The 144,179-nt window shown below is 42.8% G+C and overlaps 4 protein-coding genes across 8 annotated transcripts in view; all 4 read left to right on the top strand.

Moving 5' to 3' along the window:
• LOC132888541 (interferon alpha-inducible protein 27-like protein 2B) overlaps positions 1 to 26,662 on the top strand; it is a 43,266-nt gene extending 16,604 nt beyond the window's left edge. The window contains exon 8 of the mRNA XM_060924583.1: positions 26,398 to 26,662. Within this exon, the coding sequence (XP_060780566.1) occupies positions 26,398 to 26,495 (98 nt within the window). The 3' untranslated portion in view covers positions 26,496 to 26,662. The remainder of the gene's footprint in view (positions 1 to 26,397) is intronic.
• A 14,809-nt stretch (positions 26,663 to 41,471) lies between these two features.
• Positions 41,472 to 43,712, top strand: LOC132888540 (interferon alpha-inducible protein 27-like protein 2B). Its single transcript, XM_060924582.1, has 4 exons — positions 41,472 to 41,546; positions 41,639 to 41,668; positions 43,224 to 43,385; positions 43,470 to 43,712. Exons 1-4 carry the CDS (start codon positions 41,537 to 41,539, stop codon positions 43,556 to 43,558), a joined length of 291 nt encoding a protein of 96 aa, XP_060780565.1. The 5' UTR covers positions 41,472 to 41,536; the 3' UTR covers positions 43,559 to 43,712.
• A 12,430-nt stretch (positions 43,713 to 56,142) lies between these two features.
• On the top strand, positions 56,143 to 71,916 carry snapc1b (small nuclear RNA activating complex, polypeptide 1b). Its single transcript, XM_060924581.1, has 10 exons — positions 56,143 to 56,323; positions 57,206 to 57,365; positions 61,638 to 61,778; positions 62,960 to 63,070; positions 63,263 to 63,418; positions 63,512 to 63,568; positions 64,684 to 64,746; positions 65,117 to 65,252; positions 70,228 to 70,302; positions 70,404 to 71,916. Exons 1-10 carry the CDS (start codon positions 56,193 to 56,195, stop codon positions 70,454 to 70,456), a joined length of 1,083 nt encoding a protein of 360 aa, XP_060780564.1. The 5' UTR covers positions 56,143 to 56,192; the 3' UTR covers positions 70,457 to 71,916.
• A 3,410-nt stretch (positions 71,917 to 75,326) lies between these two features.
• Positions 75,327 to 134,338, top strand: syt16 (synaptotagmin XVI). Of its 5 annotated transcripts, none has more exons than XM_060924580.1 (7): positions 75,327 to 75,392; positions 114,686 to 114,862; positions 126,308 to 126,523; positions 129,510 to 129,805; positions 132,551 to 133,003; positions 133,098 to 133,281; positions 133,585 to 134,338. In XM_060924580.1, the coding sequence occupies exons 1-7, from the start codon at positions 75,380 to 75,382 to the stop codon at positions 133,896 to 133,898; spliced, it is 1,653 nt and encodes a 550-aa protein (XP_060780563.1). In that variant the 5' UTR covers positions 75,327 to 75,379; the 3' UTR covers positions 133,899 to 134,338. The 5 variants fall into 5 exon arrangements, with proteins under 5 accessions (XP_060780563.1, XP_060780562.1, XP_060780560.1 ...); XM_060924579.1 differs by lacking the exon at positions 75,327 to 75,392 and adding an exon at positions 107,674 to 107,757; XM_060924577.1 differs by lacking the exons at positions 75,327 to 75,392; positions 114,686 to 114,862 and adding exons at positions 116,408 to 116,799; positions 117,466 to 117,939.
• Positions 134,339 to 144,179: the final 9,841 nt, after the last annotated feature.

The following is a 144,179-nucleotide window of genomic DNA, read 5'->3' as shown; positions in this document are numbered from 1 at the left end:
ACCATTCACACTCACACCTACGGTCAATTTAGAGTCACCAGTTAACCTAACCTGCATGTCTTTGGACTGTGGGGGAAACCGGAGCACCCGGAGGAAACCCACGCTTACACGGGGAGAACATGCAAACTCCGCACAGAAAGGCCCTCGCCGGCCACGGGGCTCGAACCCAGACCTTCTTGCTGTGAGGCGACAGCGCTAACCACTACACCACCATGCCGCCCACTGTGACTGATTCAGAGGCTGCTAAATTAAAGAGAGATTGGGTGGGCCAGATATTTCATAGCTCATATTCTAGTAAAAAGCATGGAGTAGCTATTTTGGTACACAAAAATCTGAATTTTCTTCTTGTAAAAGAGCAAAAGGACAAAGAAGGAAGGGTTATATATTTACAAGCTAAAATTAATGGAGTGCAAGTTACGTTATGCAATATTTACGCCCCTAATGCGGAAGACCCAAGTTTCTTTCATAAAATAAACAAACTAGTTGAGAATGATGGTGGAGGGCATGTTATCATCGAGTTTTGGACAAAATCACTTTTTCTAATATTGTACCAAAAGATAAAATGGCCACTGGGCTTCTGATAGAGGATATGGGTCTGACAGATATATGGAGGCTTATTAACCCCAAAGATAGAGAATATACATTTTATTCTCATAAACATAAATCACACTCCAGGATAGATTATTTTTTAATTAGTAAAGAACTTTTTGTTGTTGGTTACTTTGTCTTTCCAAGTGATGCCGAGAAGCCTACGCAGACATCTCATGTGAAAAGCAGACATACCAAGCATGTACACCTTGCTTCGCAAGCGACGTCTTCGCTGGTAGGGCCACGTTCACAGGATGGACGACGGGTGAATCCCCAAAGACCTGTCATACGGGGAATTGTCAAGTGGTAAGCGCAAGGCAGGCCGGCCCTTCCTTCGCTTCTCAGACGTCTGCAAAAGCGACATGAAGGCGTGTGGCATCAACACCAACAACCGGGAGACCCGTGCGACAGACAGGTCAGTCTGGAGGTCTCTGGTGCGCCACGGATTGACCGAAAGTGAGGGGAATGTGAGAGCCAAGGTGGCGGAACAACACCAAAGAAGAAAGGACAGGCAATTCCAACAGCAGCCCATCAATAATGCAACATTCATGTGTCCTCGCTGCAATCGACAGTGCCCATCAAGGATCGGCCTCTACAGCCACAGTAGAGGTTGTACCTCCTAAAGCGCAACCCCATAGTCATCACTGACTGACGGATGCCAACAAACAACAAGTAAAGAACTTGTACACAATGTCACCTACTGCTCAATAAGACCTATAGCAATGACTGATCATGCAATGGTGCACCTAGGCTTATTGATAGGGTCAGAGGGTAATAGAGGAAGTAGGTGGAGATTAAATGTATCTTTGTTCCAGGACCCAGTATTCTGTAGCCAAATTGAAAAAGATCTTGGCAGTTTTTTCTTGGAGAACATAGGCTCAATCGATAGGATTGGGACAGTTTGGGAAGCTTCCAAAGCTTATATTAGAGGGAAGATTATAGCACAATCTAGTGGGAAAAAAAGAGAGCAAATACAAAGACTTAAAGACTTAGAAACTCAACTTAAAGATTTGGAGAAGGCATTGGCTGAGAAACATAATTATTTACTACTAAAACAAGTGTGTGACTTGAAATTCCAAATAAACAACATTCATAACAGAAAGGCAGAATACGCTTTGTTCAGGCATAAAACTGCTTACTATGAAAGTGGGGAAAAATCTAGCAAATTGTTGGCCAGACAGTTACGCCAAAAAGAAGCCAGTTATGCTATATCAGCTGTTAAAAATAAGAAAGGGGAATTGATGACTAACACAAGTGATATTAATAAAGTGTTTGCAAATTTCTATAACCAGTTATACAAATCTGAGGTCAACCCAGGGTGAAACAAATGTGATGCCTTTTTCTCTAAGAATAAACTGCTAGAAATGTTAGAGGATCAGAAGGAGTTGTTGGACCGTCCTATAACAGTGGATGAAGTCAAAACTGCAATTGCATCAATGAGGGCCGGGAAATCACCTGGTTTGGATGGTTTTCCTTCAGAATATTATAAGAGGTTTATTGATAAGCTGGCTCCCATCTTGACACAAGTATATGAAGAGTCTTTCTCAGTAGGTACGGTAAATTGCCAAATACATTTAACAAAGCTCTAATCGTTAAAAAGGATAAAGACCCTACTGATCCAGCTAGTTATAGACCGGTCAGTCTTATCAATGTGGATTGTAAAATTCTCACAAAAGTACTGGCTACTAGACTAGAGAAAGTTTTGCCACACCCTGATCAAGTAGGTTTCATTAAAGGGAGATCATCCACTGATAATGTTAGGCGCCTATTGCACCTCATGCAGCTTAACCATAATAAAAGCAAAGCAATAGTCGCTATATCTTTGAACGCCCAAAAAGCATTCGATAGGGTGGAATGGAGCTTTCTGCGCTACACTCTTCAAAAATTGGGATGTGGAGATGGCTTTATCAAATAGGTGAATATCATTTATTCAAATCCAAGAGCAGCAGTGATAATGAATGGAATTCATCTTTCTTTAACTTATCACGTGGAACTAAGCAGGGAGATCCTCTTAGTCCCCTGCTCTTTACATTATTTCTGGAACCCCGGCTACAGCAATAAAAACCGAGAGTAGTATTCAAGGGATTCTGCACGGGCAAGAAGAACACAAAATGTTCCTCTATGCAGATGATATTTTATTACTTATTGAGGATCCTTTATTGTCAATTCCCAACCTCTTATCTATAATAGAGTCTTTTTCTACATTGTCAGGCTATAAGACAAATTGGGAGAAATCTGAGTGTATGCCGATATCTAAGGGATGCAATCAGGCCACAATAACCACATTTCAGTTTAAATGGGTCCAAACTGGAATGAAATATTTAGGTATTAGATTGTGCCCAGATTTAAGAAATATAATTGATGCTAAATATGTCCCCTTTAATTAAGAAGATTAAGATGAATTTGGACAAATGGAGGTTGATAAACTTCACCTTGTGGGGAAAAATTAATATAATTAAAATGGTTGTTTCCACACAATTTAACTACATCTCTATGATGATACCAGTGGTTATCCCTGATGTAATGTTTAAGCAATACAACAAGTTAATCACAGAGTTTTTATGGAATGGGAAAAAACCCAGAATGAACACTAAAGAAACTTTTTGCCTCACAAGAGGTGGTTTAGCACTCTCAAATGTGGAATTATATAATATAGCATTTGAGATGAACAAGTTAGCAAGACATTGGGGTACTTATGATTCCAATCTGAGATGGGTTAAGATGGAAGAAGCACTTGCATACCCATCTGGCGTTGTGGAACTTTTATCACAGAAGAATCAGGCAGGAGGGGGGAACTTAATTTTAAAACATTCACAATGGGCATGGGCAAGGGTACATAAGATGTTGAGAATTTCACAATATAAGCAAAGCTACTCCTCGATATGGAATAATCTCTCAATTTGTATCGGGGAAAAGGTATTCCTATGGCAAACATGGCTGGCGAAAGGCGTACGCACTGTTCAAGATCTGTATAGAGATCAGTCATTTATGTCCTTTGAGGATCTTGAAGAATGGTTCAATTTAATTGACAAAGGGGATTTTTGGAGGTATCTACAGTTGAGAAGTACTGTGGGGTCCGTTTTTGGTTTGAGGAGAGAAAATGGAAAAGAAAATGTGGTACAGGAGTTCCTTAATCCTCCACATGTATTACACTCTGCCTCTGTATTTTATAAGAAAATATCAAGCATCCAAACCAAACTGTGCGAAAACTTAAGGTGTTCAATTATAGCACTAGCTGGTGCTGTCATCTGTGGTACGCTATTGGTACTTATTTTGTATTCTACCCATAATGCATCGCTGAATAAAGATGGAGAATGAAAATACAACATGGTGACCCTCGACTTCCGAACGCATTTGGAAAAAATCAGCAATTCAGTAAGCCATCTGCTTTTGATGTGATATTATGATAAATGTGGAACGACCAGGAAAGAAGCTTGTATTAAGAATTCCGACCTGTAAGTGAACATTACACAAATATTGACATTTGAAAGAGATACCTCTCGTACATGACTTGATTATCGCCCACATACACACGAAACATGGCCAAGTACTACAAACCGCAAACACAAGTGGACTGGACATCGAGGGATGCATACAACCAGTTTCGGTTATGGAAAAAAGAGGTAATCCGAATAATTGATGGCCCGTTACACGACAAGAGTGATGCAGTCAAAATAAACCACGTCTTCATATGGGCAGGGGCACACGTTGAACAGTTAATTGAAGCTAAACAAGCAGAAGATCCTACCTTGAAAATAGAGACAGTTACCCAGTTGCTATCGTGTCTCGACGAAATTCTTACCCACCCAACTCACTACCGTGAAGCAAGGGAGGATTTCTACAATGCAAAGCAGAAACCAGGTGAAAATACTACTGCTTTTTATAGCCGTGTTATTGAACTACATAGACAGGCAAAGTTCCCAGATGGTTCAGACTTCCTGATCGTCGATAAACTGATCCATGGTTGCACACATATTGAATGTAAACACAAGCTCATGAAAAAAGATAAAGATGTGACTGTAAAAGTGCGCCTAGAGACCCTGAGACAGTATGAGGCAGTTGATGTGACAATGATGTGTTTCAGTGAACATTCAGTACAAGCCACCTATTCTCATGACCCGTCTCGTCGATCACAACAACGAGGTAACAAACAGAAAAAGGACACCCCACAGACAAGATACAAACCAAGGTCAACCAGCGGCGATGGTGATGCAGGTGGTAGAGTATGCAGGTGGTGTGCCGGGAAGCCACACATTCGCGATGAATGTCCAGCAAAAAATGTGACTTGTAACTTTTGTGAGAGGCTTGGTCATTATGAACGGGCATGCAACATCAAGAAAGCCACACGAATGACTAATGCTATTAACATTTCTGATCCAGATCGGAGTGAAGATGATGCTACTTACCGACATGACCAACAGTTTGATATGGATGTCGTTACAACCAGCAACGAGGTCGCTCGTGAAGCCATCGCACATGTCAAGTTCCATACAGAGAAGGAACCGTCCTTGCAAGGTAAAGTCAACACAGGCGCTATGACAACGTGTATACCTGTTACATTACTACCTATGGTAAACATAGAGGAGGAAGCTGTTCTCCCTACCAGCATTAAGCTGCGCAGTGTGACTGGCTCAATTATGTCTGTTCGAGGCAAGATAAGAACACAAGTGACTTGCAATAACATTACTCAGGGTGTTGAAATCATGATCACTGATGAAGGGACTGAATTAATCCTAGGTCTGGATTTCTGTCAACGTTTTAAACTGGTGCAGATATCTGATTCATGCATTCTGAGGAATATAAATCTGGACGTTGATGCAGTACATGTCACAGATGAGGAACAAGTCGATTATGCACCCCTGAAAGCAAAGTGGAAGGACCACTTACCTCTAGGTAAGCAAACCGGCAACCCCCTAGAGGACCTGAAAAACATATTCCCAGATATGTTTAATGGCAGCGTTGGTTTGTTTGATGGTGAAGTGGATTTGAAACTGACAGAAGACGCCACACCCGTTCAACTCCCGCCGCGAGCTGTCCCTGTTAGTGTACTGCCAAAGCTCAAGGAAGAGCTTGATCGAATGGAGGCACAAGGTATCATACGTCCATGTCCGGAAACTACAGAATGAGTACATAACTTGGTTATAGTGACCAAGAAAAATGGTGATCTGAGGTTGTGTCTAGATCCAAGGAACCTTAACAAGGGTCTTGTTCGCAATGTGCACTACACGGCCTCATGGGAGGATGCACAGAATACCTTTAAAGATGGTAAATATTTCTCTACTTTAGATGCCAAGAGTGGTTACTGGACCCAGAAACTGAGCTCGAGTAGTCAACCACTCACTGCGTTTAACACGCCTTTCAAAAAATACTGCTTCATTCGTCTACCATTTGGCCTGTCAGTATCAAATGAGCTTTTCTGTGCTCAGATGGATAAGGCACTCTCAGGTATCCCTGGTACATTCCCGTGTACTGATGATGTTAAAATCCAGGGCTCAACAGAGGAGCATCATGACATTCATCTTCTTGAGACCGTGAGTAAAGCCAAGGATGCAGGTATCAAATTCAATCCTGACAAGTGCAGCATCAAGAAAGATCGGATTGAATATTTTGGTAGAATTGTCACGCCAGATGGAGTTGAACCGTGCTGTAAGAAAGTTAGCACCATCTTAAAAATGAATGCTCCAGAAAACAAGCAAGAGTTGCAGAGTTTCCTAGGCTCAGTAAATTTCATGTCAAATTTCATTCCAAACCTCGCCCAAAAGACTACAGTCATGCGTGGGCTCTTGAAGAAAGATGTCAAATACATGTGGACCAATGACATGCAGGCTGAATTTGAGAGCATCAAGGTATCAATATCACAAGTCACTACTCTCACCCATTTTGATGCCACAAAGCCTGTGGTCATCGAAACAGATGCGTCTTTAAAAGGACTTGGCGTGGTACTTTTACAGGAAGGACGTCCAGTCAAATTTCTGAGTAAATCACTGACACGCACAGAGAGTGAATACTCTAACATAGAGAGAGAGCTGTTGGCGATACTGTTTGCCTGTGAAAGACTACATGTCTATGTATTTGGAAGACAAGTTACGTTTCACACGGATCATAAGCCCTTGGAGTCAATTTTCAAAAAACCGATCAGTTTAGCGCCACCGCGTCTACAAAGGATGCTACTCAGACTCCGTACATATGACGTACAGGTCAAATATGTCAGCGCGAAAAATGTGCTTCTCGCAGACACACTGTCGAGACTCATCAAACCAGGCAGTGATTCAACAATTCCAGGCTTAGACGTCAGCATTGCTCAGGTTCTTAAAATAAGACAAACTCGCTTAGCGTGTCTCCAGGAGGAAACAAAATGTGACCCGGTGCTCTCACAATTGAGTGAACTAGTCAACAATGGTTGGCCAGAAAGTATGCAGGATCTCCCCGAGTCAGTGCAGCCTTACTGGTGTTTCAGGGATGAGTTAGCTATTATGGATGGACTAGTAATGAAGGGTAGTTGGGTGATTGTCCCTTCGGCCAGCAGGGCAGACACTCTACAGCGATTACATGATGGCCACCAAGGAGTGTCAGCTACTCTCCAGCGAGCGCGCCGAACAGTATATTGGCCTAAGATGCAAGAGGACATCACCAGTCTGATTCAGCATTGCACTGAATGTCAGATACACGGCAATAAGAAGCCTCGCTCCCCGGAAAGACAAGTGTCTGCGACTAAACCAATGGAAATACTAGGTTGTGACCTGATGGATTTCCAAGGACAGCCTATACTGGTATCAATTGACTATTTCTCCGGCTATATTACAATTGATCCACTACGTAGCAGCAGCACCACCGCAGTAACCGTTCGCCTCAATGACACCTTTAGGAAATTTGGTCTTGCAGAAAGGATAATCTCAGACAATGGTCCATGCTTTCGGTCTGATCAATTCAACAAATTCTGTGAGGAATTCGACATTCATCACACCACATCCAGTCCATACTTTCATGAAAGCAACGGAAGAGCAGAACGAGCAGTGCAGACAGCTCGACACATTTTGCAAAAATGCAAGACAGACACTGAGATAACACGTGCACTTCTAGCTTACCATGATACTCCCATCAGTGCAGACTTGCCTTCACCTGCAGAGTTGTTTTTTAATAGGCGTATTTTTAACAGACTTGGCCATCCACACACCACTACTCACATTACTGATGAAGAGAGAGTGAATCTTTCGAAGAAAAGAGCAGCGCATCTTAAAGCTCCAAGCACTACACAAGAGCGTTATTCCCCAGAACAGCCGATCTGGTATACTGAAGATGACTCACCAGATTGGAAACCAGGCTTTATTGACTGTTGTGACACACATCCATACTCATACTGGATAATTACGGAGGCAAATCAGCGCATTCGGCGTAATCAACATGATATTAAACGCCGATATCCATCGATAGTCATGCCATCAACAGTTGTGACACCTACTCTACATGATATACCGCCTGTCAGCAAAGACTCGGGAAGTAACCCAAAAATTCCAGCTGAAATGAAACCCTCTCTGACTACTGAGCAGGAACCAGTCACTGCCACATTACCAGTGAAGCCGCTGCCACCACCACAGCCACCCTCACCAAGGCGTTCAGGAAGAAAAATGAAGTCAACTAGAGACCCTGATTTTATATATACATGAATAATGTGTAATGTTTAGCTTACAGACATGTCCTGTGACCTCTGTCTTGAAAAGAACTTTAAGTTCAAAATGACAAATTTTTTTTAGTTTTCTTTTCTTGTTTAATAAGACATGATCTTAAACATGCTTTATTTCAACTAAGATAAGCACTGACATTTGACTTTTCTTTCTATGCTCTAAAGCTTTGTTTAAAAAAAAAAGGGGGCATGTTCAATTATAGCACTAGCTGGTGCTGCCATCTGTGGTACGCTATTGGTACTTATTTTGTATTCTACCCATAATGCGTCGCTGAATAAAGATGGAGAATGAAAATACAACATAAGGGTAATATGGCAAAAAGAGTTTGATAAGGATATTGATGAGGGCATATGGCAAGGCACTATTTCAAATGTGGGAAGGGCTACAAGGGATGCTAGAAATAAATTAATTCACTACAAAATTGTACATAGGTATTATTATACACCTAATAAGTTGTTTAGAATGGGGTTAACCCAGGATAATAAATGCTGGAAGTGTCATAAGGAAGTGGGGACACTTCTCCATGAATTATGGGATTAACCCCTTGATAATGCCCTTTTGGAAGGCAGTTTTGCAAAAGTTTGAGGGCTGGCTCAGTCAACCTTTACTGGAGTCCCCACAAATGTGCCTGTTAGGGGATAAGTCTTTTATGCCTAAGGGCCTTACAAAAGCTGAAGTTGGGCTAATGATAACAGGTCTTATTGTAGCTGCCAGAATTATTCTGCGTAAATGGAAGAGCCCACATAGACCAGAAGTTAAGGAATGGCTTCAGCTTATGTCAGAGACGGCTGCCTTTGAACTTATGATTGGAAGGGTGCAGAATGTCCAAAGTAAAAATAGCCAAGCATGGATGTATTTTGATTACAGTATTGGTTTAAACTCCTAGAGGGGGTGCAAGGCATTGTGTATATTGTGTCAGTATATCAATCAGTATGTACAGTGGGGCAAAAAAGTATTTAGTCAGCCAGCAATTGTGCAAGTTCTCCCACTTAAAAAGATGAGAGAGGCCTGTAATTTTCATCATAGGTACACTTCAACTATGAGAGACAGAATGGGGGGAAAGAATCCAGGAAATCACATTGTAGGATTTTTAATTAATTAATTGGTAAATTCCTTGGTAAAATAAGTATTTGGTCACCTACAAACAAGCAAGATTTCTGGCTCTAACAGACCTGTAACAACTTCTTTAAGAGGCTCCTCTATCCTCCACTCGTTACCTGTATTAATGGCACCTGTTTGAACTCGTTATCAGTATAAAAGACACCTGTCCACAACCTCAAACAGTCACACTCCAAACTCCACTATGGCCAAGACCAAAGAGCTGTCAAAGGACACCAGAAACAAAATTGTAGACCTGCACCAGGCTGGGAAGACTGAATCTGCAATAGGTAAGCAGCTTGGTGTGAAGAAATCAACTGTGGGAGCAATTATTAGAAAATGGAAGACATACAAGACCACTGATAATCTCCCTCGATCTGGGGCTCCACGCAAGATCTCACCCCGTGGGGTCAAAATGATCACAAGAACGGTGAGCAAAAATCCCAGAACTACACGGGGAAACCTAGTGAATGACCTGCAGAGAGCTGGGACCAAAGTAACAAAGGCTACCATCAGTAACACACTACGCCGCCAGGGACTCAAATCCTGCAGTGCCAGACGTGCCCCCCTGCTTAAGCCAGTACATGTCCAGGCCCGTCTGAAGTTTGCTAGAGAGCATTTGGATGATCCAGAAGAGGATTGGGAGAATGTCATATGGTCAGATGAAACCAAAATAGAACTTTTTGGTAAAAACTCAACTTGTCGTGTTTGGAGGAGAAAGAATGCTGAGTTGCATCCAAAGAACACCATACCTACTGTGAAGCATGGGGTGGAAACATCATGCTTTGGGGCTGTTTTTCTGCAAAGGGACCAGGACGACTGATCCGTGTAAAGGAAAGAATGAATGGGGCTATGTATCGTGAGATTTTGAGTGAAAACCTCCTTTCATCAGCAAGGGCATTGAAGATGAAACATGGCTGGGTCTTTCAGCATGACAATGATCCCAAACACACCGCCCGGGCAATGAAGGAGTGGCTTCGTAAGAAGCATTTCAAGGTCCTGGAGTGGCCTAGCCAGTCTCCAGATCTCAACCCCATAGAAAATCTTTGGAGGCAGTTGAAAGTCCGTGTTGCCCAGCGACAGCCCCAAAACATCACTGCTCTAGAGGAGATCTGCATGGAGGAATGGGCCAAAATACCAGCAACAGTGTGTGAAAACCTTGTGAAGTCTTACAGAAAATGTTTGACCTCTGTCATTGCCAACAAAGGGTATATAACAAAGTATTGAGATGAACTTTTGTTATTGACCAAATACTTATTTTCCACCATTATTTGCAAATAAATTCTTTAAAAATCAGACAATGTGATTTTCTGGATTTTTTTTTCTCATTTTGTCTCTCATAGTTGAGGTATAACTATGATGAAAATTACAGGCCTCTCTCATCTTTTTAAGTGGGAGAACTTGCACAATTGGTGACTGACTAAATACTTTTTTGCCCCACTGTAATGGGGGAGGGCTGTGATGGTTCTGTATGGCTGCCTGTTTGTGTGTTTTTATTACTGTTTGTTTGTTTCTTGTAATTGCATTATGAATATAAATGAAAATAAATAAAAATGTTAATGACAAATAAATAAATACCACTAGTGAGGTACACTGAACATTATCTCATCATCTCTAGCCGCTTTATCCTGTTCTACAGGGTCACAGGCAAGCTGGAGCCTATCCCACACTGCAAAAAATGCCCTCCAAAAAAATAAGAAAAATATATAGTGTTTTAGGGGGAAAATCACTTATTTTAAGCAAAATAATCTGCCAGTGCAGCAAGATAATGGGACTTGGTAAGATTTCTTAAAACAAGAAAAAAATATGCAAGTAGTAAGCATACCAAAAATTTTAAATTAAGCATAAAAAGCTAGTTTTTATTTTACTTGTTAAGATTTTCTCTCTTATTCTAAGCCATTTCTTCTGATTTTCAGTAATTATTGCTTAGGAAACCAATTTCATCTGAGCAAATATTGCTCAAAATAAGCATTTAATAGGCTTAAAAACAAGGCAAATGTGCTTGATTCCAGCTTATTTAAAGGCTCAAAACAAGTTTGTTTTTCTTAGCTAGAATACTTATTTTCTTATCTAGAATAAACAGTGAATGGGCCACTGTTGAGCCTATGAGCTCTAGATGCTTCAGAATCTCAAGATGAAAGTTATAAATCATGACTGACCAATAGTCTCAATGACCCTATTCTGAATTTGTATGCAATCAAAGCTGATTAGCCTGAATATCTTAATGAGATAGGGTCAATTCCTAAAACAGGTTAATATGGCTTGTCGTATTCTCTTGAAACAAGTAAAACTGTACTTACAGTCTAAACGTTAAAACAACTCCGTCACCAGTGTGGCCAATTTTAAGAAAAAAGCTGCTCAAAATTAGTTGTATTATCTAGGTAGGATGCTACAAGATGAATTTTCTTGAAACCAGTCAAATAATCTTTACAATATTCAGTCTTACTAAGAAAATACATTCAAAAACAGGTTTAATGAGATTAAAATGCTGAATTCAAGTAAATTAGACTTGTACAGATTTTCATTTTTTGCAGTGCAGCTGACTACGGACAAAAGGTGGGGTGCACCCTGGACAAGTCACCAGGTCATCACAGGGCTGACACATAGACTCATTCACACCTACGGTCAGTTTAGAGTCACCAGTTAACCTAACCTGCATGCCTTTGAACTGTGGGGGAAACCAGAGCACCCAGAGGGAACCCATGCGGACAACATGCAAACTCCACACAGAAAGGCCCTCGCTGGCCACGGGGCTCAAACCCAGACCTTCTTGCTGTGAAGCGATAGCTACTACACCACCGTGCTGCCCTCCATAGATTGTATTTCATCCAAATTTCAAATCTGTGGAGTTGTGAATGAGGAATTTCAAGATTAACATTTCACATTGCTTGGTGTGGATGAAGGTGGCAGTGAGAAAGGCTCCAGAGTTATCATGGGGTCTTGGCTCAGTGTTCTTGTTGGTGTTGTTGTTTCTGGTGGTGGTGGTGGTGTTTCATTTCTCAATCAGGCTAAAAGTTTCATTTCTGCCTTCTTGAAAAAGAGTTTAAAAGCCTGTGCTTGTTTTCTGGCCATGTGGACAAGATGCTCTTGGGTTACTTTTTTCATGTTTATTCATATTTTATACAATGTACACTATTCGGTGCACAAATATTAATTATTTTCTAATCTTTTACTTTCAAACATTGCTTTTACCGTATAATAAACTCTTCTGTACTTCCATCTGACTCTACTCAACCCACTTATTGACAGAATATTTCACCCAGCTGACATAATACTTTGCCCTAACATGGATGTAGCAGAAAAAAACCGGCACGCTCCTGAATGCCATGCCTGGGTTTCTGTGCCTCAACCCTTAGCCATATTTTTCCAGCAGCAACTTGGGGTGGTCACCCTGGCACCCTATGATGGGGTGGAATATCACTGAAAGGGGTTTACACTACAATGTGTTCGGACTGGGATTGTTTTGGCCTCTAGAGGCCGCTGTTTTTTCCTTATCTTGTCATGTTTGTTTTGGCCTCTAGAGGCCGCCACTGTTTCTGTGTTTTGTGTTTTTGTTTTGACAGCCATGTGCCTTTGTTTTGTGCCCCGCCTAGTCCTCATTATTGTCACCTGTGTCCTATTTAGTTTGTGTATAAATACTTCCTCAGTTTAGCCTCTTGTCACGGAGTCTTTGTGCTGTTATGTTTAGCTCCAGTAACCTCTGTTCCGTGTTCCTCGCCTGTGTCTTTGTGGTTTTTGTACTTTGCTTTCTTTTGGACTTTTTTGGACGTTGTGTTTACCATTTTTGGATCCTCTGAGCGTCTGTATTTTTGCCTCTTCTTTTCTGGTTTTTGGCTCTTTGTTTCTTTGAACTTTTGGTTTTTTTCCCAGTTATCTTCTGAGCGTTTGGATTATACTTTTGTTTTTGCCCTGGATTGTAAATATTGTAAATAAACTGTTTTTCTACTCTATTTTCGCCTCACTCCTCTGCACTTGAGTCATTCCCCTGGTGGCCTAGTGGGGGTTTGCTGGATCACTACACCAGCGACCCGGGTTCGATCCCCAGCAAAACCCTAACAGAAAGATTCTCTCATGACTGACTCAGCAGAGGTGTCTTCAACAGTATACCTGGCTAACCTTCAGGGAATTATGGCTGCTTTAACACGCTTCAGAGATTCTCTCATGACTGACTCAGCAGAGGTGTCTTCAACAGTATACCTGGCTAACCTTCAGGGAATTATGGCTGCTTTAACACGCTTCAGAGCTACCATGGACACTCATGGACGAACACTTGCAAGCCAACGTGAGGCCCTTGCTTGCCACGAGGTACTGCTTCAGCAAATTGGGAAAACCCTGACACAGCTGACTCCTCTGCCGGCATCTCCTGATCCGGCTCCTGCTCCACCATCTGCTCCCGCTCCAGTGCCTCCCGCCACGCTGCCTCCTTCACCTCGTGAACCCAGCCTTCCTGCACCACAGAGGTATGATGGCAAGCACGGTGAGTGCCGGGAGTTCCTTACCCAGTGTGAACTCACCTTTGAGCTCCAGCCTACCACCTACACTACGGATCGCCGCAAGATTGCCTTTGTGATAACCTTGTTAGCTGGTAAGGCACGAGCTTGGGCAACGGCCATCTGGCAGAGACAGGGACCCGAGTGCTCTGATTTCAAGCTGTTTACAGAAGAGATGCTTTGTGTCTTTGATCAGGCGGACATCAGTAAAGATGCAGCCAGAAAGCTCATGTCCATCCGGCAAGGAGGAAGCGTCACAGACTACGCCATCTCGTTCCGGACGCTCGCAGAAGTCAGCAGATGGAACTAGGCTGCCCTGGTTTCAGCCTTCCACCATGGTTTGTCTGACCCCATCAAAGATGGCCTGGCCTCTATCGGATGCCCAAGTGACCTCGAAACTATGATCTCACATGCTATTCGTCTTGACAACAGGATAAGAGAGCACCGCCGAGTCCTGAGCTTCCCCGGCCTCACTGCCTCGACCTGGAGCCCGTCCACCTCTTCCAGTGACTGTCCGGAGCCCATGCAAGTGGGCCATACCCGTCTCTCCGCATCTGAGAGGGAGCACAGAAGGAGGGGCAAGTGCTGCATCTACTGTGGCAAGCCTGGCCACTTCCGAGCATCATGTCCCGAGCTCTCGGGAAAAGGACCGCCCCATCCAGCCGAGGGAGGGTTGTGACAGGGCCTACCCTCTCTCCTGAACTTCCTGGCCAAGGAGTCTACATCCCGGTCTCCATCTCTTGGGGTGAGTCCGTCCACTCTTGCCAGGCCTTGCTAGACTCCGGGGCGGCTGGTAACTTTATGGATATCCACTTCGCCCGAACTATCAATGTCCCGACTGCACCTCTTGAAGTCCCACTGTCTGTGTCTGTCCTGGATGGCCAAGCTTTAGGTGACGGAAGAGTCACCCAAGTAACTTCTCCAGTCTTTCTCCAGTCTCAAGCTCACAAAGAAGAAATATCCCTGCACCTGATTCATTCACCAGAGTTCCCAGTCATTCTAGGCCTTCCTTGGCTTACCCGCCACAACCCGCGCATAGACTGGGTAACTAGCCAGGTTGTGGAATGGGGCCCTGCATGCCATGCCTCTTGTTTGCTCTCTAGCTCTCCCGTGTCTCCTGCCGAGCCTCCTGATCTCACCAAGTTATCTCAAGTTCCCACAGAGTACTGGGACCTTAAAGAAGTCTTCAGCAAGAGTAGGGCCGCCATTCTTCCTCCGCACTGTGCCTATGACTGTGCCATCGACTTGCTCCCTCGGACTATCCCTCCTCGGGGCAGACTGTTCTCCCTCTCTCAGCCAGAACACAAGGCCATGGAGGAATACATCAAGGATGCCCTGGTCTCTGGGTTCATTCGACCCTCCACCTCACCTGCTTGTGCCGGCTTCTTCTTTGTCGGCAAGAAGGATGGGGGGCTCCGACCATGTATTGACTACAGGGGCCTGAACAAGATCACTGTGCTCAACCGCTATCCCCTTCCGCTGATGTCCACAGCATTCGACCTGCTCCAAGGCACCACCGTCTTCACCAAGTTGGACTTACAGAACGCATACCACCTCATCCATATCCGACAGGGAGACGAGTGGAAGACTGCCTTTAACACCCCATCAGGGCACTACGAGTACCAGGTGATGCCCTTCGGACTCACCAATGCACCAGCTGTTTTTCAGGCCCTAATCAACGACGTCTTGAGGGACATGATTAACCAGTACATTTTCGTCTACCTCGATGACATCTTGGTATTTTCCAAGACCTTACAGGAGCACCGCCACCATGTCCGCCAAGTCCTCCAGAGACTACTACAGAATAATCTGTTTGCTAAGGCCCAGAAATGCAAGTTTCATGTCCCCGAGGTCTCCTTCCTGGGTTTTATAGTATGGACGGGACAACTCCAAATGGACCCAGCCAAGACCCTGGCCGTCCGGGACTGGCCTACTCCCGAGTCTGTTAGAGAAGTTCAGTGGTTCTTAGGATTCACTAACTTCTACCGCAAGTTCGTCAGGAACTTCAGTTCCGTAGCAGCACCCATATCGGATCTCACCAAAAAGACTGGTAGATCTTATGTCTGGTCTTCTCGGGCAGAAAAGCTGTTCAAGGACCTCAAGCACTGCTTTTGCACGGCACCCATTCTGGTCCTCCCGGACACTTCCCAACCGTTTATCGTGGAGGTGGACGCCTCGGACAGTGGTGTCGGCGCGGTGCTCTCTCAATGCTCGGAAGGAAAGTTGCACCCCTGTGCTTACTTCTCCCACCGCCTGAGCCCTGCGGAGTCCCAATATGATGTGGGGGATCGAGAACTGCTAGCAGTTAAACTGGCCCTTGAGGAGTGGAGGCACTGGCTGGAGGGAGCGCAACATCCATTCCTGGTTTGGACGGACCACAAGAACCTGGAGTGCCTCCAGTAAGCCAAGAGACTGAACCCACGACAGGCTAGGTGGGCCTTGTTTTTCAGTCGATTCAATTTCACCCTTTCGTACCGCCCTGGCTCTAAAAACACCAAACCGGACGCGCTCTCCAGGCTATTCTCGCCCAACAACAGGGAGAGTGAAGTTGGGCCTATTATCCCGGTGTCCCGGATTGTGGCCCCTGTCCACTGGGGTGTTGAGGAGGCCGTCTGACAAGCTCAACACCAGGATCCCGGTCCTGGGACGGGGCCACCAGGCCTCCTGTATGTCCCTCGTCAAGCCCGGGCCAAGGTTCTCCAGTGGGGTCATTCGTCCCCTCTCACCGCCCACCCGGGAGCTCAGAGGACCCTGGACTTCTTGAAAAGACGCTTCTGGTGGCCAAGCATGGAGAAGGAAGTTAGGTCATTCGTCCTGTCCTGTGAGGTGTGCACCAGAAGCAAGAACCCACGACAGCATCCCCAGGGCCTCCTGCATCCCCTGCCCATTCCCCAGCGTCCCTGGTCCCATGTGGCAGTCGACTTCATCACAGGTCTTCCTGACTCACAAGGTAACACTGTCATATTGGTCATTGTGGACAGATTCTCGAAGGCCTGCTGCTTCATACCACTGTGCAAACTCCCTTCTGCTCTTGAAACAGCCAAACATTTTTAATCATGTCTTCCGAGTCTTTGGTCTCCCACAGGACATCGTCTCTGACCGGGGGCCCCAGTTCTCCTCCTGAGTGTGGCGCAGGTTCTGCAAGCTCATTGGGGCCACTGCCAGCCTCTCCTCTGCGTTCCACCCCCAGTCCAATGGCCAGACGGAGAGGCTCAACCAGGACCTGGAAACCACCCTGCGAGGCCTGGTGATGGATAACCTGACATCGTGGAGCACCTGGCTGCCATGGGCAGAGTACGCCCACAACACTCTGCAGTCATCGGCCACCAAGTTGTCGCCGTTCCAGTGCCAATTCGGGTTCCAGCCACCTCTGTTCCCGGACCAGGAGGAGGACACTGGGGTGCTCTCGGTCAACCAATATGTGAGACGGTGTCGCAAGACCTGGAGCAAGGTCAGGAGGACCCTCATCCAGACCTGCAGAACCAACCAGACTCAGGCCAACCGCCATAGAAGGCCTGCCCACGTTTTCCGCCCTGGGCAGCGGGTTTGACTGTCTGCCAAGGACCTTCTGCTGTGGGTGGAGAACCGCAAGCTTGCTCCTCGCTACATTGGCCCCTTCAAGGTGGTGCGCAGGGTGAACGCTGTCGCCTACTGGCTCCAGTTGCCCCCGAATCTAAGGATCAACCCCACATTCCATGTTTCCCTGTTGCGGCCCGTACTGTCGTCCACGTATGCCCCTGCCCCTAGGAATCACCCACCCCCCCCGCATCTTCCAGGGTCAGACTGTGTTCACTGTGCGTCGCCTGCTTGACTCCCGCCGGGTCCGCAGTGGGCTCCAATACCTAGTGGACTGGGAGGGCTATGGCCCTGAGGAACACTGTTGGGTCCCCACCTGGGACATTTTAGACAAGGATCTGTGTCGGGACTTCCATTCGGCCCATCCGGATCACCCTGGGAACGTCAGGAGACGCTCCTGGGGGGGGGGGGGGGTCCTGTTAGGACTGGGACTGTTTTGGCCTCTAAAGGCCGCTGTTTTTTCCTTATCTTGTCATGTTTGTTTTGGCCTCTAGAGGCCGCTGTTTTTTCCTTATCTTGTCATGTTTGTTTTGGCCTCTAGAGGCCACCACTGTTTCTGTGTTTTGTGTTTTTGTTTTGACAGCCATGTGCCTTTGTTTTGTGCCCCGCCTAGTCCTCATTATTGTCACCTGTGTCCTATTTAGTTTGTGTATAAATACTTCCTCAGTTTAGCCTCTTGTCATGGAGTCTTTGTGCTGTGATGTTTAGCTCCAGTAACCTCTGTTCCGTGTTCCTCGCCTGTGTCTTTGTGGTTTTTGTACTTTGCTTTCTTTTGGACTTTTTTGGACTTTGTGTTTACCATTTTTGGATCCTCTGAGCGTTTGTATTTTTGCCTCTTCTTTTCTGGTTTTTGGCTCTTTGTTTCTTTGAACTTTTGGTTTTTTCCCGGTTATCTTCTGAGCGTTTGGATTATACTTTTGTTTTTGCCCTGGATTTTCTCTTCTCATCTCATCTCATCATCTCTAGCCGTTTTATCCTTCTACAGGGTCGCAGGCAAGCTGGAGCCTATCCCAGCTGACTACGGGCGAAAGGCGGGGTACACCCTGGACAAGTCGCCAGGTCATCACAGGGCTGACACATAGACACAGACAACCATTCACACTCACATTCACACCTACGCTCAATTTAGAGTCACCAGTTAACCTAACCTGCATGTCTTTGGACTGTGGGGGAAACCGGAGCACCCGGAGGAAACCCACGTGGACACGGGGAGAACATGCAAACTCCGCACAGAAAGGCCCTCGCCGGCCCCGGGGCACGAACCCAGGACCTTCTTGCTGTGAGGCGACAGCGCTAACCACTACACCACCATGCCGCCCGCCCTGGATTTTAAACATGGTAAATAAACTGTTTTTCTACTCTACTTTCGCCTCACTCCTCTGCACTTGAGTCATTCCCCTGGTGGCCTAGTGGGGGTTTGCTGGATCACTATACCAGCCACCTGGGTTCGATCCTTAGCAAAAGACTAACACAATGTGCATTTTTTTATGCTCACCTGGAGAAGCCCAATCCTCCAGAGCCAATCTGGGGCAGCTGCATGATCCACTGGCTCATGAGATGACCATGCTGATGACCCAAGTACCTAATCAGAGTAGAACACTCATATTTCCGTAACTCCTGGTAATTTTACATCATGCTCCGGTACCTGTATAAGGCTCTGGAGAAGGAGGATCCTCCAAGAAAATAGTTTGTTTTGGGGGGTTTTCTGGGGGGGGGGGGGGGGGGGGCAATGATGTTAGAGGCTGACACAGCAGCAGCCGACACAGTAGTAGACCTCATTTCCAAAAGTAGATCCAGAACCAGTTCCACAGCCAGTCCCAGAGGCCAACAGGGCAGCCTCTGTTCCAGAACCAGAGCAAGAGCCAGTGCCATAGCCAGTTCCAGAACCAGTGCCAGAGGCCAACGGGGCAGACTCTGCCACACAGCCAGTTCCAGAACCCGCACCAGAGACCAACAGGGTGGCCTCTGCACCACTGCTAGTCCTTGAGCCAGCTCCAGAAGCTGACAGGGCGGCCTCTGCCCTAAATTTCAGGGAAGACATCGTCCCACCGCCTGACTTAGGACACATCATCCAGCCACCCAGCCTTGAAGACATCACCACCATACCACTCAGTCTTGAAGATGTTGCCACTGCACCACCCGGACTTGAAGATGTTACCACCATGCTGCATGGCCTTGACAAGGACAAGAGCAGTGCTCTCTCTCTCTCTTTCGCTCTCTCTCTCTCTCTCTCTCTCTTTCTCTCTCTCTAGGTCGAGTCTCCTCAGGAATGACTGGCAATGGCATGCCAGGATGGCCTGTGACCCATAACAGTTCTGATTTCATCTGCTGAAGCGAGACCAGTATCGCGCATCAGCTGGTTGACATGTCAGGCGCTGTCTGCCCCCAGGAAGCCTGACCATGGCGCGGTTCCCAGAAAACCAAGTTGTGAGCTGCCTCATCACTGTGGCGGACACAGTGCCCCGTCAAATGGAATCGTCTTGATCTTATCTTGAAAGAGAGTGGTGGTAAATCTCTATACAGCACTTCATTTGGAATTCGGTCCCGCCAGGTGACTCTGTGGACTTTTCGGAGCATACGTGTGTAACAACTGTCCAGTCTTGATTCCTCCTTGTCCAGGCCTCACATCCGTAGGTGAGAATAGATTCCACCAAAGCCACGAAGATACACTTTTTAGCCTGATTGCCATATTTGAATGCCAGATGTTTATCAGTTTCTGGAGTGCACGCCAGGCCTGGGCCTTTCTCACACCAATATCCTCCCCTGATGAACCAACGTACGAGCCCAAGTACTAGAAATCATCCTTGACAGAAATCTCCTCACCATTGAGAGTAGGCAGCTTGACCTCACCCAAGATGTTCAATGGTACTACCTCAGTCTTTTTTGTGTTCAAGGCCAGACTGAGCTTTCTGCATTGCATCTCCATACCACTGAGCAGCATTTGAGCCTGGCTCATTGAGTCACTCAACAGTGCAATATCGTCCGCGAAGTCTGTTTTCATGACCAGGCCCACTTGCCGGCTCCTTCTTGGGTGCATAGTAAGCCTTGTTCCTCTTCGTGACCATTTATTGCCTTTCACAAAGCATAGTCAAGTGTGATCAAAAACAGATATGGGGCTAAGGTGTTGCCTTGCAAGACGCCTGTTTCGCCATCTGGAGAGAGGACCTTCACTGAGGTGTTAGCATACATATCGCTTGTTGACTGCACTATTTTAGGAGGAGTGCCATATGCCAGGAGGATCTTCATGAGCTTGCCTCTGTGAATGGAATTGAAGGCTTTTCTAAAGTCAATGAATGTTAAAACTGCTGGCAGGTTTTTCTTCTTTGTACCCTCGATGAGCAGAATTATGACATTGGAAATCAGGAACTTCTTGCCATAAAACTTGCCCTTGAAGAATGGAGACATTGGCTAGAGGGGGCAACACATCCATTTACAATCCTCACTGACCATAAGAACCTTGAGTACCTAAAAACTGCTAAACGGCTAAACTCCTGTCAAGTACGGTGGGCGCTCTTCTTTACCCTGTTCTGATTCTCCATTTCATACCATCCAGGGTCCAAAAACACTAAGGCTGATGCCTGCTCCAGAATTCATACTGTCTCTCACGATAACCCAGAGCCCATCCCTATCCTACTACCCAAATGCTTCATCAAACCAATTACATGGGAAATTGACAAAGATATAGCTCAGGCCCATCCACACAATCCTCCTGAAACCTGTCCTCCCAGTCACATGTATGTCCCTTCACAGTTCTGAGGCCAACTCATTAACTGGGCTCACTCATCCCCGGCCACAGGATATCCCAGTTGTCAACGCACCTATCAGCTCATCCAAAATAAGTACTGGTGGGAGAACATGGTTTCTGAAATTAACAAGTTCATTTCCTCCTGCTCTACCTGTGCCCAAGCCAAAGTACCCCAGGCTCCACCCACCAGCAAGCTCTGCCTGCTGCAGAAACCCCAAAGATCCTGGTCACATGTAGCCATAGATTTCATCATGGACCTACCCAGGTCTCAAGGCAATACAGTCATTCTGGTAGCAATTGATCGATTCTCAAAAGCATTAAAACTCATTCCCTTGCCCAGCCTGCCCACAGCTTTTGAAACAGCCAAACTCCTTTTCAATCACGTCTTCCGACACTATGGGATCCCAGAGGACATTGTAAATGACTGGGGTCCTCAATTCACATCCAGGGTTTGGACGAAGTTTATGGACAAACTAGGGGTTTCAGTAAGCTTAACCTCAGGGTATCATCCTCTGTCCAACGGCCAAGTGGAACACGCCAATCAGGAGATCGGATATTTCCTGGGAATGTTTTGTATGGAAAGCCAGAAGGATTGGGCACAATACCTTCCTTGGGCAGAATACGCCCAAAATTCATTAAACCACTCAGCCATCCAGTTAACACCATTCCAGTGCATCCTTGGTTATCAGCCACCTCTATTCCCATGGGATGATTCACCTGCACAAATTCTGGCAGTAGACTCCTGGTTCAGAAGGAGTGAACAAGTATGGAAAGGGGCTCATCAAAGGCTAGAACAGGTAGCCAGCAGGTATAAGCATTACGCCAACAAACGTAGAGGGAAATCACCCATATACTCTCCAGGCAACAGAGCGTGGGTGTCTGCAAGGGACCTACGAGACCCCAACTTATGCCAAAAGCTTCATGCCTGATACATTGGTCCCTTCAAGGTCCTCCACAGAATAAATGAGGCATCTTACAAACTAGAGCTCCCACCACATTGCCGCATGTTGCCTACGTTTCATGTGTCTTGCCTAAGACCTGCTATTCAAGGAACCCTAGCCATCAATACGCCCACCAGCAAACCAGTGAGTGTGAAGCGGCTGGGATGAGGATCAGCACCTCCAAGTCCATGGCCATAGCACTCAGCCAGAAATGGGTGGAGTGCCTACTTCGGGTCAGAGGGGAGTTGTTACCTCAAGTGGAGGAGTTTAAGTATCTCAGGGTCTTGTTCACGAGTGAGGGTAGTGGGGAGCGGGAGTTGGACAGACAGATCGGGGCAGCATCAGCAGTGATGCGGACGCTAAATCAGTCTGTTGTGGTAAAGAGAGAGCTGAGCCAAAAGGCAAAGCTCTCAATATACTGGTCTATCTACGTTCCTACCCTCACCTATGGTCATGAGCTGTGGGTAGTGACCGAAAGAATGAGATCACAGATACAAATGGTTGAAATGAGTTTTCTCTGCAGGGTGGCTGGGCTCTCCCTTAGAGACAGGGTGAGAAGCTTGGTCATTCAGGAGAGACTCAGAATAGAACCACTGCTCCTCCACATCGAAAGGAGTCAGTTGAAGTAGTTCAGGCACCTTGTTAGGATGCCCCCTGGACGCCTCCCAGGGGAGGTTCTCTGGACATGCCCCACTGGGAGGAGACCCCGGGGCAGACCCAGGACACGCTGGAGAAATTACATCTCTTGGCTGGCCTGGGAACGCCTCGTTATTCCCCCGGAAGATCTGGTGGAGGTGGCCAGGGAGAGGGAAGTCTGGGCTGCTCTGGTTAGGCTGCTACCCCCGCGAGCCGGACCTGGATAAGCAGCAGAAAATGGATGGATGGATGGATGGATGGATAATAATAATAATAATAGCAGCAATAATAATAATACTTGGCTTGATTGCAGTAGCATTGGCTTGCGCTAACACTACACCAGCTAGTAGCTAGCTGCACTGCTGCACTAACAGCACCGAGTCGTGGGTAAGCTAGCATTGGCCTAAGAGAATAAAGAGAGCGTATTATTATAATAATAATATCAATAATAATAATATTGGCTGGCTTTTTTGTGGTATATCAGATATATTTAATTCAGCTACTCGTCTTCAATTCGTTCAATATCATGCTAGCTGAATGGAATATACAGTGCCTTGAAAAAGTATTCATACCCCTTGAACTTTTTCACATTTTTCCACCTTACAACCACAAACTTAAAAGTTTTTTTATTGAGATTTTATGTGATAGAACAACACAGAGTAGCACATAATTGTGAAGTGAAACAAAAATGATAAATGGTCTTCAAAAATTTAAACAAATAAAAATCTGAAAAATGTGGTGTCCATTAGTATTCAGCCCCCCTGCGTCAATACTTTGTAGAGCCACCTTTTGCTGCAATTACAGCTGCAAGTCTTTTGTGGTATGTCTCTACCAGCTTTGCACATCTAGACACTGAAATTTTTGCCCATTCTTCTTTGCAAAATAACTCAAGCTCAGCCAGATTGGATGGAGAGCGTCTGTGAGCAGCAATTTTCAAGTCTTGCCACAGATGCTCAATGGGATTTAGGTCTGGACTTTGACTGGGCCATTCTAACACATGAATATTCTTTGATCTAAACCATTCCACTGTAGCTCTGGCTGTATGTTTAGGGTCATTGTCTTGCTGGAAGGTGAATCTCCTTCCCAGTCTCAAGTCTTTTGCAGCCTCCAACAGGTTTTCTTCCAGGATTGCCCTGTATTTAGCTCCATCCATCTTCCCATCAACTCTGACCAGCTTCCCTGTCCCTGCTGAAGAAAAGCATCCCCATAGCATGATGCTGCCACCGCCATGTTTCACAGTGGGGATGGTGTGTGCAGGGTGATGAGCAGTGTTAGTTTTCCGCCACCCATAGCGCTTTGCATTTAGGCCAAAAAGTTCAACTTTGGTCTCATCTGACCAAAGCACCTTCTTCCACATGTTTGCTGTGTCCCCTACATGGCTTCTGGCAAACTGCAAACGGGACTTCTTATGCCTGTCTTTCAACAATGGCTTTCTTCTTGCCACTCTTCCAAAAAGGCCAGATTTGTGGAGTGTACGACTTATAGTTGTCCTGTGCACAGATTCTCCCACCTGAGCTGTGGATTTCTGCAGCTCCTCCAGAGTGATCATGGGCCTCTTGGCTGCTTCTCTGACCAGTGCTCTCCTTGCTCGCTGTGTCAGTTTAGGTGGATGGCCATGTCTTGGTAGGTTTGCAGTTGTGCCATACTTTTTCCATGTTTGAATGATGGATTGAACTTCTTGAGATGTTCAGAGCTTGGGATTTTTTTTTTTATAACCTAAACCTGCTTTAAACTTCTCCAGAACTTTATCCCTGACCTGTCTGGTGAGTTCTTTGGTTTTCATGATGCTGTTTGTTCTTCAGTGTTCTCTAACAAACCACTGAGGCCTTCACAGAACAAGTGCATTTATGCTGAGAGTAAATTGCACACAGTAGGACTCTATTAACTAATTAGATGACTTCTGAAGGCAATTGATTGCACTGGATTGTATTTAGAGGTATCAGAGTACAGGGGGCTGAATACTAATGCACACCACATTTTTCAGATTTTTATTTGTTTAAAATTTTGAAGACCATTTATCATTTTCGTTTCACTTCACAATTATGTGCTACTCTGTGTTGGTCTATCACATAAAATCTCAATAAAAAACTTTTAAGTTTGTGGTTGTAAGGTGGAAAAATGTGAAAAAGTTCAAGGGGTATGAATACATTTTCAAGGCACTGTATCGGATATACCACTCAACACCAGCTAATATTATTTAAATGTCTCCCGTAACAAAGGACTTGAAATCAGTTCCTCAGCAATCAGGTTTTTTGTTGCATGTTTCAAAAATCAGGTGATGGATTTCAAAAGGTTGATCATGCCTGTCATCAAGTTCCCCACCCCATTTCTGTCAGCATGACTGTGTCAGGAGCGATGGATTTATTTTTTTAACAATGATGACAACATACTTGACTGACAGAAATGAATTTTATGGCAGTTAAAATTAGAAATATGAAATCATAGATTAACTCCTTCAGAAATCTGTTATTTGAAATAAAACATGATGCAGAGTTAAAAGAAGCTCAACTTGTTCCAAATATAGTTTTTGAGGCAAGTGTGAGTGTCTGCCTGTTAAAAACAATTAACTCCTCATGATTTTCTGCTTTACCTTGCCATACACACGTCATGTGACAGTCAGTGCACACAAGGATGACAATGGTGTGTTTAAACAGTAATGGAATTCAGCGCATGCCTCATGACTAATATGTGGTCCATCAGTTCCATCTAGTTTCTTTGTTTTAATTTAAAAAAAAAAGAAAAACATACAGCTGAGTCCATGGAGGAGACGGGTGAAGTCTATGTTTTGGTTCATTTCATTTCATGGTTCATTTTTTGCAGTGTACATACCACCTACAAGAATAAAGCTTGGTTTTGTTCTTTACTGACAACCTGATCTGTCAGACTGCTTTCTCATTTGTTTTGAGCTTTGGGTTTCGTTTCTGTGGAAGGACTCCACCTCTCAGCCGCCTCTTTAAATACACTGACCTGTGCTTGTGTTCTGGGAGAGTGTCCAGGATGAACTGCAGTAAGTAGCCTCCTGTTTAATCAGCCCTTATAAGAAGGTATTAGGTTTACAGCACAGAGTAAAAATATTACAATTAACGATTGCTTTTCTAATGTCTGGTGTTTAATTTATTTTTTTGAACAGCACTTGTAGGAGTTGCACTTGGAGCAGGTACATAAACTCTGATTACATATGCTGTTTATTCAGATTTGATAATATGGACTCTATTCGATGCATTTATATAAATTAATTATTTTCTCATCTTTTCCTTTTTAATAGGCAAAGTTCTGACACTCAGAGCTTGGTCTAAAGCAATGATTGCATTTGCACAAAAGACCTAATGACAATACTGTGTGGGTGTAGTTGTTCATTCCACTTCTCTGTGACTGTTTTTTCCTGAAGCTGGTGCTGTAGCAGCCGCTCCTCTTGTGGTTACAGCGCTGGGTTTCACCTCTGGTGGCATCGCAGCAGGATCCATCGCTTCATGGATGATGTCAGCAGCGGCGACTGCTAATGGTGGTGGCGTAGTAGCAGGAAGTATTGTTGCTGTCCTGCAGTCCATCGGTAATCACAGACACAATCATAAATGCAGTACATAAGCAAATAGAGTTTTTTCTTATGATTTGATTTTATTTAATGTTCTTGTGATATTTAGGAGCTGCTGGATTTTCTGCCGCTGGCCAGGCTGTCATGGCGGCTACAGGAGCGGCTGTCGGTGGAGCAGTTGAATGCTTTGCATCGTCATCTGATTAATCCTTTACTTCAACAAAACAAATGGAAGATTCTTAGTTTTCTTGATGCATTAATCTTTAAAATTATTTCTGATGCTTTTACTTGTTTGTATCAACGTGAAGGAAAATGGTATTTTGCTGCACTGTTTAAACCTCCTGCATCACTAATAAAACTATTCCACTCACGTATAGCGTTGGACAAAGTGTGTCATTTCACTTTCCCAGTGCTTTTGTGTGATAAAGAAAATTGAAGTGGATGAAGAAATCTTCTGTAATAAATTGCCCGCTTTAGACTTCCAACACAAAAAAGCCCATCCATGTGATGACTGAGACTCAAGTCCATGTAGAGGAAATGCAAATCCATGATGGCTCAGATAAGTCAGTGCCTTATTCAACAGGAAGCGTTTGATTTCATAATGTACTTTCCTTCCTGCCTCTTTGAATGCTGTGAATGCAGTTTAGTGTTTTTGTGTTGTCCAGATTTTTGAGTTGAGAAGCTCAGGTGTAGAGATGTTGTACAAATGGGATTTTTACTGAGCTGTCAAAGAACACAAATCGAGATCTAGTTGTTAATTTGAATATTGTGGCTCAATGAAAAACATCTTAGTTAAATGGAGGATGATGTGTAGTCAGTACTGAGGGCTGTTCTGAACATGTGAAGTGATACACTGCTCTCAGAAGGGCGTCCCGGTTTAATAAGAAAATAAAACTGAAACTGGATTGCTTTCTGTTCGAGACTTTTAATGGAGATTGCCATCCGTGTTATCCTGTCTCAGCATGTGGGAGATTCTCTGAATGACTGTTGTAGATTGTCGGTGTTTGTCAGTCAAAAGAAATAAAAAATACAGCTGTCATTCATGACTACATGTTTAATGAATGTGTTTAAATCAAGGTAGTCAGAATGAATTATGCTGTTATTGACTTTACATTCACTGTTTGTTTGTTTTTTTTAACCCAAAGGCTATGAGTGATAGAATTGTCCTCAAAACCTTGGCTATATTTGACAAGATGATCCTTGCAACACACACACACACACACACTGTTAGGACTAGGACTGTTTTGGCCTCTAGAGGCCGCTGTTATTTCCTTTTCATGTCGTGTTTATTTTGGCCTCTAGAGGCCGCCACTGTTCCTGTGTTTTGTGTTTGTGTTAATTGCCTAATTATCTTCACCTGTGTCCTTAATTAGTTTGTCTATTTATACCCCTGAGTTCAGTCCTCTTGTCACGGAGTCTTTGTGCTGTTATGTTTATCTCCAGTTTCCTTTGTACTGTGTTTTTTGATCTTCTTAAGCTTTTGAATTTTTGCACTTTGCTTTTCTTTTGGATTATACTCTTTGTTTTTTTTTTTTTGTCTTTTGTTTTGCCCTGTATATAGTGTATATAGTTTAAATAAACCTTTTGATTCTTTTTCTACTTCCGCCTCACGCCTCTGCATTTGAGTCATCCCCCTGGTGGCCTAGTGGGGGTTTGCTGGATTATCACACCAACGAACCAGGTTCGAATCCCAGCAAAACCCTAACAGAAAGACTCCGTCCTGACCGACTCAGCAGAGGCTGCTTCAACTGTCTACCCGGCCAACCTTCAGGGAATTATGGCAGCTTTGACACGCTTCGGAGCGACCATGGACGCTCATGGACGTACGCTCACCAGCCAACGTGAGGCCCTCGCTCGCCACGAGGAACTGCTTCAGCAAATTGGGAAAACCCTGGCACAGCTGACATCTCTGCCTGCATCTCCTGCTCCTGATCCAGTTCCTGCTCCTGATCCAGCTCCCACTCCTGCTCCAGTGCCTCCTGCAATGCTGCCTTCTTCACCTCGCGAACCCAGCCTTCCTGCACCACAGAGGTATGACGGCAAGCACAGTGAGTGCCGAGAGTTCCTTACCCAGTGTCAACTCACCTTTGAGCTTCAGCCTACCACCTACACTACGGATCGCCGCAAGATTGCCTTTGTGATCACCTTATTAGCTGGTAAGGCGCGAGCCTGGGCTACTGCTATCTGGCAAAGACAGGGACCTGAGTGCTTTGATTTCCAGCTGTTTTCTGAAGAGATGCTTCGGGTCTTCGATCAGGCAGACATCAGTACCGACGCAGCCCGAAAGCTCATGTCCATCCGGCAAGGAGGAAGCGTCGCAGATTACGCCATCTCGTTCCGAACACTCGCAGCAGTAAGTGGATGGAACGAGACTGCCCTGGTGTCAGCCTTCCACCATGGTCTGTCTGACCCCATCAAGGACGGTCTGGCCTCTATTGGATGCCCAAGTGACCTCGAAACCCTCATCTCACATGCTATTCGTCTGGACAACAGGATGAGAGAACGCCACCAAGCCTTGAGCCCCCCCAGCCTCCCTACCTCTACCTGGAGACCGTCTACCTCCTTCAGTGACTGTCCAGAACCCATGCAAGTGGGTCGTACTCGCCTCTCCGCATCTGAGAGGGAGCGCAGAAGGAGGGACAAGTGCTGCATCTACTGTGGCAAGCCTGGTCACTTCCGAGCATCATGTCCCGAACTCTTGGGAAAAGGACCGCCCCGTCCAGCCGAGGGAGGGTTGTGACGGGGCCTACCCTCTCTCCCGGACTCCCTGGCCAAGGAATCTACATCCCGGTCTCCATCTCCTGGGGTGAGTCTGTCCACTCTTGTCAAGCTTTGATAGACTCAGGGGCGGCTGGGAACTTTATGGATATTCACTTCGCCCAAAGCATCAATATTCCGACTGCACCTCTTGAAGTCCCACTGTCTGTGTCTGCCCTCGATGGCCAAGCGTTAGGTGATGGAAGAGTCACTCAAGTTACTTCTCCAGTCTTCCTCCAGTCTCAAGGTCACAAGGAAGAAATATCCCTGCACCTGATTCCTTCACCTGAGTTCCCAGTTATTCTAGGCCTTCCTTGGCTTACTCGCCACAACCCTCGCATAGACTGGGTAACAAGCCAGGTTGTGGAATGGGGCCCTGCATGCCATGCCTCTTGTCTGCTCTCTAGCTCTCCTGTGTCTCCTGCCGAGCCCCCTGATCTCACCGAGTTATCTCAAGTTCCCACAGAGTACTGGGATCTCAAGGAGGTATTCAGCAAGAGCAGGGCCGCCGTTCTTCCTCCGCACCGGGCCTACGACTGTGCCATCGACTTGCTCCCTGGGACTACCCCTCCTCGTGGCAGACTGTTTTCACTCTCTCAGCCAGAACGCAAGGCCATGGAGGAATACCTCAAAGATGCCCTGGTCTCTGGGTTTATTCGACCCTCCACTTCACCTGCTGGAGCCGGCTTCTTCTTTGTCGGCAAGAAGGATGGGGGGCTCCGACCATGTATTGATTACAGGGGCCTGAATAAGATCACTGTGCGCAACCGATATCCCCTTCCGCTGATGTCCACAGCTTTCGACCTGCTCCAAGGCGCCACCGTCTTCACCAAGTTGGACCTACGGAACGCATACCACCTTATCCGTATCCGACAGGGAGACGAGTGGAAGACTGCCTTTAACACCCCGTCTGGGCACTACGAATACCAGGTGATGCCCTTCGGACTCACCAACGCACCAGCTGTTTTTCAGGCCCTAATCAACGACGTCTTAAGGGACATGATTAACCTATACGTTTTTGTCTACCTCGACGACATCCTTATCTTTTCCAAGACCGTGCAGGAGCACCGCCACCATGTCCGCCAGGTTCTCCAGAGGCTGCTACAGAACAATCTGTTCGCCAAAGCCCAGAAATGCGAATTTCATGTTCCCGAGGTCTCCTTTCTGGGATTTATTGTACGGACAGGCCAACTCCAAATGGACCCTGCCAAGACCCTGGCCGTCCGGGACTGGCCCACTCCCAAGTCCGTTAAGGAGGTTCAGCGGTTCTTAGGATTCGCTAACTTCTACCGCAAGTTCATCAGGAACTTCAGTTCTGTGGCAGCACCCATGTCAGACCTCACCAAAGGGACAGGTGGATCTTATGGCTGGTCTCCTCAGGCAGAAAAGGCGTTCAAAGACCTCAAGGACCGCTTCTGCACGGCACCCATTCTGGTTCTCCCGGACACCTCCCAACCATTCATCGTGGAGGTGGACGCCTCGGACAGTGGTGTCGGCGCGGTGCTCTCTCAACGTTCGGAAGGAAAGCTGCACCCCTGCGCTTACTTCTCCCACCGCCTGAGTCCTGCTGAGTCCCGGTACGATGTGGGGGATCGAGAACTGCTAGCGGTCAAACTGGCCCTTGAGGAGTGGAGGCACTGGCTGGAGGGAGCACAACATCCATTCCTGGTTTGGACTGACCACAAGAACCTGGAGTACCTCCAGCAAGCCAAGAGACTGAACCCTCGACAGGCTAGGTGGGCCCTGTTTTTCAGTCGGTTTGACTTCACCCTCTCATACCGCCCCGGCTCCAAGAACACCAAACCTGACGCACTGTCCAGACTGTTCTCTGCCACTAACAGGGAGAATGAAGTCGGGCCTATTATCCCTGTGTCCCGGATTGTGGCCCCTGTCCGCTGGGGTATTGAGGAGGCTGTCCGACGAGCCCAACGCCAGGACCCCGGTCCTGGGACGGGGCCACCAGGCCTCTTGTACGTCCCACATCAAGCCCGGGCCAAGGTTCTCCAGTGGGGTCACTCTTCCCCTCTCACCGCCCACCCGGGAGCTCGGAGGACCCTGGACTTCCTGAAAAGACGCTTCTGGTGGCCTAACATGGAGAAGGAAGTAAGGTCATTTGTCCTGTCCTGTGAGGTTTGCACCAGAACCAAGAACCCACGACAGCGTCCCCAGGGTCTCCTGCATCCTCTGACCATTCCCCGGCGTCCCTGGTCCCACGTGGCAGTCGACTTTATCACGGGTCTCCCTGAGTCACAAGGTAACACGGTCATTTTGGTCTTAGTTGACAGATTCTCCAAGGCCTGCCGCTTCATACCACTGTGCAAACTCCCCTCTGCTCTTGAAACTGCGAAACTTTTGTTTAATCATGTCTTCCGAGTCTTTGGTCTTCCACAGGACATCGTCTCAGACCGAGGGCCCCAGTTCTCCTCCCGAGTGTGGCACGGGTTCTGCAAGGTCATCGGAGCCACTGCCAGCCTCTCCTCTGGGTTTCACCCACAGTCCAATGGTCAGACGGAGAGGCTCAACCAGGACCTGGAAACCACCCTGCGAGGCCTGGCTATGGATAACCCGACATCATGGAGCACCTGGCTGCCATGGGCGGAGTACGCCCACAACACCCTGCAGTCATCGGCCACCAAGCTGTCGCCATTCCAGTGCCAATTCGGGTTCCAGCCACCTCTGTTCCCGGACCAGGAGGAGGACGCGGGGGTGCCCTCGGTCAACCAATATGTGAGACGGTGTCGCAAGACCTGGAGCAAGGTCAGGAAGACCCTCATACAGACCTCCAGAACCAACCAGACTCAGGCCAACCGCCATAGAAGACCTGCACACACTTTCCGCCCTGGGCAGCGTGTTTGGCTGTCCACTAAGGACCTTCCACTGCGGGTGGAGAACCGCAAGCTTGCTCCTCGCTACATTGGCCCCTTCAAGGTGGTGCGCAGGGTGAACCCTGTCTCCTACCGGCTCCAGTTGCCCCGGACTCTGAGGATCAACCCCACTTTCCATGTTTCCCTGTTACGGCCCGTACTGACGTCTACGTATGCCCCTGCCCCTAGGAACCCCCCACCCCCCCGCATCTTCCAGGGGCAGACTGTGTTCACTGTGAATCGCCTGCTTGACTCCCGCCGGGTCCGCGGCGGGTTGCAATATCTGGTGGACTGGGAGGGCTATGGTCCTGAGGAGCGCTGCTGGGTTCCTGCTCGGGATGTCCTTGATAAAGAACTATGTCGGGACTTCCATTCGGCCCATCCGGATCGCCCTGGGAACGTCAGGAGACGCTCCTAGAGGGGGGGGTCCTGTTAGGACTAGGACTGTTTTGGCCTCTAGAGGCCGCTGTTATTTCCTTTTCATGTCGTGTTTATTTTGGCCTCTAGAGGCCGCCACTGTTCCTGTGTTTTGTGTTTGTGTTAATTGCCTAATTATCTTCACCTGTGTCCTTAATTAGTTTGTCTATTTATACCCCTGAGTTCAGTCCTCTTGTCACGGAGTCTTTGTGCTGTTATGTTTATCTCCAGTTTCCTTTGTACTGTGTTTTTTGATCTTCTTAAGCTTTTGAATTTTTGCACTTTGCTTTTCTTTTGGATTATACTCTTTGTTTTTTTTTTTTTGTCTTTTGTTTTGCCCTGTATATAGTGTATATAGTTTAAATAAACCTTTTGATTCTTTTTCTACTTCCGCCTCACGCCTCTGCATTTGAGTCATCCCCCTGGTGGCCTAGTGGGGGTTTGCTGGATTATCACACCAACGAACCAGGTTCGAATCCCAGCAAAACCCTAACACACACACTAACCAGCCATTTACTTTTATCTGCTGCCAATCTCATATATACACTCACTGGCCACTTTAATAGGAACTTGTTGATTCTAAGACTCCTGTTCTTGGCTGCAGGAATGGAACCCAATGTGCTCTTCTGTCTGCTATTGCATGCTGAGATGCTTTTCTGCTCACCACGGTTGTAAAGAGTTATATATGAGTTACTACAACCCCGATTCCAAAAAAGTTGGGAAAAAGTACAAATTGTAAATAAAAACAGAATGCAGTAATTTACAAATCTCAAAAACTGATATTGTATTCACAATAGAACATAGACAACATATCAAATGCCGAAAGTGAGACATTTTGAAATTTCATGCCAAATATTGGCTCAGTTGAAATTTCATGACAGCAGCACATCTCAAAAAAGTTGGGACAGGGGCAATAAGAGGCTGGAAAAGTTAAAGGTACAAAAAAGGAACAGCTGGACGACCAAATTGCAACTCATTAGGTCAACTGGCAATAGGTCATTAACATGACTGGGTATAAAAAGAGCATCTTGGAGTGGCAGCGGCTCTCAGAAGTAAAGATGGGAAGAGGATCACCAATCCCCCTAATTCTGCGCCGACAAATAGTGGAGCAATATCAGAAAGGAGTTCGACAGTGTAAAATTGCAAAGAGTTTGAACATATCATCATCTACAGTGCATAATATCATCAAAAGATTCAGGGAATCTGGAAGAATCTCTGTGCGTAAGGGTCAAGGCCGGAAAACCATACTGGGTGCCCGTGATCTTCGGGCCCTTAGACGGCACTGCGTCACATACAGGCATGCTTCTGTATTGGAAATCACAAAATGGGCTCAGGAATATTTCCAGAGAACATTATCTGTGAACACAATTCACCGTGCCATCCGCCGTTGCCAGCTAAAACTCTATAGTTCAAAGAAGAAGCCGTATCTAAACATGATCCAGAAGCACAGACGTCTTCTCTGGGCCAAGGCTCATTTAAAATGGACTGTGGCAAAGTGGAAAACTGTTCTGTGGTCAGACGAATCAAAATTTGAAGTTCTTTATGGAAATCAGGGACGCCGTGTCATTCGGGCTAAAGAGGAGAAGGACGACCCAAGTTGTTTTCAGCGCTCAGTTCAGAAGCCTGCATCTCTGATGGTATGGGGTTGCATTAGTGCGTGTGGCATGGGCAGCTTACACATCTGGAAAGACACCATCAATGCTGAAAGGTATATCCAGGTTCTAGAGCAACATATGCTCCCATCCAGACGACGTCTCTTTCAGGGAAGGCCTTGCATTTTCCAACATGACAATGCCAAACCACATACTGCATCAATTACAGCATCATGGCTGCATAGAAGAAAGGTCCGGGTACTGAACTGGCCAGCCTGCAGTCCAGATCTTTCACCCATAGAAAACATTTGACGCATCATAAAACGGAAGATACGACAAAAAAAGACCTAAGACAGTTGAGCAACTAGAATCCTACATTAGACAAGAATGGGTTAACATTCCTATCCCTAAACTTGAGCAACTTGTCTCCTCAGTCCCCAGATGTTTACAGACTGTTGTAAAGAGAAAAGGGGATGTCTCACAGTGGGAAACATGGCCTTGTCCCAACTTTGAGATGTGTTGTCATGAAATTTAAAATCACCTCATTTTTCTCTTTAAATGATACATTTTCTCAGTTTAAACATTTGATATGTTATCTATGTTCTATTCTGAATACAATATGGAATTTTGAAACTTCCACATTATTGCATTCCTTTTTTATTTACAATTTGTACTTTGTCCCAACTTTTTTGGAATCGGGGTTGTATGATTACTGCAATTAATATTTTAAAAAGCTCTTATGACAAAGGAAAGGCTCAGCCCTTTTGCAGTATGGGTTTTTATTTTCTGGGAACAACTTTTCAATTTAAGGTTTTTCACTGTGAGATTAAATTAATTAACCACAGCCGCATTTTTTTTTTCTTACTGGAACTGACTGTAAACGTTCACACATTTTCTTTTAACGTATTTTTATTCCTCATCAACAAACCGTGTGTATTTTTGTTTGTTCCTCTCACTCACCTTGGGCCATGAAGCGGGAGTTTGTACGCGCTTTCAGAGACAGAGGTCTCTTGAACTTTTGGACTTGCTGCGTGGACGGCGTGTCCTGAGCTGATGACGTCATCTCGATCTGTCTGTGACGCCGAGACTTCGAAGCCTGATGCACAAACACGAGATACGATATTATGATCTTTCCAAATGCTGTCCATTCATTTTCAGTTCAGAGGTGAAGCAACAGAGCGGCCTGGATAATGAAACCAATGAACTCATTTGAATATTTTAATATATATATGATATTACTTCCTGCTTTGACTTATCCAGGGTGTACCCCGCCTTTCGCCCGTAGTCAGCTGGGATAGGCTCCAGCTTGCCTGCGACCCTGTAGAACAGGATAAAGCGGCTAGAGATGATGAGATGAGACAGGGGCGTGTCTAGGATTTTTTTCTTGGGGGGGCCAAATAGGGTCACAATCTGTAGAGGGGTGGCATATTGTATTGTAGGGGTGTAACGATACACAAAAATCACGATTACCTCGGTTCTGGGGTCACGATTCGTTTCGGTACAGTATAGGAATAACATGTTAAACCATTTCACGGACCATATCCAACAGACATTCCAAAACTTCATTTTGAATGGTGTTGCTGATATACTTGGCATTTCTTGCACCATTCATTTTCTTTTCAACCAGAGCACTGTGTTTTGAAATCAATTCCATCATTTCTACAAAGTTTCCTTTGTTTTGTAAACCATCACTTTCAACATGTCCCCTTTGAGCAACATTCTGCATGGCTGTAAACCGAAGCACTTCTGCTACTGTCTTTATGTACATCCTGTTTTCTTCAATTTTTTTTTTTGTAGGCTTTGTCCAAAGCCTCTCGTATAGAGGAGTCTTTAATGATATTCTTCTTGAATTCGCTCCATGCAAACATGGCATTAACATGCCCTTCTGACTGCTCATGCCATTTAAACCCCCCATCTTTATACATGGCTTTTTTCCAATTCGAGTAGCCTCCTTTGGCTGCAAAAGGTGTTTCGGGAGTGTTGGGCAAGCTAAAGTGTCTACATGCAAAACAATAGGCAGAGTCCTGACTTGTTGAATATTCCAACCATGGGAAATGTGTGTACCATGAGCTGTTAAAGGATCTCTTCCTCCCTGCCTGCACTGTCCTGGGATACATCCTCAGGTATGGCCGTGTTGGTCCATCGGCTGGGCACCGTGATATGTCTAGGAAAAAAAGGAATCTTTTTTTTTATAATTACTGAATGTTTTTTATGCAATGATAATGAATTGCAAGTGTTGTGAGCTAATCCTGGGTCATCTATTAAATAATGCACCAAACTGCTTCATCTATATTTTTTGTACAAGTTTTCCTTAATCTTCAAGCAAAACTAGAAGTTAAATACCTGATGACTGGGACGATGTAGGGAGCAGAGAATGTGGAGCCTCGCCTGTGTCGCTGCCACTGCAACTTCCACATACAGACTCTTGTGGATCCTCATCTGAGTGGTTGTCTCCCTCACTGGGGAGAATCTCTGACCACACAAAGAAATATTCCATTAATGCATAAACATAAGGCATATATTTCAACTTGTTGTCTTATGGTTAAGTACACATTTAGCACTATTAATTTTATGATTTATTTACCTGCTGAATGCTGTCCTGAAGATGATGTCTTAGCCTCACTGTCTCCTGCAGCTGATCTTTTTTTCTTATTTACAATAAAGAAAGTCTCAATGTTTTGAGATCTCTTCATCGTTCCTGCTATTACTACCTTCTTTCCCTAGTCTGCCCCTGAGAAAATAAGTAAAGCCATAATGCTCAGTTAGGCATTTATCATGTTTGATAGGCCATTAGTGATCATACTGCTAATAATACAAATACATAGATACATAGTACATTAGTACAAGTACATATTGATTTTGTGTTCCATACTTTGAACACTCAAACATTTCTCTCTCTATAAGAAAACTACATCTCCCAAAATGCCTTGGGACCATCCCATAGGCCTACATTCAATGTTGGATGAAGACATTTTATATTGGACATTCATTTAACATTCAACATACAAGCAAGATCTGTCAGAAAAAATAACACTTGTTTTTTGTCAAACCAACTTTGAAACAGACAAATATCCTCATGTGCCACAATCCTCATGTGTCACATTTTTTCAGATGTAGGTCTATCACGTTTCTATTTTGAATATTTACTTAAATAAATGTCCAATATAAAACTGACTTTACCCAAGCCGACAATAAGCACGAAGTAAGAGGACAGGAAAGGATGCTCAGTTGGGGGAAGTATTTTCACAACATAGACACTGATGAGTGATTGATGTAGCCTATCAAGATTAAACAAACACAAATTCTCACGGCATGGCATTATTTTAAGTACACAAGTTAGTTTTATGTCCCCATAACTTCGCCATTTTGTTAACTTTTTACTTAGGTTGACGGCTACAGTAGCCTACAGTTTAGATCGCATGGCAATTTGATCGGAGCACATCTTTACCCAGCAACACAACGCAGAGGATGCAAAGATGGAGATATGACGACATGAGATGGCAAACTACATGGTGCATACAACAATTTAGACAAAGACATTCAGCCTCAACGCGATGGGGTGATATTTTTTGACGAGGCTACTGTCTGCATGTGGGGCTGCGTGGTTTTTTTTTTTTTCCCTCGAGAGACGTAGCCTAGTTCAGGCGGCTGCTCAGGACACCGACCTGACTCAAGTCAAATCTATCAGGCTGTGTTAGAGGTGTGCCAAAGGGAAGTTTGTTTATGCGCGAAAAAGTTACTGTACTTAGATCCTCTTTGCACGAATTCATTCCTGGAGAAAAATGAGAATGAATGGGCTGAATTCGGTACTCGCACATGTGCGACCTTTCTATTTTCCTGCTCGAACCGTCTTTTTTGGGACCCATACGCGAGTACATAACTGCACAGCTAAATGCTGATAACATACTGTCGAGTTAATGTTGCTAACGTTAGCTCCTTAACTTCAGCTACACAAACGTTACCTAATCACCTGCGAAATTCCCAATACATTAAACACTAACATTCACACTTTTTTCACACTTTGGACATTCTCACTTACCTTAATTAATCTTTGTGTTTAACCACCGTGACCGCAGTGGTGGTGTTCTCAGGAACCATACCAGCTTGATGAACATGAAAGAGGTCCAACTTCTTCTGTTGTGATTGGATGAAATTGACGTTCTTCCTGTGCGGCCAATAACCTATTCGCAAAAGCAGTTATACTGTTGCGTACAAAATAATTAAAAATAATATTGCCCAACATCAAAACACTTTTAAATTGTACTTTTATACATATGCGTGGAAAAATAAATTTTGCAATTAATTAAACCCTCCTTTTTTCTCCCTTACTGAGGTGGGAAGGGGGGGCCACTTAGGGTGGCCAACCAAATTTCAGGGGTAGCCAATGCGACCCCGGTGGCCACGCCCCTGTCCTCCTCTTCACCTGAAAGCACAGCTGCATCCAAAACACACAGGAAAAACAGAGGATGGGTTCAAGAAGCAGGATTTATGACACGTATAACAAAGTTAGTACAAGTTCTGGAGGTTCAACTGATATCCTCTGATATATAGAGAAACATACAGTACTGTGCAAAAGTCTTTTTTTTTATACAAACTCTCTTACAGATTTCTATTTTATGACTTCAACATTATCATTTTATTTGTTTTTTTCCAGCACAAAATTAAAATCTCATCTCATTATCTGTAGCCACTTTATCCTGTTCTACAGGGTCGCAGGCAAGCTGGAGCCTATCCCAGCTGACTACAGGCGAAAGGCGGGGTACACCCTGGACAAGTCGCCAGGTCATCACAGGGCTGACACATAGACACAGACAACCATTCACACCCACATTCACACCTACAGTCAATTTAGAGTCACCAGTTAACCTAACCTGCATGTCTTTGGACTGTGGGGGAAACCGGAGCACCCGGAGGAAACCCACGTGGACACGGGGAGAACATGCAAACTCCGCACAGAAAGGCCCTCGCCGGCCACAGGGCTCGAACCCGGACCTTCTTGCTGTGAGGCGACAGCGCTAACCACTACACCACCGTGCCGCCCCAAAATTAAAAAGTTACAGGAAAAAAAAGTTTACATCTGAGCCGCATATTCCATAAGAGAGCACTTTTCAGATAAAAAAAGAAAACATAATGAAGGCTGCTGGGTTTTGGTGCAGAATGAAGACGCGAGTGCGACAGTCAAAGTGTCCAGAAGAACTGTGGCTGGTTCTGGAAGATGCTCAGGAAAACCAACAGCTCATTTCTGCACTCACTTTACCTCAGACTAATTTTTTTTTTAAAGCAAAGGAAATTTCATCTCACACCGAATATCGACTTTGCATTCATTTCATTTATTATGGCTTACTGATTACAGTTTATAGTATTTTTTTTAATACGCTGAAACATTTCATTTCATTTCATTATTTTTAAGCCATTTCTGGTCGACAGCATTTCTTTCCATGTGCCAAAGACTTTTGACATTGGAGCGATGAGATGTTGATGTAGATCTATCTCACCCAAAATCCAGTTCTTGCTGATGTAGTTCAGGATTTCCTGTCGTTTATAAACAGAAGGTGAACTTTATTAGATAGATGAAAGCTGGAACATTATGGAGGCGGCCATTTTGGACAAACAGAAGGCCCAGAATCACCCAGTTCCTTCTCCTTGCAATAATACAAATGCTTAATTTACCCCCCCCCCCCAGATATCTAGAAGATGAATTATGTTGTTTAAAGTGGGCACATGAACATTTACGCTTGCATTTAAAGCATTTCGGTTGAGATAGAGTTCACATCAGCGCTGTAACTTCAGTGCAAAACCCAAAGAAAACTGGAACGCATGAACAAAACAACTGATTCAAAAAAACCTCAACTTGTACTTGTTTTGTTGCTGTACGAACTCACAGTGCTTTGGCTTTAGATCCTGATTGACCAAATCAGGTACGTTAAATTTGTCTAAACGTCACCTTTAATCCCAACACAATTTTTTTTCCGGCTCGATATTACAGTCTAGACTTAAAAGATAAAACCCACCGTGTCTGGCATGGCGGTGAAGCAGAACGCTTTTTCACCCAGCAGTTTCCTGAGGATGTACACCACGTCGTAGTGCTGCGTGTTCGCCGCGTCCTGCTGGAAACGCATCAGATCGTCCCAGTCCTTCAGAGAGATTCGGATCTGCGCAACGACACATCAGGCAGAAGTAAAAACACACCCACCCGCTGTTCCGTTTGATGCAGTTCTCTAATCGGAGCAGTACAAAGCTTCAAATCATGCAGATCCAAATCAAGTTAATTTTCACGATGTTCAAACATCAGAACGGGAAACATCGTGATCTCACAGTGAAGTGTGACTTTCCTTCACTGTGGCATGGGTGTTGGTTTGAGACAGATGAGTATTTTTGGTCTGAATATTTCAGAAACTGCTGATCTCCTGGGGTTCACACACAGCAGTCTCTAGGAGTTTATACATTACAGAATGGTGCGAAAAACAACAAACATTGAGTGAGTGAGAGCTCTGTGGGTGGAAACAAACGCCTTTTTGATAAGAGAGCTCAGAGGAAAATGGACAGATTGGTTCGAGCTTTTTTTGCCAGGAAGGATATAATCAATCATTCTTTACAACTGTGGTGAGCAGAAAAGCATCTCAGCATGCAACAGTAGAAAGAACAACACATTGGGTTCCACTCCTGCAGCCAAGAACAGGGATCTTAGAACCAAGAACAAGTTCCTATTAAAGTGGCCAGTGAGTGTATACTAGACATAAAAGGCATATGCTTATGTTCAGACACTAGTTCAAATAAACTGTCATTTCAAGACTAACGGCTCATTCACAGGGATTTGTACAGCTTCCACATCATTGCATTCTGTTTTTATTTACAATTTGTACTTTGTCCCAACTTTTTTGGAATCAGGGTTGTATATCCTTCTTGGCAAAAAAGCTCGAACCAATCTCTCCATTTTCCTCTGCCCTCTCTTATGAACAAGGTGTTTGTTTCCACAAAGTGTTCGTTTCCTAGAGACCGTTGTGTGTCAAAACTCCAGATCAGCAGTTTCTGAAATACTCAAACCACCTGGCTCAAAACAATACCCATGCCACAGTGAAAGAAAGTCACACGTCACTGTGAGATCACAATTTTCCCCATTCTGATCTTTGAACATCATAAACGTTAACTGAAGCTCTTGATTTGTATCTGCATGATTTTATGCATCATGCTGCTGTCAAGGGATTGGCTGATCAGAAAGCAGCAGATGGGTGTTCCTAATAAAGTGGCCAGCGTGTGTGTGTGTGTGTGTGTGTGTGTGTGTGTGTGTGTGTGTGTGTGTGTGTGTGTAATTTTTTTTTCCAAACCACTGATCACATCATAAATTGTATTTCAGCCAAATTTCAAACCTGTGGAGTTGTGAATGAGGACTTTCTGAAGATTAAAATTTCACATTGCCTGGTGTGGATGAACGTGGCAGTGAGAAAGGCTCCAGAGTTATCACAGGGTCTTGGCTCAGTGTTGTTGTTGTTGTTGTTGTTGCTGTTTCATTTCACAAGCAGGCTGAAAGTTTCATTTCTGTGGAAGTGCTCCACCTCCCAGCTGCCTTCATGCAAAAGACTTTAAAAGCTCGTGCTTGTTTCCTGGCTGTGCAGACAACATGGGGTTAGGTAACTAGTCTCTTGTTTATTCAGATTTGATCAGATGTATGCTATTAAGTGCACGAATATTAATTATTTTCTAATCTTTTACTTTCTAACAGTAACATTCTTACTCGCCGGAGCTGGAGCAGGTAGGTCGAAAATGTTGTCTTTTGCAAGGGTGATTGTTTGTTTGTCTTGAAAGCTGACGAGAATAAATGGAAGGTATGGACTTGGACGGATTCCCTCTGACCTGAACAGGTTAGGAAGAAGAGTCTTAGATGTGGCTTTGTTTAAGCTGGAGCTGGAGCCCACACACTATAAATTCAAAGCCTTCTACTGTGGCGCAGATCATATCTGGCATTGAAACTGCAACGAACTGCAGTTAACTTGCTTTAACAGAGCTGCGCCTCATAACCAATCCATCTGGTATTGTGCTCATCTGCCTCCGCAGCTGTTGGGAATCTCATCTCATCTCATTATCTCTAGCCGCTTTATCCTTCTACAGGGTCGCAGGCAAGCTGGAGCCTATCCCAGCTGACTACGGGCGAAAGGCGGGGTACACCCTGGACAAGTCGCCAGGTCATCACAGGGCTGACACATAGACACAGACAACCATTCACACTCACATTCACACCTACGGTCAATTTAGAGTCACCAGTTAACCTAACCTGCATGTCTTTGGACTGTGGGGGAAACCGGAGCACCCGGAGGAAACCCACGCGGACACGGGGAGAACATGCAAACTCCGCACAGAAAGGCCCTCGCCGGCCACGGGGCTCGAACCCGGACCTTCTTGCTGTGAGGCGACAGCGCTAACCACTACACCACCGTGCCGCCCTGTTGGGAATCTGCACTGCAAAATAGTGAAAACTGAATTTGAAGAGAAAATTACTTAATCCTAGTGAAATTATCTTGCTGCATGGACAGATATTTTTACTTGGTAAGACATCTTAGAATAAGTTGGTTGCAATCTAGAACGAGGTTTAATAATCTTAGAATTGGTGTCTTGTATTCTTCTAATAGGAAATGCTAGATCGTTTCAACTATTTTCAAGATATTTTCACTTTCTAAGATATCATTTTTTGCAGTGTGGGTTCCCTCCTCCGGCTGCTTTTGTCTTTGGGGATTTGGAAGGGGCTTATGTTTGTCATAACCCTTGATGAAGGTGACTCGGGGTTGCTGGATAGATACAAGGACATAAATCATAAGGAAATGCTGTCGACCAAAAATGTCTTAAAAATAATGAAATTAAATGTTTCAACATAAAAAAAAAATACTATAAATAGTAATCAGTAAGCCATAGTAAATGAAACAAAGTCGATATTTGGCGTGAGACGACCCTTTGCTTTAGTCTTAGGTCCAGTGAGTGCGGTTTTATAAGGAAATGAGCTGTAGGTTTTACTGAGCGTCTTCCAGAACCAGCCACAGTTCTTCTGGACATTTTGACGGTCACACTCGCTTCTTCATTCTGCACCAAAACCCAGTAGCCTTCAGTATGTTTTCTTTTTTAATCTGAAAAGTGCTCTCTTATGGAATATGCTGCTCCCATTCAAATATTGGACAGGATAGGGACACATCTCTACTCCTCCATCCCTTCCTAAATCTACACATGCAGCCTTTTGTGCCAAATACAGTCATAATGAGAACAAGGCTGTGTGGATGTAGTTGTTCATTCCACTTCTGTGTGACTGTTTTGTCCTGAAGCCGGTGCTGTAGCAGCAGCTCCGGTTGTGGTTACAGCGCTGGGTTTCACCTCTGCTGGCATCGCAGCAGGATCCATCGCTTCATCGATGATGTCAGCAGCGGCAGTTGCTAATGGTGGCGGTATCGCAGCAGGAAGTGTTGTTGCTGTCCTGCAGTCCATCGGTAATCACAGACATGATCGTAAATGCAGTACAAAAGCAAATAGAGTTCTCTCATGATTTGATTTCATGTTCTTGTGATGTTTAGGAGCTGCTGGACTTTCTGCCGCTGGCCAGGTTGCCGTGGGGACTGCAGGAGGATCTGTGGCTGGAGCGCTTGGATTCATCTTGCTTTAAACAAAAAAATATTTCATCTCCATGAAGGAAAATGAATACTTTGCTTCTTCACTAATGTTAGAAGTTCTTTCTGATGCATCTACATGTAGGAAAATAGTGTCTTGCTGCACTGTTTAAATCTTCTGCATCACTAATAAAATGATTTCACTTACAACGTTGGATGAAGTGTGTCATTTCACTTTCCCAGTGCTTTTGTGTGATAAAGAAAATTGAAGTGGATGAAGGAATCTTCTGTAATAAATTGTCTGCTTTCGACTTCCAACACAAAAAAAGTTGAAAACGATGTGTGAACAATTTCATGGAATTAACTTGGAGATCCAGTTTTTCTTGTGCCTCAGGATGTGCATATGTTCACACACACCCATGACCATGTGTCTGCAGGAAGCCCTTGTTTTAGAAAAGTATCACAGTGTATAATATGATCATACGGAGCTCCTGTCCCACTTAATGCCAAAATACCTGAGTAATGACTGACCACAAGGTGCTGACAGGTAACAGAGATAAAATGTGAAGTAGAATCAGATAAAATATTGATCTGGATCATACCTGCCTTGAAGATTTTGTTCATTTCATTTCATGCCACTACAGGTTTTTGAAATGTAACTTGGGGTAAAAGACTGAACACCCCATCACTATAAAGTCACCCATTTTTCCAGAAAGCGTCTCGGTTCATTTCCAGGCAACTTGTGACGCCCAGGGGAGCTTTTTGAATGCTGTTATGTTCCGAAGTAGCCACATGGAGCAAAAATGTGTGGAATTTATTTTTTTTCCCAAATATTTTTAATAAGTTTTAACCTACATACATAGACTACATACTTACATACAGTACATACATGTACATACATACATACATACATCTGAACATTTTGACAATAAATGTGTGTTACAAGAAAATAACATGAAAAAAGACACTAACAGTAAAACCCAAACAAACAAAACAAACAAATGTCAGCAACGTCAAAGAAAAACAAAACTAAAACAAACAAACCAAAATAGCTTCTCATTAGCTTTCACTCATCACATCTGACATCCCATCAAATGGAAAAATCTATTTACATCACAGAGAGCAAGAAAGAGAAGTGAACATGCGCACACACTGAAACGGAGAGTCTGTGTGTGTGTGTGTGTGCTTTGCATGCGAGAGAGGAAGCAGGATCTTGCCGGTGGAACAGGAAGAAATCCAGTTTGTAGCCTCTCTGGCCTTATCGCTATCAGTGCACGACTGTGTCAAGTCAAGTCAAGTCAAGTTTATTTATAAAGCACTTTAAAATACAACAGAGGCAGCTGACCAAAGTGCTGGACAAGCAGGTAAAAAGACTTGAGGACACCATAAAACACAAAGACAGCGTAACTTGAGGACACCATACACACAGAGAGATGACAACATGACCTGACAACTAAGGACCAATAACACAGGTCAATGCAATCTTAAAACAAGAAATCATGTAATAAAAGGCACCAAGGCATAGTTTAGAGTAATAAATAAGAGTAAGTAATTAAAAAATAAAGTAAAAAGACTCATGTAACATTAAAAGAAAAACAAAAAATGAATAAATAAGTAAATAAAAGCTATACAGAGTTAAAAGCCAAGGCATAAAAATGGGTTTTGAGATGAGTTTTAAAAACAGCTAAGGACGGGGCCAAATGTATATGTAGTGGAAGCTCGTTCCAGAGTTTAGGGCCAATGACTGCGAAGGCTCGGTCCCCTCTACTTTTCAGTCTGGAGGGTGGTACAACTAGGCGTAATTGGTCAGCTGACCTGAGGGCCCTGGAGGGGGTGTGAATTTTTAGGAGGTCAGACAAGTAAGAGGGTGCCAGTCCATGTAGGGATTTAAAAACAAATAAAAGAATCTTAAAATGTATCCTGTAGCGTATGGGGAGCCAGTGAAGAGCAGCAAGGACAATGTGTCTCATACCTCTCCATCACCCTGCCTGTGTGTGTGTGTGTGTGTGTGTGTGTGTGTGTGTGTGTGTGTGTGTGTGTGTGTGTGTGTGTGTGTGTGTGTGCGCAGTTGGACAATGTTCGGGTAATAAGGGAGCATGCTGAAAGATTTATAGCACAGATATGGAAAGAGATATAGAAAAGGGGACTCAGATAAAATGTGTGTGTGTGTGTGTGTGTGTGTGTGTGTGTGTGTGTGTGTGTGTGTGTGTGTGTGTACATCAATGGCCCTCCACTTTCACAGACAGTATCATGAAAATATCTTGTCCATGTTGAATCAGGGATGTTACAACAGAGAAAACACACCCCTGTCTCTCTCTCTCTCTCTCTCTCTCTCTCTCTCTCTCTCTCACACACACACAGTGAATTCAATCTTGGTATTTTATTTCAAGGATCATCAAAACATTCAACACATGTTCTGTGGTATGACATTTTTGTCCTGTTTGCTCATTGTACTTTGCACTGAATTGAAACTTTCGCATCACGACATCCCAAAGATCAGGTTCGATGCTGTTATTCTCACCATATGTAAATTGCCAGGGGCACCAATATTTTTGAAATAAAGGTTTCTACAGACAAAATTGAAATGTACTCGACAGTATCAGTGTATGTTTAAGTTCAGTGTACGTTGCATTTATCGATGCTTATTTTATAGAGGGTGCCAATAATTTTGAAACCAAGGTGGGGTTTTTTTGTTTTGTTTTGTTTTGTTTTTTTTTTTGGGGGGGGGGGGGGGGGGTGTCCAGAAAAAATTGCGCTTCTTTAAAAATATATATATATATACACTACCGTTCAAAAGTTTGGGGTCACTTTGAAATGTCCTTATTTTTGAAAGAAAAGCACTGTTCTTTTCAATGAAGATCACTTTAAACTAATCAGAAATCCACTCTATACATTGCTAATGTGGTAAATGACTATTCTAGCTGCAAATGTCTGGTTTTTGGTGCAATATCTCCATAGGTGTATAGAGGCCCATTTCCAGCAACTCTCACTCCAGTGTTCTAATGGTACAATGTGTTTGCTCATTGCCTCAGAAGGCTAATGGATGATTAGAAAACCCTTGTACAATCATGTTAGTGCAGCTGAAAACAGTTGAGCTCTTTAGAGAAGCTATAAAACTGACCTTCCTTTGAGCAGATTGAGTTTCTGGAGCATCACATTTGTGGGGTCGATTAAATGCTCAAAATGGCCAGAAAAATGTCTTGACTAGATTTTCTATTCATTTTACAACTTATGGTGGTAAATAAAAGTGTGACTTTTCATGGAAAACACAAAATTGTCTGGGTGACCCCAAACTTTTGAACGGTAGTGTACCAAACATTAATCATACTAAGAACTATTGGGTTACGATACTTTTTCCTAAGATCTTTGAGATCAGCCGAATATAAATATATTTAGGGGCAGGCCAGGAGTGATTGCATTTGATTCCATGTTGACCCAAGATGGGATACCTTGTGAAGAGAAGTAGAACATAATGGTTCTGAGCTGAGTAGTCCAATAATACCATTGCAAGTTGGGACACTGAAGCCCTCCTCTATCATATGGCAAGTACAGAAGTGAAAGGCGGAGTCTGGGACGTCTGCTGTTCCAGATAAAGTTAGTAAATAGTTTGTTAAGTCTTTTGAAAAGGTGCTTTGGAGGTGATAAGGGAATATTCTGGACTAGATACAACAGTTTAGGTAAGATATTAATTTTTAGGACATTTATGCGACCAATTAAGGATATGGGTAGAGATGACCATCTTTCAATAGAGTTAGAAATATTTTCGAAAAGGGGATCATAATTTGCAGAAACAATGTTCTCAAGTTTTGGTGCAATTTTTATTCCCAAATACGTAAAGTTATCAGTTAAATGAAAAATGTCTGGAACATTCTGCAGCTGTTCTCTATCATGATCGTCAAATAGCATTAACATGCTTTTTGAGTTATTAATCTTATACCCAGATATCTTCCCAAATCTATGAATAAGCTCTAACAGAGCAGGTATAGAAGACCTAAGATGTTTTAAAAAAAAGAACATCATCAGCAAATAAAGCAATTTTGTGTTCCACCTAGCCAACAGTAATACCAGCTACGTCTGTATGCTTTCTAACCGCAATTGCAAAGGGTTCTATAGATATTGCAAAGAGGAGAGGAGAGAGAGGTGATCCCTGCTGACAGCTCCTGGATATATTGAAAGGTTTGGACACCATATTGTTTGTAAGCACCTCAGCTACTAAGTTATTACAGAGAATCCTAACCCATTTGCAAAATCTCTCCCCAAAACCAAACTTAACCAAAAGTTCAAACAAATAGGGCCACTCCACCCTATCAAAGGCCTTCTCTGCATCAAGCGACAAGACAGCAGTGTCATGCCCATTTTTCTGGTAATGGAGGATATTGAGTAGTCTTCTTATGGTGCTTTTCCACTATCAACGCGGCTGAGTTGGGCTGAGCCGTGCCGTGCTGAGTTGGGCTGAGTTGAACTGAGCGGGGCTGTTGGAGTTGCATTTCGACTACAACCGCGCTGACCCGTGCTGGCTGGAAGTGGGTGGACACATTGGGTGGAGTTAGCGAAAGTGGGTGGACGTCACGTGATGTCATTAGGCGGCGCAAACAGTGACATCAGTGACCTTTTAAGCGGTAGTCTCACGACCCGGATAGTAAACAATAAACATGGAGGACATGGAGTCGTTAGTGTTGCTGGTCTTGGTGCTGTGGCTTGTTGTCACCGACAACGCCAACAGATACTGGCAAGAGCGTATAGATGAGGCGAGGTGCATAATTTGTCGTAATTTTTCTTCTTCCGGGTTTACGGTGTTTACAGATGGTGGTTCCCAGTGTGCTCGCGGGGCGTGTGTGGGCATGTGAGGACACTCCTCCTCACCAATCAGTGCACAGGGGAGTGTCTCCTCACGCCCCTAGCCCCACTCGGCTCGGTTTGGCTCACTTCAGCCTCACTCCAAAACCGTGTGAGTTTTGGGTGCTGAGTAAGGCTGAAGTGAGCTCAGTCGTGCTGCTCAGAGGTAGTCAAAACGCGAGCCGTGGTGGGCTGAAGTGAGCTGAAGTGAGCTGAAAAAGGGTAGTGGAAAAGGCCCATTACATTATGAAATCCTTGTCTACGTTGAATAAAGCCATTCTGATCCTCTCCTATTAATCTAGGCAGCACTACTTCCAATCTCCTTGCTAAAACTTTACATAATATTTTGGTGTCTGAATTAAGGAGGCTTATTGGACGCATATTTTCGCATTTTGTGTTGCTTTTTCCTGGTTTTGGTAGTAATGTGATTAAGGCTTCCGTCACTGATGCAGGAAGAAGGCCTTGTTGAAATGCCTCAAGCATCATACCCAAAAGAGGACCTATCAACTTTTCTTTAAATTTTCTATAAATGTCTATAGGGAGGCCATCTGGGCCTGGCGTTTTCCCTGCTGTCATAGCATCAATAGCTGCTGATATTTCTTCTTTAGTTAGCCCCTCTTCAAGATTCATCTGATCTTCTCCTGAAATCTGAGGCAAATCAAGATCATCTAAAAATTGTGACTGTAACTCATTATTCTGCGCTATGTAACTTCTCATAATAATCTCTGAATGCTTAATTTATCGTTACTGGGTCTATAATATTTCCTGATGAATTTTCAATTGTGATAATGGCTCGCTCCGCTTGTCTTTTTTTTGATCTGCCAAGCAAGCAGTTTTCCTGCTTTATCTCCATGTTCGTAAAAGTTCTGCTTTAATTTCAGTATTTTTGCAGCCGCTCTGCCTGCTGACATTTTGTTATAGCGGGCCCTTAGAAGAACTAATTTATCATGTTCAGCTACTGTGTTATTGTATTCTTTTCTAACTCACTTATCTGTCTCTCCAGTTGTTTCAGTTCTTGTCTAGAATGTTTGGATTTTGAGCTACAAAATCCAATAATTTGACCCCTAATGAAAGCTTTGAAAGCTTCCCATCATATGCAAGCTGAGGTTTCAGATGTGTTAGTCTCAAAATAAAGATCTATTTGTTTACCTAAAAACTCTAGGAATAATGGATCTTGTAATCATCCTGCCTGCATACGCCATTTAGGAGGAGTGTTGGCTATTTTATTATCAATATATGTTAATGACACTGCTGCATGATCAGAAATAACTACAGTGTGGTATTTACAATCTACAATTTTGGAGAGCAGTGGTGCCGACACTAAAAAATAATCAATATGTGAATATGTTTGATGCGTCCCAGAGTAACATGAGTAAGCCAAAGAGCTAGGATTTAGATGCCTCCAAATATCCAACAAATTTAGATCTCTCATGAATTGTTTTAACAATTTCCTAGACTTGACATGTGTATTGTCAGAGCCTGTTGAGCGGTCTCTCACTGGGTCTAATGTGCAGTTTATGTCACCTGCCATAACGAGTTACCCCAATAAACTAGAAATTGAGAGGAACAAATCACTGAAAAAAGCAGGATTATCGCCATTAGGGCCATATACATTAATTAAATTAACTTTTTCTCCAAATAAAACCCCTTGGACTATAATAAATCTGCCTGCTGGATCTTTTGTTATTTTTTCCACTTGTAAGGGGATAGTTTTATGAGCAAGTATCATTACCCCCCTAGCATTTGAGGCATAGCAACATGAGAACACCTGACCCTGCCATCTCCCCTGTATCCTAACTGTATATCTGTGAAGAATCTCAGTCATCCAGGTACATAGTAATCTGTGGTTGGTAGAAGAGAGCAACTGGACTTGCATGAAGATTCTTGAAAACGTTTCGCCTCTCATCCGAAAGGCTTCCTCAGTTCTGTCTGACTAATAGGGAGTATCAAGTATTTATCCTCTCATGGATCATCATAGAATCCGAATCAGAATGCTGATGGCTGCATTGTGGGCGGCTGATAAAAGATGTCATAGACACCCACCTCTGTTCAGTGTTGGTCGTTCCAGGTTGACAAAAATGAACGATCCTCTCTGGCTAAGATGTCTGCCAGTTTTCTGGAAGTCCTCTCATACTCCTGCACCAGTTGAAGGGAACTCATCCCAATGTGTGTAGAAACATATCTGTGAAGAATCTCAGTCATCCAGGTACATAGTAATCTAACTAACTAACTAACTAACTAACTAACTAACTAACTAACTAACTAACTAACTAACTAACTGTATCACCTGCTGTCATGTGTGTTTCCTGTAAAAAGATTATTTTTGCTTGTAACACCTTGATTCTATCCATCTCATCTCATTATCTCTAGCCGCTTTATCCTGTTCTACAGGGTCGCAGGCAAGCTGGAGCCTATCCCAGCTGACTACGGGCGAGAGGCGGGGTACACCCTGGACAAGTCGCCAGGTCATCACAGGGCTGACACATAGACACAGACAACCATTCACACTCACATTCACACCTACGGTCAATTTAGAGTCACCAGTTAACCTAACCTGCATGTCTTTGGACTGTGGGGGAAACCGGAGCACCCAGAGGAAACCCACGCGGACACGGGGAGAACATACAAACTCCGCACAGAAAGGCCCTCGCCGGCCACGGGGCTCAAACCCGGACCTTCTTGCCGTGAGGCGACAGCGCTAACCACTACACCACCGTGCTGCCCTGATTCTATCCATTATTTGCTTAATTTTTTTAAGGCTACCCATTCCCCTACAATTCCAAGTTAGGAAGTTCACCTTTCCAGTTTCAGATATCACACTTTATGAGTGGTATCTTCATTCCAAGCACCCCTCCTATGTCATGAGTTACCATTGAGAAGCATAAACAAAAACCAACAATCACACAAAAAAACTTTAAACACATATTTAAAGAAAATTTAAATCCCATACAATCCCCCATAATCCCATCCTATGTGGGTCTTCCCTCCCCCCTCAATGTTCGCTCCCTGTATGGGTTCGTCAGATCCACACACCTGTGAGGCGCTAACTACTGGTTGGCCTACTCCCGTTCTATTATCTTGGCACAACCCTTAACCTTGCTGCTCTACTTCTACTCCAATTTCCAATAAAATTAAACATCTCTCATTTTCATAAAACATTAAGGCAAAATTAGATTATCTCAACCTATCTCAACTTTGCAAAAAAGGGGAAGCTGTCACTTTGAACTATTCGTTCTAAATTCTTTAGATTAACAAAATACAAAGAGTGGACAGGCTGACCACAAGAAAGAAGAAAAATAATAACAACAACAAAAATTCTCTGATTAATGTTCAGGTTTCTGAAAATTAACTTTAACTGCCAAAATTGAGTAAAGATAGTCCATCTGAACTAAAGGTAGTCAACTTATTAAAGCATCCAGATGTATGCTAAACAAAAATAAGGATGGGATTTTGCAGGCAGACTCGAACTTTTTTCATGGCAACTGCCTGAGCTAATTCAAGAAAAGAAAACTGTCCATTGCCATGCTTAGCTATCCCCAAGTCTGAATATTGTTTTCAGTCTATATTAATATTGTTACGAAGAAAAAAAAATTCAAACATCTTGCCTTCCTTAAGCAGAGCTCTAAACAAACGTCTCTACCTTCACTCGTTACCCAAATCTTCGATTAAATGCTCCACTTCAGCAGGAGTGTTGAACAGCCTGGATTTTTCTTTGTAGGTGAGGAGCAGCCGCAAAGGAAAAATGATACGATGCTTGTTAATTCCCCTTTCGCGTAGCTTCTGTCTTACTTTGTCATAAGCCCTCTGCTTCTTGTGGGTTTCTGCAGAGACGTCAGGGACGAATCGGACAATGTGATCCTTATATTCAAGCGTCCCTTTAGCCTTAGCTGCCCTCATTACCTGTTCCTTCTGCCTTTTGACAGAGCTGCTGTACAGATTTAGATTAGATTAGATTAGATTAGATTAGATTAGATTAGATTAGATTAGATTAGATTAGATTAGATAGAACTTTATTGTCTCTTTGGGAGGGTTCCACAGACATGCAACTTGTGAACAGGCAAGGCAGGCAACTGCTTGGGGCCCCCTGGCCCAGGGGCCCCTGAGAGTCGGGGCCCGAGGGCTTATTTATTTTGTTTTTTAATGTTTTTATTGTTCTTTACCATTGTATTTTCACATTTGGAATTAAAAAAACTTTGGTTTCATACATTTTTCGTTGGTGTCAGATTATTTATAACATATTGGTGATGAACACTGGTCAGAAGGGCCCCCTGGAAATTTTTGCTTGGGGCCACAACAGACTCTAGAATCGCCTCTGGGGTTCCCTCAGGGAAATTAAGATTCCAGCAGCATCATTATAGGATAAACAGAGAATAGAAAATAGAGAAAAAACTTCTAGATAAATTAAATTGAATTAAGTATTTACATATACAAATATAAAAGAATAAGATATGGGGAAGAGGGGAGAGGGGCCAGCAGGAGAGATATTGCACTTTATACTGCACATTATATTGCACATTGTCCAGTATTGCTTATTGTCAGGCTAGGCTACTGCTCCTTCCCGTCCTCTGTCCTCCTGTTACCCCTCCTCCCCCCCAGAGAGGAGTTGTACAGTCTGATTGCGTGAGGGACAAAGGAGTTTTTAAGTCTGTTCGTCCTGCACTTGGGAAGGAGCATTCTGTCACTGAACAGGCTCCTCTGCTTGCTGATGATGGTGTGCAGAGGGTGACTGGCATCATCCATGATGTTCAGTAGTTTGTCCATAGACCTCTTCTCTGCCACCGTCACCAGAGAGTCCAGCTTCATGCCGACCACAGAGCCAGCCCGCCTGATCAGTTTGTCCAGCCTGGATGTGTCCATGTGTCCTTCTTGGATGTGATGCCCCAAGCACACCACGGTGTAAAACAGGACTGATAGAACATCCACAGGAGTTTCCTGCAGATGCTAAAGGACCGCAGCCTCCTCAGGAAGTAAAGCCTGCTCTGTCCCTTCCTGTATAAGTGATTGGTGTTGCAAGTCCAGTCCAGCTTGCTGTCCAGCCACAGCCCGAGGTACTTGTAGGAATCCACAGCCTCCACCTCAACTCCCTCGATCAGAACTGGTCGTGACCTTGGTCTGGACCTCCCAAAGTCAATGACCAGCTCCTTGGTCTTTGAGGTGTAATAAATTGAGGTGATTAATAGGTCATCTAGGATTCGTTGATGTTGCCTTCAACAGGAGGCGTTTTAGAAGACAAGAAATGAAATTTTGATGCGTTCTGAAGGGTTCTTGAGGTCACACTGTCTTGTTCGACATCTTCCTGAGGTAGCATTTTCCTCATTTCGGATGCTACGTGTCAAGTCCACCATGTGTAGCTTGAAATTATGACTTTTTAACCCCTTATACTGTTTATCTGCTTACTGTTACCCCTTTTCCACCAAATCAGCTCCGGTTCGGGGACAGTGCTGGTGCTGGTTCACAACTCGTTCAACTTGCGAGCCAGCTGAGAACCAGTTTGCTTTTCCATAGCTCGCGGTGCTAAGCGGAGCCACGTCATTACGTCGCTGTATACGTCAGTTATGTCGCTGCATTTGTATAAACCTTGGCACGAACATCGTAGCAACAACAACACGAAGAAGCAGCAGCAACAACAACAACAGCAATAATAATGGATGGCTTCGCATTTGTACAGCTGCTGCTTCTCGCTGCTTAAAAATGGCGACCTTTCGCAATCTTGCTATTGTTGTTGGTCTTAACAACCCCCCCGACGTATACGGTTCTTTCCTCTGGCCCAGCAAAGAGTTGGTGCTAGCCTGGAACCGGTTTTTCTAGCCCCAGAGCCAGTTCTTTGTCAGTGGAAACAGAAAACCCAGTTCCAAACTAAGCACTGGCCCCGAACCAGCCCTGGAACTGCTTTGGTGGAAAAGGGGCATGTGTGTCAAATTAAACCAAGCGGAGACAGGATTTTATCATGGGAAGGGTGTAATTCGGCTTTACACAAAGAGAATTGAATTTATTACGAACAATGTTTGAAATTAGCAATTCCTCAGCTACGTCACAGCCTGTTTGTGAATAATTAGCTCTGGTTGCTAATTAACATTTTTTTTTTATTGGAAGTTTCAAAGGTTTACAGAGCATTAAGGCAAATGTATGTCTTTTTTACAGAACCTTGTAGGAACATAGCACACATAGTACACATATCAAGAAATTATAAAACATACGAGGAAAAAAAATAATAAAATGATAAAAAGAAAGAAAGAAAGGAAAAAAGACACTCGAAAGAAAGTAATGGAGGGGGGGTACATTATAACAAATTGAAGCTGTTTATTATTGATATAAGTTCGTTACTCCTCTTAGTTTTTAAATATCTGACGGATTTACATAACTCGTTTTTAAAGGAAGGGGAAATGGGGATTGTCTTTATGCATTTGCATTTGTGAATATAATATTTTCCTAAACACGTCACCACATTTATTAAAAGCTCTATGTTTTTGTCTTCGTGTATACACCCATATTTGAGTAGATTCAAGTTTAAAAAAGGAACGGTAGGAATGTTTTCACAGAGCCAGTCACATACATCGTCCCAAAAGGTGTTACTGTATAAACATAAGAAAAATAAATGATCTGTAGTTTCAACATTTTCACAACAAAATGTGCAATTCTTCAGCTCTATATTAAATCTGTAGTTAATAAGCTCCCCTGAGGGATATATGTCATTAAATATTTTAAAGTGGAGTTCCTTTGTCTTGGGAGGGATAGGTAGGTTTAAAGTGAGAGTGCGTAGTTTTTTGATAGTGTGTGAATCAATATTTTTAGGATTAAAGTTTTTATATTGGTGATAAGGAAAGAGATAAGAAGTGAACAATCCTCGGATTACTTGGTTAGGTATATCTTTCTTTATGAAGTCGTCCTCACCTACTCTTAAGGCACTAGGAAGGCTAGGGGCAGAAGTGAATTGTTTTGAGTTTTTGGCCATTAATAAAAAGGCAGGAGGGATACATTTCATGAGCCTGTTGTATTGTTGTCGATCACATTGAAAGCCGTGTTTTAAACAGAAGTTATCAAATGATAAGACACTGCCATCCTCATCTAGCAGGTGCATTATCGACCACACGTCCCTCTCCATCCATTCGCTAAAATATCTCATCTCATCTCATTATCTCTAGCCGCTTTATCCTTCTACAGGGTCGCAGGCAAGCTGGAGCCTATCCCAGCTGACTACGGGCGAAAGGCGGGGTACACCCTGGACAAGTCGCCAGGTCATCACAGGGCTGACACACAGACAACCATTCACACTCACACCTACGCTCAATTTAGAGTCACCAGTTAACCTAACCTGCATGTCTTTGGACTGTGGGGGAAACCGGAGCACCCGGAGGAAACCCACGCGGACACGGGGAGAACATGCAAACTCCACACAGAAAGGCCCTCGCCGGCCCCGGGGCTCGAACCCAGGACCTTCTTGCTGTGAGGCGACAGCGCTAACCACTACACCACCGTGCCGCCCTCGCTAAAATATATTGATTTGTTTTTGTGAAGAATATATCTGCAGTTCCAGATAGGTGTGTTGTGTGGAGTGAAGTTGTGTTTGTACAGAAGGTGGTTGCTAATTAACATCACAGCCAAACTATTAGGGCGCCATTGTTCCAGGTCAAACCACGGCGCGTGAATACAGGATCCAGTGGCTGTGACGCAGTTGCTGCTCAGCCAATCAGATTTTAGAACCGACGCGCACGTGTGTTTCTTCTTCAGGCCTCAAGATGGCGGTGCGACACTCGAGTCAGGAGACCCTGCCTCATCCGCAAAAACAACGAAGAAGAAACACACGGCTCAGGAAAACTTCCGGTTTCATGAGTTTAAAGGGGCTGTGGAGGTAAAATGGATTATTTTAAACAGCATTTGAAGACAGACTGTGAGGATTTACTCGGGCGGTTTCAGGCCACGACGTCGGTGCGGTTCGAGGAGTTTTCAGCCATCTGGAGAGAAATGAAATTCTCAACGATATTTTAGTAAGTAGAGCTGGAAAATTGGAGTTTTTATTCTTTCTGTTTGTCTTTTAATCAAACCTTGACGTGACTGTTAGAAATAAACACCTTTACTTGAAGGTATTTTACAAAATCTGAGTTACAGAGTCGAATATGTCAAACTGACACTTTATTTGCTGTCAGTTTTGCATACAGCATGATACGATAATGAGTCAGGAACAGAAATTAAAGCAGCTATAAGCAAGATTAGCACTCATGTTAACCTTTGCCATATTAATACGCTACCGTTCAAAAGTTTGGGGTCACTTCGAAATGTCCCTATTTTTGAAAGAAAAGCACTGTTCTTTTCAATGAAGATCACTTTAAACTAATCAGAAATCCACTCTATTCATTGCTAATGTGGTAAATGACTATTCTAGCTGCAAATGTCTGGTTTTTGGTGCAATATCTCCATAGGTGTATAGAGGCCCATTTCCAGCAACTCTCACTCCAGTGTTCTAATGGTACAATGTGTTTGCTCATTGCCTCAGAAGGCTAATGGATGATTAGAAAACCCTTGTACAATCATGTTAGCACAGCTGAAAACAGTTGAGCTCTTTAGAGAAGCTATAAAACTGACCTTCCTTTGAGCAGATTGAGTTTCTGGAGCATCACATTTGTGGGGTCGATTAAATGCTCAAAATGGCCAGAAAAATGGCTTGACTATATTTTCTATTCATTTTACAACTTATGGTGGTAAATAAAAGTGAGTTTTCATGGAAAACACAAAATTGTCTGGGTGACCCCAAACTTTTGAATGGTAGTGTAATTCTTATCAGGATAGAATTCAACGAGCATTGTTGAAACTTCAACCTATCATTGCTGTTATTCCAGACCCCAACAAATCTCTCTCTCTCTCTCGCTCAGTGGTATCTTGGAACCCAGTGAGAAGAAGGTCTTCACGCGTCTGGCTCTCTGTGCAGCGTCTCCATACCTCCTCCCTCCGTATTCCTTCCAGATCCGTGTCGGAGGTCTTTACCTGGTCTACAGTCTTTACAGCACTCAGCTCAACACTCCGAAAGAGCGGGTAAAGCCTCCTGATCAGACACTTTCACACAGCACTCGCTTCTTATCGAGGAGATAAACTGAGGTTCTGCTTCATAAACATAAGCAAAAAGAGAGCGTCATAATATCATGAGAGGGCGGCACGGTGGTGTAGTAGTTAGTGCTGTCGCCTCACAGCAAGAAGGTCTGGGTTCGAGCCCCGTAGCCGGCGAGGGCCTTTCTGTGTGGAGTTTGCGTGTTCTCCTGGTGTCTGCGTGGGTTTCCTCCGGGTGCTCCGGTTTCTCCCACAGTCCAAAGACATGCAGGTTAGGTTAACTGTTGACTCTAAATTGACCGTAGGTGTGAATGATTGTCTGTGTCTGTGTCAGCCCTGTGATGACCTGGCGACTTGTCCAGGGTGTACCCCGCCTTTCACCCGTAGTCAGCTGGGATAGGCTCCAGCTTGCCTGCGACCCTGTAGAACAGGATAAAGCGGCTAGAGATAATGAGATGATATGAGATCGAGTTCTCCATCGTCATCATCATGAGACTCGTTTCTTATATCCTTGACTTGCAAGTAACGTCAAAGCAAAATAGCAACCCGGATGTCGGCCATGTTGGTGGATATGAATACAAATGTGGGGTGAAGCGACATTCCATACAAAACATAGTCACTCGTGCGCGACTCGCTTTGCTTTTCCACTGCTTTAAGCGTTCTTTTAGCTCTGCCGTATCTTTGTGCTGTATATGGTCATGATCCCAACAGTACTCGTGACCGTGGCACGTTCCGATTTTTTAGAATTCCGTCCGTGATTGGGAAAGAGGGCGAGGAAACTCTGAGGTTTAGTACGGAGAGGAGACGAGCGCGGCTGAACATCGGCAGGGCTGATCTAACAGAGGCTAAAACCAAAACAGCTCGTGTTTGCAGTAATCATTTTATCTCAGGCAGGGCTCTACATTAACTTTTGAAACCACTTGTCCTGTTGGGCAAGTTAAAAGGAAATTTACTTGTCCGAATGTGAAGTTGACTTGTCCTAAGAAATATTTGAGAAAAAAAAAAACACAAACTATTTGTAACCCAACAATCTTTATGGCATTTGTTTCCAAATTCACAACATGTGCATAATAGCTATGAATCAAAAGTAATCAATACTTGATGTACTGAGGCAAAAGTTCAAAAATATAGTAAAACAGACTGATTGATACCATAATTCACCAATTATTCTGCTGAAGTTCAGAAGCAATATATTCCAATAGAGTAGAAATTATGAACATAAAATTTTAAGAACAAAATAACTATACTATGAGATCCAGAAACACTAACCATTATATATACACAGATCAGTACTCTGCAGTTCAGTAACAAATATCACAAAAATTCACATTATCATAAAATTTATGACTCGATGAGATCACTAATTTGGACAAGAGAAACAAATAACAACAATGCTACAAATAAAAACAACTGATAACAAAATTGACTGGTTAATACTGTAAATCACTTATTATACACTGAAATCTAGTTATCAAATGACGATAATATATCTTGTTATGAAAACCTCCACACCTCTATTGACTCACAGATGAATGGATACAAAAAATTTATATTCATCAATCAACCCTTGAGTTCTGCTCCATCAATCGGACTCCATCAATCATTCATTTATTTGAGAAATTGAAAACCAGAAAATTAAAATTATATATATTTTCATTTTTAAATTATTAATTTTGAATATATATCCTCCACTGATTGATTGATTGTTTTAATTATTCAGTGTGGCTCCTGTATGGTATTTAATGGTCAAAAAAAAGATAATTTCAAATAATCCATAATTATATCTAAATTATAGAGCCCTATGTTTCAAATCCCTAAACTCCCATTACTAATTAGTTAATTAATACAGCTGGTAACCTAATTAGCAGCCATTTGACAGCTTGGTATTTCATAGCTAACTTTCCCCACTCCTACCTCACTCACTGTCAATCCACACGCATGCAGGCGCACATTCCCCGCCCAGCACACGCTCGGCTATATAACGAACACCATCAACAACAATTCAAAGATTTGGAAATGACCACACACTCAACGTAAATATACAGTTGAATAATGATCCTGCCAACAGAAATGTCAACAAATCCACGTGTATGACACGATTAAAACCAATCATAAACGACCGTTTACTTTTCAGCTCAAATACATGTAGCGGTATTGGCCGGTTTCGCAAGTGGAATATTGCGCATGCGCACATCGCTCTTTCCGAATAGAAACATCCGGCGATTCACCAAAACAATATGTCGAATGAGATGCTTCGGAAATCATGTGAATAAACTGATAAATTTGGTATGTAACCTGAATATCGGCGTATTTTGTCACTTGTCCGATCAGACAAGTAACTGAGGCGATGAACTTGTCCGACATTATCACTTGTCCCGGACAAGCGGACAACCGTTAATGTCGAGCCCTGCTCAGATGAGATTCAAAAGCGCTCTCAATAATATCATGGAATAATTTTATTTCATGTTGCTAGAATTTTGCTATAAAATGAGCGTTCTCTTGTTGTGGTTCACTTGGTCGTTGGTATAATTTTAACACGTGTATTACCATTTCGCTTCTCGGAGCGAAAGCAAAATTATACAAAAGAAACGATCCAGACTGGGCACCCACTCAGAAAATGAACTGTTTTGTCCAAGGTCGGACTTGATTCTTCAGCAGCCAAATCAGATAGAACGCGATATCCGGGTACCTGATGGTCGGTAGAAGCATCTTATCTTCAGAAACGTCCAACTTTTTAAAATAATATGGGTCAAAACCACACACATTTATCTTCTCTTCGTATCGAATCTTTGCTCGAGCGTTCAAATCGTGGTAAGACTGAGAAAATTCAGCATTGTTTACAGACACGCTTTCAGCGGCTGCCATCCTAGTTGCTTTGTATAGCCACCATCATGGCAGACGCTCATGACACAGCACGTTTTGGTCACATGGTTGCAAGTCATCTATTATATAAAAAGCTCCTGACAGAAAACTTCACCATGTCGCTGCTTTTGTTAGCATTCAATATGTTCTAAGCTATCGATGATGTGGAGTTTCCGCTGTACAAATCCCTGTGAATGAGCCGTTAGGGCCAATTTATGCTGACAACCCAGTCCTCGCAGATGGCGTCTGCGAAGCCCCCCCCCCCCTTCGCAGACGCTCTGCGCGCACCTCCCAAAAATTGTGACCACCGCAGACAGCGTCGCAGACAAGAGGGCTCTGATTGGTCCACTCTACATCCGCTGTACACGCACTTCCGCTTCCCTACTTCCCCGGTTTGTTTTGTTTTCACGACTGCCATTTTTAAAAACATGAGTGAAGATGGAGCAGCACGAAGAGCGGTTGATCGAGGAAGCGATTTCTAGATCCTTCAGCTGCATCTCGATCCAAGGGCGACTGGACGAGTTCGCAATTGTTGTTGGTGTTGAATGACCTGTTGCTCAGTAACCGAAGGATAAACACTCCACTAACCAGACCCACCAACTACTCCTAGCAATTTTGCAACTTCACGCCCCCTTGCGTTGTGGCGGTGAATAACATCGCGCACGCCTATACTCCCCGCTCAACGATAAATTACAACTGTCTGCGGAAAGCTATCTGCGAAAGCCTTGTCGCAAGAGCATGCAGAGGCCTTTAGTCTTGAAATGATAGTTTATTTGAACTAGTGTCTGAACATAAGCATATGCCTTTTATATCTAGTATACACTCACTGGCCACTTTAATAGGAACTTGTTCTTGGTTCTAAGATCCCTGTTCTTGGCTGCAGAAGTGGAACCCAGTGTGTTGTTCTTTCTACTGTTGCATGCTGAGATGCTTTTCTGCTCACCACAGTTGTAAAGAATGATTGATTGATTATATCCTTCCTGGCAAAAAAAGCTCGAACCAATCTGTCCATTTTCCTCTGAGCTCTCTTATCAAAAAGGCGTTTGTTTCCACCCACAGAGCTCTCACTCACTCAATGTTTGTTGTTTTTCGCACCATTCTGTACTGTATAAACTCCTAGAGACTGCTGTGTGTGAACCCCAGGAGATCAGCGGTTTCTGAAATATTCAGACCAAAAATACTCATCTGTCTCAAACCAACACCCATGCCACAGTGAAGGAAAGTCACACTTCACTGTGAGATCACGATGTTTCACGTTCTGATGTTTGAACATCGTGAAAATTAACTTGATTTGGATCTGCATGATTTGAAGCTTTGTACTGCTCCGATTAGAGAACTGCATCAAACGGAACAGCGGGTGGGTGTGTTTTTACTTCTGCCTGATGTGTCGTTGCGCAGATCCGAATCTCTCTGAAGGACTGGGACGATCTGATGCGTTTCCAGCAGGACGCGGCGAACGCGCAGCACTACGACGTGGTGTACATCCTCAGGAAACTGCTGGGTGAAAAAGCGTTCTGCTTCACCGCCATGCCAGACACGGTGGGTTTTATCTTTTAAGTCTAGACTGTAATATCGAGCCGGAAAAAAAATTGTGTTGGGATTAAAGGTGACGTTTAGACAAATTTAACGTACCTGATTTGGTCGATCAGGATCTAAAGCCAAAGCACTGAGTTCGTACAGCAACAAAACAAGTACAAGTTGAGGTTTTTTTGAATCAGTTGTTTTGTTCATGCGTTCCAGTTTTCTTTGGGTTTTGCACTGAAGTTACAGCGCTGATGTGAACTCTATCTCACCCGAAATGCTTTAAATGCAAGCGTAAATGTTCATGTGCCCACTTCAAACAACATAATTCATCTTCTAGATATCTGGGGGGGGGGGGTAAATTAAGCATTTGTATTATTGCAAGGAGAAGGAACTGGGTGATTCTGGGCCTTCTGTTTGTCCAAAATGGCCGCCTCCATAATGTTCCAGCTTTCATCTATCTAATAAAGTTCACCTTCTGTTTATAAACGACAGGAAATCCTGAACTACATCAGCAAGAACTGGATTTGGGGTGAGATAGAGCTACATCATCTCATCGCTCCAATGTCAAAAGTCTTTGGCACATGGAAAGAAATGCTGTCGACCAGAAATGGCTTAAAAATAATGAAATGTTTCAGCGTTTAAAAAAAAAATACTATAAACTGTAATCAGTAAGCCATAATAAATGAAATGAATGCAAAGTCGATATTCGGTGTGAGATGAAATTTCCTTTGCTTTAAAAAAAAAATTAGTCTGAGGTAAAGTGAGTGCAGGAATGAGCTGTTGGTTTTCCTGAGCATCTTCCAGAACCAGCCACAGTTCTTCTGGACACTTTGACTGTCGCACTCGCGTCTTCATTCTGCACCAAAACCCAGCAGCCTTCATTATGTTTTCTTTTTTATCTGAAAAGTGCTCTCTTATGGAATATGTGACTCAGATGTAAACTTTTTTTTTTTTTTTCCCTGTAACATTTTAATTTTGTGCTGGAAAAAAATCAAATAAAATGATAATGTTGAAGTCATAAAATAGAAATCTGTAAAAGTTCGTATGGAAAAAAAAAAAAGACTTTTGCACAGTACTGTATGTTTCTGTACCGTATATATCAGTTGAACCTCCAGAACTCGTACTAACTTTGTTATACGTGTCATAAATCCTGCTTCTTGAACCCATCCTGTTTTTCCTGTGTGTTTTGGATGCAGCTGTGCTTTCAGGTGAAGAGGAGGAGAATGGACAGGAGGCAGCAGTTGTGCGAGTCGTTTGTGGATCGGCCATCCCGACCTCAGGAGCTCATCAGCACCGACGTGCTCGAGGTGAGACGCCTGAGCCGACTCGGACCTGTTTCTGAGATTTGTCCAGATGTAAAACCCACACTTTTCAATGAGGCTCATGCCAAATCCGAACTGTTAAACCTATCTTCAGGAAGGCTCAGGATTTTGAATAAAAATAAGTTTCAGATTTCTGTAAGTCAGAGAGTTAGAGCTGAGACATGATGATGTTTCCAGGAGCTGGCGAACGTCCATGAGCACTACGAAGGGCTGAAGAAGGCGATTCTCCCACAGCTGCCGCTTCGGTCCGATCTGAGCCTCATCAATGAGAACCTGGTGCCCAAACTGCACAGCACCGTTCTTAAGTTCTGCAGCTGGCAGCAGAACACAGCTGTAAGTGCTGGAGTGTGTGATGCACAGCTGACTGAGATTTTTTTTCTTCTTGTTTTGACATGATGCCATGACTCTGTGTGTGTGTGTGTGTAGGACTTTGATGATCATAATGACAGAGATGCAGGAGAAGGAACATCAAATCAGGATGAGGTGAGAGAAACTTTCACAGGTTTGTGTGTAAAAATGCACATTAATGGATTCATGCACACTTTTTTTTTTTTTTTTTTAATTGAACATAAATTTTAGTTCAGTTAGACTTGTGCAAATATTTACACACAACTTGAGTCAAAGATCAATAACTGGGGCTCACTGACCTCTTTTTTTTTTTTTTTTTTTTTTTTTTTTTAAACCTTTAACCTTCTGGTAAATATTTATCTCCAGACATCTCATTAACTCTCAAACTGCTTTTTGATTATTTTATTTATTTTTTTTATTTAGCAACACATGTAAAGTATATTCCATCATCCCAAAATACCTCATATCTTGTTTTCATTTTGGTGAACATTATTAAATTAAATGGTGCTTCAGAAACGCTGTAAACGCTCCTGATGTACACTACCGTTCAAAAGTTTGGGGTCACCCAGACAATTTTGTGTTTTCCATGAAAAGTCACACTTTTATTTCCCACCATAAGTTGTAAAATGAATAGAAAATATAGTCAAGACATTTTTCTGGCCATTTTGAGCATTTAATCGACCCCACAAATGTGATGCTCCAGAAACTCAATCTGCTCAAAGGAAGGTCAGTTTTATAGCTTCTCTAAAGAGCTCAACTGTTTTCAGCTGTGCTAACATGATTGTACAAGGGTTTTCTAATCATCCATTAGCCTTCTGAGGCAATGAGCAAACACATTGTACCATTAGAACACTGGAGTGAGAGTTGCTGGAAATGGGCCTCTATACACCTATGGAGATATTGCACCAAAAACCAGACAGTTGCAGCTAGAATAGTCATTTACCACATTAGCAATGTATAGAGTGGATTTCTGATTAGTTTAAAGTGATCTTCATTGAAAAGAACAGTGCTTTTCTTTCAAAAATAAGGACATTTCAAAGTGACCCCAAACTTTTGAACGGTAGTGTAATTAAGAGATTAATTAATTGTTCGCCAGTATCCTGACCATAATCTGTGATATAAACTTTTTTTTTTTTTTCTCCTTGTGAAATGTGATTCATAAACATTTGAGAATTTACCGAAAGGTCATTTGAGTTAATCATGACGCTGATGTGCTGTGTGTGTGTGTTCGGATGTTTTCTCTCTTGCAGAGTTCTCGCAGAGCTCAGCTCCTGGCGTCCATCAAATCCAAGTCTTACGCTCAGGCTGTGGAGGTGTGTGAGAAAGACGCCGACATCCACATGCCGGATTTTAATGCCAGTATCACCATAATTTCTCACGATCATGCGACCAGTTTGCATTTCAAAGCAAAAGGAGTCATTATTTCTTTTACGATTGTCTCACATCGTATCATATCAGGAGAATCAGGTCTCAGGAAAATGGTGGAATAAATGGTTTCACCTCTTCCTGTTTAATTTCTGAGCTCAAACTGATTTTTCAAACAAAAGCAGGAAGTAATGTATCATATTAAAATATTCAAATGAGTTCATTGGTTTCATTATCCAGGCTGCTCACCTCTGAATTGAAAATGAATGGACAGCATTTGGAAAGATCATAATATCGTATCTCGTGTTTGTGCGTCAGGCTTCGAAGTCTCGGCGTCACAGACAGATCGAGATGACGTCATCAGCTCCGGACACGCCGTCCACGCAGCAAGTCCAAAAGTTCAAGAGACCTCTGTCTCTGAAAGCGCGTACAAACTCCCGCTTCATGGCCCAAGGTGAGTGAGAGGAACAAACAAAAACACACACTGTTTGTTGATGAGGAATAAAAATACGTTAAAAGAAAATGTGTGAACATTTACAGTCAGTTCCAGTAAGAAAAAAAAAAATGCGGCTGTGGTTAATTAGTTTAATCCAGGGGTTTTCAAAGTGTGGGAGAGTCAACGCCCCCTCGGAGAGCAAATAAACAGCCCCCCCCTTACAATTTTTGTTGTTGCTCTACTTAATGTTCCATTCGTATTTTTAAAAAATGGTTGTTGTACACTTTTTTTTTTTCACATTTTAAACATCTGCTTTTTAAAACATCTTTTAAACATCTCATAGCATCGTTAGCTAGCACGTATTGGCAGACAACACACTGTGGCAGTGGAGCATCTTCAGATCCAGTCCATGAAAATCCAAACTTTAAATAATCGTGGTCATACTTCCTTCTTTTTTTCAGTCCCCCCAGGATTTTGCGGGCCTTTTCTGTGATTGTTGTGGGCTAAAATGTCTGTTGCGGGGGGTTTTCCCAAAAACTGAGATGAAAATTGCAGTGTTTTTTAGGCTTTTGTTGCGATTACATTGTGGGAGGAAGTGAAAGTTGCGAGAAATTGTTGCGATTTTCTCTTTGTGATTAAAATTGAGTGATATGTTAAATATTAAGTTATTACTGAAAAACTACTGATTAAAAAAACAGACACTGAGAAATGGTCCTATAAACAACTTTACCAATATAAAAGATTACCAGGACTAAAAAAAATGCAGAAAAATAGGCTTTACTTACCCAAATGCACCTGTTGGTTCAAAAGTTAAAGTGCATAGAACCGCACAGCATGAAGTTCCCTTAAAATATAATATAAATGCCTCAGCTTTCATGTAAGAAAAAAAACAAACAAACTAATACTAGTACTGTGTGCAGGCAGTCTCTCCTGAAGACTAAATTAAACAATTATAAACTAATAAAATAAATGGCTCAGGCTTCATAGAAGAAAAAAACAATTTGAACAGAATCTCGCAGTATGATGCTGAAGCTGCCTAAACAATGGAAAATAAAATACCATTTTGGCAAAAATGTTGGCAGCCATTAATTTCTTGTATTAAGTAAAAAAAAAATAAAGTGCACACAGTCCTTCACTGTAAACATAACACACTTTCAGTAACAGAATTTAAGCCTACAGAAACACTGACTCGCACATGCAGTGTTGCCAGATAGTGCTGACGTTTTCCAGTCCAAAATGTGTTCAAAATGCACTTGAAACCGCCCAATCTGGCAACACTGCACGCATTCTGCTTGTCTTGAACGTATACACGGAAGTAAGGCGGAAGGTAGTTTGTCGACGTCACCTCAAGACGACACCAATGATTGGTCAAATTTGCGGGAAACTTGCGGTGATTGGATATAATTGCAACACCGTCCTGAATTCGCGGGGATTGGTTGAATTTGCATTGAAGTTGCAAATCGCAACATCCTGGAGACTCCTCTTTTTTTTTTTTTTCTTTGCTTGGTCAAGACTGTCTCCTCACTCACTGTAGCTTTAGGTACTAAAAATCGATCCATTTTGTCTCTGGCAAAGGCTAGCTGAAGTTCACTAAATGTCCAGTAGTAACTTCTCATCTCATTATCTCTAGCCGCTTTATCCTTCTACAGGGTCGCAGGCAAGCTGGAGCCTATCCCAGCTGACTACGGGCGAAAGGCGGGGTACACCCTGGACAAGTCGCCAGGTCATCACAGGGCTGACACATAGACACAGACAACCATTCACACTCACATTCACACCTACGCTCAATTTAGAGTCACCAGTTAACCTAACCTGCATGTCTTTGGACTGTGGAGGAAACCCACGCGGACACGGGGAGAACATGCAAACTCCACACAGAAAGGCCCTCGCCGGCCCCGGGGCTCGAACCCAGGACCTTCTTGCTGTGAGGCGACAGCGCTAACCACTACACCACCGTGCCGCCCCCAATAGTAACTTATTCTGATTTATTTTTCTTCATGTTGCGCCCCCCCCCTTAAAGTGCCATTCCACCATTGGATGTATTCTTTGGCATAAAATACAATATATTTTGACAACATATATAAATGGTATCACTAGATAGAGAAATCTTTTAGCTTCAAAATGATATATCAAGCATAATTTTTTTTGACAATGACAAGTATATACAGTGGTGCTTGAAAGTTTGTGAACCCTTTAGAATTTTTTATATTTCTTCATAAATATGACCTAAAACAACATCAGATTTTCACACAAGTCCTAAAAGGAGATAAAGAGAACCCAGTTAAACAAATGAGACAAAAATATTATACTTGATCATTTATTTATTGCGGAAAATGATTCAATATTACGTATCTGTGAGTGGCAAAAGTATGTGAACCTCTAGGATTAGCAGTTAATTTGAAGGTGAAATTAGAGTCAGGTGTTTTCAATCAATGAGATGGCAATCAGGTGTGAGTGGGCACTCTGTTTTATTTAAAGAACAGGGATCTATCAAAGTCTGATCTTCACAACATGTTTGTAGAAGTGTATCATGGCATGAACAAAAGAGATTTCTGAGGACCTCAGAAAAAGCGTTGTTGATGCTCATCAGGCTGGAAAAGGTTACAAAACCATCTCTGAAGAGTTTGGACTCCACCAATCCAGTCAGACAGATTGTGTACAAATGGAGGAAATTCAAGACCATTGTTACCCTCCCCGGCAGTGGTCAACCAATAAAGATCACTCCAAGAGCAAGGTGTGTAATAGTCGGCGAGGTCACAAAGAACCCCAGGATAACTTCTAAGCAACTGAAGGCCTCTCTTACATTGACTAATGTTAATGCTCATGAGTCCACCATCAGTAGAACAATGGTGTGCATGGCAGGGTAGCAAGGAGAAAGCCACTGCTCTCCAAAAAGAACGTTGCTGCTCGTCTACAGTTTGCTACACATCACGTGGACAAGCCAAAAGGATTTTGGAAAAATGTTTTGTGGACGGATGAGACCAAAATAGAAGTTTTTGGTTGAAATGAAAAGCAGTATTTTTGGAGAAAGGAAGACACTGCATTCAAGCATAAGAACCTTATTCCATCCGTGAAACATGGTGGTGGTAGTATCATGGTTTGGGCCTGTTTTGCTGCATCTGGCCCAGGACGGCTTGCCATCATTGATGGAACAATGAATTCTGAATTATACCAGCGAATTCTAAAGGAAAATGTCAGGACATCTGTCCATGAACTGAATCTCAAGAGAAGGTGGGTCATGCAGCAAGATAACGACCCTAAGCAGAGAAGTTGTTCTACCAAAGAATGGTTAAAGAAGAATAAAGTGAATGTTTTGGAATGGCCAAGTCCAAGTCCTGACCTTAATCCAATGGAATTGTTGTGGAAGGACCTGAAGCGAGCAGTTCATGTGAGGAAACCCACCAACATCCCAGAGTTGAAGCTGTTCTGTATGGAGGAATGGGCTAAAATTCCTCCAAGCTGGTGTGCAGGACTGATCAACAGTTACCAGAAACATTTAGTTGCAGTTGTTGCTGCACAAGGGGGTCTCACCAGATACTGAAAGCAAAGGTTCACATACTTTTGCCACTCACAGATATGTAATATTGGATCATTTTCCTCAATAAATAAATGACCAAGTATAATATTTTTGTCTCATTTGTTTAACTGGGTTCTCTTTATCTACTGTTAGGACTTGTGTGAAAATCTGATGATGTTTTAGGTCATATTTATGCAGAAATATAGACAATTCTAAAGGGTTCACAAACTTTCAAGCACCACTGTAATTTTGCGACTGAAGTCACCTACCCTTTTAATTTCCGCGCGTGATGTCATCGGCAGGTTCCCCTTCTTGTGTACCGTGTGACGTGGCACATATCAGCAGTGGCGGATAGAATGCGATAAAAATAATACCAATAAATCTAGCTAACTGAAAGATTAACTCCAAAATGTTTTGCAATTTTTTTTGGCCCCCATATACAAGGAGAAATGACTCTCACTTTGGGGGTTTCCTGGTCTAAAAATAGACCGACACGTGGTACACAAGAAGGGGAACCTGCCGATAACATCACATTTCACTACCGCGCGGAAATTAAAAGGGTAGGTGACTGGTCGCAAAATTAATATACTTGTCGTTGTCAAAAAATTGTTTGATATATCGTTTTGAAGCTAAAAGATTTCTCTGTCTAGTCATGTTGTCATAAAATATATTGTATTTTATGCCAAAGAATACATCCAATGGTGGAATGGCACTTTAAGAACTCTGGCGCCCCCCAGGGGAGGCGTGCCCCACACTTTGAAAAGCCCTGGTTTTATCTCACAGTGGAAAAATAAACCTTAAATTGAAAAGTTGTTGTTCCCAGAAAATAAAAACCCATACTGCAAAAGGGCTGAGCCTTTCCTTTGTCATAAGAGCTTTTTAAAATATTAATTGCAGTAATCATAATATGGGAGGGAAAAGAATAAAATGTGCACGACCTCAAACACTATGCTATTTGGGGGGGGGACAAAAAAAAAACCCACTTCGTTTTATTTTTGTGTTTGGAGAGACATAAATACTGTTTCTTTCTTTCTCTCTCGCGCACACTGTGTGTGTCTAACCTCAAAACATCACATAGGGTGCCAATAATTATGGAGTTGGTGCTCATTGCTGTTCTGTGGCGTTCCAAAGAGAGATTGAGCACCATAGCACACAAACCGAGCAGGAGAAAATCAGTCGCTCCCTTTGCATGAGCTGTTTTAGTCGATTATTATAAAATGACGTTTATGGGGGCGTCGTGGTTCAGGTGGATAAGGCGCCATACCATAAATCCGGGGACCCGGGTTCGATTCCGACCCGAGGTCATTTCCCGATCCCTCCCCGTGTGTCTCTCTCTCTCTCTCTCTCTCCTGCTCATTTCTTGTCTCTACACTGTTCTATCCAAATAAAAAGGTGAAGAAAAAAAAGCCCAAAATGAAGTTTATGATGCTATTTATTTATTTATTTATTTATTTATTTATTTTCCCTGTCCAATAGGAAGCCAGAACGCAGAGCTGCAGCGCACGACTCGCTTCTGGCGCCTCACTGCAGTGGAGGGTGAAAAGACTGAAGGTGAATAAAATCAGACAGCAGGATCATGTCCACTGATCACGTGCAGTGCTGTTTATTTCCTTGTTGTCACTGACTGCGTGTGTGTTTTTGTTTCGCATCAGGAAAAAAGAAGAGAAGCTTCACCTGGAAAGAGCGCACGCCGAGTAAAGACTAAACCTGATTGGACGGGCTCACGCGTCATGTCTAATTTTGCGGGTTTATGATGAGGCGTGTCTGTTTGGACAGGATCATAACGTGTCGTCGGATTCGAGCAGATCGTGACAAGCTGTGTTTGATTTAACAAGTTTCTGACTGACTGGATCTGATTGTAGCCCATTTTTTTAAATCTCATTCCTGTCAAATATCTGACTCTGAACTCGTCACTGTTTGGATTTTTTGGGGGTTGGGCCTTGGAAGAGATGACATACAACTGGACAGATTGTGACTGGTGTTATCGGACTCGTAGCATGCTGTTTGATTGGACAGGCTGATAAGTCAAATTTGTTTGGATTGGATTGGAATGGAACAGGTCTTGTCTGATTGGATGGGTTTGTGATGAGCAGAGGACTAGCTTGTAGTTTAGTGTCTGGTTGGACTGGTTTGGAACAGCTGAAGTATGATTGGACAGGGTCACTCCTGATGTTCCAAGCCTGTCCAATCACACACACCCAGTTATAAGCCTGTCCAATCAGGAGTGACCCTGGACAAGCTTGTAACGGGTCGTTCCTGATTGGACAGCCTTGTAGCCGGGTGTGTCTGAATCAAACCGCCTTGTCACTGGGGCTCTTGCCACCAGGTGTGTATGATTTTGGACGGGTCTCTTCTGACTGGATGTCATTTACAATGTACCGGAAATCCTGCAGAGATGGACTTTAACGGGGACAGATGTGTGTTGTGTTTTTATTTTTATTTATTTATTTTTTTTAAATACTTAACACCCAAAGTGGATCATACCTCAAAACATATCAGTATTTTTTGTTTTTAATTTTTATTTCAAGTGTATTTTTACCTCCTATGTACATTTGTTTAATCCTGTGCGTGTGTGTATCTCTCAGTATTACTGACTGATATTTATAATGCTTTTATACAGTCTTTTTTAGACACGTTGTGAAAATACTTCTGTAAAAAGTTGTTGTTGTTTTTCCTGCCAATTTGTGCATAAATATTTTCTACGCTGTTTGACCTGATTTGCTTTTTCACCTTGTGTTTAGAGGTTGGTGTTCGACTCTTTCTGATGTGCTGCTGCTGCACCAAACAGACAGTGTTAAAGTTAATATTGTGATGGTGTGGTGGTTAGCACTGTCGCCTCACAGCAAGAAGGTCCGGGTTCGAGCCCCGTGGCTGGCGAGGGCCTTTCTGTGCGGAGTTTGCATGTTCTCCCCGTGTCCGCGTGGGTTTCCTCCGGGTGCTCCGGTTTCCCCCACAATCCAAAGACATGCAGGTTAGGTTAACTGGTGACTCTAAATTGACCGTAGGTGTGAGTGTGAATGGTTGTCTGTGTCTATGTGTCAGCCCTGTGATGACCTGGCGACTTGTCCGGGGTGAACCCCGCCTTTCGCCCGTAGTCAGCTGGGATAGGCTCCAGCTTGCCTGCGACCCTGTAGAACAGGATAAAGCGGCTACAGATAATGAGATGAGATGATGTGGTTCGACTGACAGGTAAATCAGTCCACTTTATTATTTGAGCCACTTTTTTTTTTTTTTTTTTTTTTTTAAATATATACAGATTGAATTTCACTCACTTATACTTCAACACGGGGATTATTATTATGATAATTATTATCATTTAGCTATTATAGCTATTCGCTTGATATTAGCTCCTCTGTCCATAAGGCCGATGAGCTGTTGTGATGGCATGGCGTTGCGTCCGCCATCCACAATCCAGTTAAATTGTATCTCCTCTGTCAGTTCTCCACGGATTTCTGTTTTGTTTGAAAGAACTCGTCATTTGTCAAATTTTTTGCAAACGGGTTACTAATTAGGCCAAATGAACAAATTTTCCAAGCGTCTTACGAGATTGTGTCTCATCTAATTCCTGTTTTGGTTCGATCTTCCGTTGAGGAACAAAACTTGGTCATTTGTTTGTTGATTTTCCTGTTGTAAACAAATTTGTTTACAATTTTGTTTACACTACTGTTCAAAAGTTTGGGGTCACTTTGAAATGTCCTTATTTTTGAAAGAAAAGCACTGTTCTTTTCAATGAAGTTCACTTTAAACTAATCAGAAATCCACTCTATACATTGCTAATGTGGTAAATGACTATTCTAGCTGCAAATGTCTGGTTTTTGGTGCAATATCTCCATAGGTGTATAGAGGCCCATTTCCAGCAACTCTCACTCCAGTGTTCTAATGGTACAATGTGTTTGCTCATTGCCTCAGAAGGCTAATGGATGATTAGAAAACCCTTGTACAATCATGTTAGCACAGCTGAAAACAGTTGAGCTCTTTAGAGAAGCTATAAAACTGACCTTCCTTTGAGCAGATTGAGTTTCTGGAGCATTACATTTGTGGGGTCGATTAAATGCTCAAAATGGCCAGAAAAATGTCTTGACTATATTTTCTATTCATTTTACAACTTATGGTGGTAAATAAGTGTGAGTTTTCATGGAAAACACAAAATTGTCTGGGTGACCCCAAACTTTTGAACAGTAGTGTATTTGTAGTTAAATCGTGTCTCCTCCCTCAGTTCTCAATGGATTCATTTGAAAGAACTTGTCATTCTGTACAAAACTCAGTCATTGTAAAATCAGGTTTTTTTTTTTTGCTAACTAATTCATAATCAGGTCAACTGAACACGTTTTCTTCTGACTAGAATTGTATCTCCTCTCATTTATCATACGAATTCAGCTACGACGTCCTGACGTTTTGGTTTAACTGGTTGTTTCAATCAAATGTCTTTTAATCAAGATATCTATCACTCAGAAACAGGTAGGCTGATAAATAACATCAACTTGAATGTTTTATCTGCTCTGTTGGTGAAAATAAAACAAGCTGACTGGAAGATCATGAGCTGAGGAACTGAGTGGTTGGATTGTTCATAAAAACTCTGTACTGCTCCTGGATGAAAACATTGAGAATCGGTCATCAGAAATATAATGGTTATAATCTGAAAGCTGCATGAGGTTAGATTAGATTTTTTTTTTTTTTTCTTAATCAAGATGAGATCTCAAACAGTGACGTCGGTGCGTTTGACATTCGAATGATATTCAGTCTTTTCACCTTCATCAGAGGAAGAGTGACTTTACTGACAGGTTTTATGTCACTCTGTCCTCCTACAAGTATCAGTCATAAGTTTGTACACCCCTACTCTACTCCTGCAGAGGTTGGTCTGTATTTTGATTTTCGACAACACTGAAGACACCAAATCGATGGAATTACGTGGGGAAACAAAAAAGTGTTGAGAGGGGGGAAAAAAAAAATAAGGTTTGATCGTTTAGATTCTTCAGCGTCTCCATCGTTTACTTTGATGCTTTGTTTTGTGCACTACTGGCATTATCTTTACCAGCTTCATCAGAGAGTCACCTGAAACGCTTTTCAATTAACAGTTGTGCCTCATCGAAAGGTAAATAGCGGATGAGTTTCTTGCCTTCTTAAGGTGTTTCAGATCAAACAGTAAATAATAAAAATACAAACAATAAAATAGCTCTATTCCATCTACAACTGTAGTAATGAATATTATATCCAGACTCGCTCAATGAAGTAAAGAGAAATGACATCTGTCATTACTTTTAAGACATTAAGCGACTATTTTAATAAATTACAGTAATTCAAGGTTTTTCTTTATTGTTAAAGTTCATCAAACAATAAGAAAAGGGAAAGGAAATGAACATGTTTAAAGGACAAATGAATTGTAGGGTGTGTAAGAGTGACGGTACCGTATATCAGGCGATCTGAAACACTTTTGAACCCCAGAGACTCAGAACCTTAAGGGGAAGCCATGGCCTAATGGTTAGAGAAGCAGCTTTGGGACCAAAAGGTTGCTGGTTTGATTCCCTAGACCTGCAGGACTGAGTACTCAGAAGTAAACCTGATTGTCAGAGTTGCACTTTAAAATAAGGGCTGCAAAGTCGTTTTGGTTGTGCACCACCTGAATTGATGATCAGCTCATCAGACATGACAATCATGTGGAGGTGTGTGCGTGCACATCTCTCTCTCTCTCTCTCTCTCTCTCTCTCTCTGACAAGTGTCCTCTTGTCCACAAAACTTTTATCTCATCATCTCTAGCCGCTTTATCCTGTTCTACAGGGTTGCAGGCAAGCTGGATCCTATCCCAGCTGACTACGGGTGAAAGACGGGGTACACCCTGGACAAGTCGCCAGGTCATCACAGGGCTGACACATAGACACAGACAACCATTCACACCTACGGTCAATTTAGAGTCACCAGTTAACCTAACCTGCATGTCTTTGGACTGTGGGGGAAACCGGAGCACCTGGAGGAAACCCACCCGGACAACATGCAAACTCCGCACAGAAAGGTCCTCGCCGGCCACGGAGCTCGAACCCAGACCTTCTTGCTGTGAGGCGACAGCGCTAACCACTACGCCACCGTGCCGCCCACGTTTTGAAATGTTATTAGTTAGAATTTGTGCTGTAGGATTTGTATATAGTAGTCGAATCCACTTCAGCCAGTCCAGGGAATTGAACCAGCAACCTTTTGGTTTCAAAGCTGCTTCTCGAACCATTACACCATGGCTTCCTCTAATGGTGCTGGGGCTCAAAAGTGTTTCAGAGCACATACATGGGGAAATATGTGAACAATAAGATGTCTAGACATCTCTGAAACATCCCCGATATGAGATATGATCAAGCCCTCCACCAGCAGAAGTAAACCTGAGCACATGGAGCTGCACGGGTGGTCAGTGTTTTGCGCATGCGCAGTGGAGGCCGAATGCGCGCACCGCGTCATTGTGGTGAAGAATCCCACTGCATCTGCTGCACTGAGAGCCGGAGTGCAGGGACCGGGCTGCTGGGGATCTCTCTCTCTCACAAGGGCCACACAAATCCACTTCATACTCATCAACAAAGACCCAGAGGGCTGATGAAAGTGTGGAAGAGCTGAGAGAGAAACTCCTGGATCTCCTCCATCTGCTTCAGCAATGGCAGCTGACAGTGAGTTCCCTCTTTATTATTATTATTATTATTATTATTATTATCTGTATTACAAAGAGACTTTATTGTGTGTCTGAATTTGCGGTTCATTTCCTGTTCTGCACCGTTACATCCAGTGTGCAGTGCAGTGTGAGCGAGCAGGACATGCGCGTGCACGTGGAGGCATCGCGCGTTCATGTGTGTGTGCGCGCCTCTCTCTCTCTCTCTCTCTCTCTGACAAGTGTCATCTTGTCCACAAAATTCATTTTCTGTCTTTTTCTCTCTTTACATTCTCAATTTTTTTTTAAATCAAAGAAATGTATAATTTCATATGGGTTAGGGTGCATCAGTTGCCCTCACTTTCATAAAACCTGATGCATTTTTGTTTGGGTGTTCCTTTTCACCAATAAAGACATCCTGTAAAATTTTTTGACCATATTCAAAAGTCTAATGGTGGCACCATAAGGTTCATTTTTTGCCAAAAAACGCTTATTTTATGTTTTCGTGTAAGGTTTGAATCACAATGTTGGACTCCATTCAGGGACGTGCACAGGATGGGCAGGGACTCAAAGTCAGAAAAAGGGCAGCAAGTGCATGATTTTTTTTTTTTTTCTGATCCTTTCCAAAATATGGAAATGTAGAATTAAAATTAATGTACTAATAGGAAGGTAAGTACTTGGCTACTGTATGTGTCCTGTGTTGGTGAAAGTGATATGCAATTGCCATTTCTTTTGTGTCAGCAAAATTGTCACTCACATTATCATAGGCTTGGAAGACATGCAAAGCAATAAAACACTGGTGCATTATTAGGCTTTTTTATTGCTAAAGATTTAACATTGAACAGTGAAACCTGAACTTTGAACAAATAAGTAAATAGCCTAATGGACAAAATGATAATCAGTCCTTCCTCTCATAAAGTAGAAGCCTAACATTCCAGGGGCCTTAAAGCAGGAACCTTCTGGGGTTACTGCTCCCGTACTCCGCCGTACTCCGACGTCCAGCAAAAATAGAAACTGACACATAACATTGTTTTTTTTTCTGAAACATAACCCACATTTGATTTGAGCACGTTGTGGAAGAGGTCGACGACTAGTTATATATACAAGAGGAGAATGTAAGCTTCCTGACGATATATGATACTTGCATGTACACCGAAGCACGGCCGAGGCAATCGATTGTGAACAGTAACGGGTCAGGTCACGTCAGTTAACAAGCAGATTATTAAACTACAGAGACTTAAATTACTCGCACAAATGTCAGTAGCCCTACAAACGCCCAAATGTCATGTACATACAGTTTGAAAGGGCTAACTGTTAAACCATAACTCACATGTTCAAGCTGCCTCACTGTCGCGTCTCTTCTGTTATCATTGTGGCAGCGCGCGCAGCGGCTTCTTCCCTCTCACTCAGTCCGCGCGCGCCCTCTCTCTGGCCGCACTCGAGCGGAGCAGCAATGGACAGAGAAGCGGCAGCTCAACGCACACAACCACCCCGGATTACAAGAACATTGGTAGATTGCCGTGGAGTTTTTGTACCGCCGTTGTTTTAAACTTCTAACAGGACTGTATTATTTATTTTTTTTTAAAAATTTATTATTTTTTTTTTAAAGGGCAACATTTAATTCGAGGCAAGAAGGGCAGGGGCTCAAGCACCCCTAAAGCCCTATGTGTGCACGTGCCTGACTCCATTTATTGATTTCTTGTGAGCCAGAGATCATGTTAAGAACCTTTGCAAGGGATTGAGAAGCATTAATGTGATTTCATAATACATTTGTATTGTTTAAAAGTAGTTGAACAATGATTCAATGAAAAACTGTGCTTGATATATTTAGAAAATGTACTAAAAATGTGTATCTAAGATATTTGGTATACTCTATAAGGTGCCATAATGTTTCATGAAAAGTGATCGAAATTTTGTCAAATTCATAAAATAGCAGCTTTTTCCATAACTTTGAGCTCCTGGTGCCACCATTAAACTTTTTTGAATTTTGTCAAAATATTTCACCCAGTGTGTTTTCTTACCAAAAGGAACATAAAAACAAAAATGCATCATGATCGGAGGAACTTTTCATTTTTAGGGGGCAACTGATGCACCCTAATATGGGTGGCACGGTGATGTAGTGGTTAGCACTGTCGCCTCACAGCAAGAAGGTCCTGGGTTCGAGCCCAGAAGCCGGCAAGGGCCTTTCTGTGTGGAGTTTGCATGTTCTCCCCGTGTCTGCGTGGGTTTCCTCCACAGTCCAAAGACATGCAGGTTAGGCTAATTGGTGACTGACCATAGGTGTCCAGCCCAGCGGCCACCTACGGCCTCTCACCCATAGTCAGCTGGGATAGGCTCCAGCTTGCCTGCGACCCTGTAGAACAGGATAAGCGGCTACAGATGATTGATGGATAATATAAATACTACACCAAAAATACTAATTTCTGATTGGCTAGGAGGTGTGTCGTCATTCAAATCTAATGACCGTAATGTCCTGATATGTTAAAAAAAAATTGCAATGTAACTCTGAAAATAAACAAAATTGAACAAAATGGATCCAGTGAACATGTCCGACATGATGATCCCAAAACTCTTTAAAATATTCCTCCTTGTCTGTGCTGCAGTTGTGCAGAACAATACTTTTTTTTTTTTTTAAATGAGACACTGAACATTTCTTTTGTCTGCAGAACATCACAGCTTGATGGTATCGTGGTATTTAAACACGCTGTGTCTGATGATGAAATTGAAAGGATTTTTTTGTAAATGCCAAAGTCTCTTTCCATTTCCTTGGGAATAACCATCAACAAAACCCACAAAGAATTGTTTTTCTGCTGTTTTTGAGAATGACTTTTCGATAAAATGTCTGACATTGTCTGTAGTTCTCATGTTGTTGCATGACTCTGCCGTTAAAGAGACTGGCTATAAGGAAAGACAACACTCACACACCGCCAAAAAAATACAATTCAGCTCGCCTGACAGTGTGCAGCACTACTTAGCCAAAAGTAGTGCAGAGATGGGTTGAGTTGTGGTCAGTGTTGTAGTCGAGTCACTAAACCTCGAGTCCAAGTCTAGTCTCGAGTCCCCAGTGTTCAAGTCCAAGTCATTACAAAAAAAATTCAAGTCGAGTCTGAGAACAAGACTCCATTTGACGGTGGCTTTTGCTGCCTTTATGTGAAAGCGTCTCTGCTGCTGTGTTGGACTAACGTTACTGCTCGACTGCCCCATTTTAGATAATAAAATAAAAAGCTTATTCATCGCTCAGCAAGCCCCGCTATCAACAGGGCAATGAACACAGTGTGTCACTTCCTTCTCTGGGTTGAGTCTTACCAAATGACAATTGAAGTTCGAGGTTGTCCCCATCGCCTCCTCGATAGTTCTTCTACATATGGAACACACAGCAGTGCATTTTTTTCCATGAGAAGTCTGTATGAGCAAAGCGGACAATCCTAGCGGCGTTCTCCAGGCATTTTAGCACCGTTAACATTAGTTTGTTCCTGAACATGATGTATGAACAGGTGAATGTGCATTCTTTTGCACAAAATTAGTATAAAAATTAACGTAGATATAAATATCTTATGCCAAATTATGCCATGTTACAAAAAAATAAAGAAAAAACCCGAGTCATCGTGTCCAGTTTACGAGTCCGAATGCAGTTAATGCATGAGTCTGAGTCATCAGTGCTCAAGTTCAAGTCAAGTCATGAGTCCTTAAAATTAGGGCACAAGTCAGAGTCAAGTACTACAAGCCTGGTTGTGGTCAGCAATCACGAAAATCAAGACTAAAACTAACAGGGGAACAATACAGAAAAAAATTATATCCAGTGGTGCTTGAAAGTTTGTGAACCCTTTAGAATTTTCTATATTTCTGCATAAATATGACCTAAAACATCGTCAGATTTTCACACAAGTAGATAAAGAGAACCCAGTTAAACAAATGAGACAAAAATATTATACTTGGTCATTTATTTATTGTGGAAAATGATCCAATATTACATATCTGTGAGTGGCAAAAGTATGTGAACCTCTAGGATTAGCAGTTACTTTGAAGGTGAAATTAGAGTCAGGTGTTTTCAATCAATGGGATGACAATCAGGTGTGAGTGGGCACCCTGTTTTATTTAAAGAACAGGGATCTATCAAAGTCTGATCTTCACAACACATGTTTGTGGAAGTGTATCATGGCACGAACAAAGGAGATTTCTGAGGACCTCAGAAAAAGCGTTGTTGATGCACATCAGGCTGGAAAAGGTTACAGAACCATCTCTAAAGATTTTGGACTCCACCAATCCACAGTCAGACAAATTGTGTACAAATGGAAGAAATTCAAGACTATTGTTACCCTCCCGAGGAGTGGTCGACCAACAAAGAGCACTCCGAGAGCAAGGAGTGTAATAGTCGACAAGGTCACAAAGGAACCCAGGGTAACTTCTCAGCAACTGAAGGCCTCTCTCACATTGGCTAATATTAATGTTCATGAGCCCACCATCAGGAGAACACTGAACAACAATGGTGTGCATGGCAGGGTTGCAAGGAGAAAGCCACTGCTCTCCAAAAAGAACATTGCTGCTCATCTGCAGTTTGCTAAAGATCACGGGGACAAGCCAGAAGGCTACTGGAAAAATGTTTTGTGGACGGATGAGACCAAAATAGAACTTTTTGGTTTAAATAAGCATTATGTTTGGAGAAAGGACAACACTGCATTCCAGCATAAGAACCTTATCCCATCTGTGAAACATGGTGGTGGTAGTATCATGGTTTGAGCCTGTTTTGCTGCATCTGGGCCAGGACGGCTTGCCATCACTGATGGAACAATGAATTCTGAATGATACCAGCAAATTCTAAAGGAAAATGTCAGGACATCTGTCCATGAACTGAATCTCAAGAGAAGGTGGGTCATGCAGCAAGACAACGACCCTAAGCACACAAGTCGTTCTACCAAAGAATGATTAAAGAAGAATAAAGTTAATGTTTTGGAATGGCCAAGTCAAAGTCCTGACCTTAATCCAATGGAAATGTTGTGGAAGGACCTGAAGCGAGCAGTTCATGTGAGGAAACCCATCAACATCCCAGAGTTGAAGCTGTTCTGTATGGAGGAATGGGCTAAAATTACTCCAAGCCGGTGTGCGGGACTGATCAACAGTTACCGCAAACGTTTAGTTGCAGTTATCGCTGCACAAGGGGGTCACACCAGATACTGAAAGCAAAGGTTCGCATACTTTTGCCACTCACAGATATGTAATATTGGATCATTTTCCTCAATAAATAAATGACCAAGTATCATATTTTTGTCTCATTTGTTTAACTGGGTTCTCTTTAACTACTTTTAGGGTTTGTGTGAAAATCTGATGATGTTTTCGGTCATACACTACCATTCAAAAGTTTGGGGTCACTTTGAAATGTCCTTATTTTTGAAAGAAAAGCACTGTTCTTTTCAATGAAGATCACTTTAAACTAATCAGAAATCCACTCTATACATTGCTAATGTGGTAAATGACTATTCTAGCTGCAAATGTCTGGTTTTTGGTGCAATATCTCCATAGGTGTATAGAGGCCCATTTCCAGCAACTCTCACTCCAGTGTTCTAATGGTACAGTGTGTTTGCTCATTGCCTCAGAAGGCTAATGGATGATTAGAAAACCCTTGTACAATCATGTTAGCACAGCTGAAAACAGTTGAGCTCTTTAGAGAAGCTATAAAACTGACCTTCCTTTGAGCAGATTGAGTTTCTGGAGCATCACATTTGTGGGGTTGATTAAATGCTCAAAATGGCCAGAAAAATGTCTTGACTATATTTTCTATTCATTTTACAACTTATGGTGGTAAATAAAAGTGTGACTTTTCATGGAAAACACAAAATTGTCTGGGTGACCCCAAACTTTTGAACGGTAGTGTATTTATGCAGAAATATAGAAAATTCGAAAGGGTTCACAAACTTTCAAGCACCACTCTAAAGCCTACAGTCAATAATGCAACACAAACAAAGGCAAAATCGAATTGCAGGTAAAACCCACTTCGTTTTCGTCTTCATTTAGTTTTCCAGCTCAAGACAGGAACGGACAAGTTCCAGAAGGTGGCAGTAATGTAACCCCGGCTGCCGTAAAACTCCAAAGACGAAGATGCTTGCTGTGCAATACCTGAAAAACTAAAACTCAATCACAACTCAACTAAAACTTGTTAATTCCTAAAAAATAAAATTACATATGCACTTGTAAAACTAAACTGAAACGCAAACTGAATGACAAAATAAAAAGAAAACAAATAAATTTCAAAACGATCCTAACTCTGGTCAGGAGTGCTGTTGTTTCAGAGCTGTTGTGTCTGAACCGTGGAGCCGTTCTTCTTTTTCTGCACACCGCCTGCCAACCTGTTTGCGCTTCACTCTTCCAGTTCACTCAGACTTGATGACACACAGTATTTCTTCCAGTCGATCGACATTTGGCTGCTTTTTCCCTGCAGCTTTCCTTCGTAGCCGTTCAATAAAGCCTGATCTGACCTGCTACATCAGACTTCCACTGTACTCCATCTGTGCCCGGGTGTGTGCTGATAACCAGCCGTACGAGACACTGTGATCCGTGATATTCAGAATATCACGATTGTGCACGCTTGGATGCTGCTCTGGAGGATAACATGACAGGAAGCAGTGACTGCTGCTGGGGATATTCGATATGAGAGCTGAAATATTTATTGATATGAAAAGCTCAACAATGAACCCATTAACTTGTTATCAGAAATCGGAGTAAAATCTTGGGCAGCTGTGATATGATATTGAGCCAAATGTGTCATTGAAATTAAAGGGGCGGTTTGTGATGTTTGGAGTCATCTGCTTCCTGTGAGGTGAACTAGGATTGTAAAGAAAACATGATCAAGCCTGCTTCCTCGCTGTGTCTGTTCCTCCAGCTCGTCAAATTCGACTAACTCTCTTTTATCTCTTGATCTGCTCAAATTAACAGCAGAGATGATTTCCGGGCCTGAAAAAATGTAAACAGCAGCCTGAAACGCAGAAACTAAAGAATCCAGTTGCATGGTGTTTTTGCAAGTCAGAATAATTCAAAGATATCTTTAAAATGATGTGATTATTACAGATGTCGAAAGTATTTAAAATTTTACCAACTGCACCTTTAATATGAACACATTCCTGCATCCAAGGCACTAAATTTGGATTGGATTTGTTTGCATTCAAGCCTCGACACAACAAATGAACAGAAACGGAAATGCTGTTTGAAAAATTCCATCACCTTATTCAAGATCTTGAGTCTCGGCTGAAAATATTGGCACCCTAGATTAAGAATAAATTACATCATCTAAAATGAAACTTCTGACAATATTTGCTGAAACATTATGCAACTGTGGTCTGTTTTCGAATTCACTCAGCCAGGAATTAATGCAGAAATCGTGATTCAGTGTTCAAGTAGCTGTTGCAATTAATCCGAATTTGTCACAGGATAAATTATGAACCTGTTTGCAACAGAGGTGGAGAACCCATACATGTCAACCTTTAGTTCCCCATGCCCTTACAAAATCTGTACTTTTCCCTTACATACTGTACACCCATGAGCCCTTATCTCGTTATCTCTAGCTGCTTTATCCTGTTCTACAGGGTCGCAGGCAAGCTGGAGCCTATCCCAGCTGACTACGGTTGAAAGGCAGGGTACACCCTGGACAAGTCGCCAGGTCATCGCAGGGCTGACACATGGACACAGACATGAGCCCTTATACACGAGAAAAAATTCCAATATATAATCCAAAGCACCGATTGTTTTATTCCACATTATACACTCCTATTGTAATAGGCATATTTATCACACTGCATCAAGTTAAAGGGATCAAATAAGCATGGACTGAATAAAAAGACATTTTAGATCCCAGAGAAAGCAACTGAATTAAAAAGGACTATATGTCCAGTCAAGGAAACAATTATCTACTAAAGAGAATGACTGAACTATAAACTTAATTATTTAATATATATTGTATCAGTAATACCAGAATTCTTGATGTAAATTTTTCATATAAAATGTATTAATATTAAATAGTTCATAAAAATTACACAAAGTTCTATTTGACAAGTGTTGCCATCACCTACAATATTACATTCCACCAAAGAAAATTACTTGAAATATAACAGCAGCACTAAGTAGGGATGTTAATTAAAATAGTAGGTTACATGTAATAAATTATATATAATCATGTCAAACAGTAAATGAAGGTTAGTAAAAGTTCCATTTGAGAAAAAAGTGTTGACACCATAGCAGTGTTCGATCCAACTAAAGATGACTGAACCACATCAGGTATATTATGTAAACAAGTATAAGTAAAAACATTAATAAATTAAGAAGTTAAATTGAAAATCTTCCCAGGAATTTATAACAAGAATTTAAATCTTATTCCTTTTTGGAGTGTTGTACTCTTTGTTGTACAAAGATGTTGCAGATTTGGCACGAGCTATAATATCACTGCTTGGGTCGCAGTTGTAGCTCCTCATCACAGTTCATTTTAATTTGCAGATATGCAGTTAATGTGTCTGCAGCCGTATTTTTTCTGTACTCAGTATGAATTTTCCTAACAGGTGAAAAAGCCCTCTCACTATCTGCATCGCTCTGTAGGAGGTGCAGCAAAGCAGTAAAAAGTTGTTTCAGCATTGGAAACCTGGCAACACCCAGAGCAGTTTTTACATTGAAGACCTTTCCCCAATATACATCTATCTTCCTGGTCAATAAAAGAAAATCAGAGCACGGCAAACATGTAGATGGTGTTAAATTGCTTCCATCCCCTACTACATGTTTTAGAGACAGGTTACCAACGGTCGTTACCACCATTACTCTTCATTCAGTACTTTTCCAGTTTACTGACGACTGATGGTAGTAACGAGTGTTGGTCATCTGTGTCTACATATAATGTCTATCAGCAATTAAAATGTTTAGGGAAGCGAAACCAGAAATCGCCGGGTAACTACAGTTGCCGTTGTATAAACGGCGACTCCCGGTATCTCCTCCCTAAATTATCGTGGTAACGGAGGAAGCTTTCCTACATGCAAACAGTAAAAACTTAAAAAAAAAACAAAAAACACACACATGCTTACCTGTGCAGTCTTTGAATCGAGAAACTTTATTTTTTTCGCTAGTTGCGAAAAATGGTCTGCCACAGTCGGGGGGATGTTGTGTTCCACGAGAAATTGGTGGAACATAACTTCTGCAGCCGTCACAGAAGTCTGGGCAGTCCGAGCCGAAAACCACGTCCAACTATAAAACCACATAAATCGAAAATAATTCCGTTTCATTGGGCATGCGTGTTTGAAAAAATAAATGGTGGATGCTAAGAAATTTGTCTCGGCATAACGGAAAAAAATCTCTGATACAAAACGTAATTTTCCCGTATGAAAATCAGTGTATGCAGTATTAGCCAAAAAATTGCATTTTCCCATACAAAATACAGGGAAACCGTATAACTTGACATGAGAACCAGTGAGTGTATCTCCATTACCATCAATCTTTCATAATTTCCCCACTGTGTATGACTTAATGCTAACATTAACATCAGCAGTGAAATAGATGGACACATGTAGGCCCATAAATAGTTATTAGCAGGGATGTGATGTAATCCGCGGTCTAATGATGTTGTAATATTAATGGCCTCTGTTAAAATGTTCGACTTGCCTTGACATGTCTTTCACTTTGGATATTATCTTTCTCTTGCAGACAAAAGCAGTATAAATGTTTAATCATGTTCGGATCTGACTGAATGGAGGACGACTTACCAGAAATATACACGATATTCAATTATAGCTTCCAGAGAAATTGCTTGAAATTGCAGTTGTCCCATAAATTACATTTTCATACAGACTGAGACATACAGTGGCGCTTGAAAGTTTGTGAACCCTTTAGAATTTTCTATGTTTCTGCATACATATGACCTAAAACATCATAAGATTTTCATACAAGCTCTAAAAGTAGATAAAGAGAACCCAGTTAAACAAATGAGACAAAAATATTATACTTGGTCATTTATTTATTGAGGAAAATGATCCAGTATTACATATCTGTGAGTGGCAAAAGTATGTGAACCTTTGCTTTCAGTATCTGATGTGACCCCCTTGTGCAGCAATAACTGCAACTAAATGTTTGCGGTAACTGTTGATCAGTCCTGCATGCCGGCTTGGAGGAATTTTAGCCCGTTCCTCCATACAGAACAGCTTCAACTCTGGGATGTTGGTGGGTTTCCTCACATGAACTGCTCACTTCAGGTCCTTCCACAACATTTTGATTGGATTAAGGTCAGGACTTTGACTTGGCCATTCCAAAACATTTAACTTTTTTATTCTTTAACTGTTCTTTGGTAGAATGAGTTGTGTGCTTAGGGTTGTTGTCTTGCTGCATGACCCACCTTCTTTTGAGATTCAGGTGTCCTGGCATTTTCCTTTAGAATTTGCTGGCATAATTCAGAATTCATTGTTCTATCAATGACGGCAAGCCGTCCTGGCCCAGATGCAGCAAAACAGGCCCAAACCATGATACTACCACCACCATGGTTTACAGATGGGATAAGGTTCTTATGCTGGAATGCAGTGTTTTCCTTTCTCCGAACATATCGCTTCTCATTTAAACCAAAAAGTTCTATTTTGGTCTCATCCATCCACAAAATATTTTTCCAATAGCCTTCTGGCTTGTCCCTGTGATCTTTAGCAAACTGCAGACGAGCAGCAATGTTCTTTTTGGAGAGCAGTGGCTTTCTCCTTGCAACCCTGCCATGCACACCATTGTTGTTCAGTGTTCTCCTGATGGTGGACTCATGAACATTAACATTAGCCAATGTGAGAGAGCCCTTCAGTTGCTTAGAAGTTACCCTGGGGTCCTTTGTGACCTTGCCAACTATTACACGCCTTGCTCTTGGAGTGATCTTTGTTGGTCGACCACTCCTGGGAAGGGTAACAATGGTCTTGAATTTCCTCCATTTGTACACAATCTGTCTGACTGTGGATTGTTGGAGTCCAAACTCTTTAGAGATGGTTTTGTAACCTTTTCCAGCCTGTTGAGCATCAACAACGCTTTTTCTGAGGTCCTCAGAAATCTCCTTTGTTTGTGCCATGATACACTTCCACAAACATGTGTTGTGAAGATCAGACTTTGATAGATCCCTGTTCTTTAAATAAAACAGGGTGCCCACTCACACCTGATCGTCATCCCATTGATTGAAAACACCTGACTCTAATTTCACCTTCAAATTAACTGCTCATCCTAGAGGTTCACATACTTTTGCCACTCACAGATATGTAATATTGGATCATTTTCCTCAATAAATAAATGACCAAGTATAATATTTTTGTCTCATTTGTTTAACTGGGTTCTCTTTATCTACTTTTAGGACTTGTGTGAAAATCTGATGATGTTTTAGGTCATATTTATGCAGAAATATAGAAAATTCTAAAGGGTTCACAAACTTTCAAGCACCACTGTAGTTTGGCCCGGAAAAGGTATTTTTCATAAATGTTTTTGTCCAGACAACAAAATTATGGAATAAAAAATTTCATTGTGTTATAAAAATAATATGCTCATTTATAGTGTTTCTGTAGACGTGTCATTCAGTTTTTGAATGATTCAGTTTTTGGTTTGTTTTTTTTGAACAAGTGAATGAATTTAAAAAAGAAAAGAGTAAACTGCAAAACAGAAAATTGCACTGAGGAATCCAAAGCATGACATTTCCAGATTTTATGGAGGGAAACACTTGAAATTGTGAACGGTGTGTTTTTGGCTCCCCATGATTCAGTGAATCATTTCAGTCGAATCCGAGATTCAAATGAACGAATCATTTCGGCTCCTCTGTTGCTCAGCAGATCAGTTCATGAATCGGTTCATCTTTTGGTCATTTTATATTTTAAAGTTAAATATTTATGCTTTTTTTTTTTTGTGAAACATCGAGACGTTGTATAAGTAAGGCTGCACGTTTGGGCAAACGAATCTGAATGAGTCACAGAAAAGAGTCAAATTTAAAACTGTTCAGTTCCAAACAGGGTTTTCAGTTTGCAGGCCAGGATGCAGCTCTGATGATCTTAAAGACCGTGATCATTTATTTATTTATTTATTTTTAACGAGTCCAGTTTCCAATTGAATCTTACAGTTGCGGTCAGATGTTTACATACAGTGACATGAATGTTGTCTTGGATATGAAGGGTCAAAAGTATACATACAGAACACCTAATATCTGGGTAAAATGTCTCATCGCAAGATTCACCTTGACCAAACATTTTTTGTTTACCATGAACAAGCTTCTGGCAGAATTCTGGCTGGATATTTCATGACTCTTCATGGTAGAACTGGTAGGGTTAAATTAAATTTGTGTTTGTTTGTTTGTTTGTTTTTTCTTGGCATGGACTAGACTTATAAGCACGGTCCATATATTTTCAATAGGGTTGAAGTCAGGACTTGTTTTAAGCTTAATGTTCGCCTGCTTTATCCTCCACAACCAGCTCTGATGCGTGTTTGGGTTCACTGTCCTGTTGTAACTCCCAAGTCGTGTTCAAGTTTCTGATGGTTTATGCTGATGAATTCTGAGGTAGTCCTTCATTATTTCATCCACTTTGTGCAATGAACCAGTTCCACTGGCAGCAAAACAGCCCCAGAGCATGATGATCCTACCACCACCACCAGCTGGTACAGTGTCCCTCTGTACATGGTGGTCATTGTGGCCAAACAACTCAATCTTTGTCTCGTCTGACCATACAGCTTTCCTCCAGAAGGCTTTTCCTTTGTCCATGTGGTCAGTTGCAAACTTGAAGCTTGAAGGTGTCAACTTTGGAGCAGGGGGTTATTTCTTGGATAGCAGCCTCTTAGTCCATGGTGATCTGAACTGTAGTGATCCATCAGCTTCCAGTTCATGGAAGGTTTGTGCCATGGTGGTTCCCAGGTTGTTCCTGACCATCCAAACCAATTTCTTTTCAGCTGAGGGTGACAGTTTGGGTTTTCTTGAAGCAAAGTGGCTTGGCAAAGTGACTACACCTCACAATAACTTGCATACAATTGTTTGAACCGATCTTGGGATCTGCAGTTGTTTAGAAATGGCTCCAAGAGACATTCCTGAGTTGTGTACATCTGCAATCCTCTTTCTCAGATCTGCACTGAGCTCCTTGGACTTTCCCATTTTACTGTGTGTTGGTCAATCCAGTGAGTGCTGTAAACAAACCCTTTTAATGAAGGCACAGAGAAGCTACCAGCTGTAGTCAATCATGATCACTAACAGGAAGTTAAGAGACCTCGGCCTTGGCAAGATAAGAAACATTTTGGAAGTTTCAGCACCTCTGAATTAATAATCTAAGTGAGCATATGTAAATTTTTGACCATGTGTATATATACTTTTGACTCTGTGTTGACTGATTTCAGAAAACCCAAAGAAAATTGTGCACCAAATTCTAGTTGTTGGGTTTTTTTAAATTAAAGCTGTATGCTGTACAATCATTCTGCCACAGAAAAAGAACAGTTCAAAGAAACAATTGAAAGCCCAAATAGTGCCATGACATTCATATCCAAGATGGCATTCATGTCACTGTATGTAAACTTCTGATCACAACTGTATATTTTGTACATATTTTTACAAAAAGTTGTTGGAGATTTTTTCTGAATAAATTTCAAGCATTTTTGGAGTCAGATGTATTGCATGTTGTTTCATATCATTTTGATCACTTCACCACCGTTTCTTCCGTCATCCTGTCTGTAGGAAGCGTCTTGATTAGAACAATACCCGACTCTGATTATTACGGTTTAATAGAAAAAAAGCCCGTTCATGTGATGACTGAGTCTCTCAGTAAAGTCCATGCAGAGGAAATGCAAATCCATGATAGCTTAGATAAAAGTAAGTGCCTTATTCAACAGGAAGTGTTTGATTGATAATGTACTTTCCATTCTTCACAACCTTCCTGCCTCCTTGAATGCTGTGAATGCAGTTTAGTGTTTTTGTGTTGTCCGGATTTTCGAGTTGAGAAGCTCAGGTGTGGAGATGCACTCGATATATATTTCTGTTGTCCAAATGGGATTTTTATTGAGCTGTCTAAGAACACAAATAATTAGAAATCTAGTTGTTAATTTGATTTTATGGTTTATTTTAAAATGTCTTAACTAAATGGATGATGATGATGATGTCGTCGGTACTGAGGGCTGTTCTGAACACGTGAAGTAATACACCGCTTTCAGAAGGGCATCCCGGTTTAATAAAAAAATAAAAGTGGATTGCTCTCTGTTCGAGACTTTTAATGGAGATTGGCATCATTCAACCGACTTGTAGCAAGTCGTTATCCTGTCTCGGCATGTGGGATGAGATGGCACAGCTCACAGGAAATGAAAATCAAACAGATGGTGAGCAGATGGGCGTGGATGCAGCAATGACTGACTTCAGGACGATGGATCTGCTGTTGAGTCTTTTCAGGGTGTAATGGCTTGATCGAAGTCATGAGTAATGAAAAGCATGACCACACAAAAAAAACATGCTTTTACTGTTAGATCTTCTCTTGTCATCATATCTCATGTAATACATTTGAGACAATCACTAACATCATTGTCGGTCTGTTTTTCTCAACATCCCATTCTTCTGTAAACTTACAAATTATACTTTCTCACGTCGTACAGTAGGGTATTAGGCAGAAAAAGAAATTTACCAGTCAAAAATAATATTTTATATAATCCTGATAAGCGCCGCAGGTGCGAAGACGAGCGCCGCAGGCGCGAAGTCCCTCTAGGGGGGTCTGGGGGCATGCCCCCCCAGAAAATTTTTGAAATTTAGACTTCATTTCCTGCATTCTAGGACATTTTCAGGGTGAAATGGCGTGTAATTTTTGATCAGAAATATTGCATATTTTTACTTTGTATTTTTTTCAGTTTCACTCCTGAATGTATCAGATGTATGTATGGTGTTTGATTTGGTAACAAAAGTGAAAAGAAAATAAACAACAATGAATTGTATATAATCTTTTGATCTAGTTACAGTATTTAATAAAAAAAAAAACCAACAGTATTCTATTTTACCATACCCCAATGAAACCCCCTTGTTAATCAATGTATCACACATACCTTTTCTGTCTTTTTGTGGAAAAACGAATCAGTTTTTGTCACATTCAATTTGGGGCGTTTGTTGGGATTCATCTTGATCCAGAAGAGTGAGTCAGCAAAAAAAAATGCGGTTCTCCCGCCAAGAAAGAGGAAACTACAACGCAGGGTGTTTGGCAATTTTCGACCAATCAGAATTCGCGATTTATTCAGTCCGCGCCAAAATGGCGGAAACGATGAAATATTCTGATTTTTCATTTCAAGTTTTCAGTATTTTTCGTATTAAACTGTGTTTCTTACGATTTGTAAATGATGGCGGAACCACACACGGACTGGCCATCGGGAGTAGCGGGAGTTTTCCCAGTGGGCCGGTGGTTCAGTGTGGGCCAGCGGAGAAAAAAAAAAAAAAAAAAACAGTTGCGCGCTGGCCTTTAATATGATAAGCAATGTTAACAGTTTCTTTAACAAACTGTTAACATTGCTTATTACAGTTGCGCGCTGGCCTTTAATATGATAAGCAATGTTAACAGCCGACGGATTCAGGTGACTCCGATACAATTGCTTATCGTTTAGGCCTGGCGTCCACACGGCACCGGCGTTTTGGGTGCCCAAAACGCAATCTTTTTGAGAACGGGTTCCAGAGTGGAAAGATCTGGCAACGTTGCCGTTGTGAAGTCGTCTGGATGAGTAAAACGGATTTGTTTACGATGACGTCACAACCACATGACTGTGAGTGCTTCACGCCAGGTAGAATTGTAACGAATATCACCAGGAAAAAGCCTTACAGAGCACTAGTGAGAGTGAAACACGAGCTTGGATATTATTATTATTATTATTATTATGTTCAGTGTTAGTTCACAGTAGTAAGGCAAGAAGCAGAATAGTGACAGTAATAGTGAAGCAAAAACATGCAATTGTACAAACACTGCAGCTCTACAGCAAAATATTCATTTATAAAATGGTCTGATTCTTAACACCAGTAGTGCCAATGATCTCATTGCGATGCGATGCGAGTTGTCAAGAAATCCTATAACTTGGTTCATGAAACGCGCTTACAAAATATTTTCACTGTGAATATTTATTGTGTAATGCCTGGTGCAAAGTGAGAGAGAGAGAATAGCCCTTAGGGCAGAGTCAATCCCGCCAGCAAAAATAAGGGGAAAAAAGGAGCGATCTCACCTCTTCAGATGATGGTTTAAGTCCTACAATACATTCCTCAAAAAAGGGCGTAGAAAAGCAAATTAATCCATCAACGTGTATCATTCAATTTATTCCGGACAATTAAAGACGCCGCCTTCCGCGTACGTCATCCTCGTCGCCATTTTGGAAAGGTCAAAGCGGAGAATAAAGATTAGCTGCGTTTAACTGTACCAACAGGTTTACCGTCCAAATGAGATCACATGGGATTACCTTTCACAGGTGAGACTGGAAAAATACTTTTCATTGTATTTGGTCATTATAATGTAATTTTACGAACAGATTTTCCTGACTTTGTGGCTAATATGAAGTCTCGCGCATAATAGTTTATGCGCATGCGTCCTTACTTCTATTCCCATACGAAAAAGAACAGTAAAGAACTTATAAGAGTTTACCACTGTCTTAGTAGTAAATCCTTATAAATATAAGGATAAATCCTTATAATGATTTATAAATAAATATATATGCCATGTATGATTTACTCCTGAAAGTGGCCCATTTTGCATTTTCCTCATACAAATTTTTTATGAAAATCTAGTATGTATGAAGTGAACATTGTGCATGGTTTTTACAGATAATGTGTATGATGAATTACACTGTCTTTGTATGCTTCATGTAATGTTTGTAGTTTTAAATTATATTTTACAGTTTAAAATGTATATGCCTTTTATATGTAAATCCACATGTTTGTGTTGGATTTACATATAAAAGGCATGTACATTTTAAACTGTAAAATATAATTTAAAACTACAAACATTACATGAAGCATACAAAGACAGTGTAATTCATCATACACATTATCTGTAAAAACCATGCACAATGTTCACTTCATACATACTAGATTTTCATAAAAAATTTGTATGAGGAAAATGCAAAATGGGCCACTTTCAGGAGTAAATCATACATGGCATATATATTTATTTATATTTATAAGGATTTACTACTAAGACAGTGGTAAACTCTTATAAGTTCTTTACTGTTCTTTTTCGTATGGGTTGTTCTGGTGTGTCCGAAGGGACCGTCTTACAGCGCCCCTAGAGGTGTGGCATGTGTATTGCATCGTTTTCAGCAAGCGTTGCGTTGCCATATGGACCTGATTTCTACTGATCGTTGCCCATTTGGAGGCGATATTTTTTTTAAATAACATCACGTTGCCGTTGTCGTGTGGATGTGGCCACAGTTGCGCGCTGGCCTTTAATATGATAAGCAATGTTAACAGTTTCTTTAACAAACTGTTAACATTGCTTATTACAGTTGCGCGCTGGCCTTTAATATGATAAGCAATGTTAACAGTTTCTTTAACAAACTGTTAACATTGCTTATCATATTAAAGGCCAGCGCGCAACTGTAATAAGCAATGTTAACAGTTTGTTAAAGAAACTGTTAACATTGCTTATCATATTAAAGGCCAGCGCGCAACTGTTTTTTTTTTTTTTTCTCCGCCGGCCCACGCTGAACCACCAGCCCACCGGGAAAACTCCCGCTACTCCCGATGGCCAGTCCGTGTGTGGGCGGAACATAACTGGATTTATCGGATGACATGTGGGAGTATTCATGTGCGAAAATTTTCGGCATTATCGTCCGTTTCAGTATCCGTCTGTGTGTATACTTGCCCGTTGAAATCGGCAATTGCCCGTCAAATTTACGGGTGGACGGGTCTCTGCCTAATACCTTATCGTACAGCGTTCAGTATTTAATTCAACTTCATCCTGGACCTGGAGCGTATCCCAGAAACACTCAGGGTGAAACAGATTGCAGAAAACTTTGCAGACAAGCAGCTCTGGATTATGATGCTCCCATCACCATGCTTCACTGCTCATGTGCAGGATCATCCGCACAACTTTTTTTTGTTTTGTCTTGTGTTCCAAAAAAGTTCTGGGGTAGGGTTCCCAATAACGCTGCCCTATAGGGCTAAAGACCAAGTTGAGAGACTCTCGGATGCAACGAATGTTGTCTTTGTATGTGGTTTTCCCAAACTCACTCATCAGAAAGAGTTGACGTGACGAAAAGTGTCTTTGTAATGCGCGTCCCCGATAAAGGCATTAATAGTTGCTAAATCCGGTCAATGAGGTCACATGGCGTTCTTTTTTTCTTTTTTTTAACCAAGAAACAATGAAATATAAAGTGTTTTAAAATATGTTAAAAATTGTATTGTCATTAAGCATTACATATACAATGTGGTAATTAATAATTGAAACTATTCTACATTTTTTTTTAGGCAATTTTTTTTTATTCTGAGTTTTTTTTTGTTTTGTTTTTTTAATTAAATGAGTAAACGTTCACACGAAAGAATGAGCATATAATAAACTAAATTATTAAGTACATATGTTCCCCGTGCCCGCTCAGTTCACTGTTACTCAAACATACAGTCAGGATTATTTCTATCAACAATGCCAAGTTAGTAATGTTCTTTATATGTGCATGCAGAGAGAGAGAGGTTTTGATCCATCTCTACTGAAGAAGGTTAAATTGACAGATATATACCCCGTTAAAATGCAAGGTTATTCTGATGTAAACAAATTAGACCATGATAAATAATTTCAAAACTTTTCTCACCTTTAAAGGTCCCCTTGCATCGTTTTTTCATTAATTGTGCGGTGGTCTCTAGTATGAATGAATGCCCTGTGAGCCGGTTTTGATGAAAAAAATGCTGTGGTTCTCCTGTTTCAGGCTGTTCTAGTTTGATGGAGGAGTGGGTGGCAGGAGAACGACAGGATTTCAGCTCTTATTCATTAATATTCATGACATGTAAACGTGTTACCTCTGATTGGCTAACAGCAATCAGTAAACGTGTTACCTCTGATTGGCTAACAGCACTGTGATGCTACCTCCAGTGGGTCAGAACAAGCGGATGTGGGTGTCTTTGTAAAAACTGTTTCGATTGGCTATTATGGTCTCGACATCGATGTTTTGACTAGGGGTCGACCGATAATCGGCCTGGCCGATATATCGGGCCGATATTCTGCATTTTTAGGGTTATCGGTATCGGCCATAATTTCTACCGATATGCCGATAACATGCCTTTTTGCAGCCATTTCGTTCCTAACGCGACTGTCACTGCACGTCCTTTCCTGCACTCGCCTCTCTGAGTTCAAGAACACGGTCCCGCCCACCACAACATCTGATTTGTTTGGCACAAGAGATATAGCCAATCGACACGCGCAGCTAAACACTCTGAACTGTTTCAAGGCGCCCGTATCAAGGTAAGGACACGCTGCTTTTGCCGCAATAAGTCACAAACACACAAGTTGCAAAAGCACAACATCATTATATGTTTACATTCTTCATCTACTACTCGTTAAAATTGTCCATTTGCATCTGTGTAGCCAGGCGAACTTAGCTTACGGAAGGAAGCACTTGAATTAGCCTACAACCAACTAGTCTCGCTGAAACAGCATAACGTAGGCTGCAGTCATTTTTAAATCCCCGTCTGGAAACGTTGTGAATGTGTCAGTAGTTCTACTCGAACAGTAGAATGACAGCCATACAGAGAGGTGGTCAAGGCAACTTTATAAAGCGCTGTTTGAACATTTAAACACGCCAGGTGTGACTAGTATTTATAATTCTTGCGCAAGTGATTCTCCTCGCTCGCGCTTCTGATTCGGAAAGCGATATACTCTTAAAGGAGCAGCCGCTCCTAATAGGGAGTGATGGCCTACTTTGCTGTATGTTTTGATTTTACTTTTTAAAAAATGCTGCAGGCAGCTCCCTACACTTGGTTTGTTATTTAAAAACTACTTGAAGTTGGTAAGTCTTACTTAGTTCTTAGTGTAAAAGAATCCAGAGTGTATTTTCATTTATTTTCCACTGAAAATGGTGAGCTGTAATATAGTAGGGAGTGATTTTATTTTTTTATTGGTGAATATTTATTTTATTATTATTTTATTTCTCATTTTATTCTAACTAATGTTTGACTTTATTGTACAAATGCTGCTGGCATCTCCCTGCACAAAATTTCATGTTCAATTTTACAATTAAACATACATTTCATGGATATGAAGGTCTTTGTCAGTGTGTGCTATGTTTAATTTCATGTGAATTATAATGTTTACATTTATCGGTTGCACATATCAGTTATCGGCATCCCAATTCCATAATAATCGGTATCGGCCCTGAAAAAAACATATCGGTCAATCCCTAGTTTTGACCAATAACAATGTACAGTGGTGCTTGAAAGTTTGTGAACCCTTTAGAATTTTCTATATTTCTGCATAAATATGACCTAAAACAACATCGGATTTTCACACAAGTCCTAAAAGTAGATAAAGAGAACCCAGTTAAACAAATGAGACAAAAATATTATACTTGGTCATTTATTTATTGAAGAAAATGATCCAATATTACATATCTGTGAGTGGCAAAAGTATGTGAACCTCTAGGATGAGCAGTTAATTTGAAGGTGAAATTAGAGTCAGGTGTTTTCAATCAATGGGATGACAATCAGGTGTGAGTGGGCACCCTGTTTTATTTAAAGAACAGGGATCTATCAAAGTCTGATCTTCACAACACATGTTTGTGGAAGTGTATCATGGCACGAACAAAGATTTCTGAGGACCTCAGAAAAAGTGTTACTGATGCTCATCAGGCTGGAAAACGTTACAAAACCATCTCTAAAGAGCTTGGACTCCACCAATCCACAGACAGACAGACTGTGTACAAATGGAGGAAACTCAAGACCATTGTTACCCTCCCCAGGAGTGGGCGACCAACAAAGATCACTCCAAGAGCAAGGCGTGTAATAGTCGGCAAGGTCACAAAGGACCCCAGGGTAACTTCTAAGCAACTGAAGGCCTCTCTCACATTGGCTAATGTTAATGTTCATGAGTCCACCATCAGGAAAACACTGAACAACAATGGTGTGCATGGCAGGGCTGCAAGGAGAAAGCCACTGCTCTCCAAAAAGAACATTGCTGCTTGTCTACAGTCTGCTAAAGATCATGTGGACAAACCAGAAGGCTATTGGACAAATGTTTTGTGGACGGATGAGACCAAAATCGAACTTTTTGGTTTAAATGAGAAGCGTTATGTTTGGAGAAAGGAAAACACTGCATTCCAGCATAAGAACCTTATCCCATCTGTGAAACATGGTGGTGATAGTATCATGGTTTGGGCCTGTTTTGCTGCATCTGGGCCAGGATGGCTTGCCATCATTGATGGAACAATGAATTCTGAATTATACCAGCGGATTCTAAAGGAAAATGTCAGGACATCTGTCCATGAACTGAATCTCAAGAGAAGGTGGGTCATGCAGCAAGACAACGGCCCTAAGCACACAAGTCGTTCTACCAAAGAATGGTTAAAGAAGAATAAAGTTAATGTTTTGGAATGGCCAAGTCAAAGTCCTGACCTTAATCCAATCGAAATGTTGTGGAAGGACCTGAAGTGAGTAGTTCATGTGAGGAAACCCACCAACATCCCAGAGTTGAAGCTGTTCTGTATGGAGGAATGGGCTAAAATTCCTCCAAGCCGGTGTGCAGGACTGATCAACAGTTACCGGAAACATTTAGTTGCAGTTATTGCTGCACAAGGGGGTCACACCAGATACTGAAAGCAAAGGTTCACATACTTTTGCCACTCACAGATATGTAATATTGGATAATTTTCTTCAATAAATAAATGACCAAGTATAATATTTTTGTCTCATTTGTTTAACTGGGTTCTCTTTCTCTACTTTTAGGACTTGTGTGAAAATCCAATGATGTTTTAGGTCATATTTATGCAGAAATATAGAAAATTCTAAAGGGTTCACAAACTTTCAAGCACCACTGTAGATGTGGCAGTGGGGGCGGGGGCGTGGTCGAGTGTTGGTCTGTGAATGGAGGACGGAGTCAGAGAAGGTAAGTGGCAGAATCACTGCACCTGACGGGAATTAACATGTGTTTGTGTGTCTTCCCCAGTGACCACGCCCTATAAGAGGAGAGGGAGTGCAGAGGAAGGGAGCTCTCTCCCCAACCAGAACGCTTGTGTGTGCACACATGACTGGGAGGGAGTCATTCATTCATTTGTTCGTTCATTCATTCATTTATTTATTTATTTGAATACTACTTGTGGCAGTGGCTCTCATCAAGGAGCTCGCCTCGGGGTGTGGGGGGGGAATAACGTCCCCTCCTGGGAGCTGACGGGCCCTGGCAGCGCTGGTTTGTTCGGGAGAGGGCAGGGGTCGCTGGCTGCCAAGTCTGGGGAGGCTGGGACCTCCTCTGCCCAAGTTACAAGCGTGCAAAGTCGGGCTGGAGCCGCCATTAGAAACGAAACTGATGCGGAGCACCGCGCCACGCCTCGGGGCGAATTACATCTCTCTCCTCGCGGTTTCTTCCCGTGGGCGGTCGCAAGCCAAGGTGGGCGAGGCCATGAATACTAATTTTCGAAGTGACGTAACTTCATATGGCTTTTTCTGATACGCTTGTTTTTCCGACTATTTTCTTTCATAAGCTAATACAGGGAATGGGAGTAGAATTACATTTTCACATGCAGCATGCATATGCAACTCGGAGTGAACTATGGTATTTCAAAAAGAGCCAGTATTAAACGTTTTTGGTGGAAGGGCACCTTTAATGTGACCTACAACCTGTACAATTCAATTGAAAAACCAACAAATCTGTTGGGGGGGGACATAAAAAATAAAAAACGTACAATAAGCTGGTTGCATAAGTGTGCACACCCTTAAACTAATACTTTGTTGAAGCACCATTTGATTTAATTACAGCATTCAGTCTTTTTGGGTTCACACCTGCCATCAGTTAAAATGACTCTGATTAACCCCAAATAAAGTTCAGACATTTACTCAGTTGTATCTTCCAGCAAAAGCCAGGGTTCACAGAGAGCTTACAAAGCATCAAAGGGATCTCACTGCTGAAAGGTATCAGTCAGGAGAAGGGGACAAAAACATTTCCACGCCATTAGATGTACCATGGAGCACAGTGAAGACCGTCATCAAGAAGTGGAGAAAATATGGGACAACAGTGACGTTACCAAGAACTGGACGTCCCTCCAAAATTGATGAAAAAACAAGACGAAAACTGGTCAGGGAGGCTGCCGAGAGGCCTACAGCAACACTGAAGGAGCTGCAGGAATTTATGGTAAGTACTGGTTGTGTACTACCTGTGACAACAATCTCCCGTATTCTCCATATGTCTGGATTATGACTTATGAGGTAGGGTCAAATTAAAACATCCAGGCCCAGCTAAATTTTGCAAAAAAAAATACATCAGCTCTCCCAAAAGCATGTGGGAAAATGTGTTATGGTCTGATGAAACCAAGGTTGAACTTTTTGGCACAATTCCAAAAGGTATGTGTGGCAGCGGGGGCGTGGTCAAGCGCCGGTCTGTGACAGGAGGGCGGAGTCAGGGAAGGTGAGTGGCAGATTCACTACACCTGAGAGCAATTAACCTGTGTTTGTGTCTTCCCAGTGACCGCGCCCTACTTAAGGAGGGAGAGCGAGAGCAGAGGGGCTCTTGCTTGCTGAACGTGTGTGTGTCTGAAAAGTGCACCTCATTATTAGGCTGAAAAGTGTAATAATAAAACGAGCTGTCAAACCTGATCTCTGTCCTGCCGTCCTCTGTGCTCCACCCACGAACACTGAACCGCTACAGTGGTGCCGAAACCCGGGACCTGGAGCACAGCAGCCTCCCAGCCCCATGGAGTCCTCCCCGTTCGCGAAACTGATCCATGCCCTCGCCACGGTCCAGCAAAGCCAGCACCAGGCGCTACTCACCCTCCGAAAGGAGCAAGAAGAGCGGTTCGAGGCCCTGGTGTTGGCCCAACAAGAAGATCGCCAGGCGTTCTGGCACCTCCTCGCATCGGCGGGGCCCACCAGCGCTCCTACTGCGGGCCCGTCTCCCCTCACCGTCACCAAGATGGGCCCGCAGGACGACCCCGAGGCGTTCATCACGCTCTTTGAGCAAATCGCCGAAGCCTCGGGGTGGCCGATGGAGCAGCGCGCGGCGCGCCTCCTCTCCCTGCTCACGGGAGAAGCACAGTTGGCCGCGCTACAGCTCCCCGCCGATCGCCGGCTGGCCTACGCGGACCTCCGCCGGGCCGTCCTCCAGCGCGTGGGGCGCACTCCAGGCCAGCAGCGCCAGCGCTTCCGCACGCTGCGCTTGGAGGAAGTCGGCCGGCCATTCGCGTTTGGCCAGCAGCTCTGGGACGCCTGCTGGCGGTGGCTGAGGGCCAACAACCATGACGCCGAAGGAATCCTCGACCAGGTGGCGCTGGAACAGTTTGTCGCGCGCTTGCCAGCAGGAACCGCGGAGTGGGTCCAGTGCCACCGCCCGGCGTCACTGGATCAAGCAGTCGAGCTGGCGGAGGACCATTTGGCGGCTGTACCGGTGGCAGGACAGCAGATGGCGGCTTCTCTTCTCTCTCTCTCTCTCTCTCTCTCTCTCTCTCTCTCTCTCTCTCTCTCCCCCTCCTCCTGTGTCCCGTCCTCGCCCCATTCCCCCTCCGCGGAGGCGGGGGCCGGCACCACCCCAGCCGGCCCGCCGCACCCGCGGTGCCCTCCCGTTTCTCCCTTCTATGTCTGTCTCTCCCCCACCTCAGGTGAGTGAGCCCCAGATCACCGGTGCAGAGGGAAAGCCTGGGCCGGTTTGCTGGCGCTGCGGGGAGCCGGGCCACCTTCAACAGCAGTGCACGGCAATGGAAGTGGGCGCGGTGGTTCGGATCCCCGACGCGCCAGAGGCCGCCCTCGATCGGGCCGGAGCGTATCGCATACCGGTGAGTGTCCAAGGGGCTACATATCAGGCGTTGGTGGATTCAGGTTGTAATCAGACCTCAATTCACCAAAGCCTGGTTCAAAACGAGGCATTGGGGGGAGCACAAGGGGTGAAGGTGTTGTGTGTGCACGGGGATGTTCACAGCTACCCTTTGGTGTCGGTCCACATTATTTTCAGAGGTGAAAAATTTATAGTGAAGGCGGCGGTTAATCCCCGCCTTACCCACTCTTTAATTTTGGGGACTAATTGGCCGGGATTTCGGGGTTTAATGACGCCTAATAAAGAGTGGGTCCTGCCATTTAACAGGGGGAGGTCCCGGTGCCGCTGTGGCGGGAGCAGCTGTCGCAGAGCCATCTACGTCATCTCCGCGTCAGAGTGAGGAGCCGCCGGTTCCTCCTCTCTCTATTGGGGAATCCCTCGCGGATTTCCCATTAGAACAATCGCGAGACGAGACTCTGCGACATGCTTTTGACCAAGTGAGAGTAATCGATGGTCAAACGCTCCAGCCGAACGCCACCCCGTCCTTCCCCTACTTCGCAATTATGAAGGATAGGTTATACCGAGTGACGCAGGACACTCAAACTAAAGAGCGTGTCACGCAGCTTTTAATTCCGAAGAGCCGCCGGGAATTGGTATTCCAGGCGGCTCACTTTAATCCCATGGCTGGACACTTAGGGAAGGATAAAACACTAGCCCGAATAATGGCCCGATTCTATTGGCCGGGGATTCGCGGCGATGTCCGTAGGTGGTGCACGGCATGCCGCGAATGCCAGTTAGTAAATCCAGCGGCCATTCCAAAAGCGCCTTTGCGCCCTCTTCCATTAATCGAGACCCCGTTTGAAAGAATTGGGATGGATCTTGTTGGGCTATTAGATCGGTCAGCACGAGGGTACCGCTTTATATTAGTTCTGGTGGACTATGCAACGCGATACCCGGAAGCAGTGCCTCTGCGCAATATCTCAGCACGCAGTATTGCAGAGGCGCTCTTCCGCGTCATCTCCCGAGTTGGAATCCCGAAAGAGATTCTGACTGATCAAGGCACTACGTTTATGTCACGGACACTGCGCGAACTGTATGGGTTATTGGGGATTAAGCCGATCCGCACCAGCGTGTATCACCCACAAACGGACGGTTTGGTAGAACGGTTCAACCGCACCCTCAAAAATATTATTAAAAAATGCGTAAGTGAGGAGGCACGTAATTGGGATAAGTGGCTCAAACCCTTGCTGTTCTCAGTGTGAGAGGTTCCCCAAGCCTCCACGGGGTTCTCCCCGTTCGAATTATTATATGGGCGTAAGCCGCGCGGCATCCTAGATGTGCTGCGGGAAAATTGGGAGGAGGGACCTTCACAAAGCAAGAACGAAATTCAGTACGTTATGGACCTGAGCGCAAAACTCCACACGCTCGCCCACCTAACTCAGGAGAATTTGCGGCAGGCCCAGGAATGGCAAGTCCACCTGTACAACAAGGGTACGCGCCTTAGAGAGTTCACTCCGGGAGATAAAGTACTCGTACTGCTGCCCACGTTGAGCTCCAAATTGATCGCCAAGTGGCAAGGACCCTTTGAGGTCACACGGCGAGTCAGGGACGTCGACTATGAGGTGGGGCGAACGGACAGGGGTGGGGCGCTACAGATTTACCACCTCAATCTGCTTAAACTCTGGAACGAGGAGGTCCCCGTGGCATTGGTGTCAGTGGTTCCGGAGAAGGCGGAGCTGGGGCCGGAGGTTCAAAAAGGGGGATTGGCATCACGTACCTCTCCGGTCCCCTGTGGAGACCACCTCTCCCCGACCCAACTCACGGAGGTCGCCCAGTTGCAGACCGAGTTTTCGGATGTGTTCTCGCCCCTGCCCGGTCGCACTAACCTCATAGAGCACCACATCGAGACGCCCCCGGGGGTGGTAGTGCGTAGCCGCCCTTGCAGGCTACCCGAACACAAAAAAAAGGTGGTTCGGGAAGAACTTCAGACCATGCTCGAAATGGGCATCGTCGAGGAGTCCCACAGTGACTGGAGCAGCCCGGTGGTCTTGGTACCCAAGGCCGACGGGTCGGTCCGGTTCTGTGTGGACTATAGGAAAGTCAACGCGGTGTCTAAATTTGACGCGTACCCAATGCCTCGTATTGACGAGCTGCTCGATCGACTAGGCACGGCTCGCTTTTATTCGACACTGGATTTGACGAAGAGATATTGGCAGATCCCCTTGACTCCACTATCCCGAGAAAAAATGGCCTTTTCCACACCGTTTGGGTTACACCAATTCGTCACACTTCCGTTTGGGCTGTTTGGGGCGCCCGCTACGTTTCAGTGGCTGATGGATCGGGTCCTCCGCCCCCACGCCACCTATGCGGCCGCCTATCTGGATGACATCATTATATATAGTAATGACTGGCCGAGGCACTTGGAACATCTGAGGGCCGTCCTTAGGTCGCTGAGGCGAGCGGGTCTCACAGCCAACCCAAAGAAGTGTGCGATTGGGCGGGTGGAAGTACGGTATCTGGGCTTCCACTTGGGCAACGGGCAGGTGCGTCCCCAAATTAACAAGACCGCAGCGATTGCGGCCTGCCCGAGGCCCAAGACCAAAAAGGGGGTGAGACAGTTCCTGGGGCTGGCTGGCTATTATCGTAGGTTTATACCTAATTATTCGGACGTCACCAGCCCGCTGACTGATCTCACTAAAAAGGGGGCACCAGATCCGGTCCAGTGGACGGAGCAATGCCAGCGGGCTTTTTCAGAGGTAAAGGCTGCACTGTGTGGGGGGCCACTTCTACACTCCCCTGACTTTTCTCTCCCCTTTATGTTGCAGACCGATGTGTCGGACAGAGGGCTGGGGGCGGTTTTGTCCCAGGAGGTGGAGGGGGAGGACCGCCCCGTCCTGTATATAAGCAGGAAGCTGTCGGTGTGTGAGGGGCGCTACAGCACCATAGAGAAAGAGTGTCTGGCCATCAAGTGGGCGGTCCTCACCCTCCGGTACTACCTGCTGGGGCGCCCTTTCACCCTCTGTTCGGACCACGCGCCCCTCCAGTGGCTCCACTGCATGAAAGATGCCAACGCGCGGATCACCCGTTGGTATCTGGCACTCCAACCCTTTAATTTCAAGGTGGTCCACAGGCCGGGGGCGCAGATGGTCGTGGCGGACTTCCTCTCCCGCCAAGGGAGGGGGGGGGGAGTCAGCTGCAGGCCGGACAGCCGCCCGGCCTGAGTCGGGCAGTGGGGGTATGTGGCAGCGGGGGCGTGGTCAAGCGCCGGTCTGTGACAGGAGGGCGGAGTCAGGGAAGGTGAGTGGCAGATTCACTACACCTGAGAGCAATTAACCTGTGTTTGTGTCTTCCCAGTGACCGCGCCCTACTTAAGGAGGGAGGAGGGAGAGCGAGAGCAGAGGGGCTCTTGCTTGCTGAACGTGTGTGTGTCTGAAAAGTGCACCTCATTATTAGGCTGAAAAGTGTAATAATAAAACGAGCTGTCAAACCTGATCTCTGTCCTGCCGTCCTCTGTGCTCCACCCACGAACACTGAACCGCTACAGTATGTTTGGCGCAAAAACAACACTGTGCATCATCAAAAGAACCCCATACCCACGGTGAAGCATGGTGGTGGCAGCGTCATGTTTTAGGGTTTTTCTTCAGGTGGAACAGGGGCTTTAGCCAAGGTGCAGGGAATTTTCAACAGTTCGAAATAGCAGTCAATTTTGGCCCAAAACCTTCAGGTGTCTGCTAGAAAGATGAAGAGGAATTTCATCTTTCAGCATGGCAATGACCCCAAAAAAGTTTTGGAACGGCCCAGCCAGAGCCCAGACCTATCCAATAGAAAATCTGTGGGGTGACCTGAAGAGGGCTGTGCACAAGAGACGCCCTCGCAATCTGACAGATTTGGAGCGCTTTTGCAAGGAAGAGTGGGCAAATATTGCCAAGTCTAGATGTGGCAGGCTGATAGACTCCGACCCAAAAAGACTGAATGCTGTAATTAAATCAAAAGGTGCTTCAACAAAGTATTAGTTTAAGGGTGCGCACACTTATGCAACCAGCTTATTGTACATTTTTTTATTTTTTATGTTTTCCCCCCAAACAGATTTGTTTGTTTTTCAACTGAATTGTATAGGTTATAGGTCACATTTAAAGGTGGGAAAAGTTTTGAAATTATTGATCGTGGTCTCATTTGTTTACATCAGAAAAACCGATCATTTTAACAGGGTGTGTACACTTTTTATATCCACTGTAGATACCGCCTTAGGTAGAGACAGATCAAAACCTCTCTCTTGTGCACCCGCACACACAATGTTAATGGTACAGAAATGTCATTTATGACACTAAATGAGATAATCACTCGCCTAATGGAGTTAAATTTGATGAAAATGTCATGATAGCAATGTGACATTCCAATATCCATACGTGATTCCATAACATATTCATAATGTTTTGTGTATATTTATTTAATAATTAACTCAATACAGGGGCGGATCCAGGAAAATGGGAAGGGTGGGGCGTCAACCCAGTATGGCCAGGGGTCCCTGGAAGCTCTGCAGTTTTTAAATGCCCGAAGATGCATTGTGAGCTGTCAGAAACATGTTGTAAATGAAATCTTTTAAAGAAAATTGCCGTATCAAAAATGTTTTTAAAGTAGGCACTTTCAAAACCATTTTATTAGTCACTGAAAGTGATATTGTCAGAGTTGCAGGTATACTGTATGTATAGAACATACAACTGATATATGGTCATATTTATGAAAGTTGCATTGTCCTATAATGCATTCCCACATGACACACTACAGTGTAGTACACTGACCACAAAACACCTTATATTTTTTTCCGTTTCCGGTCGAGGGTACGTTGTGCGCGTTCTGGCTGCCGCTTCTCACCAGAACTTTTTTTATTTTATTTTCTTGCTTTTTCTATTTTCATTTTTTTTTTTTTTCTGTGTGTTTGTGTAGTTTGATGTTTGTTTGAAGGTTTTGTCCGCTGGTTGTGGTGTAGCTCCGGACCTAGTTTTGGGCGTCGGTTCCCTCCAGGCCTTGGTTCACTGTGGGTGATGCCTGTGCTCCCAGCTATGGACTGCAGTGAGCTTGTTGCTCATTTTACATCGTGGTTGTCCAGCGCTCTGTGCTTTAATGCTTGGCGTGATGTTCTGAGCGATGTTGCTCGGTGGTGTCGCGGCGGCTGTGCAGGCGGTTTGGACATACCAGCGCTCTGCATGGCGGTGCTTCTGTGCTCGCTTTGTGGATCCATGGCGTGATGTTCGAGCGATGTTGCTGACGGCATCACGGCGGCAGTGCTGGAGATGTGGGACTCGTTTTTGTGGGACTGTGGCTGCTACACCATGGGAATTACATCCTGACTCTACTTGGTAGACTCTTTACTTTTTATTTATTTATTTATTATTATTTTTTCCCTTGTCTATATTGTAAAGCATCCTTGGGTTTCTTGAAAGGCGCTATATAAATTTTATTATTATTATTATTATTATTATTATTATATCAATAAATTATTACTATTTTAGCAACTGCAATCTGAGCTCCTGCTCAGGACATTGAATGTACAGATAAGACAGTGAATATACCCAGGTATACTGAGGGAATGTCAGGGGCCACTTAAGACAGAGCTTAATACTGAAATAACTATAAACAAAGACTGCAAGAGTTGCATGTCTATAATACAAAGTCAGTAACTGCAATCTGAGCTCCTGAGTCTAATAGACTGAGAGAACGATACAATGATTGTGCGAGCTGCATGTGAACAAGTCCGATAATGAGTCTTAGTTCCCAAGACTCAGGGGATTTCAAGCAGATTTTCTTCAGAGCCGTTGCAAAAATCAACCTCTCTCACAGACCTATCCAACCGCTGTAGTAAAAATCAAAGTGAGACTCACCCCCAAAACGGCACGTGTCCCATGTACATACACAGGGTTTAGTGAGTACAGGGATACCCTATTAATGAATATGAGCAGTAGCCGGACAGTCGACGTGTGTGTGCGTGTATAAGCAGTAAGCCTGCTGCAGCATCTTATCATTTTGGCTTGTGAAAATGCGTGTTAACGATGCCATAAACATAAAAGGATGGCGCACACCCTTTACATGTAGGTTACAGTGCCATCTGGGAATACAGTATGTTATTATGTCGATACACAAAGTTCCCACGCCCTGTTAAAATCCAACAGGACTCACCCAGCTTGCTTTTCACTGCATTTGTGTGATGAGCAAAAAAAACTCAGCTAGGACGTACTATTAAATATAGATTTATACCATAAACTCTTCAGCTCAATCCCACAGAACGATTTATTTTGTTTATTTTTTAAAACCTTATTAATTAAATAAAAAACAGCAGACATATCTCAGTATCTGCAATACTAAAACTGTTTTTTTTTTTTTTTGGATGGAGGGCGCCGGGTACACCCCCCCCCCCCCCCCCCCCCCCCACTTAAAGCCATGCCAGTTTGGCTACGATGTTGTTCGGGAAAACCACGTTAACTTGACGATGGATCTTATGAGGTAATTAAAGGCACTTTTGGCCTTAAGAGTCTTTCAGGGAACCCACCCTAAACGCTTGTTCCAAATTTTAGACTTGGATCTCTTTTGAACAGAGGAGTTTTGCATGAGGTGGAGGAACGGAGTTGCTGATTTCAGGCTGTCCTGCAACTCTTTTCAAGTTCTCTCTTCCCTTCTTTATCATGAGCCTGACAGAGCGCTGTAACATCTTGTACAAGGAGGTTTAGTTTGTGGTTCCATGAATGTTCCGTATCCATCTTATCAAACAAGTTGTACCAACAGGGAAGACTTGGTCTTTGTTACGGCTCTGTAGCTTCGTCCATTTGATTCTCGTTGAATAATATCATCCCTGAGAACTTTAAAAAGCTCCTTGACCTTTAACATGATTGCTACATGTTGTGTGAAATCTTCTCAACCAGTGACGGTGTCTGGGATTCTTCCAAGAGCACTTCGCGAGGTCAAGTCTGATTGGAGGTCATGGTCTTCCATGAGGCAGTGTTTTGGTGAGTGGGAGCGAGTCAGTCAATCAAAGGTGAACTGATATACTGGGTCACATTGTGTACAGTCCAGTCGAGTGAACTGGTGTATCGTAGACATTGAGGAGTGGGATTGGGTTTGGGATGGAGCGGTCTGCACTCGTGTGTTTGGGTTTGGGAGCTGAGGCTGAAGAATGAGGAAGGGTGCAGCTGCTAATCAGGTTCAAACAGGATGTGAGTTCAGTAAAAGGGAGAGGGAGAGAGAGCGATGGATAAAGCGTCTTACTTAAAAAACCCAAATGAGGAAGTTGCCAGTTGTGTTAGAAAGTGGGCTGACTCTTGAAAAATAGTTTGAAGAACAGCTTTAAATAGCTGATGGAGAAGAAGTGAACTTCCAGAGACGTTGGCGAAGCAGGACAAAAGGACGGATCAGACTCGTTGTGTGAGGGTTGTTTCTTGGTTATGGATCGAAGAAAAGGAGAATGTTTACTCAGTCAGCCGGATGCCGTGACTCCCAGTTCGAGCACCACACGTAAGCCAAGATTCTTGAATCGGTGCATTCCAAATTAGAGACAAAAATTGGTGATCATTTTGCTCAGTGTGTGTGATTAGTTCTGGTGATTAGTTTTGTTTTGCAGCTTTTTGTATAATGGAGTAAGAGTTATGTAATAACGTGCGTACGTACTACAAAGAGCAGACATTAATCAATTTCTGTTGCCATTTTTAGTCTGAAATATTGCAAAGGTAAAACATAGCACTTTCATGACCTCGTGGCTTTGAACTAATTTTATTCGTAAAGCATTGATACAAGAAGTGTGGTGGTCATGAAAATCCTGTTAGTTAGGGGGAAAAAAGTTTCCCTCCTGAGTTTGTGTAAATTCATGCATAAGGAAATTCATTAAGGTGAGTCTTGAATGATTGAGTGGCTTCAGATCATGGAATTGGTGTAATTTTACATCCGGATTATGCTGTGAAGCAGGGTGTCAAACGCCTCCAAATATGACCTGTTGGTGGCGCTAATGACTTCATACTTGGTGAAAAGAATCATAGGACTGTTCCCAATCAGTGTGCCAAATTTTGAAACTTTTTACCATATGGTTCTAGGTTCTCGGGTTGTAAACAACCTCACCAGAAGAAGATGAATAAGAAAAGCTAGAAACTCAGTGGATGTCTATGCAGCTTCTCTGCTTGGCCAGGAATAAATCTACTGAAAATCAAAAAAAAAAAAAATCATAATAATGTCCATTCAAGTCTTTCGATGTAAACATTTCCAGCTTGAAGGAAAAAAAAACTCTTCTAAACAATTCCACTTCCGCTCTTTTCCATTTGTTAAAGGATCGGATAAAATGTATTATTTTTTCTCCCTTTGATATCCGATCCATCGATCAGCCCAATACTGATCCTGGGTACCACACATCTCCATCTCTATAAAATATACTTCAATATTTTTGCCTTTGAAGACATTTTTTTAAATCCAAAGTATAACCTATATGAGACTTCTTTGACTCTTACATCATATTAGTCGATGGGTCAGGGAATGTTTACCTAAAGAGGCTTTCTGTGCTGATAAATATTTTAAAACATGTCTAGTCATTGATTTTTGTATCTGTCAGTGATATTAATATCACTGAGCTAAGGACAGAACAGTAGATGGAGCTGCTTCTTTAATTTGTACTCACTGGGGGAAAGTGCTCGAAGACTTTCTGCACTGACGTCTGAAATACTTTACTCGATCATTCTGAGATGAACAGAAAATTTCTGTGCTGCTCTGTACGCGGTCCTGACACGCTCCTGTTCTGTTCATTCCCGTAACCGCATTGCGGTCGTAGGGAGGCATGGGAGATGCTGACATAGTCACTCATCTCTTTTCTCTGGGCTTGGATTGCTTGGTGGCGCCCATCTCCTCTCCAAGCATACTCACACCTACGGTCAATTTAGAGTCACCAGTTAACCTAACCTGCATGTCTTTGGACTGTGGGGGAAACCGGAGCACCCGGAGGAAACCCACGCGGACACGGGGAGAACATGCAAACTCCACACAGAAAGGCCCTCGTCGGCCGCTGGGCTCGAACCCAGAACCTTCTTGCTGTGAGGTGACAGTGCTAACCACTACACCACCGTGCCGTCCACACGTTCCTGTAGAAACGGGAAAATATTTATTGAGGAAACACAATAATAATAATAATAATAATATGTTCAATTTATATAGCGCCTTTCTCAAAACCCAAGGTCGCTTGACAATAATAGGCAGGAAAAAAACAAAAACGCAAGGCTGTTTGGGATCGTGATCATGCACACTTCTAAATTTCACTCTGTTCCTGAGAAGGCAGCGTTTTTGTGCTTCAGAGAGAAATGTTGAGAGGGTCAGGATTTTTCTGGGAACGTAATCCTAAACGCATAAAATACAATCGGATAATACAGTAGTGGAAGAAGTGGTATGAATTTGTGGTGAATTTGTCAGTCATGATATATTTACTACCATTGAACTGTCAGCTATGAGACGTTATTTCGTCATACCTCCAGCTCAGAATTGTTCTGTCACATTTTGGTTTAGATTTTTTTATCCCCCGCTGGCCGAAAGGTCGTGGCGATTTCCATCCATCCGTCTGTCCGTCCCGGGAAGGGTGCTCACCTTCTGAAATCAACTCCTCTCACAATTTTTGAAGGAATTTCATGAAACTTGGCAGGATTCTTTATTAGATGTCAGTAGTACGCATATTGTTATTTTGTTAAATTCGGTCAAATTTTACCAGAGTTCAGCCCTTAATTTAACAAAATTATACTTTGACAATTTCATGAAGGTGCGCTCGTCTTCTGACATCAACTACTCTCACAATTTGTGGAGGAATTTCACCAAACTTGGCAGAAGGCTTTGTTATATGACACTTTATACGCAGATTGAAATTTCATTTAATTTGGGCAAATTTTACCAGTTACAGCGCCCTCCACAATTATTGGCACCCCTCGTTAAGATGTGTTAAAAGCCTTAAAATAAATTCAATTTTTATTGCAGAAGCATAATCTCACACTGGAAATTGTAGAAAAATGTAACCTTTAACTCAAGTGAATTTAAAAAAAATTTAAAAATCCCGGACTAAGAAATAATTATTTTTCATAAAATCACCGGTTCCACAATTATTGACACCCATAACAATTCCTAGAAAATAAATGTAATTGAATCATTTCTGTCATTTCTACTGTAGTTTATAAAGTTGATCAGAGTATCTAGGAACCTTTAATTAGTAATTCATCACATCCTGTTTCCCTGGGGTATAAATATGATGCGACACAGAGGCCTATTTCTCTTATCCACTCTTCAACATGGGAAAGACAAGAGAACAAACCATTCATTCAAGTACGGCAGATGCGCGTCGACCTTCATAAGTCAGGCAACGGCTACAAGAAAATAGCCACTCACCTACACCTGCCCGTATCTACAGTCAGAGGAATCATCAAGAAGTTTAAAACAACTGGAACAGTGGCAAACAAGCCTGGACGAGGATGCAAGTTTATCTTGCCACCACGCACAGTGAGGAGGATGGGAAGAGAAGTAAAAAGTTCTCCAAAGCTCACTGTTAGAGAATTGCATCAAAGAGTAGCATCTTGGGGTCACAAAGTCTCCATAACAACCATCAGGCGCTATCTACATGCCAACAAGCTGTTTGGGAGGCATGCACAGAAAAAGCCTTTTCTCACTTACAAGCATAAACATCTGGAGTTCGCTAAGCGGTACTGGGACTTCAACTGGGACCGTGTGCTTTGGTCAGATGAGACCAAGATAGAGCTTTTTGGCAACAAACACTAAGTGGGTCTGGCGTAACACAAAAGATGAGTATGCGGAAAAGCACCTCATGCCCACTGTGAAGTATGGGGGAGGATCGGTGATGCTGTGGGCCTGTTTCTCTTCCAAAGGCCCCGGGAACCTTGTTAGGGTGCATGGCATCATGAACTCTTTGAAATACCAGGACATTTTAAATCAAAACCTGGTGGCCTCTGCCTGAAAGCTGAAGACGGGCCGTCACTGGGTCTTTCAGCAAGATAATGACCCTAAACATGTGGCCAAATCTACACAAAAATGCTTCACCAGACACAAAATCAAGCTCCTCCCATGGCCATCTCAGTCCCCAGACTTCAACCCAATTGAAAACCTGTGGGGTGAGCTGAAGAGGAGAGTGCATAGGAGAGGACCCAGGACTCTGGATGATTTAGAGAGATTGTGCAAAGAGGAATGGTCGAAGATCCCTTTCTCTGTATTCTCCCATCTTGTGAAAAGTTTTAGGAGAATATTAAGTGCTGTCTTGTTGGCAAAAGGGGGCTGTACAAAGTATTAACATCAGGGGTGCCAATAATTGTGACACACATGATTTCATGTAAAAGAATTATTTCTTAATGTGAGATTTTTTTCCCACTGAATAAATGCATTTGAATTAAAGGTTGGATTTTTCTCTTTTTTTGCATTGTTGTCCTATATTATTTAAAAAAAAATGAATTTATTATTAGGGAGGCACGGTGGTGTAGTGGTTAGTGCTGTCGCCTCACAGCAAGAAGGTCCGGGTTCGAGCCCCGTGGCCGGCGAGGGCCTTTCTGTGTGGAGTTTGCATGTTCTCCCCGTGTCCGTGTGGGTTTCCTCCGGGTGCTCCGGTTTCCCCCACAGTCCAAAGACATGCAGGTTAGGTTAACTGGTGACTCTAAATTGACCGTAGGTGTGAATGTGGGTGTGAATGGTTGTCTGTGTCTATGTGTCAGCCCTGTGATGACTTGGCGACTTGTCCAGGGTGTACCCCGCCTTTCGCCCGTAGTCAGCTGGGATAGGCTCCAGCTTGCCTGCGACCCTGTAGAACAGGATAAAGCGTCTAGAGATGATGAGATGAGATGAATTTATTATTAGAAGCCTAAGAACATATCTTAACGAGGGGTGCCAATAATTGTGGAGGGCACTCCATGCCCTTGATTATTAACAAACTTGTACTTTGGCAATTTCATCAAGGTGTGCTTGCTTTCTGAAATCAAATTCCCTCACAATTTTTATCCCCCGCTGGCCGAAAGGCCCGAAGGGGGATTATGTCGTGGCGATTTCCGTCCATATCCCGAACGAGTCAATAGCCAGTGTCAACAATCATATGCAAACTTCGGCTAAGCTGGCTGGGACATGTCGTCAGACTTCTGCCAGAAAGACTTGCCACCAAGTTCCCCAATGGAACCCCCATGGGCAGCGGCGGAAGGGACGTCCAAAGATGACCTGGTGTCAGACGGTTGAGATGGACCTCCAGTCAGTCGGCAAGGGATGGAGAGATGCGTTGCAGCTAGCCGCAGACAGAAACAGCTGGACAACCTTGGCTGCCTCATGCGTCCTAAGACACGGGAGCCCCTAAGTCTAAGTAAGTAAGTAAGATGTCTGTCCATCCATCCATCTGTCCATCCATCCCAGGAAGGGTACTCACCTTCTGAAATCGGCTCCTCTCACAATTTTTGGAAGAATTTTACGAAACTTGACAGGATTCTTTGTTATATGTCGGTAATACACAGATTGCAGTTGCGTTCAATTTAGTCACATTTTACCAGAGTTATGGCCTAGTTGCCAGAGGGGTATATTGTGCTCTCAGAGCACTCTTGTTTTTTTTTTTAAACATTCAAACTATAGGTTTAGTCGGAAGCAAAAACATCCAGATGCATAGAAAAGGCGGTGTTGTATTTTGTTTTATTTCTGTAAATTTTTAACAGAGGCAAGTCTTCAGAAGCAATAATGATTATCCAGACCAACATCTCATCCCTGCCTGATTTTATTTCATCTTTACTTTTTTTTTTTTTTGTTCCCTTTTTTCTTCCAGTGGCCAATAGGAAGCAGGAATGGTCCTGAAGACCAACATCTAGTCACTTAGGAACTACTCTGCCATGGCAACATGAGACCTTTCATAAATATTCGACGTGTGTGTGTGTGTGTGTGTGTGTGTGTGTGTGTGTGTGTGTGTGTGAGGACATGTTGCGTTTTAAATGGTGATAACAGCTCTTATACAAATGCCTTGGCTGTTTCCAAGGAAACAGGCTACTTTGTGTGGTTTGCGGAGGTGTGTGTGGGTGTGTATACATCTACATTTTGTGTAGTTAGAGGACAGCTTTGAGAATTGTTGGACTGGTGAGGAATTAACGTATAGCAGAATAAGTAAGACATCAACAAAGAAGATGCCAACAACAACCACACACACATTCTCTCTCTCTCTCTCTCTCTCTCTCTCTCTCTCTCACACACACACAGACACACACACACACACATTTCAACCCCTTGGACCACCTTCAGGCTTACATTTTGTGTTTTCTGCCTATTTATCCAGCAGCGCTCTTGAATTCTGGATTCTGATTGGTCAGAAGGTGTTGATTCATTTTCCTGAACAGCAGCCCTGACAGTCGTGCAGCTGCAAATCACAGGTTTATATTAATGCCCCCGTTTGAATACGTTACCGTAAAGCTGTATGTTTACGTTTTTGGAAGGCCTTCGGAAATTTTCTCAACATCATGATGAGCAGCTTGAATAAAGCAAGTGCCTTCTGTATTAATTAAAAAATAGTGATGGAAATGTATTTTCGTCTGAGCAGGCAGAAATTAGCAGCGTAGTTCTTCTGCCTCACTGTCAGGAACTGATTGCGGAAAACTTGTGATTTTCTCCTTGGCTGAAAAACTGAAGCCCGAGGTGAGAAAAGAGATATATGTGGGATGTTAGTCTTTGGCTCGACCTTATTATCTCCTCCTACTCGCACTAACACACACCTACACACTCTGTAAATCAGTGCACAGCTGAGATGCAACACGCACGCACGCACATCGATCGGTTTTCAACGATTTGCAAGCAGTAGCGACAACACACTCACACTTGTACAGAGTGTGTCCTTGAAAGGAGCTGTGTGTCAAGTGTTGAGTAAGGATGTTGGTTTAAATTCACTTCTGTGGGTGTTTGGATAAGGATGTATTAACCTGTAGCTCATTCAGTATCTTACACACACACACCAGAAATGTGAATTTTTATCCATGTTCTGTTACATGCAAAAAATGATGGTTAATTTTAACTCTGTTTCTAATTTAAACAATGATTTTTTTTTCATCCATTTATTGTTACATTTCAATGACATGCCCTGTCCACCATCCAAGTCCATGTGCACATACAAGATGTCCATGAACATTCATTATGAAGGCCTGACTGAAACTGGTGCCTACTAGATTTTGTTATTAATCTAACTCAAGTCAGTGTAGGTTCACGTTCATTTTCTGCCTCGGCATAAGTTGTTGTTTTTTTTTGGTTCACATGAAGGTTGATGTTTTCTATGTGAACACACACATGTTTGGGTTGTGACCAAATGTGCATTGCAGAAGAAAAGGAGATGACTCGAGGGCTCAGTGTTGGGATGCTTGGTTCCCCTGTGTACGCGTGACTTGCTTCTGACACTCTGCGCATCCTCTTTCCCTTGCAGTCACGCCCGAGGCCATTGGCTTCTTGTCTGCAGTGGGCGTCTTCGTCGTGTTGCTTACCATCCTCTTCCTCTTCATCAACAAGAAGCTGTGTTTCGCCCGTGTAGGGGGCCTGCCGTGCTTCGAGCTTCGTGGCCATCGCAAACGGAAGGAGCGTTCTGGGATCCACCAGGGTCTGGGTGAGTATGCAGTCACAAAACACAGGAGATCGCGAGTTTAAATCCGTCTGAAGCTTTCTTATTGTGGAAGGCACACTTCCTGTATTCCATGTTGACCAGAGCTAGTCAAGGGTGTGGTCAGGTCTTGTATAGGGAAGAGGGTAGTTAGCATCTCCTCCTAGAATAAGGGGTATCAGAAGAAGCCTTTATTTGTTACATATCTTTTCTTTGTATATCCCTGCATTATATTACATTACAGGCATTTAATAGATGCTCTTGTCCAGAGCGACGTACAATGAGCGCACACACACACACACACACACACACACACACACACACACACACACACACACACACAGGACTTGGGGAGCAGCTGGGGATAGATGCCTTGCTCAAGGGTACTTCAACCATGGATTTTTCTGCTAGGGTGGCACAGTGATGTCGTGGTTAGCACTGCTGCCTCACAGCTAGAAGGTTCTGGGTTCGAGCCCAGTGGCTGACATGGGCCTTTCTGTGTGGAGTTTGTATGTTCTCCCTGTGTCTGCATGGGTGTGCTCTGGTTTCCCCCAAAGACATGCAGGTTAGATTAACTGATGGCTCTAAATTGACCGTAGGTGTGAGTGTGAATGGTTGTTTGTCTCTATGATGATCTGGTGACTTATCCAGGGTGTACCCCACCTCTCGTCCATAGTCAGCTGGGATAGGCTCCAGCTTGCCCGTGACCCTGCACAGGATAAGTGGTTACGGATAATGGATGGATGGATTTTCCTGCTGGTCCAGGGAATCAAACCAGCTACCCTTTGGGCCCAAGGCTGTGTCTCTAACCTTTAGGTCATGGCTGCCCCATGCCCCTGCTGGGAAGCCAGGTCATATCATCTCATGCTTGACCCTGTGCTCTGACCCCAGCTTCCAAACAAGCTGGGACATTGGGTTGAGCCTTGCTCAAAGGTCCAACATTGGCAGCTTGGCAGTGCTGGGGATTGAACCCCTACCCTTCTGATCAGTAACCCAGAGCCTGAATTGTTGAGCCTGAACCACTCAACAGTGCCCTGAACCACTACCCTGAACCACTACCCTTTGTATCATACATGTCTTGTATATTTTCCTTTAGGTTTGTCCTTTCATTGGTATTCTTCCTAATTACTTACCAGTCCTTTGGGTGCTATCAAAAAAGTAAAATGGGCTACATTTACCTTTGTTTACCCTGGGCATGTCCTGAACCTTTCAATCAAACATTGTGATCTTTTGAATCACCTGTCCTGCGGCTCAGTGCATGAATCCAAATTTATTTCCTGCTCTGAACTCTTACACATAAAAAGTTGGGCAGTTCCAGCTTGAATGCTATCTCACTCTCATACGCACACATTGTGGAAACCTGAAACTCTGTCGATGGTTGTGTAGTACACCCCACACACGCACACTACTTAAACCATGTGTAAAGTGCTGTGGTATTTCTTGTTTGAGCACCTCCCTTTGCAAACACCATCCCCTGAGTCAGTGTGTGCATTAGCTTCGTGTGGTCCTTGAATGTACCTGTTGCTTTCATTGGGAATATACGGACACAACTTTGCTCATCCTGTTGACGACATCATTAGCCTCAAGGAACCTTTGGTTTGGTTTGGTTGAGGTTAAACATGGCTGTAGTGTTACTGGAAATTTGGACAATGGCTTACTATCATGTGTGCAATAGATCATTCTGAAGATCTTTGGACCAAGGTTCTGACAGGATATTGGAATTGTAAAGCTACGACAGCATCATTTATCTTGTCATCAACTTTCCAAGAACCTTCATAGTGGAAATAGTTTTTATTCGACATCTCTGGAAGGTGGCAAAGTACACGGTGTGCTGGAGATCTTTCAGAAGATCTTTGGATTCAGGTTTCTCCAGGATCTTGGGATGGCAAGGTTCCAACAGTGGCATTCATCTTGCCATCAACTTTTCAGGAACCTTTAGATTGGTATGGTTTTGACATTACTCAAAATGGGTTTCAATAGACATCCTTAGGCATAGTAGAAGGTATGGAGGAGGTCTTTCTGAAGATCTTTGGACTAAGGTTTTCCTGGGATCTTGGGATTCTAAGGCTACAGCACCATCATTCATCTTGTCTATGCTACCAGTATTTTGCAGTCAGATTAGTGTTTGCTTAATGTTTGTTTTCTGAAAGAGCTTTTTGATGGTGAAGGTCTCCAGTAGATCTTTCTAAAGACGAGGTAATCGCCAGCATTTTGTTGCCTACATCATCCAATGGACAACAATCAATCATTGGGATTGGTGGTGGTGTTCATGGAAGTTGTCATAAATAGACAGCTTTGGCAGGCGGCATGGTAGAAGGTTTGTTGTAGATCTTTCTGAAGATCTTTGGATGAAGGTTTCTACATTATATTAATATTACAGTGATACAACAGCACAATTCATTTGTTGTTTACATCATCAGTTTTCCAAGAATCTTCAGATTTGTGTCATTGTCGTACTTCTGGAAATTGTTTTTTAATAGATGCCTTTGAAGGTGGCTGAGTCTGAAGATCTTGAGACTAAGAGTTCTCAAATATCTTGTGAGACTTTGATTAGAACTTTTGGAGGTGTGTGGTTGAGTAGTGGTGTTACTGGATGTTTTTTTTAATAGGAACCATTAGGAGGTCACTAAATGGTGGATCAGGTACATCTCTGGAGAACTGTTATTCCTTCTGGAGATCATTCTGAAGATATCTGGTCAACGATCGATACTGGATCTTGGAATTGCACCTGATTTTTAGATTGTGCATGTTCAGTCACCCAACATCTCCAACAATGGCTGATTCTCCATCAGCGTTCTCGATTTGGATCTCTCAGATCTCAGACACCATAAAAGACTCCTTCCTTGGTCTCGGCCCCAAACTGACCTCTGACCCAAAGTCTGAAGTCACAGAGGTGGATGAGTCTCATGTGGACGAGTCTCATGTGGACGTCTCATCCATGAGTTCTGAGGAGAAGCTTCAGGTCCTGCACACCCAGCTGGCTTCCAGAGGTCTGATCGAGTCATTACCAAATCGTTTGACTCCCATTAATGAGGAAATGGAGAGCTGGAGAAGCAGCATGTCATCACGTCCAACCAGCACTGGTGAGAAATCGGTCAGCTCGATGAGTCTTATAGACGTCTTAATGCAGTTCAGACCTTCTTTAGCAGGTTGTGAATGGCTGGTTTGATGTTGGGATGTTATTTCTAGACATTTCCCAAAGTTTGAATTGACTAAGAACTGGTTTTGTTTCAACATTTACTGAACACAAATGCAATTTTTTAAAAATCAATTTAATTCAATTTATTCCACTGAATGTCCTGTTTGCAGCCTGGTTACTTCATTCTTTTGAAAAGCATCCTGATGCTGAAGATTTAAACATGGAGTATAACACACACGCTCTGAAATCACAGGGTTCATTTTGACTGATAGTAACCAAAGATTTGCCAGTCTTGTTTTAGAAATATAAAGTTATGGAAAAAAGTTGAGTTAGAAATATCAAAATCTAAAGTTATAAATAATTATGTAACAGTGGCGGCTGGTAGTCTTTCAAACAGGGGAGGCTGGTCGGTTATGATATTTCCAGATTTTAAAAGAAAAAACACATCAATTTTGCCCATACTCTTGCCTCTGATCTGGCTGATTGTTGGCAGGGTCACAAACTGTGAAATAACAGGTTCTTTTGGCCCATTAGCCTACTGTCCAATATACATGATGGTGGTGTTGGGGGGGGTATATTTTAACATTTTATATTTTAAAATTGTGGCATGTTGTTTAAAAATTGATCATTATTGAAAGCAGCTCTTTGTCAGGAACCTCAGCAGTAACAGCAGAGTGTTCTGGAATAGGCACAAGCACTGACCTTGGGGAGCCAAACATAGAGCTGGGTGCCACACATTTCATTCAATGACACTTTCCCTATATTTTACTTATTTTGACTGAGAAATGTTTTATTGACAATTTTGATAACCCTTCACTTTTAATCCAGGTCTGTAGTGTGAAATGTTCTCGGCTGTGTTTTTGTTTAAAAATGTTTTCCAAGTTGTAGCTGTGTTTAATTCATATCCAGAAAAATAGATATTCCAATATAATATACTCAGCATAAACATTTTAAATAGATTCTATATTTTTGGTCCATCCATGACATATTACTAAAGTAGCCTATTTACTGTTGTTGATGTGGGTCACTTGCTGTTAGCCAATTCACTTTCTCGTACCAGGAGAGCTGAAAGGAACGAGTATTATTCCCGACCTTTTTCACCAAGTCAATTTGAGGCGTTGGTCTACCCTGCTTTTTAATTTTAATTTTTTCCTCGAAAGGAAGACTGGCAAATGGCTTCACCAAAATTAAATCAGCAATGCTTGGCATCCGTGTGCAGCTTTCTTGCTAGCTCACTAGCCCCCTCAAGTTCAAGTTCAGTCACTCAAATAAACGAAATTTCTGGAACTAAGATAGCAAACTTGACAACACTATATTTACACTTTATTTACAATGAAAATATATACAAACTAAAAAAGCTGGTAGAAACCGTATGTAATGAATGAAATCGAAATGTAAGCTGCTCTCTTACAATACACCACAGCACTTGCGAATCCGCATGGGACTGAACTGAAATTCACCGCTGCCTGTCTATATTTGAAACGAGCTGTCAATCACCAGCCTCCTTGCAGAAAGCTTTGCCATGTCCTTCCCACTGTGAAGCTCGGAGTCCGTGGGCGGGCATTTTCGCAGTATTTGTCCAATAACCGTCTTGCATTTTGAGATTGAAAAGCGCATAGCTCCCAAATGCCATTGAAGTCCACTGAGGCTGGGAGTCCGGTGGGCGGGCGTTTTCGCAGTATTTGTCCAATAACTGTCTTGCATTTTGAGATTGAAAAGCGCATAGCTCCCAAATGCCATTGAAGTGCACTGAGGCTGGGCTGCATCGCGCTGTCACGAGGGGGAAAAACTCACGCACACATTAGGCGAACTGGGGAAAGTTATAACGGAATGATTTCGCACTGTAGTGGGTTGAGCACATATATTTCTATGATTCTGGATCTGAAATAGCAATGTTATAAGGTCAGCTATAACATAAGCCTAGCGCAATTCATCCTACACGATGTTCGTCATTTTTAGAGGAGGCTGAGCCTCCCTCGTTGTCTTAGAGCAATCGCCCGTGTTATGTAAAGAATCTGGAATGATTTATTGTCTCAAACATTACAGGCTGAAGTCGTACGTTTTAATTTATTGTTTTTGAAGTTAAAATTGGGAAAATGGTTGGAAAGAAAAAGAATAGAATTCATTTATAAGTATAACATGAATATAGAATATTTGTATTCTATATTCATATATAAGTAATAACATGAATATAGAATATTTGTATTCCATTTATAAAGGGAAATGAAAACTTTTTAACTGATTTTTTTTTTAATTGTATCTTAACATGCACGACTATTTCATTTTGTTAATTCTAATCATAAAATCTGATCATTATTAGAGCGGCGGCTACAATTATCGACAGTCCATAATTATCGACACCTTTTCAGATTTACCAATAAAAAACAATTTTACAAAGGTGAGTTTCAGTTACAACAGTTATTACTGGTTAATTAATCAACCGGAAGACCTGCCTCACCCGTTCATTACCTGAGATGGATTTTTTTTTTTTTAGCACGATCAGCAATTTGATGAAAATCCAGATGTTATTATTGCAGGTAAGCATGGTGAAAAGATCATGAACGTTTTTACTTCTCAAATTCACTGATATTTATTTCATGATCTCCTCGTCGAAACCTACTTTGTTTCTTACAATTTCATTTGACAGTCGGCATTTTGTATCTAAACGCACGGTTGAGAAGTCACATGAGGTGTCGATAATAGTGACCACTTTCACCGGTGTCCACCATTATCGACACCCTGTGGAATTAAGTGACATTTACAACTGTTATGGATCGATTGTTGTGTAACATTGTTGAAGTCGATGAAGTACTTTAAAAAAATTAAAGTGCTGTGATTTATAATAATTTTTTCTGATTCATAACACAATGGAATGTTGTTATAGAGTATTTGGAATCCTACTGCAATAAATAGAATTAGATTTTGAATTAGATTTTGAATTATATTGGTTTAAAGAACCAGAATTAAATTTTGCAGTTTGTTGTAAATATCTACCACATATATTGTAATATCAGTAGACATTTTATATTTTGGTTCGAGAAATGACAAGTGACCTTTGACCTGGACGTTCATGTGGTTACGATGTCGATTGCCTGTTGACATTTATTGGTAAACTACAAAACTAGAAATTAATACAAACAACAACGAATGAGTAACAAAATGCAAGCTACGAAAATACTTAGAAAGTGGAAGAAAAAGATTTTCTGATGCAGGTTAAACATTATCACTTCATTTGTTTACAAGCATTAGAATTACTTCCTCATTTACGTAAACACCCACATCCATAAATTTATATAAAAGATATTTTGTACTAAATATAAGTCAGTGTAAAACGCATTTTAAATAAAAACTATGTTTTCTGAACTTAATACCACATACCGATTATTTTTTTCATAAATAATCATCTGGATGTCAGTAATTATGGAACGATGTTGATAACTGTGGACAAAGGTGTCGATAATTGTGGAACAGTGTCACGTGATCTGATATGCGAAGTAATCGGGAATCAACTCATTTTTTTCCCAGTGGAAGTAATTATTCATGCACAATTTACGTATTGAAAGTCTTTTCTACTTTTGCAACAGCCAAAAGATCGTTAAGGTGTCGATAATTGTAGCGGCCACTCTATTATTATTATTATTATTATTATTATTATTATTATTATTATTATTATTATTATTAAATATGATAATAAACCCAGATCACTCCCAGAATTAATAAAATAAATAATTTTAAGAAGTACAATGTAAAAATAATAATAATAATAATTCATAAAGTTTCTTGTTGTGTGTGTGTGTGTGTGTGTGTGTGTGTGTGTGTGTGTTTGCTTTTCTGTGTCTACTTCTAATGAGTAAACTGATATGCAGAGAGAGCAGCCTCCCTCAGAAAGTAAACACACACACACACACACACACACACACACACACGTATCATGTGACTCAGCCCTTTGACGTGTGCTCCTGAGCTTTATGAATGTGTACAGGAGTGTGAATATGAATTCATCAGCGAGTTTCTGTTCTTGTCTGATCTAATATTCAGAGGATTTATGACAGGTTTCATTCAGACATCAATGTCAGAACATTTCAGGCCGTGAATCAATAAATCAGAAAGTTTTCTATCCATTTTGCAGCTCTGAGTTGTTTTCCGATATTCAGTTTCTTTTTAGATCATGATATTTGCCTGTTATTCCATGTTCCAGCTTTAGTGAGCAAATTATGGATGCAGGCTCTCAGGTTGCGTCCCACTTTTTCCATGAGTTTAATGTTCACTTTGATCATGAACAGCTTCTCTGATATTCATAAATAGTTTGGAAAAAATATAACTATTTGTGTATTGCTCGAGTCCTAATTGTCCGACAAAGTGGGCAAGATTATTTAAAAATAAAAAAGCGAGTCATGAAAATGGAGAGGAGCTTCATGCAACTCATGCAACAGGTCAAAAAAAAATGGAGACGTTGTGATTTCGTACACAGGGGCATGTTGCATAACCACTGATCAGCTTATATTGACCTGATATAGCAGTGCTGTGGATGTCTCTCTCTCTCTCTCTCTCTCACACACACACACACACACACACACACACACACACACACACACACACACACACAGAGGATCTGTGCTCTCAAAGCCACTCCAGGTTAAATGAAGATCTCTGTTTTCACCAATCAGTCAATAACAGCTTGGTATGAGGTCGAGTTGCCATGACAACTGAACGTTTGTGTGCATTAAGGGGGGGTTAAATGAGAAGGACGGGAAGAAAACACTCGAGTGTAAGAAGGGAGTAACCATGACGACCGTTGAGGTTCAAAAAAGAACCGCTTCCTTACATATTATTGGATTTGGTTTATAGTGCGTTTATGTATGTGAGAGCACAGAGATTATATTCATAGACAGATCTTGCAAAAGTGTTCATCCCCCTTGGTGTTTGTCCTGTTTTGCTGCATTACAAGCTGGAATTAAAATGGATTTTTGGAGGGTTAGCACCATTTGATTTACACAACATGCCGACCACTTTACAGGTGCACATTGTTGTTTTATTGTGACACAAACAATAATTAAGATGAAAAAACAGAAATCTGGAGTGTGCATAGGTATTCACCCCCCAAAGCCAATACCTTTATAGAGCCACCTTTTGCTGCAATTACAGCTGCAAGTCTCTTGGGGTGTGTCTCTATTAGCTTAGCACATCTAGCCCCTGGGATTTTTGCCCGTTCCTCAAGGCAAAACTGCTCCAACTCCTTCAAGTTAGATGGGTTGCGTTGGTGGACAGCAATCTTCAAGTTATGACACAGATACTCAGTTGGATTGAGGCCTGGGCTTTGATTAGGTCATTCCAAGACATTTAAATATTTCCCTTTAAACCTCTTCAGTGTAGCTTTAGCAGTATGTTTAGGGTCGTTGTCCTGCTAGACCGTTAACCTTTGTCCCAGTCTCAAACCTCTGGCCAACTCAAATAAGTTTTCCTCCAGAATTGCCCTGTATTTAGTGCCATCCATCTTTCCTTCAGTCCTGACCAGCTTTCCTGTCCCTGCAGATGAAAAACATCCCCACAGCATGATGCTGCCACCACCATGCTTCACTGTAGGAATGGTGTTCTCAGGGTGTTGGGTTTCCGCCACACATGGCATTTCCCATGATGGCCAAAAAGATCAATTTTAGTCTCATTTGACCAGAGAATCTTCTTCCATGTGTTTGGGGAGTCTGCCACATGCTGTTAGGCAAACTCCAAACGTGATTTCTTAAGCAATGGCTTTTTTCTGGTCACTCTTCCATAAAGCCCCGCTCTGTGGAGTGTTAGGCTTAAAGTGGTCCTATGGACAGATACTCCCATCTCCGCTGTGGATCTTTGCAGCTCCTTCAGTGTTATTGTTGGTGTCTTTGTTGCATCTCTGATTAATGCCCTCCTTGCCCGGTCTATGAGTTTTGGTGGGTGGCCTTCTCTTGTCAGGTTTGTAGTGGTGCCATATTCTTTCCATTTTGCTATAATGGATTTAATGGTGCTCCCTGGGATATTCAAAGTTTGGGATATTTTTTATAACCCAGCCCTGATCTATACTTCTCCAAAAATTTCTCTCTGACCTGTTTGGAGGCTCCTTGGTTCTCATGTTGCTTGCTTAGTAGTGTTGCAGAGTCAGGGTCCTTCCAGAACAGGCTGATTTATACAGACATCATGTGACACTTTGATTGCACACAGGTGGATCTTAATCAGCTAATTATGTGACTTATGAAGTGTATTGATTGGACCAGCTCTTATTTAGGGGGCGAATACCTATGCACACTCCAGATTTCTGTTTTTTCATCTTAATTATTGTTTGTGTCACAATAAAACAACAATGTGCACCTTTAAAGTGGTCGGCATGTTGTGTAAATCAAATGGTGCTAACCCTCCAAAAATCCATTTTAGTTCCAGCTTGTAATGCAACAAAACAGGACAAAAACCAGGGGGGATGAATACTTTTGCAAACCATAGATAGATAGATAGATAGATAGATAGATAGATAGATAGATAGAAGGACAAAAAATAGATAAACAGATCAAAAGATGGACAGTTGGAAAGACAATAAAATCCATATTACGAGCTTGAGAAGGATTTAGACAGTGGTGCTTGAAAGTTTGTGAACCCTTTAGAATTTTCTATATTTCTGCATAAATATGTCCTAAAACGTCACCAGATTTTCACACAAGTCCTAAAAGTAGAGAAAGAGAACCCAGTTAAACAAATGAGACAAAAATATTATACTTGGTCATTTATTTATTGAGGAAAATGATCCAATATTACATATCTGTGAGTGGCAAAAGTATGTGAACCTCTAGGATTAGCAGTTAATTTGAAGGTGAAATTAGAGTCAGGTGTTTTCAATCAATGGGATGACAATCAGGTGTGAGTGGGCACCCTGTTTTATTTAAAGAACAGGGATCTATCAAAGTCTGATCTTCACAGCACATGTTTGTGGAAGTGTATCATGGCACAAACAAGGGAGATTTCTGAGGACCTCAGAAAAAGCGTTGTTAATGCTCATCAGGCTGGAAAAGGTTACAAAACCATCTCTAAAGAGTTTGGACTCCACCAATCCACAGTCAGACAGATTGTGTACAAATGGAGGAAATTAAAGATCATTGTTACCCTTCCCAGGAGTGGTCGACCAACAAAGATCACTCCAAGAGCAAGGTGTGTAATAGTCGGTGAGGTCACAAAGGAACCCAGGGTAACTTCTAAGCAACTGAAGGCCTCTCTTACATTGGCTAATGTTAATGTTCATGACTCCACCATCAGGAAAACACTGAACAACAGTGGTGTGCATGGCAGGGTTGCAAGGAGAAAGCCACTGCTCTCCAAAAAGAACGTTGCTGCTCGTCTGCAGTTTGCTAAAGATCATGTGGACAAGTCAGAAGGCTATTGGAAAAATGTTTTATGGATGGATGAGACCAACATAGAACTTTTTGGTTTAAATGAAGCGTTATGTTTGGAGAAAGGAAAACACTGCATTCCAGCATAAGAACCTTATCCCATCTGTGAAACATGATGGTGGTACTATCATGGTTTGGGCATGTTTTGCTGCACCTAGGCCAGGACGGCTTGCCATCATTGATGGAACAATGAATTCTGAATTATACCAGCAAATTCTAAAGGAAAATGTCAGGACATCTGTCCATGAACTAAATCTCAAGAGAAGGTGGGTCATGCAGCAAGACAACAACCCTAAACACACAAGTCATTCTACCAAGGAATGGTTAAAGAAGATTAAAGTTAATGTTTTGGAATGGCCAAGTCAAAGTCTTGACCTTAATCCAATGGAAATGTTGTGGAAGGACCTGAAGCATGCAGTTCATGTGAGGAAACTCACCAACATCCCAGAGTTGAAGCTGTTCTGTACAGAGGAATGGGCTAAAATTCCTCCAAGCCGGTGTGCAGGACTGATCAACAGTTACCGGAAATGTTTAGTTGCAGTTATTGCTGCACAAGGGGGTCACACCAGATACTGAAAGCAAAGGTTCACATACTTTTGCCACTCACAGATATGTAATATTGGATCATTTTCTTCAATAAATAAATGAGCAAGTATAATATTTTTGTCTCATTTGTTTAACTGGGTTCTCTTTATCTACTTTTAGGACTTGTGTGAAAACCTGATGATGTTTTAGGTCATATTTATGCAGAAATATAGAAAATTTTTAAGGGTTCACAAACTTTCAAGCACCACTGTATCTTGAAGGTCTGGAGTGTAAAATGTATTTGATGGTGTTGATGTTTCTCCATCATTTCCTGTGTGTGTGTGTGTGTGTGTGTGTGTGTGTGTGTGTGTGTGTGTGTAGTGAACAGTTATGGGGACAATGGCGAGATCTCCAGTTCCTCAGACAGTGAGGAGGAGATCGTGAAGCGCTTCGAGATCTCAGTCTCGCGTTCTCAGAGTTTTCGCTCTGGAATCTCAGAGGTCACGACCCAGAGTGCACCGGGGCAACAGCGCAAGTTTGAAAGACTGCTTCCTGAGCAGGAGGAGGAGGGCAGCACAGAACCATCAGACTGTGAAGGTACACAAGTATTTACACACACTTCTCATCCACGTTCAGACATACACACTGTCAAGGAGGACTGTCTGCAGGACTCGTGGCCTCTGTGTCTGTCAGTCCCAGTGTAGTGGGTGTGGCCTGAATGCCTTTTAGTCCCAGTGAAGGAGGTGTGGCCTCTGTGCCTGTCAGTCCCAATGAAGTGGGTGTGGCCTGTATGCCTTTTAGTCCCAGTGAAGTCGGTGTGACCTGTACCCCTTTTATTCCCAGTGAAGGAGGTGTAGCCTCTGTGTCTGTCAGTCCCAGTGTAGTGGGTGTGGCCTGTACACCTTTTATTCCCAGTGAAGGAGGTGTAGCCTCTGTGTCTGTCAGTCCCAATGAAGTTGGTGTGGCCTGGACACCTTTTAGTCCCAGTGATGGAGGTGTGGTCTCTGTGTCTGTCAGTCCCAGTGAAGTGGGCGTGGCCAACTAAGTTATATTGGTTGTATTGATTCAGTTTCTAGCTCTTGATGTTAATAGATAATTTACAGACCGTAAACTCCCTGCTAATCCTCTTCTTTAATAAAGATATTTGAAGATAGAGATTATTTTTCCATAATAGCAGCTCTAACATTCAGGTATTCTTTCTGATAGGTTATCATTTCTATAGTAACAACTTGTATGGCAATTGCTCCTTCTGCTCTCTGCTCTTATAAATCATATACTACAAGCAATTTTGTTGTTAATCATGAAATAAAGTTGTCATATTTATAGGGAAGGTGTCTCCAGTGTCAGCACTTTGTACCACTCAGAGGTAAATCTGTAAAATTTACAATCCCATGCAGGAAGTTCGAAGGACGCGCAACATTCAGCGTAACCATAAATAGAGAAATGCATTCTCAGCCGGTTCTCCCCATCACACGACAGCAGAACACAATCAGAGTAAAGCTCTATCTGCCCTCTTCCACATACAGGAGCTCACAGGCGCCCGTGATTGGCTTATGTTGAGAGAGAGAGAAAGCGAGAGAGAGAAAGAGAGAGTATGCCCTTCCTATACAGAGACTCATGGTCATGGATAGAACATTTTGTTCTTGGAGAAATAAAAATTTCCAGTCATTAGCTGTGTTATTTGAGGAATAACATGAATTTTTTTTTTCGCGGTCCGTTTTCCATCAAATCCTACGCTCTGATTGGCTGGCGAGCGAGTCCGTATCCTACGATATGGACCCCAGTTACGGACCCCGGTTATGGACCTCTGGCGACTCGCTCGTTCACAACAACAACAACAACAAACATAGTAGCAATTTTTGTCAACATTTATCTTTTTTATAAGATTTATTTATAAGATTTTTATCAAAAATCTTATAAATTTTTGCCAGCATTTCTCAGCATAATAGCATTAATTTTACAGCATGGATAGCGATAACGACAGTGTTCACAGCGAAAGCGAGTTTTACTACCCTGAGGAAGAAGAAATAAAAGAAAACATTTCAGGAGAAAGCTAAAAACCTGTAACTGTTGCTAACGCCGAGCAAAAACATGGCTGAATCTTGAATGACTCAGTTTTGTATAAATAGGGGACGACATAGGTGGCAAAATGTAGTTTTTTTTTCCTGCCATGGAAGTGCACTTGTATACCGAGGAGGAAGCCACTTGGATTACAGCCGTGAATGAGGATTCAAAATGGTGGCTCGCCTCGGCTCAGCTCGGTTTTCCCTTTCGGGCGCTCTCGTTTTCTGTTAGAATTTGGTAAAGAAAAAAATAAATATATTATTTACCAGCTTAAGGTCGGTCCGTATGGTGAAATACCGTGACCTCGGCCTTGAATACTGACCTCCGCCCAGAGGGCCTCGGTCACGGTATTTCATGATACGGACCTCCCAGCTGGTAAATAAGATATATATATATATATATATATATATATATATATATATATATATATATATATATATATATATATATATTTCAGGATTTTTTGACGTACCAGATGAAGATCGTGTGTAACTTGAGTCATTTCTCACTGCTTCCTGCCTACTATGGGCGTGTCCCAGTCAAAGTGCCCTGACTTCATCACTTCACAATAGATATAAAACTTTACTTTAAAAGTTCATTTTAAGTTAAAAGTTATCACAGACAATTAAAAAGAGCCGAGAAGTGCTGCAATAATACAGAAAAGAAATATTTAGTGTGTGATCCTGATGTGCAGAGCCTCAGCCTCTCCCTCTCCCTCTCCCTGAACGGCAATCAGTCTCCTTCTATAACGCAGAAGCCAAACGTAATTTCTTGGAAATTTTGGTCATGATGGCCTTGTTTCAGTTTCCATGGTGACGCAGATCTTCGGTCGTCACGGTAACCAGGTATCTTCACATTGATGAAACGGAACATTTTGTTCTTTCAGAGAGCGCCCATTCATAAATATACGTACAAAAACACAGCCAGGTCATTCAGTCCATTTCCTCACCACCATTTCCGGTAAAATCATAAATCTGTTTAAGTATTTTTTTTGCCCTTTGAAATGAAACATTTAACGTTTGAGAAAAGGTCAGTGGAGCCCTGAGCGCTCAAGGAATCGAGCGTGCAGTAATCCCGAATGTTGATCAAAGCTATGAAGTTGAAATATATCTTAATCTGCTTCATTTATTTAATAAGAATTCTGATCATTTCATAAATGATCTCTGCCTGGAACATGTCTTGTTCAGGCTTGAGGTAACACCGACCACAACAAGAGAAGAACAATACAACGTGGAGGGAAATTCTTGACGGAACCTGGCTCGATCATTATAAAATCAGATTTGTGCCACTTTGAATCTTCTCAATCCTCATTTCTTTACAAGTGTCCAAAATTCAGATTTAAATGACTCATCTGATCTCGCGCACGAACAGACTGTAGCTAGCAAACATTTGTGCAGGACGTTGGCCAGCTGGACGACACATATGCAGGCTAGGTACATGCTAAAGTGGATCATTCTTGACCTCGAACAATACCAGGATCACATTCAGCACCATGACGTCACAATGCTTTTCTCTGTAGCTGCAGAAGGAGTTAGCAGGAGAAGTTTCCAGGACCCGCTCTCTGAACACACGGATCCTCTAACGGAATCGCTGTACCAGAAAGACCTCAGTGTAGCGGACACGTCGTCTGTTCGGGGACACATGTCCTCCGTGGGCTCTCAGGGATCTGAGACGCTGTCCAGGGGTCAGAGGAGTCGTCAGGGAAGTGCAGGACGCCGGACTCCTCTCTCACACAGAGAGACAGACATGGCACTGGATAATCCGGGGTATGATTGCAACGAGGCTACGGACAGCTCTTCGACCTGGAGCCCTGAGGTACTGGTGTGTGTGTGTGTGTGTGTGTGTGTGTGTGTGTGTGTGTGTGTGTGTGTGTGTGTGTGTGTGTACAGTTGGATCCAAACATCTACTGTGGCAGATATTTTGGTAAAATCCTTCAATCGATCTATCTATCTGTCTGTCTCTCTATCTGCCAGTCTGTCTCACATCCATCTGTCTGTACGATCTGTTTATAGCGTCTGTCTGTCTGTCTGGAGCATCTATTTGTTTGTCTGCCTCTCTCATTGTCTGACTGTTTATGGAGACATACACAATATTTGTCCATCTGTCTTTCTGTAGTATTTGTCTGTCTGTCTTCTCTCTGTCTGTTTGTAGCTTCAGTTTCTCTCTCTGTCTGTCTGTCTTGCTCAGTCAGTCTGGAGGTTTTCTTATGCAAAAACAATAAACAATTCTCTCATCATAAAATAATTATCCAGTATTTATTTTATTTTGTGTAATATTTCACAATTTGCATTTGTATTGATTATTAATGGTTATTTGAATAGTTTTCTTTTTTGAGTGCTGCTATGATCTCTCTCTCTCTCGTCTGATCTGATGTACAAACAGAACTATAACGGCTTCATTTGCATGAATATTCATGAGTTTGTCAAGTTATCTTGATTACTTGAGCATGAATATTCATGAGTCTGCATGTGTCAAATATGCTGCCTGATCTCTTCTAACACTTGAGCTGTGTGTGTGTGTGTGTGCTTGAGAACCTTCTTGTTTTGTTCAGCAGGAGTTGAAGCACATTGCAATATGAGAGCCGTGCCACATCCAGTATTCTTCTTTCTTATGAGTAAAACACGCCCACTCCTGCCTACATGAGAGGAAAACATACCCACTCCTGCCCACATAAGAGTAAAGCACGCCCCCTCCTTCCCACATGAAAGTAAAACATGCCCATTCCTGCCCACATGAAGGTAAAACCTGCCCACTCCTGTCCATATGAGAGGAAAACACGCCCACTCCTGCCCACACAAGAGTAAAACCCGCCCACTCCTGTCCATACAAGAGGAAAAACACGCCCATTCCTGCCCACATGAGGGTAAAACACACCCACTCCTGCCTACACAAAAGTAAAACACGCCCACTCCTGCCTACATGAGAGGAAAACACACCTACTCCTGTCCATATGAGAGTAAAACATACCCACTCCTGCCCACATAAGAGTAAAACACGCCCCCTCCTTCCCACATGAAAGTAAAACATGCCCATTCCTGCCCACATGAGGATAAAACCTGCCCACTCCTGCCCACACGAGTAAAACCCGCCCACTCCTGTCCATACAAGAGGAAAAACACGCCCATTCCTGCCCACATGAGGGTAAAACACACCCACTCCTGCCTACACAAGAGTAAAACACGCCCACTCCTGCCTACATGAGAGGAAAACACACCTACTCCTGTCCATATGAGAGTAAAACGTACCCACTCCTGCCCACATAAGAGTAAAACACGCCCCCTCCTTCCCACACGAAAGTAAAACATGCCCACTCCTGCCCACTTGAGGGTAAAACACACCCCTCATGCCCACACAAGAGTAAAACACACCCATTTCTGCCCACACGAGAGGGAAATGCACCTAGTCCTGCCCACACGAGAGTAAAACACGCCCACTCCTGCCCACATGAGGGTAAAACCTGCCCACTCCTGTCCATACGAGAGGAAAACACGCCCACTCCTGCCCACACAAAAGTAAAACCCGCCCACTCCTGTCCATACGAGAGGAAAAACATGCCCATTCCTGCCCACATGAGGGTAAAACACACCCACTCCTGCCTACACAAGAGTAAAACCCGCCCACTCCTGCCCACAGGGAGAGGAAAACACCCCCACTCCTACCCACACAAGAGTAAAACCCGCCCACTCCTGTCCACATGAGGGTAAAACCAGGGGTGCAGATCCGATGTCAGGATTGGGGGGGGACACAAAAGTGATTTTTTTTTTTTTTTTTTTTTTGCCCGTATGCAACTCGTACCATGCAACCATAAATCACAACTTCGTAGAGGCTCGCCACATCATTCAAAAAGTACTGCACAGGGAATCATTTGTCTGAAAATACATTTGTTTGTACAATTTTGAATAATTTAGGATATTTTTATTGGGGGGACAATTCATGTTTTTCAGAAATTGGGGGGGGTCATGTCCCCCCCCGTCCCCCCCAGGATCTGCACCCATGGGTAAAACGCCCCTTCCTGTCCATACAGGAGTAAATTCTGCCCACTCTTGTCCACACAAGTAAAACCCACCCACTCTTGTGCACATGAGGATAAAGCCCCGCCTACACAAGAATAAAAACCGTGCCTTCTGGCACACACACGAGTAAACACCATCCACTCTCATCAGCACATGAGTCAAACCGCCCACTCCAATGAGTTTTTATGAGTTGAAATAGATTCCAGTCCTGATGCACAGCTCGAGTTTTGACCACAGTGTGATTTACCATAAACACAAATAGAACTTGTTTGGACCCTCTGACCCCGTTAACCATCTGGGGTGGCCATCTTCAACAACCTGAATGGTCCTTGTTGCAGTTTTGTGCCATTTGGCTCGCAGTCAGAGCTTTCTGTCTCCCTGAAACTTCATCTGTTCAATGCTGAAATAGTGTGTGTGTGTGTGTGTGATTAGCAGCAAGCTGTGTGTTTGTATTCATGTTTCCATCTGCTGCAATCTAAATAATCCAATCTGTGTGTATCTGTGAGTATATTCGTGTTGAAACATCCCCTTTCTTTTCTCTCATTAGCATGAACGGGCAGCCAGTGTCATCTCAGAGCCTCGCCCCCCCAGCTCATCACCCCGCCCACCAATCTCCAAATGCGGTGACCTTGTGGTCGTCCTCAATTATCACCCTGACACCTGTAAGCTCCTGGTCACTGTGGTGATGGCGCAGGACATCCCGGATAAAGCACGGAGCAGCATGGACACGTGGCAGGTGCGTGTGGTGCTGCTTCCCGGAAAACGGCAGCGTTACAAGACGGCCATGCAGAGGGGATCCGCACCACGGTTCGGGGAGACGTTCCGCTTCACACGACTCGACACATCGGAGCTGAAGACGTCGGCACTGCGCTTCCGCCTGTACGCTGTGGGCAAGATGAACCGGGAGAAGATGATGGGAGAAACCATCTACGCGCTGAACAAAGTCAACACCGAGAGACACGAGGTTACGCTCATACTGGAACCTCGCAGCAACCTGAAGGTGTGAGGGGGCTTTTGGTCCCGAATGTGTGTCATGTGTTTATGAAGAAACTGAGTTCACACACATACACATACCTCTGTCTCTTTGTGTGTAGGTGTTAGACTCCGAGTTGTGTCTGAGTGGTGCTCCTGACCCCGCCTCCTCAGCCCAGTCTCTCTCTCATGGTGGAGTTCCTGAGCTGCTGCTCGGTCTGTCCTACAACCCCACCACCGGCCGCCTCTCCGTCGAGGTCATCAAAGGGAGCCACTTCCGCAACCTGGCGCTCAACCGGCCTCCGGGTATACACACACACACACACACACACACACACACACAGAGAAAGAAGCCACTCTTGTTGGCACTTTGTTGAACATACCTACTATGGGTCCACAGTCCACACTGATTTGTGTGTTTTGTAATTTGTGTTTGACGAGTTAGCTATATCAAGCTACTACTTCATCAAATTAGAACTCACAACAGACCACACCCACAAGCATAAACAGTAGTCGAGACGACACGCCCACAATAAGCAAGTATCAGCATCGTCTCAGTTATAATGTGTGCTGGTTTCAACGCCAACCATTTAATGTTTTTTTTCGTAGATACGTACGTCAAGCTGACCCTGCTCAACTCCATGGGTCAGGAGATCTCTCGGTGTAAGACGTCAGTGCGGCGCGGTCATCCCAACCCGGTGTTCAAGGAGACGTTCGTCTTCCAGGTGGCGCTGTTCCAGCTCTCTGACGTCACCCTGATGACGGCCGTGTACAACCGACGCAACATGAAGCGCAAGGAGATGATTGGCTGGCTGGCGCTGGGCCAGAACAGCAGCGGCGAGGAGGAGTCGCTCCACTGGCAGGACATGAAGGAGAGCAGCAACCAGCAGGTGTGCAGGTGGCACGCTCTCCTTGAGGCATAGACGGATAATGACAGGAATCCAACAGCATCAACAGGGTTGGGCTTAAAACAGTAACAGTAATGATGAGAACAAATGCAAGCAAACAAACAGGAGAGATTTGGCTTCAGGGTCGTTATGGTCTCACGGTTGGGTCATGGTGTAGGATTGGATAGTTGACCAATTAATGGAGGCAAAAAAGCCACTTGGGCTGTAAAAGAGAGTGTGGTTTGGAAAGGGAAAGGTCCGAAGGTTCAGGTTGAACAGAAAACGTGAATGATGGTTGTGTGTTTCCATCAAGTGCTGTTTGTCAGAAGTGGTGCAAAAGGAAGACGTCATTTGAAACTGTTATTCTCTGTGGGTTTGACCTCCAAAATCCGACACTCCAGACAATTTGAGCTGAAAGAGAAATAAAAACGAAATGTTTTTTCTCAACTTGATGTAGGACTGTAATGGTACATCAGTCTGATGGTGTATCTGAAGCAGGTCCAGTGTTAAAAAAAAAAATATATATATATATATATATATATATATGTATATGTGTATATATATATATATATATATATATGTATATATATATATATATATATATATATATATATATATATATATATATATATATGTTATTTCCCAGCTGGGAGGTCCGTATTGTGAAATACCGTGACCGAGGTCTTGAAAGTACTGACCGAGGCCCTCTGGGTGGAGGTCAATATTCAAGGCCGAGGTCACGGTATTTCACCATACGGACCGACCTTAAGCTGGTAAATAATATATTTATTTTTTCCTTTACCAAATTCTAACAGAAAACGAGAGCGCCCGAAAGGGAAAACCAAGCCGAGGCGCCATTTTGAATCCTCATTCACGGCTGTAATGCAAATTGCTTCCTCCTCGGTATACAAGTGCACTTCCATGGCAGGAAATAAACTACATTTTGCCGCCTATGTAGTCCCCTATTTATACAAAATTGAGTCATTCAGGATTCAGCCATGTTTTTGCTCGGCGTTAGCAAGTTAGAGGTTTTTAGCTTTCTCCTGAAATGTTTTCTTTTATTTCTTTTTCCTCAGGGTAGTAAAACTCGCTTTCGCTGTGAACACTGTCGTTATCGTTATCCATGCTGTAAAATTAATGCTATTCTCCTGAGAAATGCTAGCAAAAATTTATAAGATTTTTGATAATCTTATAAATAAATCTTATAAATAAAAAAGATAAATGTTAACAAAAAATGCTACTATGTTTGTTGTTGTGAACGAGCGAGTCGCCAGAGGTCCGTAACCGGGGTCCGTAACCTGGGTTCGTACGTAACTGGGGTCCGTACCGTAGGATACAGACCCGCTGGCCAGCCAATCAGAGCGCCGGATTTGATGGAAAAAACACGAAAAAAATAATTTGCGTTAATGATAATCTGTAGATAGTGTGATCTGTGCAAGAGCATTTTCATAATCATCAGAAAAATATTCTTCTTTCATTCAATTAAGAATAATTTTTGCTGTATTTTCGACATTATAGAGCAACACTGAAGACATCCAAACGATGAAATAACATCTGGAACGTATCTGGAATTATGTGGTGAACAAAAAAGTGTTTTTAAAAAAAAGGTTCATATTTTAGATTCTTCACAGCAGCCAGCGTTTCCCTTAATGACGCTTTGCTTTGCACACTATTGGCAAGATCTTCACCAGCTTCATGAGGTATTCACCTGGAACGATTTTCATTTAAAGCTAGACGGCCTTTCGATTTTATTTCTGTAATATCTCACAAAATATCAGGCCATTCTGTGGCTGAGAAGTTATTTAATTTGAGGGGATTAAAGCAAATAATGTGCATGAAATCACTCGCTTCGCGCAGTCAAGCAGACAGAGGAAGTCTGTGTGTGTGTGTGTGTGTGTGTGTGTGTGTGTGTGTGTGTGTGTGCAGGTTTACATCATTCTGTCGCTAAACGAATAGCTGATCACACCGAGGTGCTCGCTGACTGCCGATATTTATTAGTTTGGTCCTGCTTTTCCTTTCCTTTGTATATAATATAACATCTTTTTTTCTCGCTTTCCGTTACTGTAGTCACTCTTTCACGTTTCTTTCGCACACTCACGTCCTCCATTTTTCTCTCCTGTTTCAAATTTGTATCCCACAATGCCTTGCGCGAATGGGGAAAGCCCACCAGGTCATGTGATGCATGACATAGTATCTTGAATTGGGTCATGGTGAAGCAGGAAAAAATAGCGCAGAATTTAGGGACACGTGGTTTGAAATTCATTAATTGTTCTATTTTTTTTAACTAATAAAATTGGAAGTATGTGATTCAAATTCAGCAGCTTTCGGTCCACTAAACAAAAATACTTGAGTGTCCATAAAACTCTTTTTATGACCTACACTTGAAAAATCTGAAAGACCGTCTACCTTTAATAGATGTGTCTCGTCAAAAGTTAATTAGTGGACCAGGTTCTTGCCGCCTTAATGCGTTTGAGATCAAACAGTAAATAATAAACACACAAACAATAAAATAGCCCTATCTTACACCGCAGCGACAGTAATCCATACAGTATTACATCAAGAATCGCTCAACTAAGTAAAGAGAAACGACATCCATCATTACTTTTAAGACATGAAGTGACTTTTAATTTAAAAAAATAAATAAATAAACATTGAATCCGAAGGTGCGTCCAAACTTTTGACTGGTACTGTCTCGAGTAATGTTTCAGTTGATGGTATTGGGTTTTTTTTTTTTTTTAACAAATAAGCATATATAAGTGCTGTCAAAAATGTCGCGTTATTAACGCGTTAACTTGACTCAATTTTCACGGCGATAATTTTTTTATCACGAGATTAACGCTCTGTGACATGATGCCATGCCCCGCACAGCCAGAGTCCTCTGCCCTCCCCTGAAGAGCCACGGTGCTCGGCTTAGGTTTCGTTTTCCCATCGGCGGCTCCAGCCCCACTTTGCAGTGGCTGTGACAAGACGTGTTATGCTCTGCAATAAAAAAAAAAAAACATTGGTACAACCAGTGTTCGAACTATGCCGATATTTTCGGGGGGTCCCTTTTTTTCCCTTGGGGGGTGCTTGCGCTTGTCTCAGAGCGCGGCTGTCCATCGCGCGCTCACTTCGGATATGCAAATGCTTCCCGTTACACACGATTGCTATGTCAATAAACATCATTTTGCCAATATTTTAGAGACCCCCCAACATTTCCCAAATCATGTTTTCAAGGGATCTCATGTCTGTTTCAGCGGATCTCGGATCCCCCGAGTACCCCCGTAGTTCGAACGGTGAGCAAGCCCATTCACTTTTTTATGCTGATAAGAGAATTACAATGGTTTTTCATGTGACAAAAATGTGCGATTAAATTGCGATTAATCGCGAGTTAACTATGACAGTCGCGACATTAATCGCGATTAAATATTTTAATCGCTTGACAGCACTAATATATATATATATATATATATATATATATATATATATATATATATTTCTTTAGGCAGATAATTCTGTTTAGTTCAAGTGATCGTTTGAAGAAAGACGCAAATGATCTACTAATAGAATAAGCCTGAATTGAGTAAATGTTACAGGTCAAAAAATTTCAACCTAGGTGATTTTTTTTTTTTTTCGACCTGGGTTAAATTTTTTAACCAAGTTCAAAATTTTGGATTATCTAACTTTCTTAAAAGGGATTTTCTATCACTTCTTTTATCTCTCTTTCTTCCATCGTCTTCACCTACTGAGTATTTCCTCTTGTCTGTCTACCTAATGAGCATTTTTTAAAATACATTTTTTCATACTTAACCAGGATGCAAACTCAGAACCTTCGGATTCTTAACCCAACACCTTAACCACTAGACCAGTGACAGAATGAGTGAGATGTATTTTGAATTTATTAACGAGTCCAGTCTTATATCATCAAGTAGTTTCAAATACAAAGTCTTCCCAAATCCTGACCCTAAACCTAACCCGAGATTGAGTAAGTCTCCCTGATACAAGTAGCATATTATGAACTGGGTTAAAAATTCTCACCTCGGTTGAAAAATTCCACCTGACCTCCAGTTCTGACCTGGAACATCAACATTCCCCACAACACTACCCCACCTCCACCAGGTCATCTCCGTGAATCCAAGGTACTGAAGCCACATTCGAGCTAGAAACGCCATTTATATTTTTTCTCAGTATTCCGTCGTTTAATTCAGGATAATTATTTCTGTTCATCAATGAATCCTGATTTTGCACTGATGAACGGAACAGATGTTTTGTTATTTCAGGGCCAGGGGAGGTTCTGCGACAGCTCCCGCTCTCAGACGCCTAGGAATTTGAACTTGCAAGAAAAAAAATCTTTAAAGTGGCTTTGAATTCAGCAGCGTCGAATGTTGAATTTCTTTCCGCTTATAATAATTTTCAGACAGGACAGCGATGCAGGCATGCACAAATCGTAGCCTGATATTGAAATTTTAGACACAGTTATTCTCTCAAACAACCTGAAATTTTCTCAAACACTCCTTCCAAAGCTTTTAGTGCTCAAGGTCATGTATGGGCAAGAAGAAGGAATTGAACTAACAACCTATAGCAAATACATTCCTGGATCTCTGCAGGGCCCAAATTACAGAGGAAACATGTATTGAGGGATGTTTCGAGAGACATCGAAAGGTTTTTAAATGAAAAAAAAATTAATAATAATAATCATTATTATTATAACTCACTAATCACCTGTTGCTGTCAAGAAACACAAGCCCAGCTTTGATGATTCAGTTGGATTTCTCGCGTTTGGAAGTCGTTAGCACAGGATTTGTGTCCTGCTTGAAATCTACCCAAGAGAATTCTGCTGAAACATGCAACCGGACGTCATCCTGATGTTTCCTGATGTTTCGACCCAGCATGCACCGTGTCTATGCCAGCGCTCCCAGTCGTCTCATCGTCTCCAAGACTGAACCTTCACGATGACGAGAGACCGAAGGAGGAAGTGCATGCAGTACACCCAGCATCTCTGATTGCTTTTTGTGCATCTCCAGCTGTCCTTTCCTCAGAGTCGGCGTTTTATTATAATTCGTCTCCTGGAAGTGACATCACAGCGCGGCGTGGCGCGGCTTGGAGGGCTCACACTCTCGTTATCGCTGCTCAAACACTGATTGCATGAATGGAAGCTTAATTATCGGCTTCGGATGAACTCACTTGAGCACGGACGCTGTTGCTGAGAATGTGGGAGAAAAATCTGTCCGACAGTCACGGTGATGCGTTACGCAGTGCGTTAATTCGTTAACGAAACTGTTCATGAAATCTTGCCGTGTACAGAATCATCTAGTAATGTTAATGCTTAGCATTTTGTGGCTCATGGAGGCGGAGCCATGATGTCATCGTGTTGTAAGAATGAGTGTAACAATAGCGAAACTTCGTAACCAGTCAGCACTTATCCTGATCAAGTTCGATTACCCGTTCTACTTCTTGATAAACTTCAGAACCGATCAGAACCAGAAAAGAAATAAGAGAAACCTCATTATAACGTCGTAGTATTGGAAGATAATTGGCAGATAAAAAGATAAACGGAATTCACCTCGTGGGTCGCCGAGGCTACTGATTTGATATCAAGTACGTACGTGGTATTTATTTTAAGAAAATTGACCTTTTGATTATCACAGCTTTTGTTTGGTCCTTCTGAAAGGTCAAATGAAAGGTTTTGTAAGGTTTTTTTTTTTTTTTTAGCTTTTTGGCAGATATCAAGGAGCTGATATCAATCGTCTGCTATTCGCTTTAATTTTTCAATTTTATTTTCGAGTCTTTACACTAGACTTGTGAAACAAAATGTACTCATTAGTACTAAATAATGCTTCTAAGACAATTCATGAACAAGTGCTTTCTTTCTTACTATTTTGAAAATAGATCTCGTTCACAGCACTGGATTTTGAACAAAACACACTAAACGATATTGGTAACCAGAACACTCCAAGCCCTGATGCTGCTCACAGCTTGGTGATGCTTGTAAGCTATGAAGCGAGTGTAATAGATTACATGTATATATGCGATATTTAATGTATGGACATGCATACATGTCAACCTATATGGAATGTCTGTATTTTATACGGATTTGATTCAATAAACGTAGTATACGGGCGTACAAATAAAGTTATACGGATTCTTTAAAAAAACTTCAATATTTATTTAGAGCTATAATCAATTCCCACGATGATAAGAGTGCATAACATTTACAAACGTACTGTACGCCACAGACAGCCAGTAAAGAGTCTTATGAAATCGCACATTATCTTGTGGTAGCGAGACTTCGTTCCACTTTTGATCATGCGCACACCACATTGCGAGAATCCCGCCAACCGGGAAGTAACATTTTGTTTGAAACGCGTATTTCCACCTGAGCGACTTTCACTAGCGACTGAAAAGATTCTGAATGGGCACTCCGGCAAGATCAACACAGACACTTGCTGTGACATGCAGCCTCGTGAGGTATTGGTGCAGACTGCTAAAAAAGCTGTCACGGAGTACAATTCAGAACATTAGAGTGACACTTTGTGTTTTTGTCGAACATTGGAGCTTTGTATTCATTCTGAAGGTTTATTGTTATTAATATTGAATAAAAAGTAACTTGGATATATCATTGTTAAATATCATTCAAATTTTAGGTAAATTATTTTAATTTGCATCTTATACGGATTTTATAAGGGAAATACGGATTTTGGAGATTGGTTATACAGGTTTGATTGACCAAAGGTTGACATGTATGGACATGGGATCAGAAAACTATTTTATTTATAAGCAGTAGTCACATGGACCCATAGGGGACCTATTTTTGTGAAGTGAAATTATATTTCTCTGTTGTTTGATCTGGAACCAGAGCACGATTGAGTTCTTGATTCTGATTGGTCGGAATGAGTTGAAGAATTTTCTAGAGCAGCAGCTAATGATAAACAGGTTGAAATATGTTACTGTGGAACATGTTCGGTAATGTCACTTTTTTCAGTTTCTCGAGAACATGACAAGCTGTTTTTTGTTTTGTTTTGTTTTTCTCTGATGACCTGAAAGAGAACGAACAAAAGAGAGGCTTGTAACGGAATGACTGTTTGTTTTTCGCTGCTATAATGTACAACGTCTAAGTGACGGCATGAGCTAACGTCAACAGCATTAAATACTCAGTCCAAAGTGTCGCTTTTTAATGAATAAAAATGTATAACGCATTCATCTTTGCAAATTTTAAAAACACTTTGTGTTGGATGTGACATTCTAGAAAAAAATAATCAACTTCCTGTTGTTGTCGTCATGGATGCTGTGATGTCGTACAGGAGTGTTGACTTTAAACACCGCGAGTTTATTGTGCTGTAACTTTTGAACCTCACAATATCGACGCTGACCCTTCACAAGTGTTTGATCCCCTGAACATTTTCCACTTCCTGTATGTTTTCCTCTCGGTTATTCTGCATGTCTGGGATCGACAGAGGATCGAACCCCATCTGCAACGAGCTGAAATATTTTCGAACGCATGTTTTGCACTGTACATGAATATAAAGTGCCTGTGTGTATTTGTGATGATGGAGCAGAACTGGGTTTTAATGTCCACATTTCAGTGTGTTCTGTCTGCATGCAGCGTGTGAATGGAGCTCATGGTTATGACATTCACTCGACACTGTTAGATACAGTAGATGCATGTGAAAGTGTGTGTGTGTGTGTGTGTACCAGTGTTTTTTGTATTTAAAAAATTTATTTTTGTCGATCAAGTAACTTGTCATGTGTGGGTCCCCCCCAGACAGTTCTGGCAGTTTCAAAACAAGTGCCAAATAAAATTTTGTCCAATTATGTGTGTGTGTGTGTGTGTGTGTGTGTGTGTGTGTGTGTGTGTGTGTGTGTGTGTGTGAGAGAGAGGTCATGTGTTTTGTGTATGTGTGTTTTTTGTATGTTTTTGTCTATGGGTCCCCCCTGTGTGTGTATCTACATGTTTTGTGTATGTTTGTGTGTGTTTTGTGTATGTTTTTGTCTATGGGTCTCTCTCTTCCCCTGTGTGTGTGTGTGTGTGTGTGTGTGTGTGTGTGTGTGTGTTTTGTGTATGTTTCTGTGTGTGTGTGTTTTGTGTATGTTTTTGTCTGTGGGTCTCTTCCCCCTGTGTGTGTATGTTTGTGTGTGTGTTTTTTTGTCTATGGGTCTCTCTCCTCCCCCGTGTGTGTGTGTTTTGTGTACGTTTCTGTGTGTGTGTATGTTTTTGTCTGTGGGTCTCTTCCCCGTGTGTGTGTGTGTGTGTGTGTGTGTGTGTGTGTGTGTTTGGTGTATGTTTTTGTCTATGGGTCTTTCTCCTCCCCCGTTTGTGTGTTTTGTGTATGTTTCTGTGTGTGTCTGTGTATATCTACGTGTTTTGTGTACAACCCCGATTCCAAAAAAGTTGGGACAAAGTACAAATTATAAATAAAAACGGAATGCAATAATTTACAAATCTCAGAAACTGACATTGTATTCACAATAGAACATAGACAACATATCAAATGTCAAAAGTGAGACATTTTGAAATTTCATGCCAAATATTGGCTCATTTGAAATTTCATGACAGCAACACATCTCAAAAAAGTTGGGACAGGGGCAATAAGAGGCTGGAAAAGTTAAAGGTACAAAAAAGGAACAGCTGGAGGACCAAATTGCAACTCATTAGGTCAGTTGGCAATAGGTCATTAACATGACTGGGTATAAAAAGAGCATCTTGGAGTGGCAGCGGCTCTCAGAAGTAAAGATGGGAAGAGGATCACCAATCCCCCTAATTCTGCACCGACAAATAGTGGAGCAATATCAGAAAGGAGTTCGACAGTGTACAATTGCAAAGAGTTTGAACATATCATCATCTACAGTGCATAATATCATCAAAAGATTCAGAGAATCTGGAAGAATCTCTGTGCGTAAGGGTCAAGGCCGGAAAACCATACTGGGTGCCCGTGATCTTCGGGCCCTTAGACGGCACTGCATCACATACAGGCATGCTTCTGTATTGGGAATCACAAAATGGGCTCAGGAATATTTCCAGAGAACATTATCTGTGAACACAATTCACCGTGCCATCCGCCGTTGCCAGCTAAAACTCTATAGTGCAAAGAAGAAGCCGTATCTAAACATGATCCAGAAGCGCAGACGTCTTCTCTGGGCCAAGGCTCATTTAAAATGGACTGTGGCAAAGTGGAAAACTGTTCTGTGGTCAGACGAATCAAAGTTTGAAGTTCTTTATGGAAATCAGGGACACCGTGTCATTCGGACTAAAGAGGAGAAGGACGACCCGAGTTGTTATCGGCGCTCAGTTCAGAAGCCTGCATCTCTGATGGTATGGGGTTGCATTAGTGCGTGTGGCATGGGCAGCTTACACATCTGGAAAGATACCATCAATGCTGAAAGGTATATCCAGGTTCTAGAGCAACATATGCTCCCATCCAGACGACGTCTCTTTCAGGGAAGACCTTGCATTTTCCATCATGACAATGCCAAACCACATACTGCATCAATTACAGCATCATGGCTGCGTAGAAGAAGGGTCCGGGTACTGAACTGGCCAGCCTGCAGTCCAGATCTTTCACCCATAGAAAACATTTGGCGCATCATAAAACGGAAGATACGACAAAAAAGACCTAAGACAGTTGAGCAACTAGAATCCTACATTAGACAAGAATGGGTTAACATTCCTATCCCTAAACTTGAGCAACTTGTCTCCTCAGTCCCCAGACGTTTACAGACTGTTGTAAAGAGAAAAGGGGATGTCTCACAGTGGGAAACATGGCCTTGTCCCAACTTTTTTGAGATGTGGTGTTGTCATGAAATTTAAAATCACCTAATTTTTCTCTTTAAATGATACATTTTCTCAGTTTAAACATTTGATATGTCATCTATGTTCTATTCTGAATAAAATATGGAATTTTTGAAACTTCCACATCATTGCATTCCGTTTTTATTTACAATTTGTACTTTGTCCCAACTTTTTTGGAATCGGGGTTGTATGTGTCTATGGGAGTGTGTGTGTTTTGTGTATGTGTCTATGGGTGTGTGTGTGTTTTGTGTATGTGTCTATGGGTGTGTGTGTTTTGTGTACATGTTTGTCTATGGGTCTCGCTCTCCTCCCTCCCTCCTGTGTGTGTGTGTTGTGTATATTTTTGTTTATCGGTCTCTCCCCCCGTGTGTGTGTGGGGGGGGGGGGGGTATGTTTTTGTCTGTGGGTCTCTCTCTCTCCGTGTGTGTGTGTGTGTGTTTTGTGTATGTGTCTATGGGTGTGCGTGTGTTTTGTGTATGTCTATGGGGGTGTGTGTGTGTTTTGTGTATGTGTCTATGGGTGTGTGTGTGTGTGTGTGTGTGTGGGTGTGT

The sequence above is a fragment of the Neoarius graeffei genome, chromosome 7 (genome assembly GCF_027579695.1).
Source record: "Neoarius graeffei isolate fNeoGra1 chromosome 7, fNeoGra1.pri, whole genome shotgun sequence".
Classification (NCBI taxonomy): domain Eukaryota; kingdom Metazoa; phylum Chordata; class Actinopteri; order Siluriformes; family Ariidae; genus Neoarius; species Neoarius graeffei.
Note: the sequence above shows the minus strand (reverse complement) of the source record. Positions and strands in the feature narration are given on the sequence as shown.

What these genes read in the sequence shown, in the direction of transcription:
- LOC132888540 (XM_060924582.1), top strand. An exon ending in ACTCGCCGGAGCTGGAGCAG is followed by an intron (nt 41,669 to 43,223) that starts GTAGGTCGAAAA and finishes TTTGTCCTGAAG; the next exon opens with CCGGTGCTGTAGCAGCAGCT. An exon ending in TGCTGTCCTGCAGTCCATCG is followed by an intron (nt 43,386 to 43,469) that starts GTAATCACAGAC and finishes TGTGATGTTTAG; the next exon opens with GAGCTGCTGGACTTTCTGCC.
- snapc1b (XM_060924581.1), top strand. Translation starts at nt 56,193, where the DNA reads ATGGATTATTTTAAACAGCATTTGAAGACAGACTGTGAGGATTTACTC. An exon ending in GAACATCAAATCAGGATGAG is followed by an intron (nt 63,569 to 64,683) that starts GTGAGAGAAACT and finishes TCTCTCTTGCAG; the next exon opens with AGTTCTCGCAGAGCTCAGCT. An exon ending in GGAGGGTGAAAAGACTGAAG is followed by an intron (nt 70,303 to 70,403) that starts GTGAATAAAATC and finishes GTTTCGCATCAG; the next exon opens with GAAAAAAGAAGAGAAGCTTC.
- syt16 (XM_060924577.1), top strand. Translation starts at nt 117,603, where the DNA reads ATGTTCAGTCACCCAACATCTCCAACAATGGCTGATTCTCCATCAGCG. An exon ending in ATCACGTCCAACCAGCACTG is followed by an intron (nt 117,940 to 126,307) that starts GTGAGAAATCGG and finishes GTGTGTGTGTAG; the next exon opens with TGAACAGTTATGGGGACAAT. An exon ending in AACCTCGCAGCAACCTGAAG is followed by an intron (nt 133,004 to 133,097) that starts GTGTGAGGGGGC and finishes CTTTGTGTGTAG; the next exon opens with GTGTTAGACTCCGAGTTGTG.